The sequence below is a fragment of the Struthio camelus genome, chromosome 10 (assembly GCF_040807025.1).
Source record: "Struthio camelus isolate bStrCam1 chromosome 10, bStrCam1.hap1, whole genome shotgun sequence".
Lineage (NCBI taxonomy): Eukaryota > Metazoa > Chordata > Aves > Struthioniformes > Struthionidae > Struthio > Struthio camelus.
Window position 1 is genome coordinate 14,548,080 of NC_090951.1, and position 144,179 is coordinate 14,692,258.

Sequence of the window (144,179 nt, forward strand, 5' to 3'; positions counted from 1 at the left end):
CCTCGCGTGGCCCCGAGAAGCGTCTCTGGAGCCGCCGGGGCCTGCGCTGAGCTCGCTTGCTGCAATAGCGTTTGTGTTTTTAATGGGAACCCGATGGACCTGCCGAGGTATTAGAAGTGTTTCTTTTCCCGATTTTCATTTTCTTTAGTAACGATAAAAACACGGGCTGGGAAGCTTGTGGTACGTTTTAGACTCTTAAACCCTTTTTTCCCCCCTCGCGTGCTATAATTATTTTGAATCCACTGTCAGGCCGTTCTTTTTGTGGTCTGCACTACTGATACCCAGTGTCTTGATTTCTCTCTGACTAGCTGTTTGAGGCTCACCTGGGCAGCAACCGTCAACGTGACGGCTAAATGGAGCGTTGGGTTATTCATACCCTCTGGGGTTTGGAGGTTGTTTCTACTTTCTCCCTCTGCAGTAAAAGGTGGAAGTTTGTTGAGGCAACTGCTGCCCAGGGCAAGGGAGGCTTCTGCCTTAACCAGTTGCACTTGAGAAACTGGTTTTGGTTTTTTGTTTTTTTGTTTCTCCTTTTTGGAAGCTGTTACATCCTGGTTTGAAGGTCTGTGATTTGATATATAAAGTCAAGGTTTAACCAGTAATCTTAAAAGCCGTTTGATAAGCAGGCTCAGAAGCTCTTTTTTTCTAGGTTGTAAAAGTTAAACATTTGTGAAACCGCTCAAAAAAGCTGCAGCCGAAATCACCCACTTTTAAAGTCTTTTTACCTTTCTCCAGTTGCATTATCTGATCTATTACCTCTGGCATTTTCTCCAAAACCACTTGTTTCTCAGTAGCAGAAGTATCATGCCCAACTGGGATGCTATAATTTCAAAGCAAGTAAAGGAAACTGCAGCTGCTCCGGCTGAGTCAGCCAAAGGTAAACTCTGCAGGGGAGAAAATGGCTCTTTATTATCTTCTAGTGGCGAAGTTGCTACAGCAGCCTGCAGGAAAAGATTAGGTTATAATAGTAACAAAAACATCTGTTAAACTTGGAGCACAGTGCATGTTTAATGCATGTTTTAAAAAAAGGATTTTGTAAAATTATTTTGAAGAAAACTCAATTTTGAGAGTTAGTTTAGGATGTTAGAAACGAACCTTGATCATCGGATAGGTAGTGATTTTTAACTGATTGACTACACGTGTCATTTTGTCACTGGACAAGACAATTTTTTAACCATGGAGAGTCAGTCTGATACCAAGATTTTATTGAAATGAGTTTGCACTAGTCATACTACTTAATCAGTGAAAAAGTCAATGTATTCATTATGCAGGTTACTTAAAACAGTGAATAATCTCTGTCCCATGCTCTTGTGAGAGTGTCTGTGTGTATGAATGTTTGTCTGATCTGGCTCCCAGTGGACTCAGCTGATCTGCCTCTTTGAGAAATTTCTGAATTGCTGTAATTGATTTGCATCTTTGGAGCCCTATCAACATCATGTGTATACTTGAAAAATGAGGTGCTTCGAAGTCTGACTGTCCAGAAAGCTACAGATTCATGTACCTCTCTGTCAGTGTAGATTTAAACTCTAGACTTAAAATGTCAGCTTGCAACATACCACAGATTCTAAAGATTGCGTTGAAACAGCTGCCAGACAGACCAGTTTCAGAGGGCTGTTGTGTCCACGTGGCTTCTCCTAGACTCCGATACAGGAAGCTGCTCACTTTTTGAATTGTTCGTAGGAATCTGATGCAAAATGATTGTTGGAGTGATGAAAATATTCCCGAAAGCAACCTTTTGAGACTGACTTGCTCCTCAGCCTTTCCTATAAAGAAATATTATTACACAATATACTTTTTTTTTTTTAACATCATGGCTGTGTTTTGCACATGTGCAGCACTTTAGTCTTAGGATTTTGAAGTGCAGCCTAAATTCTAATAACCATGTGATGTTTTATACCTTCTTTACAGATAGTAAAACTGAAACTCAGAGTAAGACATGGTCATATGCAGCTCGATCAGGGAAGTGGGAATGGTGGTGGATTTGCTGTCAGGTTCAGAAGTAGACTGGCTCTAGCTCGGAGTGAATCACTGGGAGGCTGAGAAGAGCCCCAGGAGCTCCTGACTCACGGCCCCGTGTTCCTCACCACGTGGTCGTATCCCAGCTCAGAAATCTCATTGATCACTGAACTTACACAAGCTCTCATATGTGAGGAGCAGAAAAACACTTGCAGGTTCTAAAGTTGGAAGTTTGCATCATGAGAGCCTTGGTGTTTGCTGTACATTGTCCTTCCCTGCTCAGACCTTCACCGCCGTTTTTTCTGGTTATGTATTTCCAGTGCTTAGCACAGTGGAGCCTGGACTGTGCATGGCCTTCAGACAGAGCTGCAACTGAAGTGCTAACAACCAGTAATGACCAGGTTAAAAAAAAGGTAAATTGCACAGGCTAAATTTAAATGCTGTGTAGAACTGCGTTACCCAAAGTGGTTGTCAGCACCCAAAACCATTTTATTTTTAGGCTCTGTGCTTGCGTTTATACTAAGCTTTGGCAGTTGTTTGTGCATCTCAGTACTGCCAAAGGATAAGGTATTTTTCTTGTTCTTCTTAATTTTCAGTGATGAATAGCAGTGGTGAAACATAGTGGGAGAGAGGAATGCTAAGGATTTGCCTACTAAGCCAATTTCAGTTTTAATAGCTTGTTCTGTTCACAATAGCCTGTAATGGTAATCACAACAGTGGTAAGAAGATCTGATCCAAAGCTTGGTAAGAGTTTTAATTTTGGTGGAGTTTTGGATTAGCGTGGAACATGTAATTCCATTTAGGATCTCCTTCCTAAGTCTAAAATACTGTGGGTATTTTATCACTGAATTGCTCTTTATATGATGCCATCAGTGTGTACCACGCTGCATGGAAGAGCATGCTAAAAACAGGAGACATGAAAAAGCTTAAAATTTAAGAGCATGAACAAGCCAAATCCACCAATTTACACTTGTGAGGTCAAGCAGCAGGTGAGCAGGAGTGTGGTAGATGTATCAGGAGTGCACACTGGACGGTGGTATGACTTCTGACTCTGGGAACATGAAGAGGTGAGTGAGAACCTGCTGCCACCAGGACGTGGACGTGCCTTGCCTTGCAGGGCGTACCCCCTGATGTCCCACACTGGCATCCTGTAGCCTGCTTTTTCTGTGTGCCTAGTGCCACGTGCCCCGTCACAGCTCTGGGCTGTCAGCTTAAAAGGTAGCAACAACATTTTATAGCTGAAAAGTGGGCTGGTCCGAGCCAGGAAGGAGGGAGCAGGCAAAGTCTGGTGCTTTGAGGCTCTGGGCTGGCCAGTGAGAAGAGGGTAAAATCTCTATTACCCAAATTAAAAGCTACATTTATCCTCAACAGCCTTGCTGGACGTGAGCAAATGCCTGTGACTGACATGCTGCAGAGACTGTGGAGCAATTGCATTAGTGCTGCTAATGTTGACACAGCTATGGAAGCAACACTCCCATGAAGAAGACGGCATCGTGAAAATGGCCCTTGCCAGGTAATAAGAGATTGTTGCAGTGTGTCAAGAGAAAACAGTTTTGTCCAGGTTCCCTAGTCTCAGGTGTTTTAATGGGTCCTTGTGTTTTTAGCAGCTCATGCGCTCCCTGAACTTTGTGTTCTTTTTCTGAGTGGATCCGTCAAGTGGGTTAGTCACCTTGAGTCTGCCCATCTCCAGGTTTCGCATGAGAGCTGCCTGGTATGGGGACATACAAGGGGGAAAGCTCAGAGGTTTGCTCTGTTCTGAGGAGCAGGATGGGTGAGTACCCGCTGATGAGCAAGCAGTAAGTTGGGCATACTGCCAGACTGCTGTTTCTGGGTAGTGTTTTTCCAGTAATGGGAGCAGGTTCTTATCAAAATATGAAAGGGGAAGGTGAAAGAGGTGCGGTAAGAGGGTATGAAATGCCAGAACTGTGAGAAAGTGCAGGTGTTCAGTGCCATGAGAGGTGTAATGTTAGAGGAACAGCATATGAAAGACATGTAGAAAAAAGAGACGTATCTTAAAAAAACTGCTGAACACATTTGGCAGCGTGCTCTAACAGAGTATTGCATCTTTTGGGCTCAGCCTTCCTCCCAAAATAACATTATTCTGTGCATGTTCTTCATCTGAACTCTTTTCTTACTGTTGCTGTTCTATTTAAGATCTAATATTCAGAGTGTGCTTTTATTGCACAAATTAAATCATGGTGAACAATTAAGTATTTCAAACACTAAACTTAGGTAGATTTAGCATTTCAAATATTAAAACTGTGGAAGAAGCACAGGAACAAGAGTGTGATAATCATCAGTTAATTTAAAAAGATGTAAATGTGTTCACCTATGATTGACTGATTTGTCAAAGACAAATTCATTCAGAAGCCCTCCTTTGCCCATGGATGTGGCTTCTATTTATGTGAAGAACGTGCTTTGGTCTCTTTCCTTTGGAGCTGCTGCCCAGGCTGAGCGTGTGTGTCTCGCTCAGAAAGGGAGAATAATCTCCTTGCCAGGGACACGCACCCTGCCCCACGTCAGTGCCTTTTGCGCAGGAGAGCGTCTGTTGTGAACGCCCCGGGCATCTGAGGAAGTTTTGTGCTTCGAGTGCATACTGCAGAGAGTTCTGTGAAAGAGGAAGGAAAAAAATTAAGGAAATATTTATTTCCCTTCACGCTCTTCAAACATAAGAGTAAACAAAAAGGCAATGGGTTTTTCAAGGTGTTCTGCTGACATCCTGGCAATCCAAAGGGCAAACCTCAGCTTGGCTAAGAATCTGTTGGCATGTTGGACCTTTAAATGGAGAGATGCTAAGCTGAAGGAGGAACCACAGAGGTATCTTTTGTGGTGGAAGGAAGTTTACTGGCTTTTAGAGAAACTGTATCTCTGACTGGGTTGTGCAAGGTCTGAGATGTGACATAGACCAGCGTGGAGAGGATGAGCGTGAAGGATCGCATCATAATTTGAAGTGTAAGAATTGTTGCCTATTTGAGGAGTGCAATGGGAGTTGTGTGTTGGGCAGGTCGGGGACATCTGAGGGAGGAGTGGAGGACTCTGCTGTATACTGCAGGTCAAGAGGCTGTGCAAAACCTGTCTGCACACCTATGGTACCATCCCCTTTTATGGCCTTTTTGGCCGGGGAAGGGGCCTGCAAGAGTTAACGTTTCCTGGGAGTTCTCTTTCTGGTGTGCTGAAATATGCAGAAAGCTTTATTTTTGTTTTTTTGTTTTTGTTTTTTTTTTTCCCCAGAATGAAATACTTTCTTCTCTAACCTCAACCCTGAAGAGCAGCTGGGGGGAGGCAGGGGAAGGCACCACAATTTGGCTCTCTACCATTTGGGCTGTTTGAATTTATTAGCTTGGGAGCCCCCACAAATGCCTCAGGCCGTGCACCTCCTCATGCACCCAACTTGGGAGAATCTCTTACGAATACTGCATGCATTAGCCTTCATTAATACAATTAGCATAATAGTGATTAGGTTTCATTATTCCCTACAAAAAGATAAAGCCAGTAATACATATCTCAGAATCAAATTCCTCGGTTCTTTGTCTTGGGATTGCTTTATTTTGGAGTTATTTGTCTCTTTATATCCTTCCATCTCTTTGAAAAAGGAAGCCACTTAACTGTAAAACTGTCTGGGTCAAAGAAATGCACTGAGATGATCTTTCACGCATGCTAAATAGGTAAATTGATCTATGGGACCCACACAGCTCAGACAGCCACTCAACAGTCAAAACTGCAAACTTCATCTTCTTCAAGCACAAAAGCTACTTAGTTTCCCCGTGTTGAAGACTTTTTATAATAGCAATAAGACAACTCTAGAGAGAACCATCTAATATTAACTCCAGGGAGTAATCATCTAATCACAATCTGGGGGTGATTTGAAGCACTCATCTGGACCAAATGCCTCACAACACCCCAGGAGTGGTTTTATTGCATGATAGCAGTACCCCATTGAGCCTTATTGCTTAATTAAAAACAAATTCCCAAGTAATTTTTTTTGCCTTTCCATAAAAACACAGTAGTACATAGCATGTATAAAACATCCATTAAATGATGGTAGATGCAAATTTACGTTGTGAGATACAATCCGTTTCTTTACCACTTGGGGTTGAAGTTAAATGTAAAACCATTTCCTATAATCTGTGCACTGCTGTGTTTAGAGAGGAATAAATACGGGGAAGAGAGGTTCATTGTAGGATGCCTTGTTTTTATTAAGTGATATGTTTGGTCTCCTTACAAAGGAGTCTGAGTTCCCTTCTGCCTTGCAGACACAATGGTCTTGTCAACAGCGTGGCCTCTTCTGCTTCCTCCTGAAGGTTTCTTCAGCTGGCTGTCTTGTTTAGATGCAGATCTTCAATAGAAATCCCATATTTCTGTCTGGGGTTTCCATTTCTCTCTGGGGAGAGAGCATGAACAGCGAAGGTGATGTGTTCAGGATACATCTAACATACTGTATGTTCATACATACTGTATGAACGCTGCCTGGGTGACTTGTGTGGGTTACGTAGGATGAAGCAGATTAAGCCTGGTAGATAGGTGGCGGAGCCACTTTTGGTGGTTTTGCTGCACAGCTGACCTCTGCCTACACCACAGGCATGGCTGAGATGTCTCGATCTCCTGCAGTTTGACTGGAGCCACTGCTGTGGCTCCAGCTACTCTGCAGGGGACCCAGATTGTGGAGGAGAAGAGTACGGAAGTCCTTTTTGTTCACTCAGGGCCCCAACCGGCAACGCCTTTACTGAGTGCTTTCCCCGCTCCAAAGTGATTCCCAAATGTAGTGCTCCTCTGAGGACATGTGCGTATTATCCCTCTATTACAGGCAGAGGAAACAAATCCAGATTTTTAGTGATTGTCCGAAAATGATAGAGGGAACTTGTGTGAGTGCTGGGGACGCTGTTCAGAAATCCTGGCAACCAAAGCTGTAATTGGGCTTCAGGCCGTAGCACTGAAGTAAATGGGAAAAAGGGTTGGTATGACATTTTCTTCAGATTAGCCTTAATTGTTTAAGATGTGCCTTAATTCAGATTAGCCTTAATTGTTTAAGATGTGCCTGAGCCTACAATTTTTGCAATAAAACCTGAGAATTATCAGTAACTAGTAGTCTAGTTGGTCCGTATACCCAGGCTGCCTTGTGGTACCTATGAACTCCAGATGGAGGATGACACTTATCTCAAAATCTCACCCAGCGTGGGCTCCACTCAGTGTCACACACGCCTTTCTGTTTTCCCCCACCAAACGGTGGTTACCCAAGGACTGGTGAGAGCTGAAGTCATGTGTGATGTATGCGTAGGTACTGCTGACAACAAGGCAGAGCATTTGGGGTTCAAACTGAAGAGGCAACACAATTTGGCCTGTGTTTAGATTCTGTCAAACATAAATGCTTTAGTGTTTGGTGAACCATTTTGACAGAATGTTTTCCTGACTTCATTTTTAATGTCCTTTTAGAGAGCTGTTAAGTGGTTAAGAGTTTTCAGCATCGTACTAATGAACTGAATTGGAGTGAAACTAGTTGCCTGCTTCTGCTGTCCCAAACCCAGTCTGAAAAGGAGGCAAAAAGAATAATTTCATCTGCGTATTTAAAACTGTTCTGTAGTCGCTTGGGACACTGCCAGGCCAGGAAAGGACATGAAAGGACTTGATAGTGTTCTTGAACAATAAACATTTGTACCTGAGAGATCTCTGCTGGCTTTATGAGGAATGCCATTATTTTGCTTTGCTCTGACTCTCTAGGACTGGCTGCTCATGCAGCTGGAATGGAGCGAGTAGCCGAGAAAGGAAAACCCTAACAGGCTTTAATACCTTTGCTAAACAGTTTCTCTTTTGCTCAGATGTGTGCCAGTTTACAATATTTCACTTTATCTTAGTATGTCGTGGTGATGGCTGTGTGATGCAAGACAAGGCTCTGTTGGCTGAGGGAAGGGGTCAGCCTACTCCTCCTCAGACTTGTTGGCCCTGTTGCACGGGCTCAGCGTGGGGCTGTTGGGGGGGCTGGGTGATGCTCTTTGCCTGCCCCAGGTGTGATGTGGCGACCACTGGTGCTGGTGCAGCCTGTATGGGTGTGCAGGGTGGTGGATGGAGATGTCTTGGAGCGGGGCCCGAGGAGCCTGGCTGCAGCCCTGGTGGAGCATCTCCCGCGGGCGCCATTTGGCAGCTAGGTTTTGAAGCAGAATTGGGCGGTGGGGGGCGGTTATTGGCCTCCTGAACAATGAGAAAAAACAACTGTGTCTTACCTCTGTGGCAACCAGCCATGCTGGCGAGGCCACACCATGCCGCTGGGGTGGGCAAAGGCATGCCCCAGTGGCATCACATGCCCAGCTTACTCTGAACGACTGCAGCAATGCTGAAGGGTTTGCAGAGTGCAAACCTATACTTTTGTCTCCTCTAGATTTGTGTTTTTAAGCTGTAGGACACAGAGTAAACATGAGACTGTAACTACATTTGTTTGGCCTTTCACAAGTTGAGGAGTCAGTCTAAGACTGATGAATGATCCTGGGATGCGTATGACATCCTCCAACAATATATCCCTTTGTGGGGGAAATATAAGGTGTGATATTTTAGCAGTTGGAAATGCTTGGCTTAGTTTGGTTCTGTTTGCTATTTTCATTTTGACACAGAAGGCAATTCAGAAAATATATATTTGCAGTAAGTAACTTGAAATTGTTCTGGAAACATCGGAAAAGGCAGGTGACATAGAGCAAGACATACACCAGACTAGCTGTGCACACAGGTGCAGTAAAATAGCAAGTTCATATTAGGTAAGGGAGCAGTTTCTAGGCACTGTCAGCTTCATGGGTGATTTTGTCAGAGCAGAGCAAAAAAAAAAAAAAAAAATTACTTTGTGAAAATGTGAGTACGTGGCTCCATCTTCTGGTACCAAAGCAAAATGTGTTGATCTGGGTGTTGAAAAGGATAGCCATGAGGTGAGGAAACTTCTGTAGTACTTTCATATCAGCTGCAACAAAAGCAACAACAAAAAATAATTAATTTAAGAAATATGTAACAAATGCTAAGAGGAAATATACACTCAAAGCATGATGCGAGGTCTTCTGGGAAGATTATAAATAACATCTCCAGGGCTTTCTTGTTTGCATCATGTTTGGAGAGTCCTGTTGGGTACCCAGTCTGCGTGTTGGTGCCTGGCTTAGCCTGGTCCTGTCTGCTGCTGTTGCACCCTTGAGCTTTCTGGCTGCTGCTTTCTGCTGGTACTTGTGACTGACAACCAAGCCACAAGGTTTTTGTGTAGTTTTCCTGAAGCTACAAACCATTCTGCTGCCAGGGATGAAAACGGTCTTTTGAAACACACTCATAAGCCAGCGGCCCAGAAGTGACCTGTCTTCCAAAGCACACCTCCCCACTTCTGCATGAAAATGGTGTTTGGTCAGAGCACGGACTGTACCAGCTAAGCCTGACACCTGCTCGGGTACTAATATTATCTCCTGCTTGTAGCTCTGAGAAGTTTTTCTTTTCCTTCCCCTCCCCAATAATACCTTTGGCAAAAAAGATAAAATTCATGATAGGTGTTCATGGAACTGGTAGCTGGCTAGAAGGAAAGGCGGGCCGGGCCGTCTTTGAGGTGGAGTACCAGAAGTTAAAGGAAATTAAAGCTGTGTTAGCATGTCACCAAATAGTGCGTGTTGTTATAGTGCATATTGCTCATGCTTAATTGAGCTTAATTACTCAATCTGTTCACCTTAGTAACTTACTTTCTGTTAAACATGGAAGTAAGTCTTTCTGCAGAGATAGAAGATGTTATCGTTCTCTGGGATAAGCCTCAGGTTTTCTAAGTGATCCTAAAGAATTGTCCCAACTTTGTTGTTGGTTTGGTTGGGTTTTTTTGTTTGTTTGTTTGTTTACAAAACCAGAAATGAAGGTAGCTATCTTGATGCGACGCTGACCTAAAGGTGTTGTTCACTAGTCATTGCAAGTAAGAGACGTTACACTGTAAATGTACAGTTAAAAATAAGGATCACATGCTTTTTTTTTTTTTTTATTTCCATATGTATATGGAAATAAGTTTTCCTGGAAGTTGAGCCTAGGACGTACAGGACCTCATATTCTCTATATATAAAGCATTAATTTTCAGTCCAAACTACTGCGTGGCAGAACTGTGAGAATGAGGGTGTGGGAACAGGAATTCTGTGGCCTCACTAGTTCTGCCCTTACTGGTGCAGCTCTCCCAGCTGGCACACGTGGCGAGTTATTTGTATGCAGCACTTGTCCATGGGAGGCCAGTTCGGAGACCTGCTTGGAGAGAGTGCGTTTATGTCAGTCCAGCACCGATATGGCAGGGAGTCGTATCACAAAAACAATCCCTAACATAAGCACCAACCAAGGTTTCTCCTCATGGCCTCAGCAGAAAGGCTGTGGACTGAAACCAGAGGGAGATCTAGCCTTTACTTTTTAGCGTGATGCTTTCAGTCAGTACTGGGCTCCACACACACTGAAGCATTTTGAACGGCCACCGCCTGTGCAGATATAATGAGAAGACTGCACCCAGCTTGCATTTAGCATTTCTAACCTGTCCGCACAGCCAGAGTGTTGTGGCCTTCCCTGGGCATTACCCGAGGTCTCCTCTTGATGCTGCCTCCAGCACCTACAAGCTTTCTTTTTCTTCTCTCCTATGTTCTTTCCATATTCAGCCTCCAGCTTGATCCTGTTTCAGTTCATTGCTGGTTGTGAGCTTTGATTTCTGGGGTCTGTGGCTCTTTCTGTATCCTGGAGATTATTGTAACAGGATCTACTCCTGTTTCTGAAAGATGTCACAAGGGTGGCACCTTTCACAAAAACTAACAGTAAATAAATGCTACAAACTTCTTCTATTAAAAGTACTACACAACTCTTTTACTAGAAAGTACAAAACCGCAGCAAATCCAGCCTGGGGTGTGTTTGATAAATCAGATCTTTCGCAGACATCTGGAGATTGTGTTTGCAATTCCCCAGCTTGTTTCGTAGTCAGTGTTACCATCGTTCAGGTTACTGTTGTTGCCACTTTTTACTTGTTAAAACACATGCGGTGCTTTATTGCTGAAAAAGTGCCCCTGCCCTGGAACAGAAAGTCTTTTGAAAATCCTTCTTGGGAGTTTGCTGTTTAAAGAAACAAATGTCAAATCAATTGTCCTAGCTCAGAAAAACCATTCTGAAAATACAACTGTGAAACGAGATTACTTGGATGCTGTGATAGGGAGTGCCTAAGAATCTAGATTGAGAATTATGTAGCACACCTAAAATAACATGTGGAACGAGTAAACGTTTAGCTTTCCCTACAAACAACTGCTTAAAAATACTAGATCCCAAGCAGGAACGTTCATGCCAAGTTTTAAATCTCATTTGAATTTTTATAGCTGTGATAATCTCTGATATACAACCCAGGAAATAGGGTCTCATAACAGAAATGCCGAGTCCCTTGACTATAGCCTTTCCAAAAAAAAAAAAAAAAAAAGAGAGAGATGCTGTAATAGGCTATAATTCCAAGGCAAGTTTGCAAGGCTGGCTTATGTCTGCATATCATCACTCAGATGGGTCTAAGCTGGGCACTTTGCGTTATTTGAGGATATTTGTGTGTACATGAAGTGGTATGCAGCTGTTCCAGCAATGTCAGCTTTCTAAGTATATCGGGCACAGTCCAGCCTATCCCTTATCCACCAAAATGTTGCCACAGTAGGGCCTGGCGACAGGACACACTGTCATGGAAAGTAAAGAAGCGCTTAGTTTGATCTTTCCTGTTTCTTATTCTTCTCTGTTTCTGTTCAAAAGAAATAGAAGTTCCCGAGGAGCCTAGGCTGCAGAAGGATTCCATGTGCCAGTGTGCTTTTCCCTCTCATTATCATATGCTTGCAATCAAACTCTAATTTTTGAAATAAAAAACCTGCAGGATTCTTTATTGGGACTATTAAACCTTCAATCTTCATTATTTAGGATGGCTACTTACCTTTTACTCAATGAAGCCATAATGCAACTGCTCCTATAAAAACTATTGAAATGGCTACTGTGGCAGTGAGTAGATTTTCCTCCGTGTAAAATAATCCTCTGTGAGTAAGACATAACTATCATTTACATTAATTAGGCAGCCATATAATGGGGTGTTCAATAGCTATTACATCATTTAAATTCTTCAGTGAGCACCTCAGCCACCCAAGAACTATCCAGCTGAACATTTCCGAGTCCATAATTTTGAAATAATCCTTTACAAGAATATGCATGGCAGAGTGTTGCAGACAATCTTACTGAAAAAAACCATTTTATTCTAATTTATGGGACTGATTTAACATTTACAAGAAGTGCATAATCCTGCTTTTCCTTCTCCCCAAACTAACAGTGCTGTTAAGTGGACTCAGTTTTGGAGCAAATATGGTGCGCACACTAGAGGATGACTAAGGAGCTTGTACTCAGAGGTGTTGATCAGACAGCTGGACTTGCGCAAACAGTGAGCGCCTTCCCCTAAACATCCTTGTTACATGACTGGGGGCCTTGAGCCACCTAGCTCAACTGGGAACCCCTGACTCATGGACAAGTGAATGTGGTCATACTTGAGGTTTTGTTTTTAAACTCTTAACTTCTGCTTTTAACAAGCACATGAGGACTTCAGCATTCATGTTCAGTTTTGATTATTGACTTAAAAACTATGAGGTCCAGCCAATGTGCTTTGGTGTTTCTGGTTCTATTGTGCTTCCCAGAAGCTCTCATGTAAGTATTAGAATTAATGTTCTAACTCTGTTATTATTCGCTGCTATCACATGAAAGGTCAGTGCAATGTACGTACATGTTTTCATATATTTTCAGATCAAGATCTCCATCGAAAGTGTGCACATTTGTCATGAGGCGAGGAGCTTATTCTGAGAACTGAATGAAATGCGGCTGAATTTATTAACCAATATGTTGTAAGGAGATTTGTATTGACAGGCCTGTGCTGCAAATCTTTAACATGCTGTTTGGCTGCCTGTAGAGGGCAGTGGCTTTTAGAGATTGCTCAGTGTCTGAAATGAAAAATAGCACGTTTTAAATTACTTGTGCTGGGCAATAGTTAGGTTCTGTGGGAATAGTTCATAACAGAATGGAAAAAAGTAATAGGTTAAAAATAAAGTTTTGTCTGGAGAGCAGGGCAGGCTAGATCATAAAGTTTTGGCTGTGCCTTTTCCTTCACCCACCTGGTTCAAAACCATCAGTCATGTTATTTTAGTCAGTTGCCTACTAGATTTTTTTCTCTTCTCAATGTTTATAAGGTATTGGTGTGACTAGTATAATAATAATAGCAAACAGCAGGGCTTTTTAATGGGGTGGGCTCTTAATTCAGTGTCAAATGTTGTGGGGATCCTGGTAGTTCTCTGTAACCCACATCCAACAGGCAGACTGAGCAGAGGTAGGTGTCAGAAGCTTGTCTGCCGGTAGAGCGCCAGCGCCTGTTTGTTCTGCAGCCCAGGAGGTGTGCATTTGCCAGATGTAACTGCTCCCCTCCACAGCAGTGGATGCTTGATGTTCTATTTTTCACTTTTGCTAATGAGTTCAATTAAACCAGTACACTGAGGGAGAGTTATGTCCTACCAAAACAATGCATGCTCATCAATGAACCACTGTAGGGAATGTGACTCAGAAGTGGAGTTAGTTCCCTTAGGAATGATAGCATTGCAAGAGGGGGAGCATGGGGCAGAGGCAGGTAAAACCTCTGCGAAGTTCCCCACAACCGGTCACTGTTGTCATATAATTTGGAGTTGTATTTATTGACCTAGTATGTAGGACCACAGTCTGGTGAATGTTGTACTATGGTAAGCTTTGTAAATCTGATTTTTGTTTCTGTTTATCGAGACACACAAGGGTGAGCTTTTGCGGTTTTGTGTATCAGCTAACGTGCTTTACTCCCCAACACACCACACACCAACTAGCTGGCCTTGGGCACAAGAAGACAAAACAGGTGAGATAAGAGGCACAGCAGATGAGGGTTGTTCTTGCAAAGTATTCAGGTGTTTTCTACATCAGGAGAGCTTGTTTGGAGATCTTAGTTACCAAAGAGGCCAGCTGTTGGGCATTTACCTCACCTATGATGGTGTCACAGATTGGTGCCAAAAAGGACAAGTGAGGGATTGCTGAAACCTTTTTCTTGTGTTACTGAGGGCAGCATCACTGCAGACGCAAAGCGAGATTAGCTGGGGAAATATCAGCGTGTGCTGAGAGGGGAGGCCCAGGCAGCGGGAGCTGGGAACAAGCCAGCCAGCGGTCTCAGTGCAGCCATGCAAGTGGTTGCAGTGGGGCTCGTCCTTGTCCTGCAGGGACAGAGAGTTGACTGGTACTTTCTATTAATTAGAAAACTCATCTGGGTATATTTGGGGTCTTATAATTGGGAAATGAGTACAGGCAGCTGGTCTGGAAAGGGGCTGAGGAACCGCCCTGTTCAGATAAAAGCAGAGCCTCTGTGATTGTGAGGTGACGCCCCTCCTTTTTCCTGAAAACATGCTACAGATGCTGAGGAGCAAGAAAGTGTCCCAGGTAAGTGTCTATCCCAGCCCAGTGGGCCCTGCCCAATATCACAACTGTATTCTAGGTGAATTAAAAAAGAGGGGGAAGGGGATCTGAAAAAAGGAACCGTTGCAGTTCTATGGGATAAGACAAGGGATGCCACTTAAGAAAGGAGTTATAAGCAAAAATGCTACGTATTTGGTGCTAAATGCGTCAACAGCTTTGTGTGATGTGTGCTGTTCTTGGACATGCACCATTCGTGGGGCATTAGAAACCCCTCGTGGTATGCGGACCCAGCTTGCTGCAAGAGCCCTGTGGCAGGCTCAGCCCTTCCCAGCAAGGCTGTTGAATGGCCAAGGACAGCGTTTGCCTTGCAAAGTGAATAACTTGATAACTTTTAGAAGAGACGATGTGGCTTCTGTTCACTTCCCAAGGACCACTTTGTGTTTATTTCTGCAGTGTTAAAGGTTATCTCTTATACTTCATTAAAGCTTTGTAAATGATAAAAATAAAGCAAGTGAAGATGCAGAGAATGGCCAGTAGCCTCCAGGTGGTTAGTGGGTAACACATAGTCTGTAACAAAATCAGGGCATTTTTTCCCCTAGAAAAATGGAAGCCTGCAGAGGACACACAGGGTTATCGCGGTGCCTAGGCAGACACCAGTGAGTGCCTGTGGTTGAGCTCTGCAGGATTTCTTTCCCCTACCAGACTGATTCTCCTTCCCTCTGTTATTCCTTCTCAGCTCCATCTCGCTCTGTGTTTTTGCCTCTATTCTTTCTCACCCCATGCCATTTTTCAGTCTGTTTCTATTAGAAGATGATTAGAAGATGACATTAATGTTTCTGGTCTAAGTTTTTAAGCTTAGCCAGCTTTGCCTACGCTTTATATATATGCTTCAGTCAGCGTCCTTTTCCAAATTGTATCTGCCTGGCATAGCCGTATCCTCTCCTTCCCTATACTTTTGCAGTTCAAAAGGGGCATTGTTTTAGTAAAATACTAACATATTAAGAACAATGTGTTACTATGCAAATTGCATGACAGTATCCAAACTGTTTTGAGGTTTGTTTAACAAGAGTCCCTTGGTCAAAGGTTGTCATATGCTTAGAAACGATTTTTAACCTCTTGTATTGACACAAATCCTTCCACACCTGAAATCCTAAAATGGACCCTAGGATCACCTATCAGTGGGATGAACTTGTCCAAGACTTTAGAATTTATCATTAAAGCAAGCTATGGTCTGAATCAGGACTTTATGCTTTTTTTTTTTTTTTAATACTTCTCTAAAAATGAGCCAGTGCAGAGGGACAGTAGTATCTGTGAGGACCTGATACCTTATTTGCTTAAAACAACTCCCCTTCCCCTGAAAACCCAACCAAACAAGTCCCCCCAAATCTGGAAGAGGATGCAAGACTCATCTTCACTCAGTCAGGTTTGTACAAACCTATCTCTAGCATAGCTAAGAAACGTAATTCTTGATTTAAAAAAAAAAAAAAAAAGTATGTGGAAAGTAGAGGTAAGGGTGTCTGTCTGAGTCTTTCTTCCAAGTTAGTAAAGAACAAACATCTCAGGAGGCTTTTTGGATTTCCATTGTACTGCTGAGGAAGCTGTCTTTGGAGAAAGTATAAAAACACTTCTCATCATCACATAGGCAGTTCCGTGTGTTACCTTGCATGTGACTTAACTTTAATGTCAAGCATCTCCAACAATGAATTACCTTTGGTGTTTCCAACCGAAGTTGGCTTTTTTTTTTTTTTCCTCTCCACACTTGTCTTAAATATTCAAAATTCAGTAACTGGTTTGACCTCTTCTTGTACCATAATCAAAGAAATAATCTGAACTGAGAAAATTGTGTAACTATTTGAGTGTGTATAAATATGTGTGTATAACCTAGTGTGAAAGTACATTGTTCATTATTCTCTGGTTAGCTTTTTCTTTAGAGAGAGAGAGAGAGGGAGAGTGAGTTTAGGTATAAAAATCATTGAGAAAAATGTGTCTGCTCCATGCAATTTTGAGTTCAACATATGAAGGAAGATGCATATCAGAGACAGCTGTGATTAGTTCTCCAATTTGCTCATATTAAATCCATTAAGTATTTACTATCTTGGCTAATGAAGAGATGGGGAATGGTCATGAATCAGTAGGGGAACAGGGGCAAGCAGTCATTTTCCTGTTACACAGCTTGTAAGAAAGTTCCTTCACAAGCAACGGGGAGTTTATTGCGTTTGAGTGCAGGACGTGCACAGGACTGTGCTCTGATGAAGGACGCTGGGACAGGAGTTCAGTCAAGTTGCTAATGGCAGTGATTTAGCTTAGGTGATTTATGGGGGCTGCTTGGACACCTCACCAGTCATTACGAAAAGGCTCTTCAGGTGACTTACCAACTGCAGTAAAGGCTTCTCAAATGCTCTGGCTGTTCATATCCCTTGTTAGTCTGTTTGTCATCTGTCTTTGTGTGCCGCTAGCACGCGACTGCCTTGAGACTTCTGAACATCTCTTCAGCTCTAGTCACGGTAAAAAATGAAAGCCTTGCCATTACTTACGGAAAAAGACCGCTAGGCCGTGTTCCGGGGCTGGTTGGGTTTTTTTTGGTCACTGAAACAGTGCTTAAAAAAAGAGGGGAGGGGACCAGTAGCTACAGGAAGTTGTATCATGTTCATCTGTGCATGCATATGGTAGAATGTATGTCCTTCACAGCACAATGAAACATGATTGTGCTTCATTCCAGTTGTATGGCACTTCCATTAATGATTTCTATTTAAGACGGCCATTAAATGTTAATTAGCTGGACTATGCCAATAAAGTTCTATTAGCTTCCCCCTATTAATTTAATATCATAGGCATTTAACAGATGTCTTAATTAGATGTTACATTGAAGGCTATGAGCAAAATTAAAATCAGATCATTGTCCTGAAAGAAAGTTTGTACTGCGACTTACATTTCATACCATTTGTTTGTTTTTTCCCTTCTGGACTCTCACAGGAAACCAAGGAATTTAATCTCAAAGAACTTTGAGAGGAATAATGTAGAAAAGGCAAGAAAATATCTTAAACTGAACAACTTTCATGCATCTTGTTCACATAGATATGTATTTACTGAAAAAGCTTGTAGTCTTTGGCACTTTCAAATGCTTTTGTCTGTACTGGGAACAGCTTTTCCAGCATTTCCTTCTCCTATCTTTCCATTGCTGTGAAATGACTCCTGTTTTTTTTTCCCCCCTATATAAAATATGCATCTTCCACTTTCCTCATTTCAAGGGCAGTACTTCACCTAATTGCCACGCAGGTTTATTTCTGTACCAGCTACTTTATTTCTTGACTTCAAAGGGAAGAGAGCACCAGTCCTTTCTTTTTGGAAAGCAGCATCACCTTCGCTGTTGACTGCAGCCGGTCCGAGGTGGCTCAGTGGTGAGCACCTCAGCGATGCTGAACCTGGTCTGTGTGGAGGGATCCCGTGGCTGGGAGATGCGGCGCTCTCAGCCCATCTCCAGCAGCAGGTCCTTTAAAAATGAGCTGTGGAGGCCGAGGAGCTGAGGGCTCACCAGCACAGCTGGCGTGTTCAGAGGATCAGGGAGGGATGGAGGCAGGCAGTGCCAGCTCTGGCGCCGCCACAGCAAAGGAACAGTTGTGGGACTTGCAGTGCCGTCTGATCCACTGTCCTGTGTGTGCTCTTGGCTAGAGCTGGTCTACTCCAGTGCTAGGCTTTGGTGCATCATACGTGTGAGACAACAGCTACCATCTCGCTAAGGGGGTCTCTCTGGTTAGCCATAGACATTTGAATGGTGGTGGGGAGAAACTCCTCTTCCTAAATACAGGTCTTTTGTTTGATCCTGAAACTAAATTCACAGATTAAATTGGAAACTTCTGAAGGCTAAACTTTTAGCACAAACATGTTAAGTGAGTTAAACGCAGGGGTGTTGCTTTCACCTGCCAAAAAGTCAGACTTGCCTCACTGATGCACATCGAAGAGAAGCAGGTGGAGACTGGGAGTGTGGAACCTGGGCAGCCAAAAAAAGGTGATCCCAGAATTTAATAGTAAAAACAGGATATTGGGGGGGCGGGGGGGAGGGAGAGGAGATAAAGGGGTCCTGAAGCAAACTGTGGGCAGGGCTTACAAGCCACTTGCACTGAAAGTTGAACAAGCTTCTGGGGTGCAGTAGGGGCATGCCTGTTACAACCACTGCTGCAGACTTCTCCAAAAGGCAAATGTTTAGAGAAAGCTTAAGTGATAGAAGCTTCTTCACCAGCAGTGCTGTATTAAGGGTTGGTGAGCTGAGAGAGGCTTGTAATGGGAAGCTACCTAACCTCTTGTGTTTCAGAGATGTAGCACTCACAAACGAGTGCTATAAACTAGATACTATCCAAGCTAACCTTTTTTTTTCTTTTCCATTTTGTATGCATCTAATATCTCTTTATATAGATAAGAGATTTTTTTTAATGTAGAACACAGACATCATGACTAAAGACGCACAAAAATAGGCTGTAGTAAAGCTAGATGAAGAGAGTTTAATATTCATAAAGCAATTTCTTTTACTAATTAGAAAGTACAAGATCAAGGGTCACTTCTATTTTTGAATTTCTTGCTGCAAGTCCTTTCCATTATTGTGTGACATGTTCACACACCTGATACCCAACACCCTGACACAGAATCAAATTTACCATTTGTTTATTAACAGAAGTGCAAGTACATACACTGGCTTGGCGTCTTCAGCAGAATGGTTTAACTGTGCAGAGCTCATGTTAGCTTTTCAATGGGTGGCTAAAGACACACTAATTTTTCTTAACTTTAGTATCAAGAGGAAACAATTGATATCATGGCACACTTACTTACCAGTGTAGACACTTCTGATTTAACCTTAAAGTAGTATGTTACTAGTAAGTGCCTGGTAAGCAGACAGCTTATATAGCCCTTACAAACGTACATATTTTATTTTTAGTCTTCCTTTGTGGGGAAAAAAGGCAATCACAGGTTACAGCTTGTTGTATGCAGCTAGAACTTCATGATAAGACTTTGAAAGGCTTTGTGAAATCTGTAATTTTGCTTTTCAAGTTTCTTGCTATCAGTACGGAATTGCTCATAGGAAAGAACAGGACCTCTCTCCTTATTGCTTGTAAAACAGTGCCAATTTATTTGTCTGATCAGGGCAGTGGAAATACCAACTGCAGTGATCTTTCCTCCCAGCAAGAGTATCCCCAGCTCTTCCCAAGGCCTATCATTTTCCTCCCAACCCTGGTGCTCCCATTGCAAGTATACACACTTGCACTACCTGTGACTTTCTCTAGACTAATGTATAAACTGACCAAATTTGGAGCCTGCGCTGCAAGCTCCAGGAAACTTGCAATCACAAATTCATGAATAAATGTTTTTGAGTACAGTGCAAACTGATAGCCTTGCATGCATGAGCACCCTGGCTAGGTGTGGGAGCTGTCAGATAGGAGCAGGCTGTAGTACAGCATCACCCTCATTCTCACCTGCCTTTCCATGCCAGTGTAATTTTGAGGTTTTTAACAATTAAAACTAGCATTATTTTTTCTTCTTTATTTTGAAGGGGGACTGAACCATTATGACTTCATGCTATTTATAAGCTTCGAGTGAGGCATTTATTGATGTCTCCTGAAGTAAACACTTCAGTCTGTGACACCACCCCTAGAAAGCCCAGCAAGCAGTATAGGATTCCTTTACTGGGGGGGAATTGTACAGGCCAGACACATGGAGGGGATGCTTGTGGGGCAAGGGCAAATCCCTAGTTTATCCTTGAACATTAAAAAACACCGTTTCAGGAATATTTAAGAGCTGCAAGAATTGCAAGGCTGCCTTGGAGCAGCTTTGATGCCTGTATCCTTCATATTGCTATCTCTGCTTTATTTCTTGTACAGTAAGACTAATGATAAAATATACTTCTAAAAATACATCTGCAGCTTCAAGATGTTCAGTTGAAGTGTATATGCTGCTAGATGAGTATCATTAGCAGAGCTCTGCTCCCTGAACAGCAGCCCTAACTGAGGGTCCAGCACAAGGCAGATAGTCTTTGCTTTTTTCCATCTCCTAGCTAGAGCTAGGTTAGCTGAAAACTACACAGCCCCTGCAGAGCCAACAAGGACTGGCAAAGACAAATGCTTGCAAGTATCAGCACTTCTGAATGCACATTAACAATAGTTCTTTAATATCAAATTTCTCCCAGGGTATAGTAAAGGTGGCTGGTAGCTAGCTCAGATAGGCAGCCAGCATTAACACCTCTACCCCTGGAAAGAGCTCATGTCAGATCAGAGAAAAGTCAGATGGCTACTGTCAGTCAGCTCTGCTGTATCTAGAAACCAGCTCTTTAGAGCTGAGTTGAACACCTAAATTCTCAACATGTTAAAGTGATCTTTTTTGAGAAGGGGTGAGGGGACCACATTCAAGTAGGCCAAGGTATCCATTTTCTATTTTGTTCTCTATTGCTTTTCTAATGATTTAATATTTGATTATTTAACTACTGAGCCCTTGTTTCCATGGTACTATTTATCACAACCCTGATACTTTGCTCTTGTGGTAATGTGCAATTAGTTTCCTATGATTTTTTTTTTTAAAAGGATTCATGAACAGGATTTAAGTGACTTTTGTTTTGGGATTCTGAGTAATCATAGGAGCTCAAAAGACAGCAGCATTTTCAGCTGTGAGTCCTAGCAGATTTAGGCACCTGTAGCTTTTAAGACAGATTTTCTGGTTTAGATGCAGGCATCCAGTTACCCAGCTTCCACCTATGTTATACCTTTGACATCTGTGCACTTAAGTTTTGCCTCCGCAACTTTTTCCTCCATTCAGAAAACAAGACTCACGAAATAGCACCAAGTTCCAGACTAAGATGAGAAGTGTAACTTGGTGTTATCAATCTTCACAAGTCAGATGCTGGAGCATGCCCTAGGCTTAACGGTGGAAAATTGAAAGTTTGCTTGAGCCTCTTAAAAATAAGACTCTTCATTTCACCATTAAAAGATACCTTTTGCAGTACAAAACCTTTGTTACTGGCTCAGTATACTTGGAAGAGGTCATTTTTCCCTGATGCCTTCAGAAACAGTCTTTCAGAATAGCATGTAAATAGTAGTTAAACTTCCTCAGTAAACTACACGTTTCAGTACTTTTTTTCTAAGGCAATTTAAAATTTCATTGTGAAAGCAAGACAAACAGCTGTAGCCAGTTTGTATGTTTATTCACTCATCTACATAGCTTAACATGATTAACTATGGGGAAGGAGATATTCAAGGTAAAGCTTATTAGCTGAAATAACTTACTTGCATATGCTTGCACTAGGCAAAGATGTTAATGTCAACCTGGGAACAGTGATCATAGAGAAGTAGTTTTTGTCACTTTGTCGCCTTACCAGCTTATAAAATACAGCCCAATTTACACAGAAGGGAACGATAAAGTCATAAGATGGAATTGATTTTCATTGTGTAAAAACCATTAATTGAGACAGAAGTCAGGAAATCCATAGTCAAGTAATCCGTACTAATCATAACAGTTTAATGATGATCAGAATGTTATATACATGTAACAAAGCAGATGCAACTACAAAGCAGTCTGACCGCTGCAGTTTAAGACAAAACAGGTTGTAGTCATTCTTCAGTATGAAGAAATGCTTTAGAAAACCTTCACACATTATCACTCATTTCATTTTCAATCTGCCAGAAAACCTGGTCTTTAAGCTGCAGGAAAGCAGCAGATATGTTTTAATAACACGTCTGAATTTCCATGAAATCATAGGTCAATAGTTCCTTTCAACTTGAACTTTTTTGCAGATCGCTCACTTGCTCTAAGCTGGAACTTGCTTCCATAGATGTAGGAAATAAATCCATCAATCTCCAAGCTGAATACATTGTTCAGTTTGGGAACAACTGAAAATGGAAGAGGAAAGAACTTAGAAGTGGACTAATGTTAAATGCCTGTTCCAACAAGATACTGTTGTGTACTGGGGGACATTACATATAGACCGGAGGTTTGCCACCTTTCAAGGTTTTTAAGTTTTGGCAAGAAAGAGAAAATAACCTGACACTTCAGGTTTTACATGGGAATTAAAGTTTGACCCTGAAAACAGGGCTTGCAGTAAGTGTTGTGGAGAACATCTACTGCAAGTCAGATTAATCTAAACCACCTACATAATGTCAGGTTCATAGGAAATGAAGCTAACTGCTCAGCTCTACTGTTATATTTGGGCAAGATCTTGGGCTGTTATGTAGTCAGTAAAGACATGCAGTTCTGCCACTCTACTTGCATGTTAATGCAGAGAGCTAAAAATACTGATAATGTACTACACCATGTACGTTTGCTCACACATGTAAGATGTTTAAGAAATATTTCAGATTATTCAATATTCAAATAGTGGAAAACACTGACAAATTTGTCCTATACCTTTTAATTTGTCCTCTTTAGTGATAATTTTGAAGACGTGCTTCATTTCCTGTAGAATGATTCCTGTTATCCCAACATAAGAGGGGCACTTGGATTTTGTTACTGAAAAAACAAGAGTATGCACGTATTAGAATATTTTCGGATGGAAGGAGTTTGATTGGTGTTGTACAGTTGCCTCATTTTACAAGCTGGTTTGTAATACCTGGAATATCTAAATTTATTCTGAAAAAATACTATCACAGTAATCACTCATAAAACTCATAGCTAGTCTTTGTAACTAACAACGAGGTTTTTGGGAGCACTTGAAAAGTAGCGCTGGTAAGCGGAGGAAGAGTCAGTCACCATATGATCTCTACTTTATGAATCTAGCATTGATGATATTAAAGGGAATTTAAATACAATATAGGAGTGTCTACTGAACTTCAGAAAGTTTCTAAGAAAAATAGAATACCTGTAACAATAGCTCCATGGAGATCAGCTTTTAACAGTTTGCCCTGAATCATCTGTGGTTGCCTTGAATAGGGTGGGGGTCAGAGAAAGAAAAAAGCATATGAAAGGAAGGTTTAGAAAACACGACCATTGAGATCATGGTCAAAGCTTACAGAAACAGAATGTATCCTTAGCAAATAACTATTATGTTTCAAGAAGTAACTCGGTAAACTTTGGAATACCTAGTAAGTCAAGAACACACAAATTTTAAAATATCTCAACTTACGCATCTGGTTTAAGTCCGTAACATAGGTCTCTGATATACTGTTTCCAGAGTTCATGCAGTGGTAGAAAGATTGCATATCTGCAATGAAATGACAGAAATATTACACAAAACTTTGTGGAAATCTACTGCCTGATGACAGAGTTAAGAAACACTCACACTTTATGATCTGCTCTCACAGTTTACCTGAGAGGCAAGCCACTCCATGCAACAGGTTTTGCACTATTAAAAAAGAAAAGTAACATCCACCCAAAAATACTGATGTATTTTACAAGATGCAGGTGCATCTTCTAAGGCTCAGAAACCTTTTAACTCTTATACAGCTATTTCCTTTTACAAGCAGTAAGAGCTTTAATCAATGTGAATTAGAGGAGCCTGATGCAAGGGCTTTTATTCAACATGCATTAATTACAGGAATCTGATGCAAAACTTCCATTTTCTATCTGGTCATGAGCATTCTAACTTTTAACACTGGAATCACAGATGACTTCATTTGGTACTGGCTTTGTGTTATACTCAGGTAGACAAAAGGAAAGAGACCCAGCAACAAACACAAGAAAAAGGAACGGTTCTCTCTTGGCAAAATGCCACAGACAAAACGTCAAACTATTATATTCTAAACGGTTACATCCATAGGCACTTGTCATTGCTTTCACACAGTTTTGATGTACTTTCCCGCTTTCACTACAGAAAGTCTGTAAGGTCATACCTTCGCTGTTCGGGTTCAATTTCAAAGAGCCGCAATTCTCGCCTTTGCTTGGCGGTAAAACCTTTTGTTTTCTTTCTCTTTCCCTTTTTCTTCTTTTTAGAGTAATGCTCAAGAACTACAGCTTTCCGAGTTAACATGTCCTGGATAACTTCGTCTTTCATTTTCGGCATACTGCGCTTCAGGAAGGCGTTTACAAAAGCTTTGGCCTCTTTGGATCCTTGAGGCTAACGAGATAGTTGGAAAGAGTTAAGTTCAGTTAAGTTAGAAGCTTGCCCCTGGCTAGCAGTTACATCAGGTGGACAAAACCATCACGAGATTTGGAGAGCGACACCCGAGCGGACGGGACAAGGCTCTGCGTGCTGCGGCCTCCCGCCTCCGGCAGCGCCGGCCTTTTCTTGTAAGCGGGCCTACTTAATGTTACCTCTAGCGCTAACGCCTCTGATGCCTCTCGGGGCTCCAGAGGCCGCCTTCAATCTGAGAAGCGCCATCCAAACGCTGAAGCGGGGCCCAGCGCGCCTGAGGCCGGGCCGCTGCCGGCGCCCCAGCCAGGAGGGGCTGCGGGCTGCCCGGGCCGGCCCCAGCAGACGGCAGGGCGGGTGGGGCCTGCGGCGGTACCTGCGCGCCCAGCTCCTCCGCCGCGCCGGCGGGCAGGCGGCCGTACAGCAGACCTGCAAGGCACAGAGCGGACACCGCGTTACGCCGGGCGGCCGCGGGCGCCCGGCCCGGCCCCGCCGCCGGCCCCGGCACTCACCCTCCATGGCGGCTTCCTCCGCGCATGCGCAGCAGCGCTCCTCCCGCAGCCCTCCGAGAGGCGGCGCCTGCGCACCGCCGCCTTTTCAGCGGACCCGGCCCGGGGAGGTGGCGCATGCGCCTTGCTGGCCGGGGCGGGGGCGGTGCCAAGCGGTGGGAGCGAGCAGCCCCGCCCCGCCCCGCCCCTCGCGCGCCGGCGCGGCCGTTGCAGCACGTGGCCGCTCAGCCCAACGGCCGCGGCGGCGTGAGGAGGCGGGAAGGGCCTCGTGCCGGCCGGACGCGGGGAGAGACGGGAAAACCGTTTTCTGCCGGGGCAGGGGCGCCCCCGAGGGCTGCGGACGGCACAGCCTCCCCGGCGGCCGGCCCGGAAGGTGAGCGGTGCGGCTGAGCGCCCGGCGGCGCGTGCGTGGCCGGTGCGGGTTGTGTGGCGGCACCTGTGCCCTCATCACTGCGCGGGCACGGCCGTTCGCACCCTCTGTTCCTCTGGTGGCCGCTGTTGGTGGTGGCACCTTGTGGTTACGTGGCTTTCCAAGCTGCTGTTTTTGACCAGGGTGATATATGGGGAGTCGCTCCGGGGGCATCGCCAGTCTCGCCAGGAAACGCCCCCTCGAAGCCCCCGGCAGAATCCGCTGCTTCGGCGCGTTGTTCACCGCAGAAGCCTTGTTCAGAGCAGTGAAGCCACTAAAAACACTTCCGTTTGCTTTGGTAGTTTGTTTCTTTCTGACACTTTAGACAGCAATCAAAATTTCCAGCTCTCTTCCCCCTACGCGCTGTACGTTTTCATTGTCAATGCAAACATTTGGAGCTTATTGAAAATTTAGTTCCACCACAAGCTGTTACTGGGGCAGGGGGTGAAAGAAGGGATATTATCTTGTCTCAGATTAAAAACCTTTCTGGGCTATAATATTAGCTTATCTTGAACCAGATAAATTCTTCATGATGTCACTGGATTCTTTCTTGTTTGGTCAAAGGTGGAGTAAGTGAACTTTGTGCCTAATTAAGCAAATTATCTTGATAGATAAGAAACTTCAGGAAGTAAAATAAAGTGAAAAAGTTATGTGATGCTAACAGAGTTAAGCCTATGCATTTTACATAGAATATTTAAAGTTTTATTAAGGAGAGATAATATAATTTTGCTAATTCGTTTCACAAATTCTTATCACTAAAGGAGAGCGTTTGCCAACATTATGTTCTCAGTACAGAGTAAAATTCACTATCAGAAGTGATGGATGGTTTTGTACAGGTTATTGTTCAACACTGAATTATTGTCTGTAATTACTATGTTCTAAAAATCTCAAGACGGTTCCAGGAATGTTTTAAACTCTCAGTGCTTTTCAAAGATGATAAACCCTGATATATGACTGAGTATTGAATTATACATCATCTTTTTCATCTTGGAGAATAAGAACTGAGGCCTTTAGTTGCTGTTCAGTTTAAACTTAAAGAAACCCACTCAAAATTAGTTTTCACACAAGTGATATGCTCTTCAGTATACCAAAAAAAAAAAAAGTCATCTTATTATCTTCTCTTCCACACTGCCAGCTAAGGTAGTAAAGCCCAGTCTTTACCTTGAATTTCAGAGCTAAAGGTAACAAGAGCTTTGGATGTCCTGCAAGGGAGAGCCCTGTAACCAACACCAGCATTTCGGGATTATTGCACTGACTCGATTGCCAGCGAGCCTGGCACTGGGTGGCTGTAGGTTCAAGGGCCCCAAAGAGTATCAGTATCCCTCGTAAATCACAAACGATGCCAGGCTCCAGTTTAGAGGGGGCTCTTCCAGGAAGCCATCTCTAAGATCCAAATGCAAGAAAGAGCATAGAGCGGGGAAGTAGCATTGCTTACCACAGTAAGCAATTGGATTGGATGAAGTTCTATAAAGGAGGACCCTTTTGACATAGGTGATTGTTAAATTCTCCGTTTAGTAAACTAGATAAGGACCAGTTAATATCTTTTATTTCTGTTAGATTTGTTTCTGAACACTCACATTACTATTACTACAAAAGTCATGGGTTTATTTCAGCAGAGATCAAGTAGCGAAAGTAATATTATTTCTAATCAGAGTCAAAGAAACATTCTTACAAAGCAAAATTTGGCCAGCATGCATCTCATAAACTAACACGTTCTATGACTTGACAGAATAAGTTGAGCACCAGATACTTCAGTTATTAGCATGGAGGAGTTTCTTTTAAAAAGCATTCTCAATCATGCCTTCTGTAACCTAGGCTATCTCATTTTCTTTGATCATCCATCACTTCAGTACGATCATGCACACTTGGAGTACACAACTCTTGCTGGAGTACTGATTAATTAGCATCATTCCCATGTTAACAGCATTGGTTTAGATTCTGGATTGCTTTAGATTCACGAGTAAGAAGCGGCAGGCGTCCTCGGCACTTCATCCCTTCAGTCTTCTCCCTCATCCTGTAATTGCTTACACCCATAGATACTCAGCCATCCATTGCCACCATCCTGCAGCCCCCTCACCTTCTTCCATCCCTCATTGCTACTTTTGTTATGCAAATAGCAGGATTTCTCAATGCAGCGTTTGAGCCAAGCCAGTCTGAGCTCCCTCAGTTCCTACTGCCTGCCTTAGGCTGGGGCAGGTCCGGAGCCTCTCTGGCCCCGAGTGCTTCCCACTCCACTTCTCCCTATAACTGTTTTTTTCTTAGTCCCAGCCCTGCTCCATGACCTCTCCAACCATAGCCCTCACTGCCATTGCAGGCGCCCATTCAGGTGTTCCCGAATTCCCAGGCGTTGTCAAATTCTACCATATCCAGATTACACGTGCACACCCAAGTCTGCCCCAGGATCAGGAAGATGCCACTGGCTGTGTGATTTGCTACCTCTGATACCGTTACTCCCTCTCTCCCTAGGGTAAGATGAGGTCTTGTTCTCAGTATGACACAGAGATACTTTGAAACCAGAGCAGCTGGTTTTCCTTGCTAGCGTAATCTCAATTTATGCTGCTCTCTGCTCAGATATGAGGGTTCTCCGAATAAAAAAGCTGTTCATGTTCTTGTCATGGCGTGAATATTGGCTTAGCACGTAATGAACTACTGCTTAGTAAAGGATACGTAAGAGAGAGAGAGAGAAAGCAAGTTACTGAGAGAGTATATAGGAGAGAGGATGATTTTGTAGAGGGCTGCTGTGGAGCACAAAGGCACTAAAGTGATACCTAACAGGGACTGAAAATCTGTGTGTGTGTGTGCATGCGCACGCGCATAAAGAAAAAAAGGGTGCTCTCTCTGGAATATTAAGCATGAGCAACGGCTTGTTTGTATCAAAGACCTCCCAGCAGGTAAGAACATTGACATAGCAAGCAGAGCTCTCTGTTTTGCAAAGCTTTGACTCCTTGAGTTGTCATTGCTATTAAGAAAAGCTCAGTTTTCATGAATGGAGTACCAGGATAAGCACTATAGGTCTTTAGGGCCATATGAGTGCTCCTTCACTGGATTTATGCTGTAATTCCTAAGGCACTCAAGGGATTAATAGTCAAATCAGTGTTGGCAATGCTGGTGTTGTAAATCTAATGATCCAGACTAAACTGGTGCCTGGGGAAGCCAGTCTCTTCCAACAGTTCCATGTCTTCATTTCCCAATTTATGTTTCAATATAATACCTGCAGGAGTGAGATCAGTGCATTAGTGTCTGTCCCAACAAAAACCTCTGAGGCAAGAGGAGGGCGTCTCATCAAATAAACATGAAAAAGAGTAGGAGAAGGAACAGAGAAACCAGAGAATATATAAGGTCAGATACTGTAGATAAGAAAGAAGGAGAACGCTCAGAGAAACGACAAAAGATGGGTGAAATGTAAATATAAAGCAAAATCAAAGTGGAACTATGCAAACCAAAATACGAACAAAATAATTATAATGCTTGTTTCTGAATGTGCAGTATCACCTGATGCTCATGTCTTAGAGCTGTGAAGTTTTTTTTTTTTACTTCTTTAAGTGTATCAGCTTGGAAGTGTGATACACGTTTATAGTGATATAAACCCCTAATATATATTATTTTTACCATGATATAGGTGCCAACACTTGACATTTCTTATTCCATTAAATCTATGCATGGCTTTATTTTTGCTCTCTAAAAATTAGAGAAAAGTATCTGCAAATACAACAACTTATATTGGACCAATATAAGTGTCTACACTAGGTGGCCACATTGCTTTAACTGTATGCATTTTAAATTACAGCCCTGTGATCAAAAAAAAGGAGGGGGGCAGGCTAGGGAGCAGCAGTCTCCTGGGGAAATTTCAGTGAAATGGGAGCAATTATAGAAGGACTTTCAGAGAAGAGTCACAGAAAGCTAAAACTTGAGGTGCAGAGTAACCAAAGACGGTAAGTAAAGATACATGTATGACACAAGTAAAAGATCAGAGTTTTGAAGAACACGTGCATAATTAACAAACTGAAGCTGGAGATGAGCAGAAGTAAGTGATGTTAGCTGATGTGTATAAAAAGTGCCTGGGTTATAATCACTGTTATGCTGATTGTACTTGACACAAGAAATAAATACATGAAGTCTGTAGAGAGAATTTCTCAGCAAGCATTTGAGCTCTCAGGATCAATATATTTTGTTGCTCTTGACCAAATTATATTAGCAGCTGAATTTGGTCCCTAGAAACAACTGTAGTGGTGAAAATAATTTCCATTTAAAACCCTCTGATCCGATTTCCTTTAGCCAAATGTCAAGCCTCTACTATAATTTCCACCTCCTTATCCCACTGTTGTGATCAAGCAGTGCAGAGTCAGGCCTGTGTAAGTACTGCTGCTCTCCCGCTGTCTCCTGCCATCTCTGTCACTCCTCAGCTGCCTTTTCCCAATGTCCTGCCTACATCTCCTTTGAGCCTAGACTGGCAAGAGGCAGAGGTCAGCTATACGCCAACTTTTGTATAGTGCTTAAGCCGACCATAACCTGAATGCTTGGCTTCCTCATACCGCCTATTTGGAGGTACAGGAAGATAGGTGGCTCTGAAGGACCTGTGCTGGTGTGCAAAATTCCTTTGATGACGGTGTTGGATCTTTTGATGTGCTCCGCCTTGATGCTGTAGTCCACAAATGTTTCTTTTCAATATGTTTTTAGAAGTTTTCTGCTTTGCTTTATGAGGTGGTCTTTAAATCATTAACTATGATGAGGGTATTTTTCTCTCCCCCACCCTTCCCCGGCCAAAGAGTATTCTTTCTGGCCGAAGGTCTATGATTTCCTTAAAATTCTAGCTCCTTGTCATCTCAAATGGCAGTTATCACTTTGGTGGTGGAGAGGAGGGTTAGGGAACCTTTCATAAGCGTGAAGAAGAAAAGAAAATGCTTAGAAACATAATTCAAATGTAGGTCAGAAATCAGAAGGCAAATAATAACCCAAAATATGTTTGCAGAAAGTGTTAATGAGTTAAAAGTTGCCTAGATGGGGTTACTTCAATCGCATTAAAACCAAGCAAACAAACAAGCAAGGTTTTTTTTTTTTTTCAGTAATATTAGCATGAGGCCATGGTCTCGTAACTAATACTTGTTTCACTAGAGGGCAGCCCAAGATAAGGATTAGGATGACAAACTCACCTAGGCCAAATCCTGCTCCCCAAAAAGCCTCTCTCACTCCTTGCATTGCAGGTGCCCCTACGGAAGCCAACATAAAGCTGTATTTGGCTGCTTGTCTGCCATGGGCTTTTGAGTACTATCTACTGTGATCATTTGGTACGTATTTCTGTAGTGTTATTATTCAACTCTTTGTTTCAAGGATGCGGAAAAAGTGAAGTTAAAAATTATTTCTCCTTTTTGGAAGAATTTACCTATGTGTGGCTTCTTTTAGCATACAGCTGACATATACGAGCCTTTTTTACATCACAGGAAAAACATCTGTGGAAAGTGGATTTTGAAGGAATTGCCAGTTTTTAAACACTGATCTATTTTTAGATCAAAATAAGAAGCTGTATCCTTAGACTAGTGGAGCAGAACGATGCAGAATTGTAATTACTTAGCCCAAACAAGGCTAAAAAGGCAACATGTAGTCCCCAAACCAGCAGCGAGCAGTCAGTGAGCTGAGTCTCTGGTAGATCGCACTTGGTTTCCCTTGCATGCTGAGGAAATCACGTATGAGTCAAACACGCATCACGATGAGCGACACCACTGCTACTCTTTACCGGCTTGTATTTCCCAGTTACTACCAGCATTCTGCAGCCGTGAATTATTTCATTACAGTCTGTCTTTCCGTCATTAATTCTGCTGTTCTTTGAATCTCATTTAGATCTTACCTAATATTGGACTCTTAAAACATGATTAACATTGGCTTATATTGTGATAGGTGCATATGACGCAAAATGAGTATTAAATAAAACTGATGATAAACTAGAAGATAATAGTCGTAGTAATTATAGCAGATTGAACAGTTTAATGTTGTATTTCATTTAGTCTTGGTTAAACTACATAAAATTAACATAATTCATTAAAAATTAAAAATCAAATAAAAAGATTATTAGACTCAAAAAGCAATTATGATCGATTTTCATCAAAAAAAGTGTATAGACTTTTTTTCCAGAAAACAGTTGTCAAATTCTGCAAGCCTGTATGAAATGGTTTGGTTGCCTTGACTTTGTACTTTACCAGAGATAAGTTTTGGCTAAAAAAAAAAAATGTTGCTGCACTCTATTTGCGATAGAATGTGAGAGAAAAACGATTCCTTAAAGTACTTCATGGTACAATACTGCAGCTGGTTTTTTGCTGCAGTATTTGTGCATCCCCTATCAGCCAGGGCGGCTACTGTGCTCAGCGCTCCAGGGCCACAGACTGCTCGGGACAACAGACAACAAGCTCCTAAAAATAAAAGCGGCAGGTATGTTTTATGCAAACTCACCTACAACCCGAGAGAAGCAGCAGGAGACGGGCAGGTAGAAGCACTTCCCACGCTGGAACTGTGTTAGCTAAGCTGTGCATCACCGAACTATCTTTTGCTACATTTCCCTGAAATGGCTTTTGCACTGGGGGCTTGGGCAGGGCGGCGGCAGGGAGCCCTCCGGCTCGGTGGGCGCCTCCGTTCCCGCGGGGTGCTGGCGGGAGGGGCGGCCGGCTCCTGCCGTGCCGGCCTGGCTCCTCGGGGGGCAAGGGCCTTCTGTAAGGAAGCGGCATGCTGCACAGCTCCAAGCCAGCTCCAAGCCAGCGCTTGAACTAGCAGCACACCTGCGACATGGAATTAGGAATTGAGAAGAAGTCCCGAGAAATTTGAAAAGGTTCGTTAATTAAATAAACAGATACATATGCCTCGTTTTTCCTCTGTAACGAGGCTGCTTTTTCAAAGGCATCACTCTTTGGCAAGAGCCTGTTCCTGCCAGACTCTTTCAAAGTAATACAATTAGACTGTCAGGAGTGAACCATTCTTTTTAATGAACTAAGTCAGCTCTCTGACTGATGAGATGCATCTCTAAAGTCCACACAAATGACGGCCTCATTTTTTTTAAGGCACTGAGTATTTTTACGTCCCCCCGGTTTGAGTGTGCTTGTCACAATGTGCCAGTACACGTTTACTCCTGCCCGTTCTATATGCATGTCTCCACAAAGTCAGGTAGTGACCCCGCCTCAAAAACAGGTGAAAAATATTTGCCTGTTGAAACTGGGCCTAACAAGACTATCAACAACAACAAAACCCTCAAGCCTTTTAAGGATTTTGTCTATTTTAAAAGCTAAGGATTTTATTTAACTGATTGTCATACAACTGCATGATTCAAACGAAATAGCCCCATGAAGGCCCTTTTTTGCCACAGTAACCCTGAACCAAAAGCGTACAGTTCTGCTGACTGTGATAATAGAAGATTAATAGACATCTTAACCACTCAATACGGAGTGGTGAGTTGTTAGGCACGTTACTTAAAATAACCCCTAACGCTGTCTGTGGCTGTGCTGATAACTATGCCTCTCGTGCAGGCAGTATAGCTTTTTAATATGCTTCGTTAACACGTTACCTTTTAATAACCAAATATAACGTATGTCGCCAAACAGCAGGAGGAATTCAGGCAGATTTCAGTCACTGCGAGCCAACTGATCATACTAAGCTGTGCGGGCGGGAATCTTTCTGTGTTTCCACCTGAAGTGTTCATATATGGGAGACAGAAAATGAGTCAAAGCGTCTGATGGTTTTGATTCCCAGATAGGACTTGACTTAATTCCCACTGCAGGCAGGGGCTGTGCGAGAAGCGGTCAGCTGCTAACGCTTTAAAAACATGTATGTGCTCTCCTGATACCTAATGTGGTTTCTTCTGAATGGCCAGTGTATGATGGAGCAGCAAAGGGTCAATGCACCAGTATTGCCTTGATAGTTGGAAAAAATGCCCCCCCCCCCAAAAACCCTGTCTGTAGTCAGTGCTATAAGAAGTCATTAAAAAAAACAATAACCTTGTTCAATATAAAACATTTTGTCCAATCTGCTAAGCTTAGAGGGTGTCCGGTGTCTAAGGAGATAAAAGTAGTAAGTGCAGATGCAGTTCTGGAGTGAGCTAGTCTGTCAGGTTGTTAATTAAACTCCCCTCTCAGGAAATGCTAGAAGCTAATAGATACCCACGGTGATGACAAGTCCTTTGCCTCAGCAATATATGTTAATTTTAGCATGAGCGTAATTTATACATTTTGTAGTGGAGCAAAATGGGGGGGGGGGGGGGCTTTTATCCTGCAAATGATTTTTTCAGGAGGTAGAGATGATCATGTTATACTACTTAAAAAAACAGAATAGCAAGTGAGAGAGAGAAATGTTTAATTTAAGCAGAGCCTTTAAACAGAATTAACTAATCGGAGACTTAGAACAGATCCGAACCATATTTGCAGACAGCTGCCAGGGGATCCTTTGCTTTGCCACAGCTCAGTAAGCACAGAGTGCTAGTTAACAAATAGCTTGCGCTTGCTTCACTTCTATGTTAGGGTGGTTTAAAAGGATTTCTGAGAGTTACGTTGGTGTAAAATTAGGACTGCTGCAGTTGCGAATCACACCTACAAGAAAAACAGCTGTTACATGCGACTGCTGGAAGATTAAGGCTGCTTTGGTAGCTGCACAGGGAAAGTGCAGTGAAGGACTGACTTGTACATAGGCCTGTGCCTGTGATCAATAATGTGCTTTCATGTGCTAGCTGTTCTCTTGGGGGCAATGATTAATGCTTTGCTCAGTACCACGGCAGCTTTGGCAATTTGGCACTCGTTATTAATAGAGCTACTCCCCCCCTTTTTTTTTTTTGGTGATTAACCCATTCTGGGAGAAAACTTATTCTGGAACCAGTTAGAAATTTGGGGGGGGGGGGGGGGGGCACCTGATTGCTGCAGGCACAGTGAAGTCAATGTGAGCCCGTTATGTGTACGTACATACACCCCCCCCCCCCCCGGGGTGTGTGAGGGGGAAACAACAACAACAAAAAAAACTCTCCCCGAGGTCATTTTTGACCCTTATGTCCGGTTTCAATCAACTTTGTCGTAGACATCAAACAACATCCATGCAACATGCAACATCCCTCTGCAGCTTTTATGAGACTAGCTGGCTGGATTAGAGGCTAGATGTGCCATTAACACTGCACTACCTCTTTCCTCTGGTGAAGCCTTTTCATAGTGGAGTCTAATAGATGTCCCAGGAACCTCCCCCCCCCCCCCCCCCCCCCGACCTGAATTACCAGGAAAACAGGCCCCAGTGGCGCCACAGAGCCTGGCCCCACTGAGGTTTGCTGGGTGCGTGTTTTGGTGTGTGCAAAGCAACTGCACAGGCCCTCCTCCACTGCCGGCAGCACAGAGAGCTGCTGCTGGGTGCCTGACATCTCCGAAAAAAGCAGCGCGTATTTACACTTCTGAGTGTGGCATTAAGGGAATAACTATATGTATTTCAACACTGATGAGCATACTGCAGCACAGCAGGTTTCTTTCTTAAAAAAAAAAAAAAAACAAACCTCTGATCTGCAGAATTATCAGCATTGAGGCAGCAGAAGGAAAACAGATTTTCCTTTATTTTCTTCTACCTTTGAGGAGGAATAGTCACTCCTTCAGTGTGATCACAGCCCATTTGCCCACACTGCTTTTTGATTTTTCTGACCTACATTTTTGGTACAGTCACAAGCAAGAAGCGTTTCTTTTCAGTGCCTAGCGCAGTCAGTCCACGGGTAAAATTTATATTAATTAAAAAAAAAAGTTCCAGTTGAATTCACATTGTGAAATTAAGGTCCATTTAATGCAAAATAGAAACCGTGGCAGGTTTAGCTCAAGAAGGATGATAATGACGTCTGTTGCAAAGTGTATCCAGCAAACATTGTCAAATTTTTAAGTGTCTATAGAGTATTTTTCTTTATATGATTCTGCAAAAAGAATAAAACCGTAACAAATGTACGCCGCTCTGAAAGCAGGCTTGAGGCTTGCTCTGGTATGGAAATTGCAAGTGGCGATACTATAAATGGTGTCTCAAACGCTGACTGATTTCAGAGCTGTGAGCTCTGTCCCTCCCTTGTTGTGGCTGAGGACCGAGGTTAGTAACCTTCACGTCGATGCGCGTGTCCCCCCCGGGCACGTCCTCGCTGCGCTGCCGGCCAGGGCAGGAACTGTTGTGGGCAACGAGTCCCACAAGGGCTGCCCTGCCGATGTGCCTTGCTTTCAGCCACAGTGCTGATTCCTCAGAAGGCGCCTCTGTTATTTTGTTCCAGACTGCAGCTGTCAAAATGCACATTTTTATGGCAAACAGGGCTGCTATGAGCTTTTCATAATCATACTTTAACTATGGTATGCTCTTGCCACTGTCTGAGGAGATAAGCCTTTTACTTTGCCTTCCAGGCATGGCTGTGTTGTCCTTCTGCCTGTGTGCTGCCGAGGAAATCCATTATTAGTGTTACCAGACTGAAGGCAGTTGGGCTAGAAACAGAAGGGGAAGGGTTTGCAAGCCCCTATGTGCACTCGGGTGTAAGGGCAGTGGGAAACAAGGCGAGGAAGTCAGCAGAGCCTGTCTCATTACGGGGGGGGGGGGGGATTCCTCTTTCAGGGGGCTGACCCTTCTGTTGTAATTGAGCCCTCCCTGTAGCACTAGGAATTACCTTATGGCCCTTCAAAATTATTAAATTACTGGAGACCTCCACGAATTTTAAGAGACTTTGGGGCATGCCCTGTAAAGTGCATCTCTTTTTGGACACCACTGAATCCTAACAAGCCCTTCTTGCCTAATAACCCCAGCATTAAAAGAGCGATCATGTTTATAGATTTCTTCTAGTGAATTAAAACAACCAAAAAAAATAATACTAATACTCATTTCCACATTGTCTTTCATGTAAAACCACCAGGCTCCACAGTTGCCCCATTTTGCCTGGATGAGCAGCATTGTGGATGGCTGCTCACAGCTGAGCAGGGTCAGCCAGCTTGCAGGAGGTACGCCTGGGCAAGGCTGCCGGGGCAGCGGTGCTGGGCACACGGGGAGGTGAGAAAAATAGTTCAGAAGACTCCTAGACCCGGTTCTTGGATGTAAGCAGGGATACTGTCTTGCAGTTCTGGGGGAAGTTCTTGGTGAAAATACATTACCTGAAGACTGCAGCTTCAATTCTGCTTTGGTTTGGTAGCACCAAAACAAAAAAAATTTCTCCTGGAACGGAGATGACCACCAAGCAAAGCTGTCTGACTCCTCCTCTCTGAGCATCGGAGGAGGTGTTTCTGCCATCCAGCGTCTAGTGCATCTTCACATTGCAGCATGGCCCTCACTGCAGCTCCACGCTGAGAGGGTGATGCTGCCAATAGCTGAGTGTTTAAAACTAGCTGAGCCTCTCCCATGCCAACGTGATTTACTGAACCACTAAGCTATTGGGTCAGCCTTGTAAATCATTTTAATTATTTCACTAAACAGGTTGTGGAAATAGATCAGTAGAGAATATGGCATTTAGGCTTACAATACTGTGCATTCATTATAGGAAAGAAATTAACTGATTTAGGAACTAACAATAACTGAAAACAACAATTTAATGGAAGCCTTCCAAGCCTGCACTTTGAGGGCAGGAGCCAGGTGTGCACAGTCTACCCATTTTAATCTCAGTCAAGTAGGCATAGCAATTTTTTTGACTCTCAGAGCGATGCCAGTCAAGTAACTTGCAAACATTCAGCCTCCCATATATTACATTAAAGTAAAACAAAAAAACCCACCAGTCAACAACCATTCTTACATATTGCCAGGGTCACATAAACCAGGCATATGTAAAAGTAAGGAAATACATTACAATGTTATAAATTTGTGGGGGGGGAGGGGGAGGTGTCTTACACAGACGGGTCTACTTTACACTTGCAATTGCTATTTCTGTGAGACCCTGGTTTGTGCTGGTGGATTTAAAGGGCACTTACTGCTCTCTAAAACGTTAGGTTTTTTTGGTCTCAAACATGGATATTAAATATACATATGGAGATTAAATGTAAATATATATACAATATATTTAAAAAGAGAGCAGAAGAAAAACAAAACAATCTTAATCTCCCCGGGTGGTAAAAGCCAGGTGATAGCACACAGTAGTTAGGGTCAGCATTGTTCTATTACAATTATTTAACTGTAGCTAAACTAAATTTTTTCCCGTGTCCCAAGTTTCTTAATGCACGCCCGATAGTTACCCGTGCTGTTAAAATATTTTCTCCTGAAATAAGTTCTACATTTGGACTTTTTAATGTCTTATCAGCTAATTGACTAAGTACCTTGAACCAAACAGGCATGACTGTGGGCAGAATTTAAGCTGCAATAGCAGCCCATTAAATATCGTTCCTATGTCACCTGCTCTTTTGAAAGCCTGCAGCCTACTGATAGGCAGTTGTCATATTAGCTATCTCCATTCGGTGCTGTGCAGGGAAAGCTAAGCTTTTCTTTAAACCCTCAGGCTAGATAGCATTTGAATTAGGCACCGCATTGTACCCCAATTAGCTAGGGATGCATTGTAAAAATGAGCATCAGTGAGTTTATTTGGGAAAACACCTTATTTTGCCATTTGGTTCAGCACATGAAGGAAGAACAAAACAAAAAACAAACAAACAAAAAAAAAACCACCCTTTTTTTTCCTCCACTAAGAAGAGCTTGTTTTAGAGCAGAGTGAAACTTGGAGCCATGGCAAATATTGCTGCTCTGCTTTTTCAACTGTCTACTTGAGCTCCATCTGGCTGTTTTGGGACCATAGGTGCTGCTCAAATAAAAATAGATGACTTCAGCACAACTGCAGAACTGACTGAGCACATTCCCTGTGCGGACGCTACAGCACGGCTGTTTCCTACTTGAGAGAAACCACAGCTAGTAAATTCTACAGTGTCCCCAGGTGACCAGCCCCCTGTAGCTTCCTGCACCACCTCCCCGCCTCCCTTGCCATCTTTTAATTGCACTTCCAGCTATAAACAACAAATCGGAGGGATGATTTTTCCCAAGCCCTGGAAATGCCAGCAGCAACAGATGCGCACTGAATCAAGGGGAATGTAATGGGTGACCCACATGGTGTTTTCATGGCAGTGAACACGAGCAGTGCTTTCTCTAGCACTGCTCTGCTCGAAAAACTGCCATGGCGACGTTTAAATTACCCTTGGGTAATAATGATCCTAAACTCGGTTGACTTTTCCATGTCCATTTATGACCAGACCGACAAATACTTTCCGTACACTGCAAAGCTCTATGTATTTGCTTTTGAGATGGTTTACTTAGTGCAATGCAGTAGTCTAGCCACAAGTAGCATAAGACGACCTACCTGGTCTCAAAATAATTGACCCTTGGGTTAATAATTAGATCTTATGCTCTTGAAAATATTGAAAAAAGCTTAATTTCCCACTTCTGACACTGTAGCAACCTGGATTCACTGTCATTTGCTTGGTCTTGATTTTTAAATCTTGTTACAGTTCAGATTTTGATAGCTGTCCAGTGCGCGTGTGTGTTTCTTAACTACGACTTGCTTGGGTTTGAGCTTCCACAAGTCTGGAAGCAAAGCGAATCACTGTTCCTTATCTGTCTGCATGCTAAAAAAGCTGCCCGAAGGCCAACTCAACAAACCCACAGTAGGCCTGATGCACTGGTATGTACTAAATTTTGTTTTCCTGTCTTGCCAAACCTGGCTCATCTCCCTGGAGATTAAAATGCCAGTATTATTATTAAATGAGGTCACATACGAGATTCTACTATCTAAGGAGTTCTGCTGTTGACTTCAGTGGGACTAAAAGCTAACTAGGAATACAAAGTTATTAGCTCAACCAACAACTTAACTGTAAACTGAGGTTCATTTTAACTAGGATTGCAGTTAGCACCTTGCTGTGCATTTAACCTTAGACTTTCATTCTACTGTACTACAAAACTTGAAATTATATCCAAGCACTCTATAAATGGATTACACTATAATCATTATTTGTAGCACCGAATATGTTTTTCTGTATTGCACTGAATTAGCATAAATGAATCACAAGTGTGAGTGTATTTGCTGAAGAGCATAAAATAACTGATGTTTCCTTAATCAAATTGTAAGTTATTGTCTCATTTGATTTTGTTGCCTTTAACTTCTCTTGCACACTTTCTCGAGTGCTACATTTCCATCACAGTAATCAGTATCACGGACAGACATAGTTTGGGCTAGAGCATCACTCAGTACAGTTATTCCTTGGCCTGGCACAGACACAGATTTGTACAGTATGTCCTTGTATGAAGATTTAGCAGCCTTCCCAAGCAAACATAGCTTCCAAGCTCACACACTGCTTAACTTGTTCATGGCAAGGCACGTGGACTACGCATTTCCTGCTTTCCAAGCCTCAGAGCGATATATGATCGTGTGTGATACAATAACAACAACGTGGAATGTTTCCTCTTACAGCCCATTATGCACAAAGTCCCAACTCCTGTCAGAGATGCTGGATTACTTGCCATAAAAAAGGAAGGCAGTGTTTTTAAATCCTTAGGCAGCGATCTCTTCAGGAACACGGAGCGGGCAGCTTTTCCCTGTACTCGGGGGCAGCTGCTGCACCTGAGTAAAGCTTGCGAGGCTGGGCTGCCCACGGGGAATGGCGAGTAAGAGGTTTCCCGAGTGATTTAATAAATTCACCCCAGTAGTGATTTCACAGGCGCCACAACTTTGCAAAGGGCTGGAGCGTGTCACACAGCTGTGAGCAGAGTGGAAAGACGGCATCGGCCTTCCTTCGCACCTGCTCAGACAGTGAAAGTTTTATCGCTGCTGGACAGGCCACAGGTCTGAAAGCCAGGCCGCGGCACCCCTGCAGACTGAGTACTTGTACAGTCACCTGCTCCTATGACAAGTTGTGAACAGGAAGTAGCCACCTACCCGTTATACCACTTTCAGTGGGAGGGGATCCCAGAAAGCTGGGGGTGGGGGGAGCAGTAGCTCACATCATTGGTGATTTTCTAGAGGCCCCACAGGACTAATCCTCTGAGTGTATTTCTTCTGCTTTCTCCAGTTCCCCCCAGCACTATCCTCAGCAATTGGACCTGGCAGCTTGCTTCAAGAGGCAGAGGCTGGTTTCTCATGCAAAACCTTTGCTAGCCTAAAGTGACTTCCACCTGCCATTTCGCTGCTCTTCCTCAGCCGTACGTCAGCTGGCCCAGCCTGGCCCCACAGCCTGCTGCGCGGCGGCGGGGAGGCTACAGGAGCGCTGCGCGGCAGTGGGCGATGCAGGTGTGGGCAGTGCCGGCACCGAGGGCAGTGCCATGCCACGACGCCTGTTGAGAAGGATGCATTGATGGGCAAAAGGGTGGAGTACAGAGGGGAAAGAAGGGGACTGTACTGTTGTCTGATGCTCTTAAGAGGGCAGATGAGCCAAGGGATGATTTAGCCGCTGGCATTTCCCAACATAAATGGGTATCAAACCTTTTGCTAACATTTGGCCAAGCTACTCATAACTCGTTCATAGTGACCCTCTGTGTTGCTCTTCATGGGAGGAGAGGAAGAGACAAACACATTGGGGGTGTCAAAGGTAGAAGTCTTCAGAGTCACAACAAGGACTCTCCTCATACGTATCCAGATAATACAAAAATTCTTCCTGTAGGGCAGATGACACATTTTTTTAAACTGCAAAGACATTTGATTAATGATGTACTAACAGGTGTCAGTCACTTGGATCAACTCTGACAATTCTGGAAATAGTGAAATACAACTGTCCAGAACGGTAAGTAAATAAATTGCAGTATATACATTAAAGAGAGACTCTGCCATGGAAATATAGAACTAAATCTTGTGTTTACCACAGAGTATAAATATAGAAGCGCTCTGTTTACAAAAAAAATACTAAGAACTATTATAAAAATCACAGTAATTGAAAATAAGAAGTATTTTAGTAATTTTGCCAAAGCAGCTGACTTTTAACAGGCTGAATATCAACTCCTGTCTAGACACTATGCAGATCACCCTGAAGACAACCCAGAACGAGTCATGATACTCCCACTGGATTGTCAGAGCTGCTGAAAACCCCGAGAAATATTTAATAAATCGAGAATTCCTATTCTAGTTTAAAAACAAAAACAAAACACAAGACTGCCTGACAGATTTTCAAGGAACATGACAAGAAACTCCAAAAATAAGAGCCCATTTTATGTGGTCATCTGGTTTTTCCATCCTGTGTTAACACCCCCCCAAAGACATTTTATTTGTTGCTTCCTATTTCAAGGCTATTATAAGTTAACTGAAGTTGTATATGGATTTGTTCACGGAACAAACTAAATAGCTTAACGCCCCCTTCCCCAACTTCTGCATCTTTCCCGGAGTAAATCCAAGAAATGTCTTATGTAATTCTCTATTGAACTTGGTAATTTTATAGTTTTTTATAGCGACCTTGTTCATTTCCTTTGTAGTGAACTACAGAGGAGTTTCCATGTGAGATTTGAAAAACATTTTAACAATAATAGGAAACCTTATCTATAGATAACAAACAGGGAAATCCCTTAACTAATTCTGCAGCATGGTCCTCTTCAATTTGACTCTTAATTTAACTGAGATTTGTTTAGCATGTCCATAATTGTTAGAATTAAAAGGCTGGCAGTCACCCGAGGTAAAATAGGAGAGTTCAATCCATTCATCAACATTGGCATGCATCCTTAAAGGAGAAAAAGGTCGTCTTTTTCAGTGCTTTCTTTGGATTGTCATTGATGCATGCATCGGTATTTCAGCAGTCTCCCACAGCCATGTAACACGTTTTTCCTTACCCGGCAGTAGACGTTGACAGGGTCCAATGGCGGTGGTGTCTCCGAGGGCCAGCAGGTCAGCCAGGCTGGAGGGAGCTCGCAGCACACACCCCAGGCCAAACAGGCCTGGGCCTTCCACCTCCTGGGAAGGAACTGGCTATTCAAAACAAGCAGTTTGCTTGGTACAAATTAATAGTCTCATAACAACCCCCTCCAATCAATCAGTCTTTGCTAAAAGCATTAATTAAGACTAACATTTTTGATCCCATCAATTTTCTGTTCTTTTCTTATTAAATAGATGTACTAGGGACGTTTGAATAACTGCCTGAAGTTTGAGGATAATGAATAAATGAACTTTGCCAGCCTCTGGCTAAGCATGAAATTTACTGTGTAGTAACAAATACAGCAGAGGCAGCAAATGCATTAACCTAGTTTTGACACACAAGTTTTGGAGCATAGTATTGATTTACTTACTGATTCTAAGTGAGAAGAAGCTCCAAAACGTTTTATGCAGGAAATGCGAAACATATTCAGACAGCCTTTTGCATTCTCCATCACAGAGTCAACGAACACACACTCTTGCCCTTCTTCCCTTCAGTGGGCCTCTGGCCCTCTTGCCCTTCATAGCAATATTTTCAGGGTTGCAAGCTTTATTTTCCTTGGGAGTTATGCCAGCAAAGGAGCATAAGCAGGAAATAGGTAATTTTGCTTTTTTACTGGGTCTTGCTGGGGCTTGGTGTTTTGAAGGTCATCTGCATGCTATAAAAACTGCTTTTGTTTCATGTATTTTTTACATGTGCATGGATCTAACATCAGCTATGTTACACTGTTTTTAAATCCATTCATTTTGGATGAAATCCATTAACTTCAGTGAATTTATACCAGCTTAACCGTTAGCAAAGCATGGCTGATGGTGCAGACTGGAAATATGGCAAGAAAAGGTGCAAAGTTCTATTGATTTTTTTTTCAGGAAAAATGTGTGTTTCCCTATGACTGTATTACAGCTGACTCAGCCTTGGCCCCTGATAGCCATCACTCATGCTTCCCAACTCAGCTGCTTCGGTGGCCTGGCTAGGAGGAGCCATTAAACATGCCGTCCTCCCGTACAAGTAGCCGAGGCACTCTGCCCACGTGCCCCAGCATGCCGACTTCACACAGCACCTCAAACACGTACCCAGCCTACCACTGGCTCTTTTTTCTTGGACTTTCTGCCCAGCTCTCGGTGACTACAGGAAACACAAAGCCTTTGTTTGTACAACTGTATGGTCCAAGCGCTTATTCCTAATAGACTCTGACAGCACACACCACGAGGAATGCTGCGATATATGAAAGAGCAACATTTGCCACTAGCCTCTGTCCGTTAAGAGCAAAAACTCAGTCTGCCCTTTGTAAATATAATCAGCAGAAGTGAAGCATTTGCCCTTTTCACAAGAAAGAACACTCTCAGAGGCAGACAGAAACGTTCTAGCAAAAATCCTTAACACATTCAAAAGGAAAAGGCTCTACATTCTCTGAATTTTTCCATCAGAATATTTCTCAGTCCTCAAGGACTAAATAGTCCAGGAAAAGCTGCAGCCTCCTTTTTAGGTGGTTAAGTCCTCTGTACTACTCAAATATTGGGCCAAACATAGACTGTATTCGGTGGGGAAAAGCCAAAGTGGTCAAAACGTGGAAGCCAAGGCCCTAAAATCTGGAGAATTCATTCTGCAGGTTTTGGAGGCAGAAATAAAGTCAGGGTCTTAGAGGTAGAGCCAGGTTATCTTTGCAATCTGCTCCCTTGTTGAAGTTATCCTGTGGGCTGGGAATGAGTTTTCTCGGCATATGGTGCAGTTCTTCATGGAAGAAAAATATGCCTATTGCTCTTGTTAGAAGAGATTTTTTTTCATCAAATCCTTACATTATTGTTTAGTTGTTCTGAGATTTTAGAGTGAATTGGAATATAAGAATTGTTATTCCTACAGTAGCACACTTAATTCTGATCTCAATAAAGACAGAACATTATTCTTAGTAGCAGACTTCTTAGTATTTTTTCACCCTTAACGTAAGTAAAGTCTAAAAGACCTCGATCGTTCTGCTCCTTCAACTGCACACGAAAAAAACTTCTAATTTTCTGTCAAAAGCCCAACGCAGACAACAGTCTACCGTCTAAAGGGAAGGGCAGATGCAAGATGATGTATTCCATACCGTATCTTCTGCAAACCACACAATATGCAACTCCATGACATAGCATCCTGTGTAAGTGATGAAAGAGAAGTGTCAGAGCACAGTACATGATCTGTCCGCGTTATTTACTAAAGTGCTGTGCTGAAGCATGGCTGTAGTTGAGTAAAAGCATAACTGCTTCTAGGCAGACAGGCTGCACTGCTTGAAGCTCGAGCTACTTATTTAGTTAATTGTTCCCTCCTTTTTTCTTCTTCCTCCTGTAGGAATTTTTGTTTCCCTCCCTTAGAAGGCAGATGAGTCACTGAGAAACATACGCTGCCCTTGAGAAAGAGAAGCAGGGATGACAAGCTCAAAGGACTCGCAGTTAAAACCCAAGCAGGTTTCACTTTCATCACCAGCCATTTCAAAGATTAGAGCTCTTGTGGCATTAAGAGACTCCACACATACTTCCACATTTGAGAACTTGTTGAAGGACAGTTATTCAACATGAATTAAATGTCTGTATTAATCTAAGCAGAGTCCGACATTCAAATCTTCTTTTTTTGCACCTCTTTTCATTTCACATTATAAAATGTGCTCCCATGCACTTATGTAAACAAGAAACTTTTTCTTCAGCATCCTGCACTGTGATGCGCTTCCAGGCATGGGACAAACATTATCCCCATGTCCTTTCAAGGAGCAATTCTGCTTTTTGTGGGATGATTATGGGACTGTTCCCCAATCTACACTATACTACAGAAGGCTTTAAGGGGATGAACACTATATTATACAGATTTTATCACCTTTGAACCCCCCCCATAGTGAGTTTGTCCCAGTGCACAAGAGCTTATTAGCACAATGTAGTAGCACATATGAAACACATTTGAGTTTTGTCACTCAGTGAGATGTGTGCAGCACAAATCCCTCTCTGTGACTGGCAGTCCTAAAAAAAGCAAATTCTGACCATCTGAGAGATTGTAAATCCCTTTCTACCCTCCCTCATCCTACCTCTCCCATCTGAGAGGACTCAGGTGCAAGGTGCGATGAGATGGGTGCTCCCTGCTTTTGCTCCACTGCATCTGCTGACAGTGAAGCCTGCTGGCTCCACAGCTGTCAGTGAAGCATTTCCACAATTAAGGTCCTTTTTAAAGTGCTACGTAAATGAAAGGATAAGAATCACAGTGAGACAGAGGAAATTTCAAAGTACTTCACTAAATTCAGCTAAACAAGAGCAGGTTTCTTTAACAAGCCATCCCCGTTACCTTATTTAAAAACAAGCATTCTGGAATAACAAGTAACTGAACTGCAGAAAAAGTAACAAGTAACTGTACTGTAGAAGAAAAGCCTTTTGCTTCATTAACGGAGAGATTAATTCATATTTTTCCCCAGACTGATTCATCTTTTTTCAAAGAAGGCTGGAAAAAAACCAGAATAACTTACCTTGAAAGCTGCACGCTGTTAAGCTGTCCCTCTGCCTAGATACTGTATTAATTGCACAGAAATAATCGATATCGCCACAGTAAAATTTATCCATACTTTATGACTGCCAGTCAGACACATCAGCACATTCTGGTGCTGGATTTGGCAATACATAGGTGTGGATATTAAATAACTAATTTCAGTTTTATTTTGTCTGTCATGTACCCATGCTTCAATTCTCTGCTGTGAAGAGTCAGGGAACAGACAAACATGGCCGAGAATCCTTCTCTCAGAGCTTCAGAATTCAGGGAAATCCACACACATGTCTAAAAACTTTATTTCAAAATCTTTTTATTCAACTGTTATTCAGCAATATACAATACAGTTTATAAACAAGTGTCTTACCTTGTTTCCAATCTTCATTTAAAAATAAATATTATCGACAGTGAATATTAATTATGGTAAAATGTGCCTTTTTAATTGAAAGGTCTCAAAAAGAAATAATTTAATTAAAAAAAGAAAAAGGAAATCCAAAAAACCTAAGCACAATAATCTACTAAAAATATTTCCTTTCTTAGGAAGGGCTTTGACCCAACATTTTTACATATTGTCATAAAGATAACTGCTCAACAGTTCGTGCAAAATGAAGAGTCAGAGGAAAGGTTTAGAAAAAGAAAAAAAAAATTACATTAAAATAGAGAAATCAGAAGTGCCATGCACAAAGCAGGGCGTTACATCAGAGAGTCTGGAAACGAGATGCATTATTTTATGTGGTTTACTTTTTGTGGCATCCCCAAAAATATGTTTTCCCCCCCTCCCATTTAGAATTTATCATGCTTCTTTCAGTCTCTTTCTGTCCATCTTTAAAACTGCAGGTATTTTTGACAAAGGTCTGCTCTGTTTTTAAATAGGTTCCGTTTTGTTTGGCTGAGGAGTAGCTGAGGAAGTAGTCCATCAGTGGTTTACTAATAAAGGTACAAGCTTATGCAGTATTAACAGGAACATATATAGGAGTGGGTCTGTAGCATAAATAGGTGCCGTACCTAAAAAAGAAAAAGATAGGGAGAGAAGGAGATTTTATTTTTTACTCTTTTCCAATATAGAAGATTAAATGCAGAAGAAAAATATAGGAAGGTTTATTGTTATCACTTCAGAGCCAGGGGTCAGAAGCTTAATTTTAATAGGAGAACAGCATCCTCAAGCTGTCCAACTCAAACACCTTTCTCTTCATCCCCCACCCCCCACCCCAATCTAACTCCACTTGGGTCATTTCATTATGCATTACTAATGGTATGCCTACACTTGGCTTCAGCCAAGTTACCAGCAATTGAGATTTCTATAAATACACCCTAATCTGGTATATAGTTTCTTGAGAAATGACAGGTATCAACCACCCATTACTTTAAAAGAAAATGACAAATGCTGTGGCTGCACTCCTTGATTAACAGGACACGAACCCATTTCATTTGGAATGGGAACAGCAAGACCTTGACATCTTCTTTACCTTCCATAGGAAAGAGTAGAATTTTAAATTAAATATATACATAGGAGCTATAGAAAACAGAAGTCAGATGCGAAACACATCTGTAACAAGCATACCGTCCAAACCCAAGGAGGGCAAGACTGCTCCCATTCATACAAGACAACTGAATGTGGCACAACACAGGGCTGCACAGAGATACCTATGCATGTGCCAGCCTGGGAAAGCGGACGCCGAAGAGCAGGGCTGCTTCCGGGAGCAGCTTCCATCAGGCCCCGTTACACCAGTGGGCAGGGACGGGGTCTGATGCCCTGCTTCACAGTCAAACCCAGCATGGGGGCTCACGTGGCAATTAACAGGGCTGTGCCTGCCACGTGCCCACTGCCCTGCGGGGAACAGGGCTACTTCCCTCTCTTTAATAGGTCACTTCTATTCTGCTGGGCAAGTGTGAGAATAGCCCCTTTTCTGCTGAAAATCTCTGCTGCCTTTGTGCAGTCTGTAGCGTAGCTGCAGGGCCAGTGATTACTGCCTTTCACCCTCAGAAGCCCTGCTGAGCCCACACAAATGCGGCTGGATGCATCTGCAAAGTCCAAAGCGCCAGACGCCGCCGCCCTTCCAAACCCACTGAATGCAAGAGTGTGTGCAGTTGTCACCAATCCCGTAACAGGAAAACGAGCAGAGCTGCACCTCTCTTCCACTTGGCTGTGGAACACGTCTCACAGGAGTGAGCAGAAAAGCAAGGCGGCAGCCTGGCCCTGCCATTTCAGGTGGAGTTCACTGGGACCCCAGAAGAAAGACTTCACTCATGTTGCTTGTAGACCAAATACCCTTCATACAGGAGCGATAACAAACAAAATGTTGAGAGCCACCCAGTTATTAACCCCCAAATACTGAAAGCTACCCAGAAAAGGGACTGTCATTGTCACTTTTCAAACTATGAGAGCTAAAAAAAAAAAAAAAAAAGTTTTCGGCCTATCACTGAAAAAGAAATCAGGCCACCTCTATTTAGGAAACTAACTTCAGGCACCCTGATGTGAATACTTTAGTCTTGGTCTCTGGGAGATAGGAGTCTCTCTCAGCTATGGCACGGTCAAAGGAAATACTTTGAAAAGTTCTTCTGTAAAGCACTGTTCCCAAGCTCAACGTTCAAGCTGCCTCATAACCTGTATATGCCTCACCGGCAAAGCTAGAGTATTATTATCCAATATCAAAAACACTTCATAGTAATGTGGTGCGTGGTTGGGGAACCTGAGCAATGTCCCCATAGTTTGTTATCTCGGACTCCTTAGACTGTGTGGGGATTATTTAGTTATTAAGGTTTTAATTAAATCCTTGCATGCACACATACACAAGGCTAACAACCTACTTAGCAGCAGCAGCAGGACATTACAAGGAATACAGGATTTTTGTTTTAAGCTGAAAACCATTACAAATAATTAACTCAGGTAGCTAAAAGAGAAATTTGTTTAATTCTTGTAAAAAGACATTAGAGATGCGTACAAGGAAGAGCACAACAGATGCTGAAGCTCAGGTTCCAGGGCAGCAGATGGGACAGAGGATAACCAGCCCCAAACTTCACGTTGCTCAGAGAGGCCACAAAGCAGCCGCTCGCAAGCGAGGGCTGCCTTCCGCACTGGGGAGAGCAAGCACACGGAGGGAGACGCACCCTTGAACGCAGTGGGTCAGCCTTGCGCAGCAAAGGGGCAGGAGGAGCATCCGCCCTTCTGCACCTGCAGGCAGGAAAGGCAATCCCCGCTCTTGCGCCGAGAGAAAGAGCGAAGGATAACAGGAGCCTTGCGTTGATGGCAACACTGCCAGCCTTCCCAGCCCCCGTAACGGCATCGGAGGAGTAGAGGCCGCTACAGCCATTCCCCAGGCTCGGGGAGCTCACTCCTCCAGCGACCCGGCACACCTGGAGACGAACCCCACTCCTGCAGTGCTGCTGGGGTAGCAGGGATGTCCTTTGGTGACACTCCCCCCAGCAGCCTGGCAGGAAACACAGGTGACGAGCCAGCCGTGCACCCATCCCTGAGTGAACAAACCTGCACCAAGTCCTGCAGATCCTCCACCTGAGCTCTGACCGCCGCTGCACCAACAGGGCTCCCGTTACCAGGTGCGAGAGCCCTTACTCCTCCTTCCTGACATTTCTTACAACTGTTCTTTGTGGTAAAAAAAACACTTATTGAAGCAATGGGAGCTGAGAAATGAGTAACAAATCTCTTTGGAGATCTTTGGGTTTTCCAGAAAAGGGAAGAGGGCGGGTAATGACACAAAAGGAGCCTTCCAGTTACGTTGCAAAATACCTCTCCATGTTTTGTAACCTTAAAATGCTCCACCTATCAGACTTCAGTCTTGCCACAGGCAGCAAGGCCAAAGACTTTTGGCAGGCAAGATGAAATTTAGTTCAGCAACAAGTAGAGCAGAGCACCCAGATGGACTTTACATACTGTAAATCAATGGAATTTCCTTTAATCCAGGATATCACTCGTGCAGAACGCAGCACCCAACAGGCAGGGCAGGCACCATTAAATCTCCAGGGCAAAGCACTGTCCTAATGACACTGCCTGCAGCTTGATGTTTTGCACTGTATGCACGGACCTATTTGTGCAGTCCTCTGAGAGGACTCTGCTGGGCTCAGCAATCTCTCTGAACCCTTGATTTGAGTTAGATAGAGGATGCCCAGTTTCTCACAAGTAAAGTCCACTAGTGCACCCACCACCAAGCTCAGTCTGGATCAGTGGTAATCCAGGGCACACAGTAGTTACGTGACCTGCTTCAAGTGTCATGTGTTTATCTACAGTATGCGAACATTGTTCGGTCTAATCTTTCCTTAAACATATACAGTCAATTCATAAATGTATTCTATTCTACAGTATTAGCAAGGATAAAACCCTAACATCTCATCTACCTACACCAGAGACAGAAAATAGTTTGCTGATAGGAAAGACTGGAAGGGTCAACAGTAAAACCCCCACCTTATGTCTGTCTTTGAGCCTAACATGCTTTATGATATCTGAAGGTACACTGTTTATTCATAAACTGCAATCACTGAGACAACAGACCCACAGTTCCAGTTAACACATGACTATTTCCAAGCTGTCACATGGCTCTTCTCACTTCTGGGACATGCCACAGCTGTGAACTCGGCCCCAGGTTAGTCTCCAGATCCCATCATACCCTTTCTCCCTTCCACTGTGACAGCAAGGCACAGCCCAACAGGAGCCCACGCTCCTGGCAGCTGCACACAGTTCACAGGTGCCAAATTTCTGCCAGCTCCACACCTGCACACCACTAAGGTGAAGATCTTTGTTCTTATTTTTAATGCAAAGTAGTGTTAGTCTCAACTCCATGCAGTAGCAGTGTGCCCTCTTCCCAACATCATTCCTATGGCAATTTTAATGTCATGTACCAGTTTTGTTTAAATCTGAATGCAGAACTGTGAATTAAAATAATAGTCTAGATTTTTTGTTTGATTTTTTTCTTTTCCTCTTACAGAAATCATCATATTTTTACCTATATCCTCCATCTTCTTAATTCTGCAGGAGAACATGAGACCAGAGTCTGATAATAGAATTTCAGCAATTAAATAATGGTCAAATTGTTTTAAAATAAATTTTAGAAATCTATTATTTATATTGCGTATCAAATACAAGCTTCCCTTTTCATACCAATTCAATGCTCTGGTTTAAAATTGTTCTGGCAGTAGAAGCACATACACAGAATTTCCAAATTCTCTTTCCTCAGAGCATACGTGGACCATTAATATCATTTCCATTAATTTCTCTCTGTTTAGAGAACCGCTTTCATTATGTGTGATACTGTTTATAAACAAGCTGGACTAAAGCATCCTTAATTCAGGTGTTAATGCAGTAGTGGAAGTCTTGATTCTACTTAATAAATTTATCCATTTGCAGATGTAAAGAAAGAGAATGTGGTCTTGATCACTAGGATCTGGACGTGAGACTTGACCTAGATTTGAAAACAGAGAGTTACTATCCAGAGTTTAAATCAGGAATATACAGGGGGTTTTTTTGTTTTTTTTTGTTTTTTAAAAAATACAGCCACTTGGAAGAAAACATTTAATTGATGTTTTGAATGTTCATTTGATATTTTGTTATTGTAAGTTTGTCACCCACAGATTTACAGTTTTGTTTCTAAATTATTTATATTCACGTGGCATAAAGGGAAAGTCTACCACTAAGCAGACGAGTAACAAATTATTCTGCTCATGTACAGTGAATTACTCTGACATCACTCATCTTTCTTTTGGATTTACAACATAACAACATTTTACTGGAGTTTTCTACTTATTAATTTGTTTTGCAGTATATTCATCAAAATTTGACTTATAACAGTTCATCCAATTGAAAACCATCATTAATTAAGTGACTTGTGACACATGGAAAAAACTGGATTCCTCTACCAGCGCCCATAAATAAAACTTCCAGCAGTTTCCTATTCTTCTTCCTTAAAAAAAGAAAAAAAAAAAGGGAAAAAGGAAAATAAAAGATTCTTCTCCTAAAAGAAAAAGAATCTCCCGAGTCCTTTGATCTCTCTTTCCAAGATGGTGACAGAACACAGTAGCACAAATAATATAAAGTTGAAAGACATTAAGTCTCTTTTCCATGATGAGGTAAGACACAAAATTTAACCCCACGTTCACAATGGAATTAGGACGCTGGTTTACAGTAACACAAGGCATTTCTACGTATTGCCTTTTACGCCATGACACTGTCAGCCTCAGTCTGTTTCCTTAAAGACCAATGTCCATTTAAAGGTCTCAAACCTGGCATTTCATTAAGAGGTCAGGGACCGAACTGAACATACAGAATGATTCATTATCTCAGTCCAGAAACTTATGTTGTGCTTGAGACACATTCTAGGAGAAACTGCTCCTATTATTTTATATCCATGGAAAAATAGATTTTTATATAGGTTGCTGGTCAGGGACCACTACAGGTGACAAGCTCCTAGATAAAACAAGATCTCTCACTGACGTAAGTTTGCAGTACTTCCACTGAATTGAATGGAATTTCTCAAACTTCAGAGCTAAGAGCTTCTTGGAAATTTTTAATTAAAAAGACACTGTTACTAAAGTCACTATACACCTACTAAAGAGATAATAAGCTACACCACATTAGCATTGCTTCACAGTTTGAGACATGTTTTTATAAGCCACGTATATCCTTATTCCATTCTTAAATACATACACCGTAACCCCCACACAAACCATTTTGCTATGATGTTTTTTAATCCACCACTTGTAGCTGGCGCCTTCACCTTCCTACTCATCACCAAGTGCTGCTTCTGCAGGATGGCGCACAAAAGCGTATTTGGAGCCTGTGTTAACTTTAACACACTCTCCTGGCTAAATCGTAGGATACATACTATGTAACCCTAGCCTGTAAAAATGAGGTGTTCTCGTTAAAAGATGTGGTACTATGGATATCCATGCAAAAATACTGAACTATTGCTCCTGGCGTTTGACTGGCTGCGGACCATCACGCCTAGGCAGAACAGTATGGCAGAACAAGAAATAGCTCCAAAGCTGCCTTTTGCTGTTTCTAATTTTGATAATGCTGACTTCCTGTGTATTTAAAAGGGATCTGCTCACCACTGAGCCTCTCTAGAGAGCATAAAGTGACAAAATTCCTTTTCTACCCACTACATGTTTTTGAGCATGAATAGCTTCAATTGTGGAACAGCCTTCCATAATTTACCTTTAAAAAGCACTTCACGGAAGTCAGCGTAGGCACTGCTGCATTACTGTGCGGGTAGAAACTAGCGGTCCTGCTCTATTCCTTCACCAGTGTCACCAAGGTTTTTTAGAATACCAGTAAAACTTTTTTTTACAGTTGGGTGAAACCGTCAGAATTCCCCTCCACACCCTGCTTCTTAAAAAGCCCAATCTTCTCATTTCTTACCCATACTGTAGCCTCAAACTCTCCAGGAAACAGAAACCAGTTTTATTGGCTTGAAAACAGTAGTAATTTTGCACACTGTGTCATAATTTTAGACCTTTTCAATTATGCTTAAGTTTCATGTGTTGTCTACTTTCTCTCTCTTAAGACATCCATTGCTATGTTAAAAATAAATTGCCAAAATACTCTGTAACAAGGGTAACTGAAAGTTATTCCTATCCTAATTTTGGAAGCTCAAAAGGTGTTAATATTTCAAGTAAATTTATATTCTCATCTGGAGTATTCAGCACTTCCAAAAACAAAACCTTCTGACACTTGCCCATCCCTGTACCTATGGATGTGCGAGGCTCTGCTGTAGTGACTGAACATGGAGATGACATGGAAAGTAAGGCCTGATAACTGTACACAGACTGTACACAGGGCTGCACAACGCAAATTACCAGCACAGGTAGAAAAGTAAGTATCTTTCTTGGATAAATAAATTCAATTCTTTGTAGCAGCCTGGTTTTTAATGTTGATTGTTCTTTATGTTACATCTAAAAATCCCATCTCAGATAAAAGACTTTAGTACTTTGGTGGTAACCCATAGCAGGGCTAGCAGAGAATGCATGGGGATTGCAGCATTTTGAGAGACACCATACCACAGTTAAGATGATCAGCTGAACCTTGTTTTGTTGAGACACGCAGCATCTTCCAGGTCCCTGAACATTTCTACTGACATATTTAACTTCCAGTTTGAGAGAAAAATACAACATGGTTAACCTCTCTTGAATACCTGCCGGCCCCTGTTTTAGCACGTATTATGAAAAATGGGTCATATACATGACACAGTTAAAGGCACATTAGAAAACAAGGAAACTGGATGGTAAGGAGAGAGAGGTGTAGTCATGCAAGGAAATGATGGGGAAAGACAAATTACCTTCTCATATACGCTCATTAAAAAAAATCCTTTCTTCGGTGTCGGTTTTGTAGAGTACTGCAGTGCTTTGTTGCAAGTCAATCTGTTTGAGTGTCTGTGGGACAGGACAGATGCAGGAACTGGCAGAGAAGTGGAGTTGAGTATGTTCCTTAAGGCCCTTGCAATTATCAAAGTGCATTTCTCACCACATTAGAGCTCATTTCAACTGAGATTAATTTAGGCCAAGTTATTCTGAAAATATTAGGACTGACAATCCCTTCCAAACATGCATATGGTACACAGATCAGTCCACTGCTCCATTATCCTCTATGGAGGCTTCTCCCTTTTCCCCTAGATCATCTGGACATTATTAGCAATAAACTACAGGATTAGATGGACAATTGATCTGATAGAGTTCGACAGTTGCTATGGCTCTTACATGGCATGACTTTTTTTTTTTTTTTAATTAAACACGGCTATTAACAAACAAAAGGAAAGCTACATTAATGGATTTGGTGAATTTACGGAAGTGCTATCAGGCAAAGAACAAGATATATTTCTACTTTTATCAGAAACATGTCTACTTTTTACCAGGTTACTCAAAAAACATGCAAATTCATTGTCAATAGACTGGTAAAAGCTCATCTCCTACTAAAGTTACAGGAAGTACCACAGAACATGGGGAACAGTTGGTATATTTTCCCTTGATACAAACATTTCCCTGTAGGGGAGACAAAGATGTACGGAGCAGTATCATGGAAAGACTAACTCCACGTCTTTTCAACACCACATCTGACCACGAAAATTGCCGCACAGAGCGAAGGTGCTTCATCCAGAAAGCCCTACAGTGGCTAAGCCAGTTCGCACGGAGCCTAGCCCCTGAGCGGCTGCTGTTTGCAAACGTGTTGTGAACAGCAGACAGTCAAACCAACCATCCAACCACTCCAAGCATCTGCTCTTGGAGAAATTAAGGAAGAGCTACAAGAAAATACCATCTGCAACTAATTTATAACAAGCTCCAACAGGAAACACTAGGATAGACAATGTCAGGGTAGAAGAAGAACGTGAGTTCTGAATACTTAAAAAGAGTCATTCATTCTATATGGATTATACAGCTAAAATACTTTCATACTGGTCTGAACTTAAATAAGCCAGTAACTTCTCTTTTGAGGCCTGCAGCTGGTCTTTACTTTGTAGCACATTTTCATTAACAGAATTCCACTTTGGTCTGTGATTTGATCTCTCCTCAGTGGAAACTAAAGACACTAACTATCTAGTCAGAGACACAAAACATACTACTATGCATTTGTTTCATTTCTAGAATTTTCTGGAATTCCATGATCTAAAACTAACTTAACAAAATCAAGCACCATTAATTTACTCCTTGACAGTGGAATAATAAGAGATACAAAAGTCTTCATAATGGGATCTGGCAAAAAATAATTTTGAACTAAAACATATAGAAAAATATATAACTACATCAGTGATAGTTAAGCTATTAAATGAGCATCCAGCCCTACACATCCTTTTCCAGAACTACTTTGTGAGCAATTCCACAGCATACTGCTAAATACATCAGAAGCTTCGCTTCTGCAGCTCCTTTCTCCAGCCGCGGCACAATGACCTGCATACTGCAACCACACAGGCTTCTCCACGCAGCACAGTAGTTGTTCTGCCAAACTGCTCTTCTTTCCCGCTAACAAAATTGCCTCCCAACTGATAACAGCTTAGCAATATAAAATACTTGGTTGTTAACCACTGTTGTGACAAATAATACCATTCTGCTGACAACCCCATTTTTCCAATGCAAACCTACTTGAATTGTTTATTACTGACATATGGTACTGCTTTGCCATTATCTAATTTTAAAAACACACAGTAAACAGAAATTGCGAATCTGACAGTATTCTCATTGCTTCAGCAAAGCTAAATTAAAACCCCAAAGAAACTCATCTTATTAATAATACAGTCCTGTCAGATGCTGTTAAGCAAGGAAAAACCACCTTCTTCAAAGGACTATTACAAGATTCATTTCCTGGCAGATCCGGCTATATCCTTGCTTTTCAACTACAGACCCCAACTATACTATCCTTCTTGAAACAAGTACCATTAAGACTACATTTACATTCCTTTGCTACAACTGAGCTACGACTACTAAGTATGCCACTTAAAACATTAGGGAATTCTATAATCTAAAACGCAGTTTATACACCAGTAACGCTGAATCAATGTATTGGATGTACTGGATGTGTAACAGTTATCTGCCCCTCTTGCAAAATATACAGACTGTAAGTTAGCCAGTATTGCAAACTAAGAGTCCATTTTGCAAAGTACCTATTGAAACTGTACCTAAAGAAAGAGCAGTATATATTATATTCCTACACTAAGTGCTGTGTTTGTTCATGCAAAAGGACACACGTGCACTCAGCCTTCCAAATACAAGTTTTTATTTTTCACTCACAAATGAATTCTTTTGTATGAAAATCTAGCCTAAGCTTAGGCATGACTTCCCACTTGGAAAACCCCTTTCATTCCTTTCAATGATTTTTTTTTTCACCTATAACTTGAAGATATTAAAGAAGTTCAAATAATACTCAAATTCTTCAAGGACACTGCACAGGCTTTAACAGAATAGGTTAGTACGGTTTTGTCTGTCCTCCAAGGAACAAGCAAGGACAGCTAAATGGAGTTTAGTCAAAAAAACTGCATTTCCACAAGATAAAAACACCCTAGCACAGCCCCTTTCTGCCCTAGCTAATGAGGTGACATGGTACTGCAGCTGGTACTTTTGTCCAGTTCAAGATTTAATCCATATTACACACACACAAAAGAAGATATTTGACCGCACTTGTCCTCAAACTAGTCTAATTTGCCCAGATTTTAAACTGTCAGTGATGTGTATTTAATGAGAATTCTTTTTGGATGTTTATTATCCAGTGACATTTAGGAGGTGAGCCTGATAATTCAGTTATGGCCTGTGTGTCTTGCTAGTGTATTTAATGTAAAAGAAAATATGATGTGACCCAGGTCATTTCGCATTTAACTACAAATAACAATAGAATGCAAGTTCATAAATGGTCCTGTAAAAAGCACAGGGGGAGTGGAGACCCTGACATCAGATGGAAAGATGGGGAACCTAAGGTGAACAACAAAACAGAGGGATTTTCCTTTCTTCCTACTTTGTGAAACGCTCATGTATCAAAGATAAATTAGTTCCACTGGCTTCTTCTCAGAGGAGCATGCACCAAGTCATTCAAATTCTGACAAAGCCAGGAGAGCCCTAGTTCCAAACTAGGCCCCTTATCTACAGTTAAGCCCAAATTCAGCTCATAGCCAGTCCAAAGAGAGGCCTTCCAACATCACGCCACAGCTCATTAAACTCAATAAAGTGTGTTCATTTGCTTTCCTGTCTCTTAAACTTAAAAAAAAAAACAAACAAACCTTCTGCTTCCCAGTTCCCATAGGAGGTCTAATATTCTCCCACCTGGTCTTCTGCCTCAGTGCAGGTTGCCACAGCTCAACTTTGTGCATGCACTCCTTTTACAAGCATCACAGGGAGCTGCACAAGCACAAGGACTGCAGAATTGGGACATGATGCTTTACTATCTGCGGCCCTGTAGTCCACAAATGGACCTTCTTCTACATCACACATAAAAGGCTTTGCAGGGGGAAAGGGGGGGTATAGGTACGAAGACACTCATTCTTCCTCACTGTGAACACTTCTTTTCTGCATAACACATGAGTTTCTCTCTCTCCTTCCTAGAGCACTCTAAACATAATGAATCACAGTTTCTTGTTTCACACTCCTATCTTTATTTCATTTAAAATGTCACTTCAGAGCTTTGTGGCTAGAGATCAAACAAATAAAAGGGAATTTGGAAGCTGCAATGTCTGATCTACACTCAGCTCAGAAGTTAAACTAAAAATTGCCCCCAAGCCAATACATAAACGCTCATTTTGGACACTATTTGGTAAGATATAATACACCCAGTTGCCTCCCAAAAGGTCATTATGAAGATACTTGCTTGTTACTTCATCTATTGGATGATAAAGTTAGTCTCATGACTACAGCACTGAACTGAAATTTAAGAGCTTTGGATTTAATTTTTCATACCCAATTTCACAGCCCCTTGTTACATTCCTGACAAAGTTGGTCATCGCTCCTCCTACCGGTAATTTGTCTGTTTTGTCCATTTGGACTACGATCTGTTTGGGACAGAGATATTCTCAGACTTCTGTGTGACTTCTGTTCACTGGGGCCCCTAGAACTGCCCTCGCTTACCACATGAAAACTAGGAACGCTTCTGAACATATTAGCACTCTATGTTCACTCCAAGTTTTTTCTTACAGCAATAAATTCAGTTTGCATATTATTCTTTGAATAGAACACTAAATATTATTTTCATTTAGAAACATGCAGACAACTCCTCCTTCTCTGACAGTATTAAAAACAATGAACTTAGCAACACAACTTTGCCTCCTTGCAGTCTAAGTAATACACTTTCAATTTCCACTTTGGGTAATCTACCTTAATAGTAGACAAGCAATGATCTCTTTGAATCTCATGAGAACACACTGCTGAATATAGCAGTTTAGATATTACAGATAATCTTCTATTTGAATAGCTAATTGTCTACTTGACTAGATAATTCTTCTGTCGCATTGGATCTGTTCGCTTACATATTATGATGTTGCTTACAAACGCGTATCAAATGCCATTTCAGGTTACATGTCCCTAACTATGGATTTTCCATTTATAACTGGTTTGTCAGATGGAACTGTATGCTCTTTAGAGAATCTGAATGGCAGACACATTTATTTTAGTTCATGTTTCAGTTCAACTCTAAAACGTGAAGAATCACATTTTTCCACTGTGCGTTCATGACTGGGACTCCAACTGAAGTCAACAAGGGCCCTGCAGGCACATCCAAAAGCAGCGTTTGATCTATAATCACATTTATTGGAATACAATACACAGAAGCCATATCTGACTATGCTCAACGTATTGGGAAGATTTATATTGCAAAGTAAATAGGATTATATCCCAATTAATGAAGGGCAGAGCGGCTAGCATCATGCCATCAGCTTTTAGGCAGAGTTCTCCACTGTAACAAGTGAGGGTGTTTTGTAATAGCTGATGGCAAACCAGCTTTTGAGCACATTCTGAGCAGAATCAGCGTTTGAGTGCATTTCTGCTTTTATACAGAGGAAATATTCCCACGTACAATGAAAAGCTTACGAACGCTGAACATTTCAGAGTAAATGTATTATTACATGATTCAACTACTACACGTATTTTGGTGCAAGTATTTCTCTGTGTTTCACAAAGCTCAGAATAAGATAAATAGGCATACATATTATTATGCATATATATATTTCATCCACCAACACAGGTTTGGGTCCTGCAGTTTCATACATCTTATATGGGCAACAATCTGGCTTGATTTGATGTCCCTACTCTGTGAAAAGCCAGCTACGACACTGCTGTGAGAACGTGGACACAAAACAGTGCTTCTAACTTAAAAGCGGGAAAAAATATATATTTTTAAAGAAATTGTATTCCTCATGGAGAAAATTAGTCACTGAACCTAAAATTGCTTTAAAGAACAACAGTTTAAAGTACAAACGAGAAATGCTGAAGCCAAATCGTGACATTTTCTTTTATGACATTTTAAAGCAAGTTTAGTGCTTGTTCAAGAAGATATCAGAATGACAGCACTGGAGACCACAGTCTCCTGTTTCTTCACAAAAGCAAGCAATATGACTACAAGTTCTAGTCACGCAGACTTCCATATTAGCACTTCAGGCACGTGCCTTTATTCCAGTAGGGAGGGACCCTTTATGTCTAGGGGAGATGAAGTGCATTGCATTTCTTATCACTAAACCAAGTGGTGTTGCTTTGCTCCAAACTGCGTGGCGCAGTGTCTCTAAAGTACACTGGTCCCTGGGACTGTGATAGCAACCACCTATCTGCTTCCCAAAAGCTAACAAAGAGCTCTCTCATAGTAACAACTTCTGGTCTAGAAGGCATCTGATTCAAAAGCTTTGAGGACCAAGCCTTCAGAGGCTGCTAATCCAAACAACGCTGTGGCAGATCTGTTATTGCTAAGTAATTACAGACAGCTCCAAACCATCACAGATTTAGAAACTACTATGGACCAAGGTAGAAGCCTGTTATACATGGAGTCTGGATTCAAACAGAGTAAAAAAAACTTCTTCAGAGAGGACAGTATCAAAGAATACAAGATGCGTTGCCTTCCTTGTATTCAGACGAAAGCAGCAGCTGTGTTATAACTTACTAAGTAAGTATTATGAACAACAAGAGTCTCAAGCTCTCTACAGTGACTTCAACTTTCTCCTTGAAAGGAAACTGCCACAGAGTGGCAGTGTTCACTGATACCAGCGTGCACAAGAGAGATGTCACAGAAGGAAATTGTGTTTTAGCCCATTTTGTAGCCCTCTTAGCAGCAGTCTCCAGCTGGAGATCCCCACGAGGTACTTTGCTGAATTCCAATATCTTCTTCACTGATTTAAATCACTCCATTACTTCCATAGCTCACTTCAATGCTTATGTTTTATTTTCAGCATTTAATCTAGCCTAAAAAAATGATGCAGCAGTGACATATCCCCAAACTACAGAAATGTAAAAGATTAGGATGGACAGCAGTTTACATGATCTGTGCAGGGGGTCTTGCCCTAACAGACTTATCTGCCATGCTCTCCTGGCTGCACACACTCGCATCCATCTGTGATGATGGAACCGAGCCCATTACAATTCTGTCGTACTGGTTCTACTTCATATGCACTGGGGAAGCTTTGGATTCAATAGGCAGGCTGCACAGCACTGTGAATCCTAAATATAACTTCTGTTGTCTGTACGGAAAACATTGCAAAACTTCTCATTGTGGAAGAGTGGAAAGAGGAAAACACGAAAACAATTAGTAACTCTGGACTCCAAAGCAGACAACAGATCTTTTCAACAGAAAAGGAACAGGCCATGAGCATTACAATGTTCACTTTAATTTCCAGTGATCAACAAAGCCAACTTGAACTTTTGCATGTGCCCACAGACACCTGCAATTGTATCTCAGTAATTACCACTTTGTCTTTCACTAGACATCAGTCAACACACGATTTATACTCCTAGCAATGATGCAGAGTAAAATCTAGTATTTCATATATATTTCCACATGAGAAAGAACTAAATTCAGAAAACAGTGATAGGTAGTATCCAGAGAACACAAAACACCTGCAAAACATCACCATTTCAGTGTGACCTATATGCAACTGATTTACATTACCGTGAACCCAAACCTGTAAACATTTGTTTGAGAGCGTGAACAGGTTATCAGAAAGAAGTGTGAATATTCCTACGTGAGGATTATTAATCTGTTTCAGAAGATTCAGCTGTGAGGTGAGCAAGGGGCTTTCTGGCATACGATCATTTTCCTTCTTCCATGTATATCTTGGCACAGTCGTTTGTTCAACAGTAGTGAAGTGACAGTGGCCAAGAGGGGACCCGCTTGCTAAACCCCAGCAAGAACAGCACTGAATGCCTTTCAACTTTTTTCCTTGCAGAGTAGAATTTTAGGACTCTGTCCTTTGTACCAGACTCCACTCTCATTAATGAAAATAAAGACTTACAAGAGTCTCCTATGGCTAGTCTATAATTTAGTAATGATACATTAATAACTTTTTCTTAGAACAGCATTAACTTAGCTCAGATGGCCACTCAGTATTAGCGTGATGTTTGCCCTTTGTAAACTATTAGAGTAGTATTTCAAATTCTCATAATGCCAGTAACTAAAGCGTGGAGCTCATCACACAGCAACTGACATCCTAGAGTTTTCCTCTTCCAAACCCGTACCCTGCTCTGTATGGAGCCCCGCGCTTGGCCACGGAGATGAGCTTGCATAACCACTTGCTGATTTAAATTCTCTGCAGAGCAACCGTGACATTTTGCTTATTTCAGGTTGCAACTACTCTTAAAAACACCCCATTTGGAAAGCTGCAAAGAGGGCTCTGCAAGCGAGGCATCACACGGCTTCCACCCATGGACGCGGAGCTGGCGCCGACCCCGCCGCCGGGCGGGTTTCCCTGTCCCCCCCCCCCCAGCTGCGAGGTAAGGCAGCCTCTAACGCCGCAGCTGCTTGCGCGATGTAGGCTCACGGGCCTAAGCGCAGCTATCTGGCTTCAGCACGGTAGCCGGCGCTCGCTCCGCGGGAGAGGGGGCTGTCTGCGCTCATTTCCCGTTCACAGGCCCCACAGCCCGGCCGCCGCCCCGCGCCCGCCCTACCTGACCCGTGCTGCTGGCGGAGGATGGCGGCCTGCCCCGGCGGCGGCGAGGCCGAGGCGGCCGCCCTGCTCCTGGCCGCGGCGCTGGCGCTGGAGGCGGCGGGGGGCCTCGCCTGGGCGGGCGGCGGGCGCTTGTCGGGGCCGGGCTGCGGCGTGGCCCTGGCGGCGGGGCCGCGCCGGCGGGGGGCCGCGCCGCTCTGGATGTGCGACACCGCCTCGGCCGCCTGCACGTCGGGCGGCGCCAAGCGCGAGAGGACGCGCAGCAGCGCCTGGGCCTTGTGCTCCTGCGTCTCGTCGTCGCTGTAGTCCGCCACGCGGCACTCGTACACGCCCTCGTCCTGCCGCCGCACCCCCGACAGCCGCAGCCGGTGCGAGATGTCGTTGCCCTGGACGCGCACCGTCTGCAAGAGAGGGCACAGCCGCCGCCCCGCCTCAGTAACCGCCGGCCCCCCGCAACGGCCGCCGCCCCCCCGAACGGCCGGTCCCCCTAACGGCCGCCGCCCCGTAACGGTCGGCCCCCACCAACGGCCACCGCCCCGCAACGGCCGGTCCCCCCCCAACGGCCGCCGCCCCGTAACGGCCGCCCCCCTAACGGCCGGTCCCCCTAACGGCCGCCGCCCCGTAACGGTCGGCCCCCCCCCAACGGCCACCGCCCCACAACGGCCGGTTCCCCCCCTCAACGGCCGCCGCCCCGTAACGGCCACTGCCCCGTAACAGTCACTCCTCTAACGGCCGCCGCCCCGTAACGGTCAGCCCCCCTAACGGCCACCGCCCCGTAACAGTGGCCCCCCCCAACGGCCACCACCCCGTAACGGTCAGCCCCCCCAACGGCCACTGCCCCATAACGGTGGCCCCCCTAGCGGCCACTGTCCCATAACGGTGGCCCCCCCCCAACGGCCACCGCCCCGTAACGGTGGCCCCCCCCAACAGCCACCGCCCCGTAACGGTCAGCCCCCCCCAACGGCCGCCGCCCCGTAACGGTCAGCCCCCCCAACGGCCGCCGCACCACTGACTCCGAGGTAATTCCCCCCCATAACTAAGCGCATCTCGCGTTTCAACCCCGTACCTCGACGTTCCCGCTCCGCTCTGGGGTCACCAGTGGCAGTCTGCCATCAAAACCAGTCACCCATCACCCCCCCACCCAGTCCCACCCCGCTCTCCTGCAGCTGGTGCTGGGCCAAAACGACTCCTCTTCCTCTCAGGTCAGCCCCAAGCCCCTCTTTCCCCAGCCTTCTCTCCTCTCCCCCACGCCGCTCCCCATCCCACGCAACCCCGTCTTCCTGCAGCGTCCGGCCCGCTCCGAGGCAGACACCGCAGAGACGCTCAGCGCCCTCGGGGGTCCCCCTCTTCGGCTGCTGCGAAGGACCAAACCTCGCTGGGATAACTCCAGCCTTTAACATCACGGATGGGACCCGGGACTCATCCTCGCCTCTGGTCAGCCTGCGCTTGCACCGCTCCAGTGGGAGGCAAACGACTCCCAGCCCACTTCTCAGCGCGGGCGAAAAGGGCTGGCGCGAGCGGGAGCCGCGTCCTGGCCACGCGAAGGCTGTTCTGGGCCTGCAGTCACCCAGAAAGGGATCTTTTCTCCCCCAGGAGAGGGGAAAGAGGAACAATAGTGCCACAGGTAACCTGGGTTTGCAGCCTTGCACAAGGCAAAAAAAAAAAAAAAAAAAAAAAAGCAAGAACTTCTCTCCTGATTTGAACCACCATCCTTTTCAAACGTGGGTGTAAAGCAAATCTCAGCTCCTCTGGATTTGCAAGGAATGAGACATGACAGCTAAACCAGCACCAGATGGTCACATTTTGACCGAGCCACGACACACCGAGGAGGGGGAAACGTGCCACGCTCCCGCTACGCTGCAGGAGCTGGGCTGCCCGGGAAGCTGGCTAAGATGATGTGTCGAGAAGCAGGGGGATACAATAACTCCGACATTTATGGGAAGAGATGTGTGCACCACCCAGCTTGAGCTGCACTTACGCTGATTTTAGTTGCATCCTTATTTGTTACCTAAAAGAAGAGAAAAGGAAAGATATTAGCCTCAGCCCTGCCAGCACCTCAGCATGATGCTGGTCTTCCCGCCCCCTCCCCAGGTGCACAGAGCAGGACACAGGGGGACCCAACTTTCACAATGTCCCATTCACCTGCGTGGGGCTGCTGGGGGGGGGCTTCCCTGCCCTTTGGGAAGGCAGCTAACCACTATTTAACTGGCGGGATTGTTTTGCTAAAGCTTAACTGCGCTTCTGCGGGGCCAACAGAAGTGCTGCTTTAGCCAAGGACACGAACCACAGGCAAAGAAATGCTTGGGTGTTGCTTCTGTGATGAACAGTGGGAAAGAAGCTTTCAACAGTGGCATTAGCACAGCAGTGAAACGCTCGGACAGGCCAGATCCTGCACTGCTCAGTACAAAGCCAAGTCAGGAAACACCCTGGGAGCAGGCATCGCTCATCAGGTTTTGGACTTGAGTATTTTTTCTGTCTAAAGCCAACTACTGTAAAACTAAGTGATGTGTCAGATCTCATTGATGTCCCTCCCAGGGAGGACGGTCATCATTCTCCAGGCAAGCCCTGTCATCATTTATTGTGAACGCAACTCACGGCTTTTATATAAGGTTAAAGAAGACATTTAAATCCAAGCAATTTATTTCCCTGACAACTGACTTACACTTTCCCCAGCTAGGCGGCATCGCATTAGCTCAGTGTCTATATGCTTTGCATCTCTATTTGAGCGCTGCAGGAAAACAAGCCTGCCACAGAGAGGGGACCTGGCACACGCATTAGAGGCTCCTGCTGGGAGTACCCTGCGGGCTGGGTGGCTGGAGAAGGTGACATGGTCTCGGCTGCAGGAAGACAGGTCCAGCAGCTCCCGCTTTGCCCTGCTCCTTGCACAGCCCTGCCTGGCCCCTGAGAGGCATCCTGCACCGAGGAGGAGGCTGCAGAATAAACTGGCAAGTCAGGGAAACGCAGCTGGAAAAAATTAAGAATAGAGCCTGCCCTCAAGCGAGGCTGCTTTTTAGGGGGAGGGGAGAGGACACACAAGATTTAACTCTACTTCATGCATTTTAATTACTACATCCCACTGTGTTTAAATGTCCTGCAGCGCTCTAGCTCTTGGACACAGGTGTGTACCAGCTCCCCAAGAAACTGTGTTTGTATAGACACACGCTGATAGGTTTGTAATGTATCAACAGAGTGGTGCATCCCTTACTCCTTTAGCTGCTTTATTAGTGGGCAAACAGAGTCTCCCACATTTTACAGTGATTCCTAGCTCAGCTCAGCTCAGAGCAGCACTGTTTTTTGCGTATTCCCACTTTATAATACAGTTATTTTTGACCACCGCTCTGGATCCTCACGGACAATCTTGCAGCAGGATATTTATCATTTTCTATTTACAATCCTTAAAGTGCTGCTGTTTTTTTTTCCTGGGGTGAATTAGCCCCGAGACACAGTCCCTGTTCACTTCACTTCTAGGGAGAGTCCGGGAAGCTTTGCGATTCCACCCAACTCATCGGCACGTCGCAGGAGAGGCACCTCTCCTCTGTGGGCATTGCTGGGCTTATTTTAAGCGCTCGCTGAGCGTGTTGCACTCAGTGAATATGTATGTTTCCATGGCACTTCATTACCTTGCTCCTGCTGCCAGGGACACTCATGGCTAATTCATGTGCAAGTTCTCTGGCTGGCTCTTTAAGGTACCACCACTGGATTTCCAAGGAGTAAGAGGTGGATCCGCTGGCTCGAAAAGCACAAGGCATCTCAATATCATCTCCCTCCCTAACAGTCACATCTTTGGGAACTTCAGTAAAGGTAGCTGAGAGGAGAAGATAGAATTACAAGGGCCGGTTAATGGGAGAGATTAAAAGACAAGATCAGTCCTTTTCAGTGTAATCTGATCTGCTTTAACTCAAGGGCTAAACGCTCACTGCGGCACGAGTTTCTCCCTTTCAGTGACTACAGAATAAGCTGAGCATCCAGGACTGCGCACCTCCGGGGAGCGGGGATGAGCCAGGTCCTCCTTCCACCCTACAGCCAGGTGCTGTGGCTCCAGCGGAAAGGAAAAGTTTTAAGAGGATCTTAAAAACCCTCCTTCTCCTCCTCCTGAGAAAGCCCAGCATAGCATAGAAGGACATTAGCCTCCCCCTCCCCCATCAGCGTCCCTTCTCCCCCAGATGCCGGGGTGGGGATTTGTCGGGCTGGTCGCAGCCAGCATCTGCATGTGTAAAGGCTGGGTGCTAGCTGCTCCCACCTCCCGCAGCCCCGGCTCTGCAGCAGAGAGCACGGCGATGAAACCCTGCACATTCAGCCGGCTAACCCCACTGTGAACATCTGCAGTTACAACAGTGCAACCTTGTTTGCAAAACAGCCCTCCCTGGGCAGCGCTCCCTGCCCCCAGCCATAAAACACTTCCACAGGAAGAACTGCCAGCGAGGAAGGCATTTCGAGATCACCAGCAATTTTGGATAGAGGCGAAGCTGGTAGGGGTCAGACACAAACCCGCAGCACCGACTACGGCTAGCACAGATGCCGGAGGCACAGGGAACACCTTATCGACTCAAGCCCCGGCCGCTAGCCTTCCCTGCCCGTACGGCAGTCCCCGCTTGACAGAAGTTTATAGACATCCCTTGTGCTAGGTCCGTTTGTGGTGGCTATTTACTACGCGAAGAGGCAAAAGTTTGCTGCTTACCGTTCACCACGAACAGCAGAGGGGCATTGAACATCAGGTAACAAAGGGTGCAGAACAGCCCTCGATTTTCCATTTCATATATGTAGACTTCAGAGTGAAGGGCGAGTGGAGAACGGAGAGCGCTCACAAAACAGCTAAGAATTCGTCAATCCCATGGCGAACGGCGGGCATGTGTCTTTGACACGGGTCCAGGGTTAGGACTCTTTCCAAAAAAGCCAAAGCCACCCGACTAACCTTTGTTTGTTTGCGGGGAAGCAAATACAAAATCCACAGCCGGCTGCTCAAATTCGCTGTCAGGCGGAAGCGACGTTCCTGAGAATTAAGTAATAAATCTCGCCTCGGCTATTTTCCCCGCCGCTCGCCAGCAAGCACCATTCAACTTCCCTGCGTGGAATAGGATTTCTCGCTGTCCAAAAGCGAGGCAGCGACGCCAGGCTCCTCTCCAAGCCCCATCACAATGACAAGTCTGGGCTCGGGTCTGCGGGGAAGCTCTAATGAGGCGGCGCGGATTATTCCCTCCGCTCCAGATCCGGGGCGCAATCGATATTCCCCCGCTGGCGGCCGGCGCTTTCCCTCCCCGCGCCGCAGGCGGCCGCAGCCAGGAGGCGGCCCGGCCCCGCCGCCGCCCCGCGCCCGCCTGCTCGCCAAAGAGGGGCTCTGCCCGGCGGGGGCCTGCGCAGCGCCGCACGTTAACCGAATTCCTTCTTGTTGTCCTTTGCCTGGCTGGGGGAAGCTGATTATTCAGGTAGCGTGGGTGTTTTTCACGCCGCTTAGTCTCTTTGGCGCTCCTTAATCACTACGACCGCTTTTTAAAGATTTTAGCCTAAAAGTAACTATAAAGTACCTTTAATGAAGGGCCATAAAACTACTTCTTGCTAGTGTACTGGTCCAAGTCTGGGTCTCTTTTTGGGGTGTGTGCCCAGAGTTGATTATTCAGTTAGTCAGGCTTCCAAACACGCTATGTTTATTACTTGGTAAAATACATTAAGAATTAGAAAACCCCAAATGATTTACAATACAGTATCATAAAGAGGGAATGTTTCTGTGGATCAGCTGTTTCTCAGGCAAACTTCCCGATTAAAAAATGAAAGTGCTCACGAGTCAAGTCTTTAAAGTCATTACAGCGAGTTAGTTACAATCATAAAACATGCTTTGCCTTTTTTTTTTTTTTGCAGTCAAGTCATGCGGGAAAAGTGAATTTTAATAAATTTGAGGTGCCTGCATAAAATCTTTGTGTTTTTTTTTCTCTGAAATTCCATTAAGAGCCACCATTTTATTCAGCCACATCTTCATTTAATCACTGGGATGGCACAGGAAGTGGATTTTATGACCCACAGAAAGTTTACTTTATATTTTTAATGCTTGCATTCTATATTGGAATGCAAAGCTGGATATGTGAGGATTTCTATGGAATGACTCATTTAGAAACACTCATTTTTGGAATAACTAAATCTAGCCAGTTTTTAAATGGGCGCAAGAATGTAGCTTCCTAGCTAACTTGGCTTGCCAAATAGCCTGCTGGAGGCGTACGTGGCTGGGCAGCCCCCCAGCTGCTGGCTCGCTGCGAGGAAAGCCTGCCTGCCCAGCTTCCATCAGGAAGCTTCAGTAGACTTCACATGACCCTGAAGAACACTGAAATTGCATCAAAACCCTACTTCCTGTTGAAAATTATTTATTCTGAACATTTTCAGTCATTTCTACTGATCATACCATGATTTAAATCTAGCAACATTCCTCCAAAAGGCCTACGACAGCTTACCTGAAGAGCAACTCCCTGCTCCTCTCTGTACTCCTTAGCCAATGCTTGAACCCTGCCAGTAGGCAGAGCCCAGTTAGCCAGGCAGGTGGAGTCTGCCCCAACTAATCACAAAAACCTTTTAATGTGATAATTATTAAGCTCCATTTAGTCAAATAGTCCAATGTCTTATGTCTTGCTTTTCCACCTAGAAGCTCAGCGTGCTTTGCGCAGGAGGTAAGCATTAATTTTGTTTTTTTCATATACTGCCTTAAGCCATCTAGCACTGCAGTGAGTTTTATTACAACCTTGCCAGAGTCCCAGTGTAGTGCTTTACCTGCTAGGCCACATTAAGGAAGGGAAAGGCTGTCACGACAGAGGTACCTGGGAAAGTAAATCCAGTAGCGACTAACCTCAGCGGAAGTAGTTTATCTAGCCAAATCCCAAGAATGAGTTAGTTGGTTTCCCTCCTAGGGAGGCAGTTCCATGACTTTGTGTCTTGCTGAACGGTGCAGTGATTGGAAAACACCTAATGGATAAACAAAATGTACTGGACACTCAATACATGGATAATGGACATTCAAAGACAATCATACATAAGGAATGATAAATCTTAATTCAGGCTCTTAAAAGCTGATGGCTTTGACTTGAGGATTGCTTTCCTCTGCTTTCTGAATAACTAGACTTTGCAAAGGAGTCTCTGATTGCCTTTAAGAACCAGATGTTTTGAGAATGTAGTTGGCTTTTTATATCAAATTACTATGGGCAAACGTGAAATAATGACAAATCATATTTGAAAAACTTTTACTCAATTTAATCTCAAATTAATTTAACTTAATTTAATATTAAAATTGATATGGGGAAAAAAAAGTCTTCTGAAATTGCAGCACTGTTAAAATTTATAAAGGCTAGGAATGTAAAAATACCCAGTTCATGTTAAGTGAGTTTTGTTTCTTAGATATAAAAAATAAGTAATAAAAAGCAAAGGCAAATGCACTTAAAATTATTTCTATTTTAATAAATCTAAGGTTTTTACTGTAGTAATTGTATTGCTGAAGTGAAGACCGTTTTATCTTGAATGTGTCCCTTGATTTATACCATTAAATCTTCGGTTTTACTGTATTTACTACTCACCAAAATTGATTTTATATGTAGCAGCTGAACACTCAAGTGATGGTATCTGTGTATGCAATTAAAGTAAGGAATCAGGAACACAGTGCATCTTTCACAGTGTTAAAGTAATAACAAGACTCTCTTTTTTATGTTCTGATCTTCCACTGAAGTTATAATGGGGGGCTATCGTGCTCTAAGCTGACTCACAAGTGTTCTGCACAAATCATTTTGCTCTTAGGATTGTTAACAACACTTGAAGTCATTTATTGATTCAATCCTGCCAGCAAAAGGGACTTCTACAGCACAGAAGCTATCACCTGCCTACACTCATGCCCTGAACAGCTGATGAAAGCCAGGAATATCACAGAGAAGCTACCTTTGCTGCTGCTGATCCTGCAGCATCATCCACGCCAGCCATTCTCAGTGAAATCAGGGAAACTACGCAGGTGCTTAAAGTGAAGGCTGCATTTTGTTGATTACTTTATTTTTTGCTTTAACTGTCAGCCGTGTGGCAGATAGGTACTAATATTTTACAGCTGGGCAAGCTGAAATCAGTTGCTTTTATAGAAAAATCCCATAGCATTTGCATAGCTTTCCACTTCCAAAGCAAATCTGAGTAGAGAAGATTCTCTCTGCTGTAGGATAAGTTAAAACATGGGAGCATTTGTTTGGCAGTAGGCCTCCTAGTCACTCTGTCCAAGTAACGCCATCCCTAAGCTGTCCCCTAGGCGATGGTGCCGGAGTGAAGTGCTGAAGTCCCCATGCTGCCTTCTAGGCACCGATAACACTTCTTTCTGGGGGAGCCAAAAGGAATCTGAAAAGGACTGTTGGGTGAAACCGGCAGAATCTCTCCTGTGGGACAGTTATTTTTGTCTTCTCTTCAACATAGCCCTATTCTCATGTTCCGGTATCAGCTCCAATCCTCATTTGATATTAAGTAAGGAAGCATGATAGACCTGGGGAGCACAATGGCCCTCAACAGCAGATGAGTATCTGGCCCTTTAAGCAGACACCAAGAATTACAGGACTTGTAATGCAAAACTGCTCTTGCTGTTGCTGGACCATGTTTTATAGCAACTCATGAAATCCCATAAGCGATTCCAGCACTCGGTAGCTGATGACATTTAAGAACATTTCTCCCTATAATTTTTTTAAATGGCTAGCAACTCCATTATTTGAATAACCAAAATACTTTCCAATGGCTGCTTCAGGAGCCTTTAATTCACATCCTGCTGTTTGGAGTTAATCCATTCAAAAATTAAAGCAGTGCGGGTCACCTTTGAAAAGGATAAAACTGCATAAATTGTCCAAGTTTTACACACACAAAGCAGATGCATTAAGACGTTTACCTTCAGTTGGTGTAAAAGCTCCTTAGCATACTCAGAGACTAAGGTTTTCTACCATATTTAAACAACAATCATCTCTGCCCTAAATCCTCTGGTAGAAATAAGCTCTCTATTCTTAGATGCTCGTCACAGATTTTTTTCCTCATTTTTCTCATTAGACTGAGGTGTTTTCGCAGTCACAGGGGCCAGTTTTGCCCCTGGTGATGGCAAGTGAATGCTTTGGCAGATGGCGCCTGTGAACGTTTAGGGCACTTGTGGTCGTGCGTGCTTGTCCTGCAGCAGGAAGGAGTGCGGCGGAGCGTGCTGTGGTAGCGGCTCCCTGGGCAGGGCCATTTTCAGGCAAACCTTTAGAGCTCAGCATGTGTCCCCGGCAAACTGAGTGGGCTGATGGGATGCCAACTTGCTTCTGAAAACTGTATTATCTTTAGAAAATATGTGAGGGGCAGAAGCGAGTATTGGATGTAAACAACCAAACCCCAAGGAAGAGGGAGAGATGCTAAAATGTTCACATCTCTGCTTCCAGCACAGTGACCTTCACTGTGGAGTTTCTGCCTCAGCGTATCTTGTAACAATAGCCTGGCAACTGCCAGGCTGGTTACTTTTAAAATGTCACTGGTTTAACATCAATTCAGGAAGTATAATTGCATTTTCCCGTCTTTCCCCTTCCCCTCCCTGTGGAGTTCCAGTTCTAATCAGGCCCAAACCAAAATGACAGGGTATTTGTATTCCCGTAAGAAGTTTGTAAAAGGTCATAAATGCTGCAAGATCAAAGGGTCTACATTGTTTTCAATATACACGATTACTTTCTTATTTCCTGTTGCAAACAGTGGGCCCCACTGTCTTGAGGTCATTCCCGTGCCTAGATGATAGACAGAAGCCTAAGACAACGTTTGGAGAAAGGACTGATTGGTCTTATATTAGGAAATTCTGGGTTAAAACTGTCACACTATGTTATCTCTTGCTAGGTTTATACATTCTTACTTTGGATAAATGAAGTTTCCACCAAAAAGCTTCATTTTATATTCCATAAAACTGATTTAAGGTAGAAAGCACATTTCCACATTTTGGCTAGATACAGTTCTTGCTTTATGCAGCAAATGCATTTTTAATTGCCTTTCATTTCTACTTTATCTAGTTTTCTTATCTGGTATTCTTTGTTAAACGATCTAACAGTATGAGACACTCATGCAAGAGTACAGAAAGAGAAGGCATCATATATTCAGAATAATGCAACGATAACTCATCTTCTGGTATACCATGTTTACAATAGAATCAAAAGCCATCAGAAAATCAGATTACCCCACACAGTAAGCTTCAACTGGAAGTTAAGGAGTGTAGCCTGTTTTAGTAAAAGGCAGGATGCTGACAGTGTAACACTTGGAGTAAGATGGCAAGAGAAGACAGTGGGTATAGACTGCTCCCGTTCGGGTCGATCCGTGCGTGAGGTCACCACTCGTCAGCTCAGACTGCAGCAGCTCGGCGCTGTTTTAGCTCCGCGTGGTGCTGGCGTGCAGCAGCCGCTGCCTGGCCATGTCCCCAGCCAGACCATCTTTATTGGCTTTATGTCACCTCAGCTCTACTCAGTAGTTTAGAGATAACGGGCCCAAACGCAGCCAAGTCACTGGACAATTCTTCTTCAGTCGATCATGGACATGTACAATATCCCCCAGTGCACGGAGCAGATTTGGTAAAGACTGACCTGGCATGACTGAACTGCAATGTAAACACATATCCCCCCTTAGGCAACCCCAGGGCGTGAAAAGGGTGCTAGGAAGTTTACTGGGAAGAGCTTGAATAAAGGGGATCACTTAGAGACAGGGCAGCAGAGTAAAAGCCAACTCAACTAAACTTTGGGAATTATAAAAAATACTGTGCTTTGCAGAATTATACTAAATGCAGGGAAGCAGCCAAGTTTCAACGTTGCAACAAGAAGCTTTGTCTCCAGGAGGTACCAGATGGTGTGGGAAAGAGAGTATTACTCGCCTGTAAAGTGTCTCTGCCTACATACTGTAGCTACTCCCTTTGAGTAACGCACTTGTATTTAACTTGCATCAGAATCTTTGTACTTATACAAGATTACTGTCTTATCATCATATTATAATATCTTATGCCTTTATAATAATTATGATAAAATAACATTTTATAAATTAAAAATTAACACTTGTCCCCCCTCTGGGGGAAAAATAACATAATCATCCTTTGAAAGAGACAAACAGGTTGACAAAACTCAAAGTTCTACACATTCCGGCCTAAAAAGTATTTTTAACAATTATTTACTGACATCCTGATTCATCACTTTCATAAAGTGATATAATGGGGAACTAAAGCCAAAATATTATTAATAAGGACTAGATATCTTACTAAAGAAAGTTAAGTCCAAGAGAGAACCCCACCGAGTCAGGCAATACCCATTTCCCACTGGGCGCAGAGAAACTACTAACATCTCCCGCATAGAAAATTGACATAGACTTGACCTCAAAGAACTCCCAGTACCTCAGCAGAAAAAAATCCACATGAGAAGCCAACAAATCAGACAAGATCTGCTGCAAACTATTAAAAGCTTAGGCCTCAGTTCCGCAAACGTTTATGTATGAGCTCCAGTGTAAGTGCCTCAGCAGTCCTTCAACTAGTAATGTAAAGGTGAGGAGATGGACCTACTGTACAAAATTTTAAAGAATATATGTTTCCATGTACAAAACTGGAGAATTTGCTTTATTTTTTACAAGAAGCTAAAATTATTTCTCCTTTCTTTTTTATTATTCGCCTTGCCAGGATCTCATCATGCTAGGCTCTGTACAAGTACAAAGCTAAAAAATCGAAAGAATGAGATTCAAGTCACATCTATCCAGTTTTTCAAGGGAGACTCAATGGATGACTGGAGAATTAGTATAATTACTGCAACATCACAGATACTAACCAAATAAAACCTGATTAACTGGAGGTGGGGAAATGAGTTTTATTTGTTTAGAATACATTGATTTTTTTCCCTCTTGTTTTTGTTAATAATAAATACCTGATAAACTACTGGAAGAAAAAAGGTCACTGTTAAGAAGACATCTCTTGCATCTTTATAGTCAAGGGCTGAAATTAAAGCTGGTATGAAAGAAAAATTTGATTAAAAACTGTTGTATTAGATTTCCCAATCTGGCTGCTAGGTAGGTCCCACAAACAAGCAACGAGGGCAGAGAGAATAGTGCTCTTGCAGAGGAAGTGAGAAAGCAACGGCAGCGTGCAAAGCTGGCGCACCGTGAAGCATCCTCTGCAGCAGGACGGCCTCTGTGCGTCGGCCTCACCACGCCAGATGTCCAGAGCGGTGTGGTAACCTTCCCGTGCTTCCTTGTGGGCCTCTTGCCAGGACCAATCATGTTAATCACAGTTTAAAATAAAACAAAATACATTTCCTTTTTCCTTTTTTATAGCTCTCTACATACGTATATATGTGTGTGTGTGTGTGTGTGTGTGTATTTATCACTGTGGAAGATTTTGAATTTTCAGAGTTAAAACTGGAATAGGCATTATTGTGCTTTAAATGATTTGTAGTATTTTCCATACTAAATACCTTTATAAAAGCAACCTGAGCTCTGCAGATGTCAGAGTATACTCCAAATGGACACAAGAAACTGGAACTGTTAGTTGGGGATGTAAGTATGTAGCGTGCCAATGTACTAAGTCTTTGAAACATGGATGAGTAAGACAGCAAGAGAAAAGGTGTTGACAAATAGAGTGAATCTGGGTCACTGATACAGCTAAAATCATGACCTTTGTTAAATAAGTGCAATCAGATAATGTACAGAAACCCCTTCTTACCAATTAATACTAAAGCATAAAAAAATAAGAGTGCAAGGAAAATAAAAGTTAATGTATAGCAAGGACGTTGTGCTACATATAAAACACACAACCATGGAAAAATATTTGGCACAAACATCTTGCGTTAAACTCACCACACTGGGGCTGACACTTAGAAAGGCTTCTCAGTCTTTAATTAGTTTTCCTTTAAAACTCAAGACTATGTATTTATATTTTAAGGAACTATCTTCAGCGGCTCTCTGCCTAAACCACAAAAACCTATCCACTTAATAAAAGAATGCAACACAATCATTGAAGCCAGCAGTTTCAGAAAGCATCCATTAATTTTGGATGCTTCAGATTTTAGATGTCTCCCTTAATGAGCCTCAATGTAAACATGCTCTTAATAATTCTGCCAAAACGAGGCTAATAAGTTGATGCCTTCATTTATCAGCTGAAACACCTGACCTAGCGTCATACAGATGAATTAGATGCTCTGACTTAATTCTTTGTATCGTTTTTCTTTTTATGAAGTAAAAAAAAAACTTTGGGCCAGGTTCCCCACGCGGTTCCCTCTCCGCTCAGCTACCCCAGCCTCGGCAAGAAACCAGCCTGGACGGAGGTGCCCATCGGTGTGTCAACTCAGCCCGCAGGCAGACGGCCCGACGGTCCCCTCTGAGGGCCGGATGCATTGGACAGAGAAGGGAATGTGAAAGGATGTGTATTTTTCCAGTTAACAGATAACTCTTTTATCAATAATGTATCTCTTCAGCCTGTTGGTGAATCAACCTGCTACCCACTGTCTCAGGAAGACTACTAGAGACCATAGCTCCTAAATTAGAATTGAAATGACTATTTTGTTCAAGCAGCATCAATTACTTGCTACTGTTTCCTCGCTGCTCACTGTAGTTAGAAAGCTGCCAGCTGATACACACGGAGGAATAATCACTTCTTGGGGAAGCGACACTGTGGGAGCCTGCTGAAACATTAACATGTTATAGCAGTGGTAGGAGGGACTGAGACAGAGAACAAGTCCATCCAGCAAACTGAACTGCTTCTCCCCAAGAACGAGTAGGGCTATCAGAAAGCAGTGAGCAGGCTATACCGGGCAGATGCTGTCAGAGAGATTTGTGGGGGACTCTGTCCAAAGCTTGGGAACAGGGAGAGCCCCAGCGAGTGACCTGAGGAACAGCGAGATGCAAGTGATGCTTCTCTCTCTGGTTCTGGATCCTGTCTGGGAAGGTAAGAGCTCACTCATTGACTTGCCCAATCTTCTCTTCAGTAATTTGTCTGCAGACCACAAGTTTAAAGCAATTCTTCCCAAAGGACAGAGAATTGTTCAGTCCCAAAGGAACAACAACATTCCAAGAAAAATTTATGGGATTCAAGGCACTTTCTTGGTCACAAACAGCCCAGGTACAGGGACCTAGGAGAGCGTGGCATGAGGAGACCTGAGAAGACGCTACCACAAATGAAGAAAAAAAGATCAGAACTGAAAGGCAGGTGGTTTACAGCCTCCATAACCATCCTCCAAAACATGTTTTCCACATGTTCAGAGTGAAATGAGATTAAACATAATCCTTCCTCACCTCCTTTTCCCCCGATCTGAACTGGTTAACTCCTGATGGGTGTTTTCTGCTTCAGCCCTTTGTAAAGCTAAAAATAGAGAACACCAAAACCTAATCTCACAATGCACTTGGTATGTGCATGAATTCTGCAATCCAAAACAATAACTAATAGTCAATTTTTAGCAGGCAGACGCTTGTCAAGTGGAAAGATGGTGGGCAGAAAATACTGGCCACAGACAAGGCACAATAGTCAGAGCAAGCATTGAACATATGTGAAGATGGATCTAGTGAAATGCTCAGGAGAGTTTGACAAAACTTTAAATAAGGTTTTGCCACTTTAAAATATTGATACCCCCATAGAACTACACAAGTTCCAGCAATTAATCTGTAAAAACATCCTGGAAAAGAGTCCAAGACGAAAGATCTTCATGAACTGAATCAGCAGAGATGAGCAAATAGTTCTGACAAAGTGTTTCTGCAACAAATAGATCTATATGCAATTTTTAAAAATGGCAACATTTGTTCAAAGTATTTGTTCAAAGTTGCACCCATCAGGGATAAGCCTGCATCTGCCGCCAGTTGCTGCCCTCCGAACGCTCTCCTGACTGTGTGGGAGGCTAATTCAGGCAATTGAGTTAGATAAGTATGCTTAGATGTATAAATAGGCATGTCCCTACCTTGTCTCTTATGCGGGCAGGAGTCCTGACGCTAAGATGTCACTTCGCTCTGATGTAAGCCTTCAACATGGAGAAGAATTTCATGCAGAATAATTAATTCTCAAGCTGTTCGTGCACAGCCAGTTCACTGTGGAGGGTCATTCCAACCCAGAGGACAGGTATGTGGGGGAACGGAACTGGTCAGGCTTCACAGCAAACAAGGACTCAATTTGTCTTTCAGGGTATCAGGCTCTATGGATGACATTTGTGAGGTACGGTAACTGGCAGCAAGGCTAACTGTGTCGGGGTCAGTTGTATGGGACTTCAGCTCTAACCCAGTGCTGCCAACGCATAGTCTGTCCCAACCCCAAATAGCTACAGGCTGCCCAGATCAACACCCACACCCAGCCTACTGGGCTACGATATAGGCCCAGCCTACACTACTAGTTAGAGACAGTTATTTCCAGCATGCAAAAAGGCCCAGTTTTATTTTGATCTTTTTTAGGAGATGAGCCTCATAATTCTGTATAAAGTTGACTATACTACGTGTTCTCCCTCAGAGCTCCTTACATATAGCAGTGATCCTGCTAACACTCAGTAGTGTTAACTACTATCTCAGTTCCTGCCACTGTAGAGTTTAGCTTTTGACATGAAAACTAGAGAGCAATTATGAAGATGTTAACAGCAGTGATAACCAGAATTAATTCAGCCACAATACTGTTAGCAGTTGCATGCTGCAAGGAAAACTCAAAGCACATACTACACTTCTCTATATCCAGCAAAATCAGTATTTTTCTTGCAGCTGTGGGTGCACTTTGGTTCTATTCCAGTGCTTCCCACTTCTGCCGCTGCATGTGGATATTCAGTCTGGTCTCCTTGCATTACTATTCCGTGTATGCAAGCTCTACATAGGATGTTTCTGCCTATCTGTTTTTATTGCCTCTTAGTAACAAAGCCCCTCCGAGCTGTGCTTTAAACCTCCCAGCAAGTCCATTGGCCAGAGGGTTGCTCTCACAACCGGGGAGACATGTCACAAGCACTTCTGCACACCTATACACACCGGGGAGATGGGCTGCAGGTCCGAAACCCTGAACCTCACCACAACACCTTCTGCTTCTTCTCCCTGGATGGCACATGTGGCTTTTGCTGTTAACATTGCACCAAAGATTTCACAGCCAGCTGTGGGAGTTAACCACAAGATCTCCATTCCTAGTTGCCTTTAAAAATCTCAACTTTTGCATGCTTCATCTTATACTGATTATCAACATTGTAATATATTATCTGCTTGATCGATTATCTTCTTATCACATGGGTGATGATCCCTTACTGCTGGTTACAATTGTGTACAAACTAATTTCTGCTGTCAGGGAAGGACTCTTTTCAAGTTCAACTTCATGGCCTTGCTGTGTGGATGAGAGATGCCAAGTCAATTAGGCAGGGTTGGCCGGTTAATGAGACTCTGGTGAAGTGCATCACAGTGAATCCCGGATTAGCTAATGATTACTGAAAGTCCTGATAATAACAAGCAACATTTTTTTTTTTGCATTAGGAAGCTCTTCTGTTGCCTACAGTTTCTCTGCCAATGCGATACCATCAAGTCAAAGCAGATGTCTGCAAGTCAGAGGCTGGAAGTTGGTGATGGTGTTCATGGCTAAAAAACATATTCATTCACTTTCAAAATAATTCTCGTGTTATAGCATAGCTCTAAAGAGAGAAGTGAGAGGGATCTGTTGGAATAATCTGTGGCTTTCTACATGTGTAGGAAACAAAGTAAGGAAAATAGTTATCAGCACCGCAAGGGTGCTGACAGGAGAGGGAACGGTAGGAGGACTTGTGCCCAAACTACAAAAATGAAGCGCTCTGTTTCCCTGGAGAATCACTGGGGCTCGCATGGGAAGAGCGAGGCCCAAGAAAGCAGAAGCACAACAGATACTCGCTGTCTGGGGATCCATCCCCGCAGGCACCCCACCTTTCCGGGAGGCAGTGAGTAGCAGGACGCCATGCGCAGGAGGCAGTGGGCCGTGAGCCTGGCGTTTCTGCCGGGAGCGTGGGGTAACTGCACCCTGCGGTCGTGGGTCTAACACAGACTGAAGACGATTTTGTCTTTGCATGGGTCAAGTTAATACCAGAGACAACTACAACAGCAGATGGATTGCTTCCTCCAAGGGAGCTGCAGTAATGACTTACACTCTTAAGATATTGTCATCTTCATCTTTTCTTGCAAGATCTTTTTTTTTTTTTTTGGTTGTACTTGGATCAACCTCTGTATCCAGCAACAAAGAACTCAGTCTTTTTGCCAGTTATTTTTGACCTTTTCTTGAGCAATAGCTGATACCTCTTCTGACTCTGTCTAATGGTAGAGGTTAAGCTAAGACTAAAATAGTCACCTGATTGATTACACTCGAACTTGTGGCTTACCCAGGAAGAAAAAGTAGTTGCACTTTTGACACAGAGCTGCTTCTAAAAACACGGAACAACTGGTTGGACTATAACTTCATATGCTATTCAATTGTATTGCATGGAAAATTTTCACAGTATTCCATACAGACAGGAAACCGCCTTTGTAGTTTACGAAACATTAATACCATAGCATGAATTTATATAAATGCATAATTAGAAATGACAGTCTAGGAAAAAAATCTTATTTACAAAATTAAACTTGTTAAATTAAAAATGCAGCTAGTCACTCACCTTTTACTCCTCAAATATATTAGATGTCTGCTATGTTTCTATGAATTCTGCAAAGTAATTGATAGGCTTTAGTATAACGCTGATAATTCAAAAAAGCACGTCACATGAGTGAATGTTTTGGACGTAGCGAATCCACTGAATCCACTGTTAATTATAGAAAGGCCTTCTTACAAATCTAGGATACCATCTGTCCTAAAGCTATCTTTTAGATAGCTTTCTGCCTGCATTCTGTGCATCTGTACTTTGCCACTGCGCTCAAAATAAATAGAGAGGATGCTACAGTACAAGTTAATGAATAAATGACAAATTACTAAAACTGTCGGACCAGATTATTCAATCTCTTCATCATGAGTCAGAAATTCTGCTTACGTTTCTTCAACATCTGCATTTACACGTGTATGCTCCTTGAACGCATGCTTTTTGTTGTCATTGTTATTATACATTTTAATGGTTGGTTAATTTGTCAGATTTTTGCAAATTCAATGAAATGCCAGACAAAGCAGATCAAATGCAACGTTGCTTCTAGTAAAGAATTATTGCTATTTCAACACTTGACTTGTGCAGGTGTTGAGAGAGAGAGGGAAGGGAAGAAGGTTTTCCTGCTACTGCATACTAATGCCGCCAAAAATCCCTTTTATCTTGGACTCGGCAATGACTTTGGTGGTTTTATCCCTGCCTTTGAACCAGAGGTTTTGCGAGTCTTTGGTTTTACAGTCTCTTGGGGAGAGACTGTATCTTATAATCTCCAGGGCAGAGGACCAGGAAAACCTTTGTTCCAGAGAAACTGTGAACAATAACAGATGTGAATGGGAACCAGTGTTAGTCAGACCCCCTCAGTATGACATTATGGAAAGGAAAGAAAATGCCAGCTTGGGGCGGCACGAAGCTCGTAGTTTTTTGCTCAGATGCCCATTGCCATGGTTCCCTTCTCATGCCCAAGTAGCTCAAGTTTTCTGGCAGGTTCTGGCAGCCCATGACGACATCCGTGTTTAAAATGGTGCCAATCATTTCTACCCAACCACCTTGGCAGGAGAAGGTATTTGGGGCCTGTGATACTGGTGGACTGCACAGGGATCTCATTCCAACTTCTATGGGCCAGGCAGAAACGCCCAGCACGGGCAGTGGGGTGACCTGGAGCCCCAGCTGGCTGGGCAGCGGCAGGTGCTTACAGAGCACACCTGAGCAGGGGTGACAGCAGGTCACGGCTGGCCCTTTGGGTCATTCTTTCCCAACTGTTATGCAAAATTTGGATATTTTTCAACAGCGATTTAGAATCTATGGAGCAACCCACATTCAACATCCAATAATCTCCATCCTGTAGATGTGATGGAGAAGGAGCATCAGCTCCTGAGAAGGAGTCACCAGACTTAGTTTCACCCCCTTCATCTCATACTCCTTTCCATATAACAACGTCTAATCATAGCATGTATGAATCAGGAGACCGTAGCCTGTCTGTTACTAATTTTGTGCTCAGGGTCATCATTTTCTCTGTTCTTTGAACCTCTGCAGATGAAACTCTTCCCTGAGAACGGACGCACAGTGGCACGCTCAGTAATGCTGTTGCAGGCAGAGCGGACCTCTGCACTGCGATGTAATCTCAGGCTAGCTCCTCTTTTCCATCACCACCAGCTGAGTGCATTTTTATACCCTATTGAAATGCACAAAAATACACTGTCCAATTTGAGAAAACTTCTAAGTAAGTAATTACAAAGTACTTTTTGCAATTTCCTATGTAATATCCTTTCAAAGTTGCCCTGTTTTCTTTCTCTCTCAATGCATATTCAGAGCAGGCATATTTGTAGGCACACAATGAGAAGCTGATTTTGAAAAGAGGTAAATAAATTGCACTGGCTGGAAAAGGCCTTTTTGCTGCCCTTTTTGCGATGCGCACACAACTTGCCACAAATTCTTTACTTTGCATTTCTATCACAAAGATAAATGAAATTGTCAATCCTGTTCACATTTCCTTTTGACGACTACATAAAAGTAATAGTCAGGGTGCCAAAAAAAGCTTTCATTAATTCTTCTATTTATTAAGGTGAAAGGAGGAGGACTATCTAGCAAACCAAGAGGGATAAACTGACCACGAGTGAAATGTTTGCTCTTTTTCCAGAGGATTTACCTTTCGCATACTTTCTAACTTTAGGATGACTCTCAGCAGCTCTTAAAGCAGACAAAAAAACTTTTGGACTTTGGATTTCTCTAAGTTTCTCTGAGTACTATACCACTCCAGTATTGAAGGGCAAGTGAAGCACTGTACAGTAAAGTTGAAGTTTAATCCTGGGAACCTGACTGTACTATTAACAAAAGGAAAAATATGTATTTATTGCCCTAGCGATGTCTAGTATAAAAAATAATCTCAGCACTGCTTTCTATATTTGTGTGTTCCCATACACATATAGATATAGATATATGGGGTCATTTCATCAAAATCGTCTTGGGCAAAGATGCCCCTCAATCATTCCTACCAGGAGCAGTGTGGAGCAGAAGAAACCCTGAGTGCTGTCATGTAGCTGACACAAAGTCTCCCAGAACATACTCTTGGCATCAAACTGAAATGAATTATAGCCCAGCAGGATGGTGACTAGCTACCCGCAGTGCCAGGAAAGTGAAATGGAGAAAGATACTGGCCATCATCACTGCTGCCAATGGGAAAAACATGAAGAGATGGTTGTGGACACAGAAATCCTCCTATTGCAGGTCGGGGCTGCTGATGGAAGAAAACGTGGAAATCTCCCAACGTGGCTGCCTTGCCAGGTGTTGTCGCCTTGGATAAAGTCAGCAGAGCACTGGGCTTGGACGAGCCTGGCCCCCAAAGCTTGGGTCAAGCTTGGGGATTTCCCTCAGAAAGCAACCAATTCCACCAGACTCAGGCTTGCTTGCCCCAGACTGCACCCCAGAGAGTGGCAAAGCAAAGAAAAACAATAGAAGCAATCACTTGCAGCTAGGGAAAGATGGTCACAAAACGTAGTAGGCAAGTAGGAGGATAAAAGGCCCTCCAAGGAGAACTGGAGGAATCAGATGGTGGTTTTTACACGGATAACTTCTGGAGCCTCAACACATAGGGTAAATATTCATAATCTCAAATGCTTATGTGAATTTTGATCCTTTACCTTTTTTCCCCAGCACTGTTTTTTTTTTTTAATCCTATATTTTTGTTACTTTTGTTATTTTTGTTATGGACAGGGGAATGGGACTTACTGGATTCAGATTTTGGGAAAACAGCAGGCCTCAGAAGAGAAACAGGAACTTGGAGTCTCTGATAAGAAAGATGGATACATTTTTAAATTGTTGGAAATTCACCAGAATTGTACTGAGGCCTGGCATAGCCTAACCTCCTGCCTTGCTCGGGAAGCTTTGGGACATGGAGTTCGTAAATGTTTAGGTGAAGAAGAAATCTGGTCCTCTCTGGGACAGGGAAAGGGCAACATGTCCCCGAGCTCCAAGAGACAGGATCAAGTCTAAATTACCATGCTGAAACTGCCTTATTTGTCCTTCGGGTGCGACTGAGATGCAGCACATCTTAGGACAATTAGTTCCAACTCTTTTATTGTTTCAGCGTGGAGCTGCAAACGCCTAACCTTTTATCACATCTACTTAGTTGTACATCCACTGTTCAGGGGACAATTAAAAATGAGATGCATGTTCTACGTTTGGCAGAAAAACGCAGGACTAATTCATTTTCTGGCTACAATAGTCCAACTGTATTTAGTTTTCCCTTTCTTCTTGCATTTGCATCGAAAGCTACCTCCTTTCTCCCATTATGTTTTACACAAACAGACACATTTGCAGCTAGATGTGTTTATGTGCCTGTGTATATCTTCAGGGTCATTTTTATAACACCTCTTATTAGTGCAGAATAAATAAGATGCTCTCCAAAGGTCTGAATTTTCAGAATATAAAGTTCTTTTGTTGGTTTAGATTTGGTTCAGACTCCTCTAAACGTGATCGTAAAGCATTCATTTTTAGACACTCAGAGGTCCACAAAGCATGCTACCGAATCCGCTGCTAGTGCACTGGTGTGTGATGTTATTCACAGCCAAAGTCCCAAGCTACCTTTCTGCTCCACTTTGCAGGAATCACTCTCTTTATCAGGGAAGGAAACGAGCAGCTTGCCTGCTACAACATTCAGAAACCTCCCCTTCCCTCTCTGCCTCCCTCGGTGGCGATACAAACATCAGAGATGGGAGAAAAATAACGCAGCGTTTCCCAAAGCAATTAATTTTACAATAGCTCAATTTTAACCTCTTTGGATGTGAACATAAATGGGAAGAAAAATTAAAGCTTAGATTTACAAAGTCATGAAAAACAGCAGTAAACCATTAGCAAAAAAAAAAAAAAAAGTGTTTCTTTATCGTCAGCAAGCAAAGGATTTAGCCACTGGGAGATTTTTAAAACGTGGGTTTTTTTTTAAATCTACATAGACCTTATTTCTGATTCCTTATGAAATTCAGCTCCAGCTGCAGACAAAGGCTCCAGGAAAACCAGGAAGGGAAGCTCGAGACTCTGTCTGAAAACATGAGATATCTGAAAGCGCAGTCTCCCTTAATGAACCACAATTAAAATATCAAGCTTTACATGAAGGAGGAGATGAAAACTCAAAACCAGCTGGCATCGTGTATCAAAGGTAGCTGTTTGTATAGTGAGCCTCATTGTTACTACTGTGTTTTTTGACAGAGCTTGTGCCAGCAGTGGATACAGAGTGAAGTTAGCTCTTCACTCTGCGTTAACTCTGACCGTGCTGAAAATGCCTGTATGCAAGAAACGGGGCCCTGAAGCTCTCCAAGCTGGACTGCTTTTTCCTCTTTTTTTTTCCTTTTTTTTTTTTCTATGACACTTCAAAATTATGATAGTAGCACGGGCTAGATTTATGTCTCTCAGACTTGTAATAATACTGAACAGCAAACACGTCTGTATTTAAGAAACAGGGTACTCACTAGCTACTTAGCTGAGTGTTCTTTGCTATGCAAAGGCTACGCAGTACTTTCAGTAGCGCGGTACAACGTCAGCTTTCAGAGCAGGATAAGGTATCTCAGCTATTTCACATTGTATCCAGTGGAAACCCAGCATACAAATTACTAGCTCAGGAATATTTTAGACAAAATTATAGAAATTTTTAAGCTTTTTCTGTTGTTACAGGGAAGGAGGAACAGACTATATGGTATCAGAAGCATTTTTAGGAAAGTTCTTACTTTTTGGCAATAGGAAAGATCACTTAAAAACGGACATGTTATATCTATGGACTACCTTTGTCCTTTGCTACATTCCCCTCCATCACTCAAAAGAAAAGACCGTATGTCAGAACCGTCAGCAAACCCAGGGCTGTTGTACTGGGGAAGAGCTGCCGGCAGTGACAGGAGCCTCCTGCTCTCCCCCGGCAGCGGCACCGCGCTTCGTGCTCACGCGGCTCCTGCAGGCAGCGGCTCTTACAGCCGAGCACGCAAAGAAGCAAATCCCCGAGCGGCACAGCCGATGCTGAAGTCACTGTTCGCCCCGCCAGGGTACAAACCCGGATGCCTCGACGCTGCAAAGCAACTCGTGGGTTGAGCGGGTTGGTCATTTCAGCCTTTTTGAAAAGCAAGAAGGCAAAGAGACGGGTAAAACAGAACGGGCTGATCTCGGTTAGGACCATCTTAAAACTGCTGTTATGGTTAGTGCAGTGAAATCCTGGTAGTTTAACAGTGCAAAACAACAGAGTTTATAGGAGAAAATGAAGCTTGCAATTCAAAGGCGCTCTACCACTCTTGGGGCCGCTCCTGCTGTCCCCGTTTGCACAGACCTTCAGGCCGTAGCCAACCTGAAGAGCGGCCGTGCCCGGCGCTGCGCCGGCCGCCTGTGCTGCCGGCGGGGACGGCGCGGGGAGGCCACGCAGGCGGCGACGGCGCCCGGGCACGGCAGGCCCCAGCGCGGGGAGCGGAGCTTCGCCCAGCGGCGACCAGAGCCCAGCCCCGCGCGTCGCCGCCAGCAGTAACCTTTCCACTCAGCTTGTGTTTTGTAATGGTCCCGCAGCTGCCATTAAAGTACACTTGGCTAATGGGTCTGCGCTCGGGAGCACAGGAGTATAAGTAACTCCTACACGGAAAACTACTCACTAAAAATAGCGCTACTTCTTCTGCCAGAGGCAAAGAGATACCATTGAGTCAAGGTCACCGCGACGGCTGTCCCCCGGTCCGCTCCGCGCTGGGCGGACTCAGCCGGGGGTGGACGAGGCAGAGTTCGGCCTGACCACAGTAACCTGGGGACGGCTTTCGAGAGCGAGATGAGACCTGGAGGAATTGCTTTCTTTTCTCTGGAGTTCTTACGCTTGAAGAAGAGGCTTTTATTGTCCCTGTATTTCTTTTTCTAATATTTGCCTAAAAAAAAAAAAATCTGGCTTTATCTGGTGTTAGGCCAATTAATACTAGTGGCTGTGCAAGCTACCAGCAGCATCAAGAACAGCAGATACGGTCAAAAAATAAAGCTGGTCATTTCTGTACTCTTGTCTTATTTGCAATTTTAAACCCAACACTTTTGCTCATTAAATAATGGTGGAAAGAAGAGCTCTGGGGTTTTTTTTTGTTCCTTTCAAAAAGCAATGGTAATTATTTTTATAGTGACAAGAGGATTATTTGACTTCATTTAATAGACATAACTAAGTTCTTAGGAAAAAAAATCACTGTAACACACGTAAATGAAAAGAAAATGTTAATCTTTTGCTATAGCATCAGAACAACTTCCACATCCTCCTGCGAGACAATCCTGTTCTGGGGTGCGCAGTGAGGTTTAACCTGGAGCTATAGCTAACTAGTTTCTGGAAGCATGTATTCTTAAAGTAATGCTAGAAGAGGAACTACTATTCTGGAGAAGTGACCACGGTACACTTCCTCAAAGATCATTTTTTCCCATCTGGCAGCAAGGTTAGGACAAGAGGAAAGGTAAAGGCAGAAAAAAAAGCAATTCTATAAAACACAGGAGAAACACAACCCAGCAACAAGTTACTCCTTTCCTCCGCCAGCAGGCATGCCTCCATTCCCTTTCTATACTGGTTACAGACAAGTTACCTTTCTCCTTTCCATCCGTAAAACCCATGTAACCCTCGAGCAACATCTCTGTTTGGATATCGATGTTAACCTTCCTCATCACGGGCCGGGGAACACGGGGCGTTCCTGCTGCTGTGGCCGTTAGTGCCACAGTCAAATGTCAAACATCTGCATCCGAGACCCCACACCAACTCTCAGCGCCAGCAATTCCATGTTTTTAAAAACAGTTATACCTTGGAAAGTCTGCAAGCTTGCTCCTTTCTAATCCAATTTTTAGAGTTTCTTTTAAATTAAGTGTAGCTGTGAACTAATGGAAATAAATTACTATGAAGTAAATCATGGTGGTTCTGGTCTCTCAGTCTGTGGTGTACTGATGAATGATCAGCATCATCGAATAGCTGTTAATAGATTTTAAAGCCAGAGGGGAAAATTACGATCATCTAATTCTGACCTCCAGCTCAGTGCTGGCGCCTGGACGCCACCCTGTACCTTCTGCGTCAGGTCCACCGCTGCTCACTGAGCAAGAGCATGTTTTGCAGACAGATAAGCCCACCTGACCATTTTAGATAAGCGGGACAGATCCTCAGCTTGTGAACATCAGCCCTGTTCTAGCAAAATAGCACTGAGTTACACCACACGCAAATCTAGTCTGCTGCTTTCATGGTGCCGTGAATACTACTGTTCTCTTCACTGGTGCCACTGCTGGTCTTTCCCCCTCGCCAGCTTGCTTCCGTGCTATATCTCCTCCTTTCTCTCCCTGATCCTTCTCTCCAAGCTTTCCTCTTGCTAAGCTCTCTTGTCACGCCAGCAAGTTGTCTAACTATCGGTCTTCACCATGCTCCTGGCAAGCTGCCCACCAGGCCCTTCCCCAGTTATACGCTCTCCTGTGGCAGCCTTGACCAAGCCCATGTGTTGGCTCTGCTTTTTAGGGACAGATGCCAATATCTTTCTGACGACAGCATGATCCACAGAAGGGTCTCGGCTGGCCTTTCCTTGTTTCAGCTACTTCCACAAGCTCCTGGAGGTCACTGAGGACAAAAACGAGCGCCAAGCAAGCATGTATCTGTGACTCCACAAGCAGTTCCTGGAATACAGGTTGGGGACCACCCTTGGGAAGTGCTTGGCCGCTTATAGACAAAGCATGAACAGAGAAAAGCGTTAAACAAACGGATTAAATAACTGACTCTCTGCCAATTACTTTGCTATGCCTACTTTTAGCATTGTGAGCACTGTAATTCTTCTTACTTTTCAAAGTTCATGTTCTGTTCAGCTACTTCACAATATAAAACAAAAAAAAATTGTTCAGGTAGGTCACTGTATTTTCTTGCCTATATTTCCACATTCAGGAGAAACTCCACAAAGTACAGTGTGTAGCTGCCAGTGCTACTCATTAGCACTGCTAGTGATCACTGTTTTCCTTCTGCTTAAAAAGTTACAATGCCCTATGAGGCTTTAAAGTTAATCTTATTACTATAAAAAGCCCCAAACAGAGTTTGAGTCTCCAAGTCCAAAGCACTTGCTGGTTTTGATTTGCGCAATACTGGTTTTTAACTATCCACGTGTGCGCAGGCCCCTTCTGCACTGTGGGCCAACGTCTGTCAGACTGGGCTCAATGCCAGGCTGAGAGTACCCACCATGTCTATCAAACGAACGGATGAATAAACAAACAAATAAAGCAGTTGGGACATACGGAAGAATACCTGATCTCACTCCAACCCACTCAGATTCATGACCTGCTGGACAGTGGCAGGAACAAAGCCAGAGCGGGCTCTACAGGCTCTCACGACTGCTGTCCAGGAGGATGCGCTGGGAGCCCTCCCCGGCCCCGGGGGGATTGCTGCGGAGGAGCGAGACTGCTGGGCACTGAGAGGAGAAAACTGTTTTTTGAGAGAGGTTTTGTTTGTGACAGCATTTTGTTAGTGACATCAGTTTCACTTGCAAGTGCTAGCAAACACTAATATATGAAGCAAAGGTATTTCAGGCTTTTGCTGGTTCACTCTAACCAGAAAGTGAGGTGACCTGAATTGATTCTTGAACGTGGCTTTCCTGGTCATCACTGCATAATGCACGTTACAGCACTGCCAGGTGATGAGGGCGTAAAGCTCTTTCCGAGCCGGAAGAGTCACATAAATTGCTTGGCTTGGGCAGCTGGAAAAAGACACTTCTAACTGCTACCTAGCACACCCGGAGCAGAGTTTAGTCCAGTGAGATTAAAAATAGTCCAATAAAACCTAACGTCTGCAGTAATACAGATGGCTTATACCATCTCCTGAGCCATTTACTTTCAGAAGCTGAAAAATGGCAACACGGGAATTTTAGGTGAACATTTCACTCTGGGTGATCATTGTGCTGAGCAATGTTAACTCAGGCTCTCATCTTAAACTGTACTCTTAGTGTTTAACACCTTGCTCTCCTGCCTCATTCCTCCTGCAAAAAAGACCTTAAAACCAATCTGAGGCTTCAGCATCTAGTGATAGGACCGGCATCGCTAACTTCAGGAACTCATTTCTAAATCATACGGCACATTGTCAGTGGTCTCAGAAGTGGCTGCTGACTAGCACTATTGCAAATATTTACTGTTTTTTAATTCTTGAATAGGGTATGTTATGAAAATCTCCATAGCCCAGGCAGAGCTTGACCATTCAGGTGAAAAACAACTACTCTGTTTTGGGTTCACACTGCTCAGAGAACACTTACTGTATCGAATTCAAACCTCATTTAAAATTGCCTTCACAGATAATAAATCCAAATGTTCCTTTGATAATTATTCTGTACTAAAATTAATGCCAAATAATGTGCAAGCAAGCAGGCAGGCCTTTATGGGTATGATTACAGCATTTACTCCTCTTCAGGAACTGCTGGAACTGTCTACATAAATAATACCATGCCATTATCCTTAAAGCAGCACATTTGTTTTACAGTGAACCCTTAGAGGGAGAACTTTCAGGTATATAATACTGCAGCTTTCCGTGAGCCTTAATCATCTATCATATCCTTTAAGAAAAGATCTCCTAGAAGAGAACTCTTTTCTCCCCCTCTACTGCTTGACGTAAAATCCTAACGGTTGTCAGGCACGCTGGAAATCCTCCCATCTTTCTCAAAGACAATTTATCTTCTTTATTCATTCTACCTGGTTGTTTCGGTAGAGAAAGAAACTTTTAATGTGCTCTTTTTGAAATTCATGCAGGTTCATGTGCTGTAACTGGGTGCAAACCGCCAGGGCTTCGGACGCTCTTTCTGCAAGCCTGACTTTCCTTATTCTTTCGCTGCCGTCTTGCCATGCCGCAGCCTGCTCTTAATTAGGTGCAATCTTTTTGCTTGGACACTTGCACTTGCATAGTGCTGTGCTGACTGCCTGGGGCACTGCCCATGGCACATTTCTCTCCTGAATTTTGTGTGTGATTTATTGGACAGCAGAAATAAAACCTGTGCCCAGTGAATATATGTGGCAGATTACAATTTTGTCCTGTTTATTGTTATCAGGGGATTCTAAGTCAACGGCCATACTGTCTGCTAAAGCCAAACCAGACGAACATGAGGAGCTGCGAAGTAACAGCCTCATCACAAACAGGAGGGGCCCAGGTAGCACAGAATTACCAGGCTGCTTCTGACAAAAGTTGATATCAGAAAGCCAAAAATGCAGGGATGAGAAAAAATGGCAGTTTGTTGAAGACTGCTACTGAGTAGCAATTACACTCTAATCAGAAGCTTTAAAAGGAAAAGCAAGAGTAACTCAATCCAGAGGCCTTTTACTGTCAATTATGCCAGACCTTTTCTCATTCGCTTTGCTGAGCCGCTACTGAAGTGATCCCTGATGGAGTGAAACCGCGAGCGCTGCAGGCCAGCACAGCCTTCAGCCGCAGCTCTCCTCCTGCCACCCAGCTGTACAGTTCACCCAAATCAAAACGTGATCCGATAAATTATGAAACAAGGACTCCTCAACTCAGATTACATTATCACATTATCAGTGGGCTTATAGTCTTGGGCCCTTTCTTCCACACACAGACCAGGGAAAAAATGTAGGTTGTTTTACTTACCTTCAGTCTACTCTCACTGCTGGATCTCTGCTGGGAGAAGAGCTCCTCATCAGGCGACGTATCGCTGCCTTCCTCTGCTGCTCTTCTGTGCCCAGTTCTTGGAAATACTGAGCCCATGTCTGCTCTGCAACAGAAAAAGAAGATTCAAAAGCTAGGAAAACTGATCATTTACCAGCGATGCTAGAAACCAATCCGGACGATGGCACCGAAGGATATCAGCACGGTTGCAGAAGCCAGCCAGGCTGGTTAGCATTTAAGTCACTGTATCTGGACTCAGTGTCCGAGTGCGAAGGGCCACCGACTCTAACGTCCGTGCTCCCCAGATTGCTCCGGATCGGTGCATGTTTGGCAGCTGCTTCTGTGCGCCCAGCTGTGCACTGGCTTTTTGCTTTCAAGGGTCACCAAGATGTTTCCATCGGGGACCAGAGCCAGTCCAGGACACAGGCGCCCTTCCAGCCTCGCATGCATACCATGCTTTTAAAAACTAAACCTCAAGTAAACAAATTGAAATGGCAGCAAAACACCCAGTCTGCAAGCTGTTCATTTTGTTTCCTCCAATGACGGCCTGGAGCTCAGACAACTGCCGCGTCCTTTGCTCCAGGCAAACGCGGGCCTCGCGCCCTGAGCCCTGGCCTGCAGGAGGGGTCGCGGCACACGAGAGCTTCCCAGCCCGGCCTCGGCTCCCGGTACCCCCGCCGGCGAGCAGCGCCCGACCCGCTGATAACCTCCTCAGGCAACTGCCAGCTCACGAGCCCGTCAGTGCTGGAACAGCCGTGCTGCTGCTGACGCTACGCCGAGGCGATAACGCTCTTCCCCCCGGCAGCCCCCAGCCCCAGGGACACTACGGCAGCTCTGCGGGAGGAGCCGTGAACAGCTTTTCCTGCACGTTTCTGCAAGAACTTAGCTGACTGCCCCTCTCCCCTATTTTTCCTCCAAAACACACGCTTAGAAATCTGAAATCTTTTAGATTTCTGAACTCCTGTGAATGGGAACCTTGATTTTTCTTACAGTGGTAGGAAAATATAAGGGTTGCCTGCAGCGGTCAGTCAAAATTGGGACTTTTTTTTCCCCTTATGGGAATATGGGATCTCTGAACATTTTTTCGTTCCAAGGGAGTCTGCCTAGCCTGTAACGGGCAGGGGAAGAGGCACCACACGTTCCTGAGATTTAACATGGTGTCACTTTTAACAGATGTTTCTAGTGCTTAGAGCCAGGATTTTTCTGGTCCCTGAGACTGGAAATAATTTGGTAGGCATTTCCACTTCCCAATAAAATGAGTATCCAGAGATTCTCGTTGGCCTGGTGATATCATTAGCCACTTGCACCTAAACCCTTCTCACAGTCAGTCACTGTCATTGCTGTCGTCATTTAACTCAAATAAACGTGCACGGGCTCAGAGAGACCTGCACTGCGCCTGGTGACTCTCTCCACGGAGGAGGACTGCGGCAGGAGGTCTCCCTGGGAAAACCAGCATGATGTGAGGGAGTAAAAGATGCTGCAGCTGCCTGGGCTCCCACCAGCACTGTGCTGTGTGCTCCCGGATCGTAGGACCCTGCATGGTCCTCCTCCTCACCCTCTGCCACCCGGGCGTTTCGCGGGCTGGGCACGGGGGAGCCGCAGGTGCTCTCTCCTGTGCTACTGCTACGGCTAGCTAGAAGCTGAAAGACCCAGAGGAGATTAAAATATGGTTGTAGTAAGTAAAACCGGACCAACAGGAGGCTCTTGTAGTTCTTGTACAAAGGGCAACACATTGAGGGAACGTCTCTCCGCAGAACGCTGCCCCGAGCACACGGCTACCCCGTGCGGTTCGGAGAAAACCACCAGGAGCTGCCTGAGCGAGGAGGTGAAAGACAGCGCGTTGGTGCTGCAGCTGGAAATAACGGACTCAAAACCCAAGAGGAAACAGTCGGTTCTACTTGGCGAAGCCTGAAGGAAATGGACAACGAGTACAGAGACTCAATCCAATTAGGAAAAAAGATGTAATTTAATTACTTTCCACAGTCGTGAAAAGTAAGATGCCTCTGAGAACCAGTCAAACACAAAGACAGAAAAGATAAAGGACTGCTTTAGGCGTGAACATTTTCAGCAAAAGGCATCTCAGGAAAATACAATTGAACAATATAGGAAATCCAAGCAGAAGCAGCTAAATTTCTTCTCCAAGTTTACTTACCCCTAAGTGAAGTATTTGCCAACTTTTTTCAATTAGTTTCTCAGCTGAAAGAGCTCTGAAAACGCGAAGCCTTACAAAGACACATGACTAAATTGACTTAGACAGGTGAGGTTCAGAGCTTGCTAAAAGGTCACACAATTTAAACTGACAGGTATCACAGAAGACAACCTGACTAGTCCAATATATTTCCCCTGCTAGAAAAGCCAAGAACTTGCAGGGAACAGATTATCACGGAAGCTGCTCCCAGAAGTTATTTAACTTAGGGACTAAATAAAAGTTGTGGCTATAGCAAGCAAATGACGGCAGAGCTCGTCGCTGAGCTGCCACCTGGGCTCGCCTACATAATGATTTACCATCCAAATTTTCCTGCCCTGCTATTCTGAAGCCCCTTGCAGACTGCCTAACCCCAGGAACGTCATAGGCTAGCCACACGGATTTGGGATGCAGCGTACTTACTGCGAGTGACAGTTATGGATGGTAGCACCACCCAGCCTGGGGGCAGCTCCTCTGCCAACGTCCAAACCCCACAATGCGGACAAAATCAAATCGGCCATTTCATCCCCTTCTAAAAGGAAGTTGACTAATGTCAAAGAGCTCTTCGGTTTCTCAGTGATGATGAACTTTAGCAACTGCATGAAGATATATGTCATCAGGACACTTGAAAATATTTAAAAGCATTTCAGACTGCTTTGGTAACCCTACTTTGCTCAAGATGTAGAGTAGTCCAGCTAGCCATAAAATACAGTGCTCAGTCAGGATAAGGGCAAGGGAATCAAACCCATTCAAGTTTTATTTGAAAACCCTAATTGTGTGAAACATCATGCTTTGTGGAAGATGGAGATCTTTTCTCAGGACAAGGATACAGCTACAACCTTGGCAAAAGAGAGACGGGCACTTCACAGAGGCTGGGATGCCACAATGGGATGACAGGCCGACGTCTGCCGACAGCCCCAGCAAGGTGAGCTTCGATCCCCTCCGGAGCTGCACGCCCAAGTGAAATAACCAGCAGGAAATATCCTTTGCATAGCAAGGACATCTCCTCCTCACGTCAGTATGAGTGAGGTAACAACAGGAGTTGGCAAGGAGGAGACCTAGATAACAGAAAGCAGCTTCATGGTCCCCCAGTTTTTTTATTTTGCAGACAAAATAATCATGCAGAGCAAGCACACCTGCTTTCCTCAACTTGAACACAATTTTCATTACGTGTTTTTACTTAGAGACAATACATTTAGCCACTCCGGACTCTGAGTGGCAGACAAAATGTTCTTGCAACGATGAGTCAGACTGAACTCCTTGTAGTGCTAAATTACAGAGGGATTTTCACTACGCATCGCTTCTAGCAACATGAAAGGTCAGCACACACATATCTTCAGGTGCAAATGTGAGATGAGGAAAGCTCATCTTGATAAGCTTTTATCTTGTTTCAGAGTGCTTTGGGTTAAGCCTTACAGCTTTACTGGCTCACATCTGCTGAACGATAGTGTTAAATCATGACTGCACTGATGGCCTGTACACCACTGCTCCTGGCCACCTCACCCCTCGCCCCCACTTTTTATGGGAAGAACAGGAGGAGGTAATAGGACTGGGAAGAGGGGCGCTGCCACCTCCACCTCTGCTCGGGGAAACAGGAGTGCCCTTCCACGCAGGCTTAACGTGCTAATGTGCTTGTGCTGCTCTGGAGAAGAGGCACGGGAGGCTGGCTGGAGTTCCAGCAGAAACAGAGGTGAAGGAAAACTAAGCTGAAAAAAGACATTAAACACTGCCCGAGAGGCAAATAAGCACAGACGCAATACTAGCGACACAGCTGAAGGATGCAAGAGAGCACCAACTTGCTGGAAGTTGAAATAAATATGACCAAAGGGTCTCAGCCAAACACACGGGACCAAGCGGGTGGGAGGACCGCACCTCTCTGGGTATATGCCCATTTCCTGCTGATATGCAGCTTGCTCCAGGTCAGCAGATTTGTTCGTTGATCACGTTACCAGTGAGGAGAATTCCCTGTTTTCTGTCTGAGAGGTACCGGGTGCTACCTCTCTGCCTTGGGCAGGACAGCGCAGGGAGAGTCAACCTAGAGACGCTAAATTTGGCAGCCACCCCTTGGTGTCACGAAGTCACAGGCTGAGGCTGCTCCTTCTGCCCCCGAGTGCTCGGCTCTGCTGTGCTCACAGCTGATCTCTGCACGGCTACTCCACGTCGTGACCTCCACCAGATTACGGGAAGCACAAGTTTAAAACCCAGCGAAAAACTTGTCTGAGCTTTGGGAAAGAAGCAAAGCAAAAGAATTTTTTTTTTCCTGATTACAACAGCGCTGGCCTTCCCCACCGATCATGCTCACCTTCAGTGAAGACCTTGCTTTGCTATTAGTAGGGTCACTAGCTTTTCTGTTACATCTTTTACATTTCAGTTCTGGGCTATACCAGTGGGACTGTTCACAATTCCTGCCTGTTTTCCATTTCATAAATAACCATGCATGTGAGCAAAATCCCCAAACACTCTTTCTATGCATAAAACTGATTCACCAACAAATTACAGTTTTGCCGTGAAAACTGATATTCATGTCTTTCCGACGCTATCTCTGTAAAAATGGACATCGGTGATTGCTTTGTGGAGTTTTTTCTCACTGACACCCATTATCTGATGTTGTTTTCAGCATTTCATTAAAAATTGGCAAGGGCTTATTGCTATTTGTCTTATGGCAATAACACAAGTGATTACACTTTCTAAACGCAAATAACAAGTGCTGAGAAATGTCCTTCTACCTGTCTGAAAAGAGTCCCGACTTGTGAGCCTTCTCCCGCCTGCTTCCCATTGCACAGGAAGCAACACAGATAACTCTCAATATCAAAGTGCATGTTTAAAACTTTCCAGAAAATTATCTGGAAATTAAGGCCACGGACCAAATCTGCACTAGGTATTCAATTGCAAAACTGCAAATGTTATGCTTATCTCAAAGACTGCAGTTTTCAGAACCATATTGCCTGAAGTGACAGCGGTTTTTAATAAAACATAGAACTTAAAAAAACAAATGCACAGGGTCTTCTTCAGAAGTTTTGACAAAAAGACAGCAAAGCTAGTTCTCTATTTTGACCAGTCAATACAATACAATTCCTTTTGCTTGGGTTAAACTACTCCTATTTCTGTTGACATAAAAGAGAATAGGAATTTCCTAGAATAGGACTTTTTCTTTCTATTAATGATACAGAGGATGACAGGAGTTGTGACTTAGCACCGACTGCTTCTCCCAGAGAGACCTCTCTGTCAAAACTGGGGAACACCAAGACATTCCTGCGAACGCAACGTCCACAAAGGCCTTAGCCAGCACAAAGAGAGCTGCACCCCTTCTCCGTGCTAGATTGAGCTGCTGCTGCACCCCAAAGAAAATACAAATTTGCAACACAAAGTAAGATCTAGTTCTTCCCTGTAAAGAAACCATGGGCTGCGGTTTAATGTTATGTGCCTTCCCAGAGCTCAACTATCCTGTCACCTTTGAGGTGAAAAAGCACCACATACTAACAGGATTATTACTGACAGTGAAAGGAACCAAAATGTGGGAGCTGAAGCCAGACAAAGTCCAGTCAGAAACTAGGCAAGACCTTTTAAACTCTGGGGGAGTTTAAATGAATGAGCAAGCTACCAAGCAGTATGGCAGCATCACTTCCGGACTATCTGATAATCAATGTGGTAGCATGCCATTTCCTAATAACCTCCAGTTTGGGAGCGGGACCTTTTCTGGAAGATGCACGGTACAGCAAATCACTGGTCTCTCTGCAGAGGTCACAGCAGAAATATATTCATCTGTGATACGCAGGAGATCAGGAAAGATATCTCCAGGTGCCTTCTGGCCTTAAACTCCAGGAAGCTTGCAGCAATTTCAGCTGCAGAAATCCAGAATCTGAAGGCTAAAAGAGAACCAGAAGAGGGAGGAACAGAAAGTAGCCCACATCAGGCAGCAGAGGGCTGATACGCTCTTTGGTTTGCCAGCCCTGCGTCAATTAATGCTCGTTTCTGCTCACAGCGTGGGCTCATCAGCGAGGAGCACGAGCAGGTCTCCTGCCATCGCCTACCTCCTGCCAGGGAAAACCTCGCGGCAGCTCCCGAGCGCCCGGAGCCGGCCCCGGGGCCGGGAGGACGGGGCCCCCTTGCCCTGCCTTGGCCCAGCTGAGGGTCCGGCTGGGGCCAGGGCTCCCCACGGCCCCTTCCCCGCCGGGCTGCCGTGGCAGCCTCCGTACCACCGGGGCAGCCTTCAATGCAATAGTCTTCCCTCCGCTTTGTGAAGAACAAACACCAAAATCTGCAATGTAACACACTCAGCAAAGTCTGAAGGACAAACGGCGATGGCATTTGCACTCACTGCTGATATTGAAAAGCTGGGGAAGACTCCCTCTGCTGAGGTGAGTCAGTGCAAATGGCAAATATTTTACATCAAAGGAGACTCAGGGCCAACTTGCAGTGAACGCTAAATTACATTGAATTGACACATGCTGCATTTATGGATTTGGTGCAGCCTTGCCTCAGCTGCAGGGGGAGGTGAGCTATTTCATGCCACGTCACCATTTGATCCTCCCCGATTTCTTTTTGGGCAGGATCTGACAGCCCTCACATTTTCCTGTTTTCTGCACAGAGCTTAAACAGAACAGAGCTCACAGCTGTCCATGTAGCAACCATACCTTTACAATAATGAGAAAAATAAAAGTTCAAGTTCTTTTTTGTTAGTTAAGTTAACATCCATCTTTGTAGAGAAGTGGGCATGTGGAGGTACTAAACCGTACGTCCTTTCTGAACAGAGCTGCCCACAGGCTGCATGCGGGGACACATGCTACAAGCATGAACCCAAACCCAAAAGAGAAAAAAATGAACCCAAACCCAAACATGAACCCAAACCCAAAAGAGAAAAAAGAACAGCTTGAAATAAATACTGTTGCTATAGATTTTTTAAAACTTTCTCACTGGCATATAGGAAGAGGTTCTCATCTCGAGGACAGATTTGGAGGATCTGAAAGTCTTTCCCCCAAGTAGCTAGGGGAGTAGATGAATTTCCTCATCGCTCCCAGGTGTATTAATTGAAACCTGCACACAGAAGAAGTCTAGCAAACTTAGCACAACTGTGACGAAACTCAGGGTCCTGCTCTAGACTCGAGCCCCGACTTCACGGAGGCCTGAACCTGAGCCCAACCCGCAGCGCCAGCCCAGGCAGCCACCACTGCTTAAAACGCAGCAGGGCCCCGGGGCGATGCCGCGCTGCCTTTCATCGCTCTAGCTGCTGCCTGGAGATGCTTCTGATCCCAAGGGCTATTCCTGGTGTTAGCACTCAAGTCCCAAAAGTCAAGCACATAATAAAGCAACCTGGGATAGCCTTAAGGGCTACACTTGAGGAGCCTCAGCTGCCAAACTCGCTAAAACACCTCTCTCTCTGTTTTCCCAAAGCTGATCCTAAAACTTAGAGAAGCACAGAAGGAAGAACAGAAAGAACCGTACGGAAAAAGACTCGGATGTAATACAAAGTAGGTCTGTACAGATTACGTGCACGTTTTATCAGTCCTCTGTCATACAACTTCTATCCAGTTTCACACACCTGAATTGTACTTGCCGTATATAATATTTACAGCAGACAAATTTTCATCAGAAAGAGTTAATTAGAATAAATTTCAAGGACACTGTGGAAAAATGTCACAAAGACCTTCAGGTTGCAGTTGCAGTTGCAGTTTAGGAGGCAGCCTGGATTCAGGACGCCAGCAAAGCACAGAAATTCCTTAGCTCGCCGTCATTTCTGATGCAGACAGTAGCAATTAAGTGTGGAGGCCAAGCTATTACCTCTAAATGGCTCAAGGGCTGGAAAAGAAGAGGGTGACCTGTGGTGGTGTATATTACTGGAGACAGAGAAGGAGAAGGGAAAGCTGGGTGTCATCATTTGCATAGTAAATTTGCGAGCGTATGGAAATAACGGGTGACAGTACTGACATTTTCCCTACCTGTGGAAAGCACAGAAATCTTCCTTACAGGGACGAAGGCGTAAGAGGGAGGGAGTGCAAGGTGCCGTTTTGCCTCATGTTCACGAGCCCTTGGACCATACTAGTCACATTCAGCTTGTATGCACATTTTGGAGGCCTGAGAAGAGAGGAGACGGCTGTGTCGTGCCCAAGGCTTACCGTCCCCACCGAGGAGCAGCTTCCACGGAGGGGTGGCACAGGGGCTCGCTCCGAGGGGTGCACCGGGAGGCCAGGAGAAGGCTGCGCCCTGGGCTCGACCGAGTCCGGCACTCACAGCGTTGCTCTTAGGATTCGCAGCAGGATCTACAACCCTTCGCTGCGCTTTGCTTCAACCAGGTGAAAAAAGAAACAGAAATGCCTCAGTACTGAAAACAGCCCACTGGCCAGCGAGCTCATTATAGCAATTTAATGAGGGACTTGGCACCAGGTAGGATCAGAAGTCCTGTCTTTCCTGGGGCCAGAGAGCGGCGTGGGGGACGCAGGCTGGGACGGAGGGCCGGGGTCCGGCCCAGCGCCGAGCGGGAGGCACGGCTGTCCCGGCCACAGCTGCGGGCACGCCAAGGGGAACGCCATACGGGCCCTACCACAGCAGCAAACCACGTGGCGTTTCCCCAGAAGTTATCAAGTTTCTGAGAGAGCTTTTTAAACTAACACAATATAATTAGGATACCGGACCTGAAAGCTCCAACATGATTTGCCATATTCACCTCCAGGTAATCAATGAGTAAATATTCACCGTAAAGGCTTTGGAGCCAATAATTCACCCACTTGGGAAAAAAGAGCCTGTAAAACTCGCACAGTTTGGATCAGTTCCCTAGGAATAACTGCAGTGCAAAGGAACGGGCTTGAAGAGAGGCGCTGAGCTGAACTCTAAACGGAGGAGCCTGTGTTCGCGGCGCGGTCCCTGCGAGCCGCCGCGGCGTCCCGGGTCCTCGCGTGCCCCCCGCGCGCCGAGGGGCGGCTCTCCCTCACCGACAGCCGGCCGACGCCGCACAGGCCCTCTTTGTCCGGAGTCTCCGGGCTGAACCTAAAGTGTACTCTGCTGACCTGGTCAAACTGTTTTGTCTGAAGAAACACCATTTCATCTGAGTTCAGCCATTAATCCAGTTAGGCGTAATTAAAGCATTCGCACAAGTCTGAACTAATTTCTGTTTACAGAACAGACTGGATAAATATCCCTGTGAGAGGCAGAAAATTCATTACAGCAACAGCTTAGGTCCCTGTATTTCTAAGCTGTCTTGATATGAGGAAATTACTTCGGTACCCTAACATAAATCTATCCTTTCACTAAGCTCTTAATGTAAAAGCACTGTGGAAACAATGTCAATAACCTTGTGATGACTAATAAATAGACTAATGTACATCCAGCTGCACATAATAAACCTTTAGAGAGCCTAATGCCATCATAAGCCACAAGGAAAGGTATCACAAGATTGCAACTGAGGTTTTATATGCAGGCACAACATTTACCTCCGGTCCCATGCGTGAACCGGGTAACAGCACCTCCTTCTTCCCAAGCGCACTGCAAGAGCCCCTGCATGAACTGCCACAAATAACCTTGCTCATACTAAAGGCTTGGACACGGCACAGGGGCCAAGCACCACACCTCGACTCTGCCAGGTGCTTGGCGGCAGCCCGGACGATGGCCTACTTTGCCGTGCGGGTGCCTGCCCGCTGCGAGCCGAAATGCCAGCGCAGCCTTTCCGCCAGCTGCCACGTACCTGCGACACAGGGGTGATGTTTCTGGTCCCTCTCCTGGTTCAAGGCAGTTGTTTCAGGACACCTCTGTGCTCGTTACAAACAAGACAAAGCGGCTAGCTAAAAACTCAGCTATGAAATTTTGGCTCTCCTATAGCAAAAACAGACTGTCAGTGTCTTGTTTCTAAATTTGAACTCACACTTCAGCTGAGGGTGTCAGCGTGATTACAAAAGTACTGCACTGATCCATGCTACAAAAGCGTATAACATGAGTGGTAACCAGGTAGAACCGCATGTTGATCTTCAAGACCAGGAGATACTACAAGGGGAAGAACATATCTCTGTACCAACATCCCGAGCATCCAAAAGTGCACGTTTGAATTCTGCACAGCTGCAGAGCAGGGATGAGAAAGGATAATGGCTGTGAGTTTGCATTTTTTAAATGACTGGTATTTTTTTCCTATAAACATCTGCTTGCAAATGGATTTCATTATGGCACAGACTTTTGAAGTGGAGACTTCTCAAATCCTATTTCCTTTCCAAGTTTCTGCTGGATGCTAACAAACCTGTGTATGTTCCAATCTCATTGGCAAAATCCATTTTAACAGCAATTTCTCCTGTCCTTGCTTTAAAAAACATTGATTAAACAAATTACTGCTGCTGATCAGGAACAAACTCCTCTTTATTTGTACTCTTCTTCAGCTTTTAGTCCTTTAGTGGTTAAGGTAAACTGTAAGGTAGAATAGCTCTAGCTCTTCCTACTAGTCTACACACTTGTACTTGCTATTTCTGCAGCTCCGGGTCATGTCCCCAGTCCCGCAGACTCCTCCACACATGTGGTTGCACACAAGGATCCTGCCCTTCCAGGCAGAAGGCCACCATGCCATACTCCTACTCGATATGAGATGGTATTGTAAAAGCCCAGACATTAATTGCTGGTGTTTGCAGGTTGGTCATTAAACTCTCCTGTTTAATGGTAAAAAACACCCTGTTTTTTACCCAGTTGTACTGCTTGAGACGAGAGTCGACACAAACGACTCCTTGTTAGGAGACGCTGTCCTGGAGAACGATTTTGCAGTCTGCTAGTGGCCAGACTGCACTGCTGCTCAGGCACGTTTGCCATTACAAAATTACTCTCTAGTTTGTACTCAATGAATATATCAACAAAAAAAAATCATAGGCAGAGAGAAAACCAGCAGTGGGAAGAATACGACACCCTTGAAGTCCTTGAAGTCGCAACCGCACAACCTCTTCTTTTATCTAGTTAGGTCCATCCGTCAGTTCACCGCAGGAAGCCCGGAGAATTTTAAGCTGCTCTTGTTAATACGCTGGCAGAGATACCCTGATTACCTCACGCTCATTACGACTGTAGGAGCCTACCAGAGATAATTGGAAAGCTCAGTGAAATATTTGCCTTTTCCAGGTTGCAAATATTGCAGTTCCTCATTAGTTTACCTTGCTATTGCCCAGTGGCTAACTGATCAGAGTTTTGCAACCCAAAAGGACAGTGGATGAATTCCTAACAAAACGGGGCAACGTCCTGCTTTTTATTTCTGGATTTCAGTACGACGTGCGAGGTTAAGCAAACTTTCTGGTACTGTTTTGTGTGCAAGACACAGGGCACTGTAAGCAAGGAAACCAATGTAAAAAATGATGTGCCTTTGTATCATATCAACAGTGTAAAAATACTAACAAGAGCTTTGCAAACCTTAAGGAGAAAAGCACTCATTAGAACTGCTCTATTTCATATTTTTACGCTTCATAATTTCAGTCAGAAGAGCAATGAAATGAGTTTGCTGTGAAATCGTTTTGCATCGACATTCCCCTGTGCTGCCACTCGCGCAGGTTCAAGGGTCAGGGAGAGGATTCAGCACTTCCCCATCACTGTGAACCGAAAGGCAGGCGACCATGAGCACTCCTGCAAAGGGCACAGCGCTGCTGCATACTGGACTACTCGGTAATAATATACTGCAACATTTCTTTAAAGGAGGCAGCACAACCAGTTTGGTGCCCAGTTTCACTGCTAATGTCCATCGGCCTGCTAAGAGCATCCCGGACACACAGGTGGATCGGCAGCTCACCTGCCACAGAGCAGGAATTCAAGCTCCCTGAAGACCAATCTATCATGGTCCTGACCATCCACCTCTGAATGAAATACTACAGCACCAGCCCTGCTAAAGCACCAAGGCAGCTTGCGGAAAGCGGCCTACCTCCGTGGCCTTTCAACAGACACGCTCCAGCTTGCACCATCTGCGGGTCTCACTGAAAATGCTGAAGGTTACACACCGGCATCGAATGTTGCTGGCGCTAACGGGTTCTGAATTACAGCAGATATCTGAACAACAACAAAAAAAGATCTTGATTAATCTCAGAGTTTTGATAGGGAAAGGCGGGGGTCTCAGCTGAATTGAAAATCTTTGTAATTGACCTGCAGCAGCTGCTTTACAATGGAAAAATCTTAAAAACAAACCCCCAGAAATGCCAGTACCCCTTCGAAAAAGCCTGCAAGTTTCACAGCACAATTTAGTTCTGAATGATTATATAATTACATTTGTGAATGTAATCCTCTGGGGTATTATTCTAATTATAGAGCACAATCCTTCTTAGCAGCTTTCAGAGAAATAATTTGCGTAATGAAATGAAGGTTTCCAGTTGCAGGAAACAAACCAATCTCAAACCTTTTCTGTAAATGACAGAGTACCCTTAATGGTGTGATCAAACCTGGATCAACCTGTTGACAGAACTCCATTTTTGGCTGGATTTGGGGCATTTCCTATTCAAAAGTAGAAACATGGCTGAGGCAGCACGTTACCTACAGGACCTCCTGACGTTGTCTGTGATGATAAATAACGCAAAAAAGTCAAAACTGAGGCCACAGCCATTCCAGCCCACATTGGTTAACAGCAGAGCGTGATTTATCACAACCCCACCGTGCTGTTGAACACAGAACTTGAAGATGAGGGACCCCTGGTCTTATGGACATGTTTATTCTGATGATTCAAAAGGAAATTTCACTCAAAGAAGCTTTTATCCGCAAACACTGAGTTGTGTCACTGAACGATAAATACAGTTAAAAAGTTATCGTATACAGAGTAACTCCAAAAAAGTGCAGCAGCCTTCACCTGGCTAAATTGTCATCTTTGTAGATACCAAATATCTGTATGGGAGTTTCCAGCACTCTCATGACACTAAACAGTGCTTCCTGATACCAATATGGTATCTGTGCCACGGGCTAAAATCTCTGCACTCTCCCAAAGCCACTACCAGTCACAGACCCGTCGCACAGACAGCGCCTACAAGCAGCACTTGACTATTACGTACCTCCTGACAAGCTGCCCTTTCGGGTTATCTGCACGCCTCTTGTTTGTCACCTGGACGTTTCCTGAGATTCAGTGTCTTGCTTTCCCTGGGTGGCTGTTTATGTAATGTCTTCAAGATGCTAATCAAATCAATACGCCTCACCAAAGGTGACAAGGCACATTGCACCAGTGCAGAAACACAGGACACCCTGCGGACGACAGAGGATTGCAATAGCTAGAAATGAGAAGGCCCCACCAGGTCAGTAAATCCACCTTCGCACAGGAGCAGGATGCAAGTGTTTGATCAGGTACACTGGGATATTAGATAGCACAGTTACTTGGTCTACAACAAAAAGGCCAAGAAAGAACTATTTACAAAAGAATTATTTCCCTGCATTATTTTGCTGGTTGCTCAGCAAAACCCAGATTCTGAACTGGGCCAACTTCTGGGAAGGGACTACGCTGCTGTAACCTGAAAGCATGCCAGCCAAAAGACCAGCGTGCATTCACTGAGGGTGAGATTCGTTCAAGGCTGCCAGCGTTCCAGATAATCAGCTTCTGAGTTGGATTTACTTGCAAAATGAACTTTCTCTAGACATACAGGTGTGTGAACATGAGTCTGTTTACTTTCACTCCAAGAGTCAGTGTCCTCTTTACTGTGCAAAAATGCAATTTGAAGTAACTGCTGTACTGAGAATCAATCATTATTATTTCTGATAATAAAATATAATTTTGGAAACTACACACTGTTGGAGGATGTGATTACTGCACTCAGAGGTCTATGTACCAGCACAGCCCACATGCCGAAAACACCTGTACTGCAAAGTTTCCAGACCGTTCCCGGATGCAGCACCGTCCTCAGCTCACATTCAGAGCTCTCAGTACTTATTAAAATTAGAGAAACTCAAAACTAAGGCTGTGGCAAGATCCTCCTTGATGCCCACATGTGCCTGTACCTGCGCACACATAACACACACACGTTCACACAGTCTAGGCCCACGCACACAGCTCTCTCCTTTGTGTTTCCTTTGGAAAAGGTACATTCCCAGTATGGACTGGAAGCAGGAGCAACCCCTGACACAAGCACACGCTATCCCCATGACGCAGAATTAAAGCAGGGCTTCAAAGTGAGCTCTCAGAAACGCTACAGCTCCCACCACCACGCTTGCAGCGAAGCACGCTGGCTCAGCTGCCAGCCTGTGCTCAGGAGAGGTGCCCAAAGAGCAACTGTTTCGGCGCAGGAAAAGAAACGGAGCTCTGAGAAATTCTAAATGCAATTTCTTGCTCTCTTTTTAAAGTATCCCCTCTCCCCCGTCACGTTTGATGTCTGTGTTGCCTTGGCTTCCCACTGGTCATGCACTTCAGCACACCATCATTACATAGAATATTGTTTTCAAGGGAGATTTGATGAATTTTAAAGAACAATTTCCTGTACTGTATTTAATGTGACAGCACTTGAAGACGACTGCAACCATGTGGAAATGGCAAGCTGTAAGCGGGGTATTGCTGCTGAGTACAACCTCAGACGGACAGATGCACAGAAAGGCAGGCCTGCTGTTTGCTCCCGTCCTGGCAACTCTCAATTTGTTCTGTGTGAACACCACCAGGGAGGAACCGCATCCCAGCCTCCGCTTCCTGCAGCGACAGCAGCTTGCAGTTACTGCAAAACAGCACGACCCAGTGAGCTAAATTACATGCTACAGTGGGCTGCCGGAGCCAGCATGCATGTCCCACTGCTTGGAGCTTGTGCGGGGACAAGGGAAGGTGCCATCACTTGATCTTGTGCAATTACTCCTTTCTGAAGACCCTTATTCTTTGATGCTCAGGAATTTCTCTCTCCTCTTTCCCAGTGATCGGCCAAAATTAGGCAAGGTATGAAGAGACATTTCTCATCATATATACAGCTTAGGGAGGTTTGAAGCTTGATGATGGGCTATTTGTCTGCACATCAGTAAACAGCAGTTGTTGCAGAAATACAAGAAATACCATTCTATTTATTATTATGATTCTGAATACATGGGATTCACTTAGACAACATGGGAAACCCCATATTAGATTTGGTAATCCTAGCACTAGCTGATGTGTTTAGGAGAGCTTTCAATCTGGACTTACATCCTATGCTCCCTAGATCCACGCCTTCCAGCAGCTCGACAGATAAATACTGCAACCGGGCAGAGAACAGATACATCACTAGGGTACCCCACACTGAGAAACCATGAGCAGGCAGCGCTCAGAGCAACAGAGGTAAACACAGGCCAAACTTTCTGAGCGTTACCTACATATTTTGCGTTGAAGCTCAACGCATTCATGTCCTGGGAGACTGTTTTCGATAAGCCAGTTCGCATAAAACAACTCATGTTCCTACAGCATGACTGCTTGGTTCTTCTTTAGGCTTATTTATTTTTACTTCCCTGAGCAACCAACCAGTAGATGATCTACTACCTTGTTTTGGCTCAACATTATCATAAATGTTGGTTACTGGTATTCATTTCTTATGAATGTGTATGCTTATGTAGGAATAAGGATACTCAAGCTAGAATTAACATGCGGACCGACTGTGCATGTACAGTCCACAGTGAAGGCATGTGATATGAGACCATCTGAGAAGGACTGATGTCTGCTGTAGGTTGTTCAGTCAAACCTAGTTACCAGGCAAGGGAAAGAAAACGGGTATGTCTATTTTGTGTTGTTCTTCTTTTACAGTAACAGTGTTTGGAGAATCTGTAGTTAGCTTGAATTGTGTTTCGTACATTGTATTACATATGCAAATTAATTCCTATTAATCTTTATAATGTTAAGCTACTGCTAAAAATGTTCATTTAAGAACTGCCTTTGTTCTTCTGTCTCCCTAATTTCAATTCCCTTCAGTCTCTTCTCCCTGTATATTAAAGCACTTTATTAATTTTGTCACATTAATCTGATCAGCTCTGAACACGCTACCGTTTCTAAAGACCTAAAGCATGAAGCCTGAGCTATAGTGACACGCACACAAAAGGCCTGAAGTGCAACAGGCCAACCAGCGCTCCCTGCGCCCGGCCTGCGAGAAGGGGAGAGGTGCTGCCCTACTTCCAGCCGAGGCCACCCGCCCCTGCGGCACCACGCAAAGGGTTCGAGGGAAACCAGAACACCGGGCCAGAGAAACAGTGCACGCAATCAAAACCGCATTAAAATAACGGGAGGGTTAAGTGTGTCCTCAGAAAGCAACAATGACAAAACCACCAAGCTCTCTGCGCCACTCCGCGTGTTACTGAATGGGTAAAGAGGATTATCTATGAATGTTGATTACCCAGACACTGCATGTCAGAGCACAGCACCTAGGTCTATGGCAACTGGGATTAATTCTGAAATAGATGGGATTAAAATAGAGAAATAACCAACAAATGGCGCTGTCTTTCCCTTCGTGGCATGGACATGTTAATAAACCGAGGTTGTGCTCTCAGGTTTTAAGGTAGTAAAACAAGAGCTGCAAAGAAAGCAGGATGAAGAATCATAAAGCAGTATGTATTTAAAGGAAAATAAATCCTATTTCAAGATTCATTTTTGTTCTCAAAGATTTGATGCCCTAAAAACTGTTGCCTATTTAAATATTTCAACACTTAATTAAAGATTTGTTTTCCTCTTACTTTTATATTCACCAAATTCTGGCAAGATTTTAGCAAGCTTTTTGGCTACTATCTGATGAAAACGCAGAGAACATTCAGTGTTCAGATGATCCTGAAATAGTGCTATAAAACTTGCCTAGAGCTCCAGACAGAAGCAACAGTAGGCACAGGCGGATTTCTCTGACCGAGCATCTTTTCTCTCGTTATTTGATCTTTGATCAAGTAATCACTATGCTTAACAGGCAAAATGTGATTGATCTGGTTGACTACTTCAAAAAAAAGAAATAACCAGTTTTCACAAGTAAACATGAAAAGTCTGAAAACTAAAGTTCAAAACTTGATGCTTCACAAACAATCCATACCTTGCCAGCTTTTCGATGGTAGTACTTATTAAATATTTCTGAAGGTAGAATAGATTAGGAAACCACAGAACTGGTTCACAAAAACTTAATTAATCCCCAAAAGGATAAAATTTATAACGATGATCAATATCCTCTACAAATTAGCTGTTCTGTGACAAAATTATTTTCTCCTTAATCAAAAACCATACTCTTATCTTGAATACTATCAGCCCATTAAAGTCCAATAACATAACTGGGAACTGTACAATATGAGGAGGCAAGACTTGCCTTGTAGTAAGTAGAGATATTTCAAGTTCATTTTATTTTGAGACATGAGAAAAGGAAAGAAAATGAAACAGAAAGTTATGTGGTTCAATGACAGTGATGTCCAGCAAATATAAATAGGACATGAAAAACCAAAAGATAAACTGCAACAGTCAAGTCTGTGTACTCAATATTCAAGAAATACAGAGATGCTCAGAATAAATATTCAAGGCCCTGGACATGCCCTTCATGATCTAGGGACAATCACAGAAGAAACAGAGACAGCCCTGTTCCACTGAATGCACATCGCGTTGAACACACAGTTCACCCACATAGCCTAAGTCCACTCGTATAGCCCAACATTTTGACATGTTACCAGTATCCTTGCTGCCAGTCAAAACATAACAAAAAAAAGGGGACAGTATGTGGCAAGGAACTCCCTTCCCCATGTACTGAAGTGGTCTAGAAAGGGTGTCTCTTGCAAACTTGTATCCCTTAATCAAAAAGCTTTGGGCTCATTGGACATTTGAGGAAAAAGTGGAAATGGGTCTAGACTAGCAGTTGAAGGCTTTGGCCACAGTCCCTGGCCTTGTGGGGTCCCTAATGGATGGTGGCTAAGGCTCATTGGGAGGCCTTGAATCATTATTTATTCTTGCCTATGCTTCGGGTTTAACCAGCCAGAATCGTTCAGCCAAACTGACTGCTCCACACAGTGCTTGACAGAAGTTTAATTCTGTGGTTTAGAAGTTTCTGATGCATATGAGGAGCGCAGGGGTCACTAATCACTATTAGGCCCGACTCCAGAGCTGACGCAAGAACAGCGCACACTGCGACCGGCACGTTCCCCTTTGGGCTGGTCAGAATACCAGGGAGAGAGAAAAGGGAAACATTTTTTGACAAGCTGCCTAACAACTTTTACTTGCAGTTTGAAAGCTATGTGGAGTACACTGACAGCAAAGAAAAGCAAGACAGCACTCTGATTTAGGCAATGCACAAAGCAGGGAACGAACACCTAAGCTGCCTGATTTTACATAGAAGGATTTTTAACGGATCAAATCTAAAATATATTAGTTGCGTGCTGCAGCACAGGTGGTAGCCTCCATGACAAGGAAGAAATGGGACTTCCAACAGTGAAAAGACTGTAATCAAGGCATATTGGCCACAAAGGTTAAGCAGGTCTTGTCAGAGCTACAATAGTCAACGCCAACAGTCTCGGCGCTGGGCTGCGTCAGGGGAAGTGCCTTCTGCAGCACGGCTGATTGAGATTCTGCCCAGCTCTTCACCTATTTGGTTGTTTGATTTATTTCCTGGGAGCCCTTCATTTCAGATCGTATTCTACTTTATCTTTTTTGTGCACATTTTAACTCGTTTACTGATTTACTAAGCAACTTTATATTAGCTCCCACCCCAAGGACCACTAAAACTGCTCAAAGTATTTACTTACAATCAGACAGCTTTTCTCTTCCATTTGTTTTCCTGACATTATCGGTACCTTCATAAGGAAGCAGAAGCTCCAGCAGTGCACCTCTATCACAATGACAACACATTTTAATCAGAAGAGTAGAGGAAACAAATCTGAAAAAATTAATATAAATAGGATACTTGAACTCCGTAGCACGACTCTCTCACAGCTTTATGTCAAAGAAACTATAGCTACTGCAATAGGAGAAATTCATACTCAGTGAATAATACTCTTCTAACTGTTTTTCAGAGTCAAGTTACAGAATGAACCTGTCTCCAATCCCACTTAGCTCAAAGTCCCTGTTAAACTGGCCAGATTTCTGTCTGTGCTATGACCTGCCCTTCGGCGGAGGGACGGCTGCTCCCCTCGGCCCAGGCGCGCTCTGCCGCTCGCGGCTGGGAGAGGTCTGCACGCAGAGCCAGCACGGGGAACGGGCCCTTTCCAGCAAGAAACAGCTTATCAGGACAGTTAGATATTAATATCATATTTGATTCCACACAGCTCGGCTTTGTGATGACAGCTATGCTGTGTGGGTTTCTCTGTTTTTCCATCTGATCTTTTTAGCTGTCTTCCCTGTCCTTTCCTCTCTCCTCACTTCTTCCCTCTCTTTTCAGCATCTACTAAATTTCTTGTGGATTTCACTGCTTCCTCATCCCATTTGGTAAAACAATTAACTCAAATACAGCCAAATGATAACGAATTAGGAATCACCATTATGCCTCAGAGCTAATACACACATTAGGAAGCCTGCACTTAACAGATCTGGATGGAGGAAGGCCTAGCTGCAGCAATTTCTCTTATTCCGCACCTAGAAGGTTCTCTTCACAACCTTGAAAAATTTTTCTAAAAAATTACATCTTGCATCTGCAAACTCCACACAGACCAAGTGAGTCAGGTAGTTCTGAGCTAAAAGCAAATTCTTAAGTTGATATCAGTATCTTCTGATCTACTACTTCCAGCTGACGAAGATGACATTTGCCAGCCCCTTTCTGAATGTGCCTATCCTACCGGCCCCCAGTTCTTCTCAGAGTGCTGAGCAGGGTAACCTTCTCATTTGTCAAGATCACTGGTAATTTCAAACACTTACATGCTATTTTTCATTTTTAACCCAGCTAAAATACATTTTCAGTGAGTTTCTTTCAGTGGGTTTTGTCAATGAAAGGAACGTATGTACGGCGGCTGTAAGATGCTTAAGTTTATAAAGTAGCATCAGATGTGGGGAAAAAAACTGATAGTTTCCTTTGGGTGCATCCTGCAGGACTTTGCAATTCATAGCAACAAAGGCAGCAGCAACATCTTCACTGAGGAGGAGGTTTCAGTAAACCCATATTGAGACTTCCCTCATTGAGGAGGGCCAGCATGAAAATTTCTTCAGTTTCATGAGTGCCTTTCCAAGCTCTTATCTGGTGAAATCACCAAACAACCAAAGACAAACACCAAACGTAGGTAAGTACCAAAGCATGGCATAAGCATCAAACCAAGTATTCACCACCCCCAGACGCTGTTGGGAATGCAGTAAACTTAACAATGCATTTAATGACATGCACTGACAGATTAGATAGTCATATTGGATCTACTGAAATAAAACTTCCTCCAAGTTCAGCAGAGTCAGAATGGCACCTACCCGGTCTGACTCCAGGCTTGCCTTGGCATCCTACTGCTAGTCCTAATTCAAATCATAAGAAAGCCAAGACAAACTTCAGAAGCAGTAAAACCCTGTTGTCTTCTCCCATTAAAAAAAAAAAAAAACAACTCCCCCCCCCCCACACTAAACAATTCCTGTGTTCCCAAATTTTTGTAGCTGACTTGTTGGTGGCATTTTTCATCCTGACAGCACATTCAGGAAACATGACAAAATTAGGCAACACACTCGAATTGAAAAATGTTCCTGTGAACTTTTCCCAGTTAGGCTACAAAGAATTTGCTTAGCAAAAAACAAAAGGTTTTCTCCTCAGCTTAGCTTCCAGTTTCTTTGATACATGATGTTTCAAGTAGTTCTAAAAAATGGACCCTGCATGAGTTTTGTATTAGTTTTTAAAGCTCAGATCATCTTTCAAGATACCATGCAATTTCTCATTGCTAAATCTGAAAGGAGCGCGAGCTTTTGTAATCCCAAGGCACTGTCATTACCCACTTCCACAGAGCCTGCTTTTCCAAAGCGTCCTTTCAATTTGTAGCAGCAACTTAGCATGTGACATCACCTGGCCCTGCAATGGGAGAACTGCTGCATAACGCGATTTTGTGATTGCCAGACGTTCTGGCTCTGCTTCAGCAAGCTATGGTGCTTCCTCCGCTTCTTTCAGACCTTCCTGTGGTGACTCAGGCTGTCCTGGAGAGGTCTCACGTGGCTGAAATGGAGCCATAACAGCTCCTGTCACAAAACAGGGAAATAAAAGCTTTGGCAGACTGTGAACTATTGGAGTGGTTACAGGTAGGATAGCAGGATTCAGTAGAGTGGCTGGATACACTCCCTATGGTATTTCACAGATTATTATTCAAAGCAGAAAACAAAGGTTGGCACATTCATACTGAAAGAAGAGCGACTCCACATCGCAATAGGCCTTCAGGAGGCCATTAGCCAACTGCGCTCTCAGTTTTGGCACTCAAACATCTTTTAAGCCTCTCCTGGCTGTGTAACCCATCTCTACCTCATCAGTGGAGATTCAACACCAAAACCCACAGGTTACTTTTCGGTGATGGGCAGCTTCAGAGCTGTGCTTTCTCTACAGCCTTCCCTTGTCCATGGGACTTGACCAAAACCTTGGATCTGCCCTTCTGGTGCTTTGGAGAAATGCGTATTCAGGTGCCAGAAGCTGCAGCCCATCTCCGACGATTGCTGCAGTGTAAATAATCTTTCTGTGGCATCTTCCCACCCTGGTGCGCGACCATGTCACCACGAATCCTTACAGCAAATAGGCTTTCCTCATATTCCGTGCATTACTATAGACCTCAAAGATCAACAGTGAAACTACAACTCTGAGATCCTTTCAAAACATATCCAAGGCTCCCTTGGATACACCTGATTGATGTAAGCTGTCCCTATGCTTCACATATAAGGCCTCACTGTAAACTTCAAGAGCCTTTGGGGTTGTGCTAGCAACACTAGGCTGAAATGAAAGATGGTTTTGGCTAGACCAGAAATACACAAAAACAGCTTTTTCTTTTGGTGCTATTTGTTCTCACAGCACAAACCAGCAAGGAAGAAATTAAAAATGAACTACCATAGCCAAAAGGTAGAAAAATTGTTTTAGGTGCTGAGTCCAACAATGAGAAACGGACACCAGACTACTGTGGGATATATGCATTACGACATCTGCCGTCAAATTATCAAAAGCCACCCCTAGCCTGGAAGTGGACAAAGAGCACACAAAGAATTTTATACTACTAGTGTCTCTCCAAAGATAAAAATGTTGCTCAGATATCACATAAATGCCTAACTCTACCCTTGAGAAGCAAAGTGTTTCTTGAAATGGGACTTTAGTACATGCAATACTAAATTAGTCTTCAGGAACTTAGAAACTTCTAGCTGCAAAGCCCAGTCTGTTGACTTTTAAAACTTCATCTTTTTTGTCAGACAGGGTTAGATTAGCAGCAGACCCATTAGTTTCATCACTACTCATGAAACCACCAGTATGCTGAGCTGTAGGTACTGGGTCTACGGAAACAGTTTGTTTATTCTTGCTAAGCATGAGAAATGCTAGAAGGACAACTTGTAAACAGAAATTTTAGAAGCTTTAAAATTAGAAGACTGTAACTATTGTTTCAAAATTAAACATATGCTATACATTCATGGGAGAATTAGGACTTGTGTTTCTAAGAGCTGCAGGTGCATTGGACAAACTCTGGCCTTAGATCTTCAGTGAAATGCAGAATTAGCTCTGCTCTTCTACCTGCAAGCCTTCTTAATTTGTATCCACAATTGCTAAACCTTTGAGCACAGACTGCAAGCAAAATGCAAAAAGGCTAGGAAATGCTCATCTTTTGTGATCAGCAACTAACGATTAGAGTGACTTGCATTTGGGGAATACTCATGGAAGCATAATAACGAGACATGGAAAAGACCTGAGGCTGTCTTCCATTACCTAGGTAGTGCAGTGCTGAGCCTGTACTGATTACTTTATATCAATCTCATTTTACAGAAAATTGTGTGAAAGATCTTTCACTCCTTCTCTTGAGAACCTTTCCCAATAAACCAGATCTTGCTCTTAAAATATTTGTCTCAATAACTTATCTTTTCATTTTCAGTGGTTTAGCTCATTTTCATACTCGGTACACATCGGCTCATTTAGATTACGGAAAGGTAGATTCAGTTTTATCAGCTATTTAGGGACAATCCACCAGCGCTTACAGCTTTTGTTTGGTCGCATTGCTCTCCACGTGCTTTTCTTTTCAGTGCTTTAGAATCACAAGGGCATTCCTCTAGTATCTCCTCTACAACTTTGGCCCTCCAGAAAATGTGCCAGAAATGAAAAATTTTAATAGAAATAGCCTATGAAATCCCCAGTAGACTGCACAGATGGCCATAAATCATGACTAGAAGCATTCATACACATTTCAGAGTGGTACACTGGAAAAAAAAATACATTGCAAGATAAAAAAAAAAAAAAAGGAGAGAAAACCCAAGCTCAAGATAGACTTTGGCCGGAGCCAGGCTGACATTTCCCCAAACATCCATCACGCGATCTGATTGGAAACAATACTTGAATTACAGAGACGCAAGTGAAGCAGTGTTAAATAGGACTTTTTAAAGAACTCAAACTGCTACTATTTGATTATATATCTTATCTTTAGCTGCATTATTAAATATACAAACAGTGGGCCAATTTCACTAGATACATACTACCCAGCAGAACATATGTACGTACACAGTCAATCAGCAAAAGCAGGCACCTAATCCAGACTGTAGGGTTGGACCTTAATACTCATACAATGCAGTAGTTGATATTATTAATTAACAATAGAAATTAGGACGCTTGCTGTGGCTCTGCCAACATGCAGGTTTCGCTTTAATGGATACAATCAGCCTAGTGTTAACCTTGATGCCAATAAAAAAAGAAGAATTTCAAAGATTTAAAAAGGGCAAGAAACAGAAAATACATGGAGATGTAGGAACAAAGCTAACTATAGCTATTCCATCACAGAGGTTTTACTGACACAAGTTATGAATGATTTGCTCGCTCTTATCTTTAGGACATCTGTGCCAATTTTAGTTTTGTGCACTTTTACACCCCTGTCCCCCGACTACATCAGACATTGCCCTCCCTTTGCAGTATACCCGAGGAAAAGGTGTTCCAACTGGTGGGTGACAGATGTATGTAAGCCAAGCATTCTGCATTCCTTTCCCATTTTTTTTCCAAATCCCTGCCAAGTCATTGTCAGTTCCAGTAAGTTCAATATGCTTCCGCACTCTTGGTTGCACCCCCTATTTCACTGGCCTGAAATCCCAGAATCCTCCAGGGCTGAGCATCTCCATGCAAATAATAACAATACAGTGCAGACCACCTGTGAGTCCACACACAATCTCAGAAGCTCTCTGTGAGGACAGGACATATTTCCAGGATCAGGGCCTTAGTAATACTCTGAAGTGATAATTCGGATCGGTTCTTGGGCCAGTTCTCACTGGTTGCTCTTCACGAGATTTGCTCTTGACTTATATCAGTGGCAGTGAAAGAAAAAAAAGGCCTTTATACATTTAGGTGGCATTTGCCATGGCTTCTTTACCTGCAATGATTTCTGATAATATCACTATGAAGAGAAGGGAAGTCTCCGATGTGTTTGAAATATTCTGTTTTACTAAAAATATGCATCCCTGGTGTTTAGCAAAAAGCCAAGTGGCCTCCATTACCCACACAGAGGCAGCCCACAAGGTATCAAGGGCTGTCTTTTCTGGTACCTCTATATGCTTCCTCGGCCCAAGACTGCTCCTGATACATTTGGCTGAATGAGATTTTCAAACTGCTCTTCATTTGTAGCATGCTCCACGTTTAATATGGTTGTGCTGCCACTCACTGAACCATTTGTAAACTTGGTCCCCTACCGAGAGCTAAATGCACTGTTTGTATTCTAATTTTCGTACTTACTGCAGCTAAAGTAGTACTGTAGCTATAACACTTCTACAGCTAGAAGGCAATAGATAAGTAGGGAAAATATAATTAAGAAAACAAATGATTGATAGAAAATACAGTATATTGCTCTAGACATATTTAGTGCTTTCTGAGTGACTTGACCATCTAATTTATTTCAATTATCTAGTAGGATCTTACGATTACCCCAACATAAGCACTCCTTAATTTGCCTCTGCTTCCATTCTTGGCAAGACAGCTCATGCTTTGCATTCTTGTTATTCAAGATGCATGAAAACCAATTAAAGCTGTTGACCTATACAAATAATCCATACATCTATGGATTTGATCACCACCAGACAAGCACAGATAACTGGTAAGTGAAGGACTTCATCCTAATTTGTTGAGCTGGTGAGAATTAAAACCTGCTGCACTCTTTTGGGCTTCAGTAGAAAGTGTTAATGCTCAGCATCCCCTGCCACACTGAGACACTACAACCTATCACAGTTTTGACACCTTACAAGTTCATTGCCAGCAGCAACTAGAAAATGAACTCATAAGAAGGAAACATGGCTATAATGAGTGAAACACTGTACTTTCATTCCAGGCTCTAGCTTTGTTTATCCCTCACAATTCATTCCCTTTCCAAAGCTGTACTTGTGCACTAATGGGCTCCTGACTCGCAGAGAAGAGCTAGTGTCATGCCACAGGCTGTTTCAAGCCACTGCCTCAGGGCACGATTAGTCACAGGTTAGTCTCCTTCAGAGAACAAAAACATTTCAGCAGCTTGGTCAGTAAGTACAGTAAAAGGCCTTGATTTCACACTTCACTGAAAAAACACATTCTGGATCGTAGAACTGACTCACAAGGTTGGGGGAGTTTCCACTGGGGGTAACAACAGCTCGCCCCCAGGGGCTTGCCCAGAGATGCTGGCCACAGGATGAGCTCCTTCAGGAAGGCTGAACTGGTTCATCTAGAGCAATGCAGAGAAGAGCTTCTCTTGTAAAAGCAAAAAGATCAAGTCTAACAGCTGCACAACTTTGACATCTCTTTAGGGGCACTTATTTTGGTGGAACATGTTTTGTTCTATGTTCCTGAGCAGAAAACGGAGATAAAACAGAACTGATAAGCAGGTCACGCTGGAGAGACAACAGATGCATCCCAAACTGACTCTCTATTCCACTCCTCTCAAATTTGATGCAGAATATCTGTCCCTGTATTGACTTTGGGGAACATAAATGTGATACCTAAGCTGTCTGGGTGAAAGACCTACTGGAGACGCAGTGAAAATCCTCAGTGATTCACCGCATCCTGGTAGGAACTCTTGATTCAGGGTAGCCATTTGTTGCCCTTCCATTTGGGCTCCATGCCGTTGCGGCCATGTTTCAATGGTTAACAATAAAAGATGCTTTTAGCCTCCTCAAGTTTCTGGGTAGATGATCAGGCAGTGTTTTCTCCTTCAAACAACACTATCGCTTGAGGTTGCTTACCAAGGCTTGACAGAAAGGCCACATACAGTTTTGTCCCCCCCACAATGTCACACAAACAGGATGCAATCAACATCTGGCCCATTCAGTCATTTCTCCTTTTTTCACCAACTAATTAAAGCCTCCTCCTCTGTGAAACTCAGTCCTGGGTTTCTGAGCTGGCTCCAGGTCATTCTTCTCCCGAATCGGTCCCTACCGAGCTCTGTGCTCACTAGCACTTTGGACAGCCGGCCTTACATCAGTGTAAGAGAAGGGCACAGCTTCCTGGTGACAAATAATAACTGAGCGAAAATACTGGGTGGGGGGGAAGGCTTTGCTGACCTCCCTTTTTAATAACTGCACCTCTGGTAAAAGGCTCCAACTCACGGAAAGCATGAGCCAAATTCGGCTGTTGCGTTCCTTCAGCAACGCAAACAGGATCACCCCAAGGAATGCTTCTGGCCCCTCATGTGTAATCAGAATACGACAGCAGTGCTGCTGAAATACGACCCCCCTGCACTGCATAACGATCCAGGCCAGTGAGAGTCGCATCTTTTGTTTGTATAGGTGTTAGCCATAAAGCTTGAAGTTATTACTTCCATCTGATTTTTCTTGAAGTTCATTTTCTAAATGAATACCCAGCATATGACTCTCTCAGCCTTGTGTCTCTTCTGACAATTATTTTGCTTCACACAATGGCTGTGTAGCCATTTTGGGCTACACAGACCTTTCATAATGGGGAAGATATTAATTACATTCAGGGAAAATTGAGCTTCATGACTCCCAGAGGAGCACGCTACAGCCTCCATGAAACAACTTCTTTCCACCTTTTTATGTCAAGTACAACAGAGACTGCATAAATGGTGCACAACATTTTTATGAGTTACATCATGAGTGGAAAGAACAGCAATTGTATCAAATTGCCTGGGTGCATTAACCTTGTTTCTGAGGAGCTACAATGTTTGGAAGTAAAGTTAAAGAAGATACTGCACAAAAAATAGTCTATTGCTTCGCCTTCCTCCTCCTCCTTTGCCTATTTTTCCTTCTGGTAGTGGTCAAAGCCCTGCCTGCTTGAAAACTGAAAAGGGTTCTAGCGGCTAAATAAAGTTTGCAAACCATAAAGCTAGGCGCTTAATTTCTTATACTGAGGGAAACTTTAAACAGGCAATCATAGAGAAAACCAAACCCAGTGTACGTTAACTGCACTGCAAACTAGTTTCAGGAGCCAACCGGCCCTGGCACGCAAGTCTGAGTTTCAACAGTGAACCATTTCTTATTGCTCTTGTCATTGATCATGACAGCGTCCTTCAGAAGGGGCTCTCAGAAGTTCTCGCTGAGAAATGAGTGAATTATCTGAAATTCATTAAGACTGAATCAGAAATCGGTGTTTGATTTTCTTGGATTTGTGCTGCATCCTGACAACCACGAAAATACATCTGTCTCAATCATTTACTTTTTAATATTTAGAAGCTCCTCCGTACCGGGATGATACTTGTCCAAGCTGTGTGACATGGAAGCAACAGCACAGAATTGGGAGAAAAAAATGTCAAGTTTCATCCTTGTCCTGCCACTGCCACACTGCAGTGTTTTGGACGGTTCACCCCGAGCCCTAGTCTCTGTACCTTTCAAAGAAGAAAAAAACGCACTCTCTCCCTTAACTTCTCAAGAAGGGAAACTAACGACACATACACGTGCACGCTTACAAATATGCTCAGGTAGCAAAAACATAAGAATTAATTACATATGGCTGTTTTCTCTGAAGTAAACGCATACTGAAGATGTAAAGGCGCCTCAGAGATCCACGGGAACTATGTTCTTACCCCAACAATATTCTTAGTCCCTTGGAATCCATAAGAAGCTGTATTTTTTATTTTTTTAAATGTGTTGAGTACGGCTGAAGAGCCCTCACTGACGCTGCTGCTGAAGAGCTTGTGGTGCTCTCTTTCTCTCAGGCTGAGCTTCTGGGGAAGGCGGTGAGACCTCCTCACCCAGGCGCCCGCAGACTTGATGCAGAAGACACTGTCCCAAAGCAACCCTTCCCCAGCGCTGTTTGTAATGGCAGGGAACAAACCTCCGGGCCACGGGGCAGCGTGCGCGGACCGAGGCACTGTGCCGTGTCCTGGCAGCACCAAGGCAGGTAGAGTATCTCGCAGTTAAGCGAAAAGGGCTTCCAGCTGAGATTTCCATTTCTGTCATCGAAGACATGGGGGCCAAATCTTCTAATTTCTCCATCTTTCTTTTCCTTCGTTAAACAAATATAAATCGAATGTACATACATCATACAGGAACCTCACGCTAGTTCAGTGTGCTTTTTATCTAAGAAGGTTAGAAAGGCAAAATATCAATATATAAAGTTCTAGTTCTGTGAGAGTCAGAGGCTTAAAACTCCTGTAAGTACCGAGGTCCAAATCTTATGGAAGCAATTCAAAACATGAAGAGCTTAATAGATTCTTGAAAATGCTGGATTCCAGCTTTAGTAAAATCTTATTCTTGATTAAATGCTGCATAACTGAAAGTGGTATGTGATTTCTCATTATCATAAACAATCTGCTATAATACCTGTATGGGCTGTCAAGCCATCATCAAATTGAAATATTTTTTCCTTTTTTCTCCATTTGATCACACATTCCATTTTCAATTTCTCTGCTTTCTCTGCAAAGGCTTCTGCGTTCAAGATCACAGAGACAGTTTTGGCAATAAAAACATTCAAGCAGCAGTACAGACAGCTGGGAATTTATTGCATCAGGATTTGTTTTTAAAATATAGGTTTCTCCTGATAAACTAATATTGTCATCTGTTCTGGTGGCAGAGCATACTGCAAACAGCAATTTTCCCCGAGAGAAAAAGTGTCAGATTGTGATTTATGAACAGGGAGCCACTAAAGAGTATGATTTCACCCTAAATTAGTAATTTATCAAGTAAAGAACCACAAGCAAATAGCTGAATATTGGTGCCTTAAAGGGTCAATAGACTTATAACTAACTTTTGCTTCAAGCCCAAATAACCAGAGACTCCTCCAAGGGAAAACTGTTCTGGAGGATGCCCTCAAAAATGAAAACATTTTGGTGTAAGCGTTGAGAAAAGCATTCCTGACATGACCGTTCAGTCTCCGTGTGGGGCTCAGAGGAGCTCCATTCACGGGGTCTGCATCAAGCTGTTAAACTTAGCAAGTCCATCCTAACATGGTAGTGTAGATGAATAGGAGGTACTGAGGAGAAGGAGGGGAAAAGGGAAAACCAAGCCGTTTAAGGGTGAAAGCTTGTTTTCACCCTAATTAATTGCCTGAAGTCAAGCAGTTGATTTTCATGTACAATGAACTGTGAATTATTGGAAATCACTATGACACAAGTCACCAGAATAATTGCTTTGTAAAACCCTCTTAAATACCATCGAAATGAATTTCAGCTGGTACAAGTTTCTAGACATGATCCCCCTGGGAGAAGGAGGTTGCCCCTATCTCTGTTCAGCTGAGGCAGGGGACATGCCCTGCCAGTGCCCCAAACCATGGCCACAGGTGCTGAGCCATTCAGCTAGTGCTAGAAGCAAACCAAGGAGGCTCACCCTGTGGTCCCCTCACCATGGCCTCAGAAGTCATTTCTTCAGGTTCCCTATCCTTCATTCCCAAGAGTTTCAATGGTTTGTAATTTTGTTGGCTTAACAACCACATAGCACTCAAATTCAACTACTTTCAATGTTACTGAATAAAGTATAAGTCCTTTTTCCCAAATACCATACTGCAGATTTAGATGCCTGGTTCTGTGCCTACAATTTCCAAAAAATTAAGCAATTAAACATCTATCTGAGGCAGTTCAAGTGCATTTGTAAAACTACTCCCAGTAGTGTCAATAGAATAATTTATGCTTGTGGGCTCCTAGATTGGATTGTTAGACAAATTCATGGGGCCATCAATACATGACTCATGGAAAATAGATGTTTATTTTACTGGTTACATGTCAGCAATCTGTTCCTTTATATAGTACAGCTGGATTTAATGACGAATGAAGGATTTCACTTCTTAACTCCTGCAAAACATTTCTTGTCTACTCAAGAACTGACTCAGAGTTCCCTTCTCTGGATGTTATTCTGCTATCTCCTGTCAACTCTCACAGGTCTGAACAGACTCAAGCCTTACATCCACTAGAACACCAACACACAAAGACTGCCAGGTCAGCATTACAGAGCAAGACAATGGCATGTCGTGCATTAAGGACATAATACTTTGAGGTGCTTCCAAGTGGGGGCTTCTTCTCTAGGTCTTTGCCAGCACCCACAGCATCTGTATCTCTTCCTGCTCAGAAAACAATGGCCCAAGCCAACAAACCAAATCAAACAGGATAAGGTGCTCTAAACTTTTGAATTCTCATTGTGCAGCAAAAGGAAACAGGATCTATTACTCTGCTGGTGAAGTTTTTCTCTCAGGTTTTTGGAGTGGTGCTAAAACTTCCTTGGGTGACAACGTGGTCTCTGATCTTTCTAACTGTAGCGAACGAATGCAGTGGTAACCAGGTGTGGTGGTAAGGTGATGAGCATGCAAAAGAACATTGGTGAATCACTAGAAATGTAGTGAAAGACACCCAAAGCCAACCACCTAGGTCAATGTGATTGATAAATGGGCAATTCTGATCCTGAAGAGAAAGGAAAGGAAGCCTCATTTCCATTCTAACTTGCTTGAATATTCACAACATTTGCAGATGTTGTATTTTGACTCTAGGAGAAATAATCCAGCTGGCTTATTAATAATAGAGTTATTTCATAGGTCAAGAACTCTCAGTGGCTTTTATGACTGTGTTAAATATGTTTTGAAATAAAAAAGTCATAAAAAATTATTACTAAATCTATTTGGAGGGCCTAACTATTTCTTCTTTAGATACCTTGGTGGTTAAAAAACACAGCTAAGAGACTAGGGTTGCAGTTGCACTTTATGTTTGATCATTAGCTCTCACTCCTCCTAACACCCAGACCAATTTGGCAGCCGAGGGAATCAAGCCCCTGTGGGATGGCAGCACGCTCTGCCCTGGTCAGGATTTTGGCACAGAAAATGAGTCCGGAGCAACCCAAACTCCCAGCGTGTGCCTTCAGGGGAGACAGACTGGGACAACCTACACGAGGAGAAGATTCATCTCTGACACAAATAACCTGATTGCAAATAGAGCCCAAATATGGGACGGGCTGCCTAGAGTAGTATCTGTAAAAGCCTGAAGTAGCACTCAGGCGACTCCATGCACTCCATGCGCTCCCTGAAACCACTGCACTTGTGCAGCATGATAGCTGCTACGATTCATTAAATGCAAAAACAGAAAAGCCAGCTAGTTAATGATCACTGTCCACACAGAAAAATGAAAGGCAAAAGGCAGTTATTTCATTCTGCTGTCCTTCAACTAGGCCACAGCCAAAGCACTTGCAAGGGCTCACTTCCTGCAAATGGCCAAAAGGATTTTGCAGTGGGCAGGGAGAGCTGTGGCCAGGGGCCTGCTTCCCCTTAGGCAGTCAAAAAAACAGGGCGTCAGCGCCAAAGCCAGAAAACAGATTAGTGTGAGATGGTCTATCTCATCCAAGGACTTTGGCAGTTCACTCAGTGCTGATATATTTCAATCAAAGCATGTCTGCAGCTAAACTTAATAACCGGCGAGCCTACCAAGCAGTGGCCGCTAAGCAATTCCCAACCACTCCACGAATTTTAAAATGGCAATGACTTACTTCAGGACTGTCACGAATGACCCGTCCGTCAGATGCAGTTGTCGTATCTGCTGCTGACACAGACGTCAAGATCCCTGCTCCCCTCCATGAACGCTGCCTTGATGCTGTAAAATGGAGAGGGCCGTCTGGGATCACTGCCCTACACAAGCCATTCACAAGCTGTCCTACGCAATCTTCCCTGCATTTTTCCAGCAATGACATTTCATCACTTTTGAATGAAATAAGTTCTTTCACAGTGAAATTGCATCTTTTTTCTGTCAGCCAGAGGTCACACAGTCTCCTTAAAAGTAAAATAAGACAAAAATGTCCCCTTTTTAAAATTCTAGTCCTTTTCATAAAACAGAATAAACCTTGCAATTGTTTTAATTCAACGGTCTAAACTTATTTGCTTGCTCATGAAGACGCGTTTCTTTCTAGTGAGAGCTGTCCTGTGAATTCCTATGGAAATCTCTTAAGTCAACAAAGTAATTTCTGATAATCCCTTGTTTTTAAACCAGTTCATGCCATGCTGATCTTTGCGAATAGTCTGTTGAGTGATTTTTGACACACAACACAGCCTCAGAAGGAACAAAAAGAATGGCTTAGTTCCTGAAGAGTAGTGAAGCGGCATATCCCTTGGATTCATCTGAAGTCAAACAATTTAATGTAGACTGAAGTTGCCAAGAGTACAGGAAGCTAAACAAGTCCTAAATTTCACACTAAACATGGCATTATCTGACAAAAGTCATGGGAATTGACTTGCTTTGCCTAGAGATACAGGAACTCCGACTTCTCTGCTCCTTGAATAACGTCGCTGGAGAGCCCCAGTGAACACTGGAAATTGCAACCAACAGATCCCAGGTAATTAGCAGAGGCTACACCAGCATGGTGCAAGCGTCACTTTACAGCAACTTCCGCGTCTGCTCTCGTCTCCCCCCAGTCTGGTATTACACCACCATAAAGCCACAGTATCCAGAAAATCTTTGGTGAGGACTTCTTCATGATATGCATTAAGTGGCAGGAAGTATCTACGAAGATAGTGTCAAAAGAGGCAACTCAGCTTGTTTTTTGAAACACACATTAATTCAAGTTTGTAAGATTAGTGGAAGTCTGTTTGCTAACATCAGAACTGCTCTGTTAGGAGTTTTTGCTTAGTCACAACAGCAATCAGAAAAAGGGTATTCCCTAGTAGAAAATGAAGTAAACACAGATGGAGCCTCACTGGATACAAAATACAGATTTTACTCCAAAATCCAGTGACAGAACCTAAGCCGAAGGAAGAAAAAAGGACTAAGATAAGAGTACAACGGGAGAAAAATCAGCTCTCGACAGAAGAGACTCAGATAACTGTCTTGATATAGAAAGCATTCACTTTTTTAAAGTATGCAAGTACAAGTTTTAAAAAATGCAGAAAGCCAAAGTAAAATCCCAACCAACAGCTTCTCATGAACGATGACCTACAGAACTAATTGGCCCAGAAATCTCCATGCAACAACTGCTGTCAAAGTGCTGCTCCTGACCTGCTTCAGCACAAAACCTTCCAAAAGCCCAGTCCTGAATGGTTCAGATTTGCTGGGAAAAGGGACCTCGTGAAAAGGCACGCTTTTCACACGAGACCTCTCTTGTAAGCCCGTAGGCAGACAGAACCAGCTGACTGCCCTGGGAATTTCAAACGCTTGTTGCTACTTGAGACAAAACATTGTGCGAAACCTAATATTTCCTCACTCAGTTATAAAACTAATATATACTCTGTCCACATTACAATTCATAGCAGTAGAGAGATCTTATTTAAAGCCAGACAGATAACCCTGCTCTCACCCTGCCCTTTTCTTATGATAGAATCTATGCCTGTATCCACCTTCTTGTATTCCAGCACTTTTCCCCTTAAAGCTTTATACACCAATTAAATGACAAAGGTAACTCACAGATACTGAATTACATAAGAGATGCAAAATCAAATAAAGAAACAGTAAAGATTAGACAGTGCAAAAACCCAAGGTAAAAACAGCTAAACCGCACAGAGAAACGTAATTAGAAATGTCGGTAATAATCAAAGGCTCGTGAGGTTTTTGGTTTAAAGGCATGAACAACAGATTCAGGGAATAATAATAAAAAAAAGAAAATTCAACATTTAATTATGCAAAATCTCATTCGATTACAACTCAGTAGTGTGTTTTAGCAGCAAATCTTCTCCCCCACATACTATAGGAAATGCTTTTGCATTAATACATATACTGTTTTTTAAGAGCAGTAGTGAATGCAAAGCTGTCATGAAACGTTAAAAGCCTTGCAAATTTGCTTGGTATCTGCAAAGGGCTCTGGTCCAGTGTTGCCTTCCATTTTCCAAAAGTTACAAGTGTAATCTCTAATTGTTTGTTCTTCAGGCAACACAGGAGCTTTCCTCTTTTGCTGAGGGTTGCTAAACGCCCCTTAAGCACCAGGAGCAGCAGAGGCGGGCAGCAGGCGCTCCGGGCAGGAAGCACATCCTCATTAACATGGAGTAGCGTGGAGCACAGCCAGCCTGAGAACCCAAAATGCCCGGTGGCTTGCTGAAAACAACTGGAAGGGAAGATAGGCTTACTAAAGGCAAAGGTGGGTCACCTTCCCTGAACTCAAGGGACTAATTGCTAGAAGGGTCCGTAACTGCCCCGAGGAACAAAATACTGTGCGTGCAGGCCTGCAGGGGTATCTTAAAAGGAACATAAAACAATTTTGAAAAAAAAAAAAAAGGAAAAATTCAAATACTGCTTGAACAGCTAGCTTAGGGGTGGGCTCAAGGGATAACAACAACAAAAGAACATGCTTTCTGCAGCACAGCAAGCCTTGGAGAGTTAGGATGAGGCCTGGTATCACGGGGATCCCTTCATCTTTTGCTCTTGCGTTGCTTTGGTAAACGTGGCTTGCCTGACTGTAGCTAAATCTGGATTAGGATGCGTGTCGGGGTCAGAAGTAGAGGACTGTCAAGTTTGATTTTTGCATAATCCTTAAGGAGTTTGTTAATTAAATGAGGGTAGGCATCACTGGACTAAGTGCAGGCTTTTGGGGCAAATGGGGGGGGGGTCACTCATCTATTTTTGAATCTGATATTACAATAGTTAGGCTTAGGAAGAGGTGGCAAGGCAAAGCTTCAGTTCTTGCATGCTCCTCAAACGTTTTGAAATTTAGGATAAGGATAGATTTCATGGCCTACATTTACTTTTCCAGAAACTATGAATCATCCTTCTAAGTTTAAATCTGGGAGTAGGGCTAGTTTTTGTTAAAAAAAAAAAAAAAAAAAAAAAAAGAAGGCATTTTGGAGTTCTCCTGCTTGCATACTCATTGCAGATATATACATATAAAGTTGACTATTCATAAAGTCAATGCCTCCCCTAGTTATGATGGGCTCTGAGGTTAGGATAAAGGTTTGAACCAAAAAAGCACTGTGCAGCTTGATTTCCTGCATAACTTTTGAATACTCTGACATTACTGGTTTTCAAATCACACAGATTTGGCTGTAGCTTTAACTCTGTGCGCTTCCCAGATCAAGACAGTGACATTTAGATGCTACCTATTAAATAGGTCCAAAACTAATCAGGAAAACTTCACTAACTAAAAGGAATCTGATGTTTCACCTACTTTTTCAAACATGGCTCTCAAGCACAAATGCTGCTTTTGTGACTCATCACTGATTGCAAGGAAGTGGAGTGGCTGGAGATTAACTTTCATCTTCCCACCCATGTCACAGGTAGAAAGCACAAAGGGAATATTAAGCCCTTTTCTTTCCATAGCGATCCTCTGATATAAAGAAGCATTTTCCTCCTTACAACTGAAAAAGGTGTGTGAAATAAAATGAGTGGAATTAGAACAAAATCAGCTCCGCTTCAGTATGCAAATATCCTTGAGAGCTAAGAACTGTGAGATAGTACCGTGAATACAAATACATTTCGTTTAACCTAGAAGAGGCTTTTTTTCAATACAGAACATAGGAACAAATCCCAGAACTGGGCAAACGGAGGTTCTCAAAATCCAAGGCCATGAAAGTGCACTTTGGGCTTATCTTTATTCTTAACGGAGGGCCCACTCCTGCAGTTTTTAGGGAAATCTCCCAGTGGAACCACTCTAAAGGAGCACTGCTACAAGGAGAATTATTATGCACCTTCAAGGTGTAGTGTGCTTTTCAGCTAAGTATTTTTATTAGCTTTTTTCAAGTTACAGAAAATGTTCTCTCCAGAGGCAGAAAAAAGGATAAATGGTTTACATTATTCAAAGTGAAAGAAATGCCATGCTGCCCAATATGGGATCTCTCAATGTACTTGCCTTGCCAGCATATCCCGTCGCAGAGACAGGATCAGATTTCTAGCACCAGTAACTTTGCAGGGGTAAGGTATTATCTCCTCCCACAACTGCTTACCAACAGGAAAACAATCTGTGGGGAAAAAGCATAAAGATACCAGAAACTCAAATACTAAATGCTCTTGATAGGCGCCGCAGCGCTAAATAACAATCCTCACCAATTTTCTCAGCAGAGGTTGCTTATCTGGAACTTCAGGCTTGGTGGAACTTGTCAGACTTGGACACTGCCCTGTCGGTGACTCTATTTTGCCTACCGCATTCTTACGTTTCACCTAGAAATTTGTTAACAGAGAATCAGATAGGCTTATGCTGATGCTCTCTTCCTCAGTCCAGCAGGTATCTGTATTCTGCAGTTTGACTGTGAGCTTGTGAAACTTGTGATGCTTAAACACGGGCAGAGAAAAATGAGGCATTATCTTGAAATGTTGTGTTATTACTTAACATTATGTTATTTTCTGTTATAAAATGATTGCCAGGATTTCACTCGTAATGCATGCCTTTGCTGAAAAAAGGGTGCCTTCTGTTTCACTCACAGTTCTCCAGGGTAACAATTGCTAGTAAAACAGCTTCTCACTCAAGTTGGGTTAAAACACTCTTCCAGGAGGAATTTCAACCTTTATTTTCATGCCAGATCTGAGTAACAAGTTGCAATGTCATAATTTACAGGAAAATGAGGTTTCAGAAATATTTTATTTGGGAAAGATCAAACTCCTTTGATTCCAGAAGGACACTTCAACCTCATTACGTGATACTCAAAGCAAAACGCTACGTTCTAACTTTGACATAAAAGGTTCCAATAATTTCCTACAGAATTCTGACAAAACTGGATGTGCTTTTGTGAAATGCTTCCATTTTGCCAGATCAGTATTACCAGATAGAAAAATGCAGCAACCAGCACCACTCGTTCACCTCTGAATTTGATTCATTCGTTCCATTGCTGCATATGCTATTTGCTTCTTGCTTTTTATTGACTGGACTTTGTTCATAGGATTTCAAAAGTGTTTTCCCAATAGTATCTTTAGAAAATAGAAGAAAAAAGGTTCTCGGCTAGTGGAGGCTGGCAAAGCTCCAGCGAAGTCAATGGGCCTCAGCTGGGGCACTAGCCCTTTGTGAGCTTTCACAGAGGCTTTTTATATACTGCAGAGATGCTGGATTATGCCGACAAGTCAGGAAACCACACTGTGTCTCCAGTCTGCAAAGATTATAGATATTTTAGCAGTCACCAGTCATTTGAGGTTAATGGTACGGCGACAGTTTTGGATAAAGAGAAAGACTTAGTAGGCTTTAGGTGATAATGATTGCTTTATTTGACCATACATTTTCTTCACTGCATTTTTAGCCTGTAGTGCTCAGTGAGTTTGAGGAGTGAGAGAGAACATTCACTCGGGCAGATAAGTATCTGGAAACTAGTGAAAGCACCACCTGCTGCTCCTTGCATTCATTTTTTCCTCTAGTTCTGAGTAGTTTGAAGAAAGAAATATCAACCACAAGGCTGAAGGAAAAACAGCCTGTGGTAAAACGGCAGGAGAGGACAGCCTACCTGCAAGATTTGCTATCTGAAGGAGGCCTTCAAGCTGCTAGAGTGGCCTATCCAAGGGGCTGTACAGGTGCTTGATGAACAAAGGGAGGATCTTGAGCGCAGCTTGTGGACCTGAAGACAATTCTCCTTCCTATCAAATTATCTCAGACCAGCAGAAACCTCTCCATGTTGGAGCTTCTAATGTCTAGAGCAAAGGCTTGAACTGATGGCATTTCTGCATCATCTATATGCATCACCCTCTGCCTTGGAAACTGTCCAACAGTTGCTAGGACTTTCACTGTTATGGCTTATTACCACAATCTTTTATTTCTTATCTATATAGAGTGTGTCATAGATCACAGATTTCAACAGTTACTTGCATTTCACAGCACCCCAGCCTTACCCTGTGGGACACGGAGCAGGAAAAGCTCATCAGAAACTCTCCTTCACTGCTTTTCCAACCTGAATCCCTCCAAATAGACAAACACCAGTATGTCTGCCCTATCCACACTTAAGAAGACAGTCACGCAGCTACAGACAACGAAAGAGCCAAAAAAGAAGGAAGAGGATATTGTCAAAGGAAACAGGAGGATCTAATGTTATAGCTGGTCCTGATCCACACAAACAAGTAACTGGAATCATTGCTCAATTTTGTATGATGTGATGCTGTGAGAGACAGAGGGGAGAAGACAGTGGGAAAGCGAAGCTGTGACAAGCGCATGAGCAATGACAAGTCAATTCTCATAAGAGACACACTAACAGAGGGTAAATCTGGCTGACACGCTGTGAACCAAGTGTACGACAGAGGCAAGATAAGATGCTTCTCCTGGAGAAAGCAGTCAGTGATTCCTCCTTTGAATTTCATTTTAATTTCCTGTCTTGTTTTCATCTCAATCGCACAACTACACCTTTTCATTATAATGCTACTTGATAAACCAAAGTCAGTCCTGCAGGACAGTGGGCAATTCACTGCTCACTCTGGGATCTCAGAGCTGTCTCTGGAGGGATCCAAATTCACACTGAGCAAGTAGGGTGAGAACCACCTCGCTGCATCAGCGAGAGAGTCTTGTGCATGGCAAGCTGCGGGTTACAGAGGCTTAGCGGTAAAATTTTTGGAACCTCAGAAACTGAAGTAGAAAAAATACCTTTTCTATATTGCTGTTTTCTTTCAAAATATGAGCAACTTATCAAATAGTCTTTTCTTCTAATTCCTACCAATTCCTCTATTCTCACTAACACAAAATTCTTGATGGGAAAGAAGGCAGAATGATGGTTTAAAGACAGAAATGGAAAAGGAGAGGGGAGAGGAGAGGAGGGGAGAGGAGAGGGAGAGGAGAGGAAACTGATTCAGTTTTCTAAATCACTGGCGAAAGGCTACAGTGATGCTGCTGCTCACTTCAAGGAGAGCGAGGCTCGGCCCCGCCGGCAGGCACAGCGTCACGCAGGGCTCTGCCACAGGCAGCTGCAAAAACAGACATATACAAAAGCCACCTGAAGCAGTGTTGAGCACGGCCGACTCACCCTCTGCCCAGGGTGACCAACGCTCCCCCCTCTCCTGAGAGAGGCAGAGAGCCGCAGAGGAGCCCGGAGTCTGTCGGCTGTTTTTACTGCATAGTGTTGCCTTGAATCCTTGAAAAATAGCAGATATTAACAGAAACGTGGGGAGAATGTGAGCGGGCATTCAGAAATGCAATTACCCAGAAAAAAATGTTGGAGTTATTGCAAAAGGCACTGTGAAGGATATACTACCCTCGCACGGCATAGGAAAGAGAAGGAAAAATTGAAGCTAACATACAAGTTACTCTGCATTCCTCCAAGACTGTAAAATAAAACGTAACGTGCAGGAAAGCAAATGGCACAGTAGTGACACCTGGTTGCTGTCAGGCCTCGCACCCAAATGTTAAGCTCACTGGTGCTCTAAAAACACATCAGATACAATAGATGCATTTATAAATGCAGAAAAATGGAGGGGAAAAAATTGAAGTACGTTTTCAAAAATGGTATAGGAGCCTTGGAGGATAAACCTTTTGTGCAAACGCCACTTAGTGCTTCGCAACGTGCTCCCATCTTCTCTTCTATATTAAACCAAAGTCGTGCTTTTAAAATACCTTCCCCGTTGCTCTAGCAGGGCCCTGCAGAGCCTGGCTGCAGCCGCACCTTCACGTTAGCCCCTGAAGGGGTGAATGTTTCCTTTCTATTTCACTCAGTTCCCCAGAAACGAGGGACTGAAGCTAATATACGTACACTATTAAAATACCCACTTAGGAAACCTGTCTGCCGTAACACTGAAGTGGTATTTTTACAAGTAAGCTTATTCCAATTCATGGGTCTCTGTTGAGGCCTTTTCTACACCTAGATGTTATCTGAATCATCATTTGATGTATAACTGAAACATTGCCAAAACTGCACAGTCGCAGGGATGATTTAGTTGCCCAGCTCCTTTGTGTAATAGCGGATAATTCCCGTGAACCCGGATCTGCGCCTACCCAGGTACAAGGCTCTTTCTTCCTGTTTTATCTGTGTCAAATTCATCCCTGGCGTAATGTCGTCAGCGGAGATACACCGGGGGTAGGCTTGACTTGCTGTTCTGTCACTCTGTTTAGTAAAGCTGTGCACTGCCAGACGTCTAGTTCTGACATGTTGTCGTAATTCCAGAACTCAGGGAATTGAATAAAATATTTTCAGACCCGAATGGCAGACTACAGAGGAAACGGCAAAGCTGGGTTTTCTGAAGTCTACATGAAGCTTTGGCAGCATTTTTCCACCCAACCTTAGACAGCAGTGTAAGGACTGATGGCATTTCTTTGTGTTTCATTTTCTGGAACAAACAAGGGAGCTGTTTTTTATAATTTCAGAATGCAGAAGCATGGCTGGAACTACCAGACAAAAACTGCAAGTATAATCGCATACTTGCAATTAAAATACCCGTAACAGTGAACGCTGCCAAGGGGCTTGGTTTTCTGACATCGGTCATGGTCACTGACCTCAAACTAAATGGCATATCCACTGCCTCAGCAACTAACATTGCAACCCCACCCAGCCAGCGGCTTGCCAGTTTAAGAAAATTTAGTATATCGAATCTTTCCTAATCTGCCTTCAGATTTGCCATGTCCAGAAGAAGGAAACAAAGCTTCATATCAGAGAGAGGAAAATGTTCCTTGAGGCCCCGGCTGGGCTCGGCTGCCTCTCCCACCCGTGCAGCGGGGAAAGAGGCACAACCTGTGCTCACGTCTGACAGAGCTGCACAATGCATTACGCAGCGGGGACCACGCTCCAAAGCCGTCGGCCCACTGTCTGTTTTACGACACAGGTCCTCTTTGCTGCAAAAAAAAGCATTTGTAGTGATATAAAATAATCCCTTTCTTGCTAGACTACAGCACAAGCCTTCCCTTGCTCACTCCTTGTCCTGCTCTTCAGCAGGGAGCAACTTCTCTTATTTTGCCGTTCCTATAATGGAGCACAGGAAATTCTCCAAACTGATGCAGAATGATTAAACCAAAAGAAAAAGTTTTGTTGCAAGTTTTAAAAAGCACAATTTCCTTTACAGCCTGAAATACTGCTTGCCTCTTGTGAGAGTGCTGGCAAATCCTGGACTCAAGATCACTGAAATTAGCCATTATCTCTCTTCTGCATTTTGATCTGAGCTGAAACACAACCAAGGAAATAGCAAAGAAAAGAAAAGAACTTTGGGGATTTGTTGTTGTTAAGATCTGATTTGATGAGGAATTGTTACAGCCTATACGTTGCATGACTGCTTGGGGAGCCAATGGTCAAGAGCAACGTATTTCAAAATGACCAAATTTTAAAGACGACTTATAGACCTGATACATAAATCAGCATTGTTGAATAGGTATGTTTAACAGATCCCTATTTTACCACTTCTCTGAATGCAAAGCTGACTCAGGCCAACTTCTACCTGAAATCATTTCTATTCCAAAGAGAGGGCTCTCCCCACGCTACCTAAGCGAGCAAACGCAGAAGGTAACATAGATGGTAAGCAAAAGCCCTCAGTAGCGTTGCACGCTGTATTCCTAACTCGGCCCGTTCGTGCTACAGCGCCAGTACACGCTCATCGTATCTATGAACAAACTCTCGGCTGAGCAGAGCCAGGCCGCTGACGAGCACCGAGGGAAACGCGAGGGGAAGAGCGGTTACCCACAGCCTCCGTAAGCGTAAAGCGATGTACGTCCCAAGAGCGATAGGACACGGCGAGGTAGAGAGCTCTTGCGAAGATTATCAGCGTGCCGCCCTGCTTCCCCCATGTCAGCACAAGCGTCTTTGAGAATAACTATCAGAAAGTGACTTGCTTTACTGGGGAGGAGAGAAACCTGGGACACGTTGGTAGGACTCGACCCTCCTCGGCTACAGCAGAGCCCCACAAAGCTCACACCCGCTAAACAACTACGCCATTTCACAGCAAATACCGTCGGCTGAACTTCCACATGCAGAAACAGCTATTTTTCCTTGCCTAGAATACTCTAAATATTAACAAGCAAACCATTTAAATTAACAGAGTATTTGATTTTCTATTGCTATTTATTTCACTGTCTTCAAACAAGAAAATGACATTTTGAGGATCACCGCTTTATTATAAACTAATTCTTTTCCTAGTAACCAAGGTTTTCGTGCTATTCCCAGCCTGGCTCCCACAAAGACCGAAAGGCTGAGTTAATTTCTCAGTGGAACAGCAGCGGAAGAGAGGGGTGCGGAAAGAGAAAGAAAAAGAAAATCCAAGATAAGACTGAATAAAACCCAGTTTTCTTCTGATTTGGTAAGGCCAGATTGACTGACATGGTACGAATTTTAACCAAGTTGTGGTAAAGACATCTGATGTGAAAATGACTTCAGCGAGCAATGAAGAAAAGAAGTCCAAGTAAGTCTCTTCTGAAAGTCATTTTCAGGTGACAAAGCTGGCAAACGCGCTGGTGGATATTTCCACAGGTTTTGTTTTGAGCAGTCATGGCTCACTGCAGCCAGCGTCTGTGGTCTGTTACGGAAAAGTCGGAAGAGGAGAGGAAAACCCGGCACTCGAGCAGCCAGACGCAGAGACGAGCCGGGAGCCTCCCTGCTGCTTAACTCCCAGCGACACCGATCCTGCGCAACTACAGTTAATGAGACTTTTGCCCTCAACTTAATAGGGCCAGGCTTATTCACTTACTAAAGACAGACTCTCCCTCATAGTACTATCAAAAAGAGTCTCCTTCAGAAACGACCTGGAAAAAATGAGTGCCTTCGTTGCAGCTCGTAGTGACAAGACGAAAGGCTTTCGGAGAACCTCACCTGTCTGGTGAGTCTTTCGCGAGCAACCAAACGAAGCACGCTCGCGCGCTCTGCGAACTGGGGCCCTTGCGGGGAGAGGGGAGCGCTAGGAAAACTTTGTGGCTAAGTCCTGGCCATTCTTTAAGGCTAAAACGTCCTTTGTGTCAGGGACTTAAAACCATCACAGTTAACAATTCAGGTTCCTGTTTCTATTCCGAAGTCTCTTTTCAGGTTCCTGCAGTGGCATAGACTTGCTGATACTCTGGCGCTGACTTAAATGCGACAGTAATACTTCATGATGCTTTTTTTTCTTTTGTTTACTGTTTTTGCAGCTGATTCTTCATAACTGTAGCTTCAAGTAAAGGATAGCAAACTGCAGTAAAGTACTACACCCTAACAAAAGCCATTACCGCCCATTTTAAAATACAGCTGAAATAAAGTACTAGCAGTGCAGCGTAATAAATGCTGCTCCATAACAAATATGCTGTAACATAAATCAATGGCCGTAACTCAAGCCCTTCCGTGCACAAAGTACCATCTGCAAAGTGCTCCCGTTCTAATTTTTCTCTTTCACCTAATTCCCTCGAGGTTATCTTTACTCACGCTATTTTAAGTTAGATTTTAAATTCCCTAGGGTAGAACCCAAATCTTATTTTATATCCAAAATATCACCCTTATTGATAGTGCTAGCCAAATGGAAATGGAGATAATAAATTTGGGGACGGCATGATCTTTTAAGACTACCGGCTCAATTTTCTGCAGACTGCCCAGCACACGTGCGCTTGCCAAGTCGTACCTGGCAGCCCGCAGCACGGCCTGCCAGGGGAGCCAGGGGCCCCGCGGCACAGGCGGCGCGTCCGGGTCCGCCGGGCTGCCCAGGGCTCTCGGGCGCCGCCGCGGCCCCCCACCCAGGACGCTGCTGGTTTGCTGCCACGCAGGATGCTCCAGCACATCGCGGAAGAGAAAAAGGCTCTTTCCACCGACAGAGTTTGAAGTGGACCCGAGGCAGCCCTAAGGCACGGCCCGATGTACTTTGAGATATTTCCTCCCCCTCACACAATGAAAGCTCGTCTTCCCCTCATCTCTGAAACAGAAAACGAACCGGCCTGGTAAATACCGTCTGCTCCTGACCGGGCAGCTGCCCACACACTTCGGGACACCCCGCCAAACACCCGCCCCTCACGTGCAAAACCATCCTCGCCGCCGCGCTCCCCCCGGAGCCGCTCCTCGACCCCCGAGCAGGCTGGCGAAGGACGGCCCGCGGCTGCTCCCCCGGCACAACCCCGTCCCTGGGGCACAGCGGGGCAGCCAATAACGCAGCCAGTTTCAGCTTCTGCTAATTTTGTTGAAAATCATGGAAAATTTCCATTACAATCCCACAAGTTTGCTATCATCATCTTTGTTCCTTCAGTCCCTCTCTTAAGCTAGGTCTCATTCGTCCCCTATGCATATGAGCTTGCAATTAGCGTACGAGCCAATCTTTGCCCCAGCAGCCCTATTAGCAGGGTGGAATCAGGTCACACAAGTTAAACACGCTGTCTGATAGCTAAACTATTGTGATTTCAATAGACGCTTTGCTATAATAATAACTTCAATCAGCAATCAAGGTTTCCTTCTCCATTTTTGTTGCTTGCATTATGTGGCAGCTTAATTCATTGTACGCTAATTCCAGTTGTGCATTAATTGCATGTTTCTGCGCAGTAATTAACTAATCGCTATGTCACTCCTTCCCTGTTATGAATAACCTCATTAATTCAAGACTGAAAGCTTGGTGCCTGCTGCCATTGCTACCAATTTTTTGGTTCTTTCTGCTACTTCTTGACTTATAATCAAATATGAAACTCATGTATTTTTAAATACTTTCTCTTCTGTTTCTCCCACTGAAAAATTCATTGTGCTATCAAGCCTTTTAAAATAATGTTTATTCATTATGCATTTCTTTGCTAGGCAATCAAAAGCTGTTACAAGAGTGTGTGACTTGCTCTCTTTATGGCAGCACCTCTGCTGTGTCAACATCTCCATTTTAATCCTGAGTCCACTAAGCATTAGAATTCACATGTAAAATCATAGCTCCAAGGTTAAAGTCACCATCAGATATCTCTGCACGAGTAGAAATTTCTTTATTATTATTAAAGGATTGGACGTTTTTAGGTTATTCCTTTGGTTAAAAGCTTGTGGAGCCATTCCATGATGCCACGGGAAGCTGTTCATGCACTTGCAAGGTCACAGCGTGGCCAACAGAAGGAAGTGCTTGAAGATGCCTACAAGCAGGGATACGCAGTTTTGATTAACAGGACACTTGCACCGTTCAGGCTGTAGTCGTGCCCAGCTCTGAAGCTGGCGCTTCACTGTTGCAGTGCACTCTGGCTACTCCTTAATTTAGAATTAAGCATGGCTTAAGTATTTGCTCAATCAAAGCCTTGGTCCTCCACGAAACTTTCTTTAAAGCAATTTGAATTTCACACGCACTATCTAGAGAGTGCGTGCCCTCTTGTCCCTATTATGCTGAAACGCAAAGTTTTGGGTTTTCCCCCACCCCCCAACATAGGCAATGAACTGAGATTCTAAAATGTGTGAACAGCTGCTCTCAGAACTGGATGGGAAATCTAATGATTTTGCATATGAGCGTGAACCCCCCCCACCCCCCAACCCAAACACATTGCAAAGATGGGAAATCTAATGATTTTGCATATGAGCATGAACCCCCCCGCCCCCCAACCCAAACACACTGCAAAGCCAGCAGGCATAAGCATACGATTCTTAATAACAAATCTGAGTACTTTTTTTTTTTTTTTCCAAACAGACGTAAATGCACGTAGAAGCCAGGAGGAGAGGTTCTCAGTTGCTACAAGTCACTGCAGCTCAAGGGAGGTCAAAGGGAGAACAACACCTTACAGATCGCTGCAAGCCTTTTAAAGGCAAAAGAAACACTATTTTAACAGAGGCTGTGAAAGCGGTCCCATACACCAGCAAATGTATTATGGAATCCATTCAACCTTTAGGGCGTTTGGGATACTTTGCAAAGCATTCTCCCCTAAGACAAGACAAGTATATGTGGGAATGCTAGAGTGGTCCAGTTACTCCCTGCTATGCAAGGGAAAAATGTCCCTCTGCAGAAGGACCGCTGCTGCTGAACAGCACGGCTTCAAGGCTGCTATGCACGCACAGCAACTTTTGCTTCACCACACCAGCATGCATCAACATTTATCCAAATACATATTTGTACAACAGACCATAATGGTCTGTTTGCTTTGTAGCAGTCTATTTGGCTTCCCCTAAATGAGCGGTTTGAGCGCAGAATGAATGGAGATATTACTGCTATTGCTATTTTGGCATCTGCTCCTATCTTATCTACTACCATTTCTCTCATTTCTGCCTCAGATGCTACCGCTTTCGCTAATACAGCCATCAAGCTCTTCCTGTACATGGCTTCAAATCTGACTTTTTATGAACATCCAACATTTTCTGCTCATTTCTTTGGATAATTCCATTTTGCTCTCTTTTTGTTACCACCTTTGCCATTTATCTGAACTCATTCATTCCTGTTTCTCTTCTACACAGCCCCAGTGCTAAGTGTTTAACCCCCAGACTGCATTATTTGTATTAAGAATAGGTATAGTTTTGTTCAAATCAGTTAAGAACTGGCCTGTAACATCAGCACTTCTTAAAGAGTTCACCTTCAACTGAACCTGCAGTTGTGGTTCAGAAAGTATTGCTCATTTTTCTGCAAGAGTAAATACCCATTAAGCGGGAAGCAGAGAGCAGGGGGAAATACAGACATTTGTATAGCTATAGATATATATACGTTTTTATACCCCCCCACACACTCACACGTATTTACATAAAAAGATGGCAATGGTGCCCTTGCCAGTTGAAAAGAAACTCTGCATGCGAGTTGCCTGAAGGTCTCTGAATCCACGTCAGCTACTCATCAGCCTGCCCTGCTCAGCCCGTGCACTGGGCATTGGGGATGCTGCTTCCACTGAAGGACGTAACACTTTTCTCGGTGGCACTAAATGAGAGGTCACGGGGAGTGAACTATAAAGAGCTGTCATCCTCTCCCTCCCTTTTTCACAGGAGAAATTAAATTGATAGCAATGATGACACGTAAATGATTGCACTGGACAGCGGATTAGCACTGTGCCAGGACACACGAGACAGTCTGCAGCTCTCCAAACTATCACAGCAGGTTCCTGTCAGGGTGAGTGGAAATCTCGCCATCACTTGCAACTAGTTCATTTGGGAAAGGCAGGGAAAGGAAAGGTCTTTAAATCACGACCGCGGAGATTTTGGGCTTGTCTACCAGGAGGAATACGTAGAGCAGAAAACACGGTGTGCCATCAATTCGCTGTGTATCTCACTTCACCCCAATTTTCCTCACACAAAAAAGCCTTTATACTCCATTTTAAAGGAGAAATTGAGATATTGCAGGAAAAAGTAGCTTTGGAACCATGCCTGTCTACTGTATCTTCATACCTGCCTAATCTATGCCCTGCAGACTGTGCAAGAATGCAAAATGCTGAGGAGTTTGTAAGAAAGCAGACTTGCAAGTTTTCCCAAGATTTATGCCCCAGTTCCCCATGCTTCAACATACCAGAGGATAAGCTTGCAGAAAGTTCAACCCGTCTGAAGCCAGCCCACCCAGAACGATCTGTATCAAATTAACTTCAACAGCAACACCAGTGCCCACATACGTAATTGCCAGATATGGCAGGAGCACGGGCTAGGTGAAACGCTCTATGTCCTGCCCTAACCTGTGGGTTTGCGAAAGGATGGCAGGCTGTCTGCTCTTCCTTTTTTGTTTGCGTTTGGCCTGTTTGCATAACTGTTTCATTTTTAAAACGTTGCTTTTATAGTTAGATTTGTGGTAGGAAGAATAAAAAATATTGCCAGGCTGCTTGCATGATATACTGTAAAGCTTGATGCGCTGTAAGGCTGAGAACTAACCTTTTTGATTGATTGAGCTGCTCCAGAACACACCGATGGCATATCATCTACACATTGCAACTGCAGCTTAGCCAAACCTTATTAGATGAAAGAATAATACTGGGAAAGCCGCTATAGGATTTGTAAGAAATTTCACCTCTGTCTGTTTGCCTCAAAGCAAGTTATTTAAAACAATTTGTTGTGCTCATTTTTGATAGAAAAAGAAGAAATGCTATTATGTAATCTCTAGGCAAAATTGGGTTATCCTGATTTCAAGAAGTAGCTATTTTGTTAAAATTGATTAATTTGTTACAATTCGTTACATGTGATTAAATTAGAGTTCTTACATCAGAAATCCCAGAGGAAAGTTAAGGGCAAAGCCTGATGGGGAAAACTGGTATGAAAAAAGTTCAAGATCTAAACTAAGTTTCGGAAAAAACTCAATATGACTATTATTAGATCCATGTCCTATTTCACCTTAACTATAAGTTTTAGATAAATGTCTTTGAGTCTTTTTTCTTTCTTTAATTCAAAATTTTCTCAACATATATGTAGGACCCAGATGCACTAAAAAAGCCTCCTGTTTTAGACTGGATCCATATCTATCCTAATTAAACACCACTTACATCATCTTGCTAAACTCTGCTAGCCTGTTTGCCTGCAAGTAATTTTTCAAATTAAATTAGAACAAAATAATTGTTTCTATTGGCACTGTGTGTCTTTGTACCGGGCAGGGGAACAGACGTTATTATATGATATTGCAAAGAAACTGTTGGCACTTTTCTCAGCATAACATCACATTTCATTTTGCACACTAAAATACAGTTTAAAATTGCACCTGTGTTTGTATCAGCTCCAAATATTTTCTGAAGTAAACCTTGAATGAATGAGATGCAGGCAGCCAAAAAAGGCCAAGCAACCTCCAAAAACCGAGTCTGTGCTTGTTCCAGTGAATTTTCACTTAGTGCTTTGCAATACGAGGAAGAAAGTCTGTCACAGCAAACTTTGGCTGTCAACAAAGCTGTGTTTCTGTAAAAATAATGCCATCCTCCTGAAGCAGATCGTCGCAGGCCTGGCAGCAGGTCACTGACCACTGGATTTTTATCCTTCAGCAAACAGATTCTCATTATACCCATTTCCCCAAAATAACTCCAAAGAGAGGCAGCAGCTCACCAACAAACTTCTTTATGGGCTACCCATTTGCCTTCCTGTGACCCATGCACCGCTATGTATTTGCTGCTAGGATTTGAATGAAGCCTTTCCTTCATTTTTACTTTACTTTAGAAAACAAGATATTTCCCCTTTATTTCTTTTTTATTTAAATGGAACATAACCAAATTCACGGCATATGTGTAATCCGTTCCTCTGCCAGTTCTCCACTCAAACGTGTTAAGTCCAATGCAATATCACAGGTCTTTCATCAAAAACAAAGGTTAATTAAAAGTTCCTTTTAGCAAATGGTGTAAAATGGCACATCATGTTAGCACAGTGCCGTATGGCCTCATTTAGCATAATAAATGCTTGCTAAGAAAACCAAAGTGAAAGAAATGTGGATTTGAATACCAGGATTGCATTGTGGGATGGACACTCAGCCACAAATTCTGACACAAATAATGAAAAGTTAATTCCTTTGCAATTTAGATTCTATGAGCATTGGGATAATTCTTGCACCTGTCCTGTTGCTACTCCTGAATATCCTAGATGTTATAGAAGCATTTCTCATCTTACTAAGCTATCAGCTTATTCTTCCCTTATGACATGTTCCTTCAGTACCTTCAATAAAGGCGGACAAGTTCTTATTGAAGCAAAGTACTATAAGCCAGAAAAAAACCACAAATCATCTAGCCCATCTATTCATCTATGACATGCCATAAAAAAATTAGCCCATACGAAAAAGCAAAACTGCAAGGAATAAGGCTATGGTTGATAGAAGCGTAATGTCGTCAGTTTGGCCTAGAGGTAATGGGATTACATCTACTGAAACAGAGCAGGAATGACAAAAGCCTTATATATTGAAGGCAGTGAAGATGTCAGAGGAATAAATCACTGCATTTTCTGCTTCTCTCCTATCCAGGACACAGCTGATGCTGTATCCCTTTCACCAGAGACATTAATCCTTTTGTGGCCCGTAGATAACTAATTGTCAGAGACAGTAAACAATATAAACAAAATCAAGGCTACTCACAGCAAGCTGGGTGAAGATACTGGGCAATAGCTGACCTGTAGCTCTCAGAAAAAAACAGGAGAACGCTTGCAGAAACTTGGATGATTTGCTGAACCACAGTGCTAAGTCATAATGCACTTGGAATAAAAGTCTTTGTCCTATTTTTGTTCCCCGATTCCTTTTTTCCCTTCTCCTATATTTAAAACATATTTGTCTATTTTGCTAGAGGATATACATGCTGTTAAGTCTATCTGCTTTCTCTTCTATTAATAGACCTTTCAGTACAAATCAAATTTCCAAATAACTTTGGCAAACCACAGCAAAATGCAGCGAACCAGGGAAAGGGATTGTTTATAATTCATTTTTGGACACTAAATTATCAATCAAAAGAAAAAAGTTATTTTGAGTTAGAAAGGATCAATAGGGAAATCTAGTGTAGGAGGTACAAGGACAGGGCTAAACTCTCAAGCCTTTCCTTCAGGAGCTTGCCTTCGCTGAAGCGCTCCTTCAAGTAAGCACACATCCGAGCCTAACTCAGGGGGCAAAGCACAGCTCAGGAGCCCTGACTGATTCTGCTTGTGGCACGGAGCAACTGCGTTAACTGACGATGAAGTGCAGAAACTCAAACCGCAGCCCGTAGTTTCACTGCATCGGTTTTTACCAATTTTGGGCATAGTCCAATTAACTTGCCTTTGCTGACCCTAGCTAGGCAGTTTCCTATTCCCCCCTCTCTCTGAATTCTACACTGATTTCTTCCCTAACCCAGATCATTTCACAAAGCTGTTTTTCAAAGTGCTCAAAACATTTAAGCCAGCAAAAATCCAGGGTAGAATTTTGCTTGTGGATGTGGAATTTTCTTGTGTAAGATAAAAAGGCAAATTCAATCGTTGTCTTGCTGGAATGACATAACCTTTGGGTTTTTTCTTAAAATTCTATTTTGATAACTTCTCGTTCTAAATCAATATGAAATCATTGCAAAGAGCCATAAACTTGAAATGCGATTTCAGAGAATATAGTAACATTGCAAAATTATTAGGTGCTAACATCAGAGACTCATTTTTTACCTCAGTTTTAAGGTCAGTCAATAGACCTTTCAGGACGGATAGAAAGAACAGATAGACTTTTCTCATTACCATCTTAAATCACCCCGCATCCCATTTGCGCCCGCTGTGCTAATCTGGCAGGGCTCTCTGCACTGCAGCTTCCTGGGACTATGCAGAAGGCAAAGTGACTTTCACCTTGCTCGCTCTTGCTTACAAAGGTCAGTTTTGTAAAACTTGTCATCTTGAACGATATTCTAATGTCAAAATTTTTATAAATTGGTTTGTTGATATATGTAACCATTTGTAGTTGCAGTAGGTGTTTACCTCCAAACTGCTGAAAAGACTGAAACCTGCAATGAGCTCTAAACAGTGGTAAACACTGCCATCGTTTTCCTTGAAAAGGGACATCTAATGTCTGCCTGGAAACGAACCAGAGCCTGAAAAGCTCCAAGGAGCCTTTTCTCCGGCTCCTGGAGCACTTTGGAGGAGCAGGAGGCTCTGGGCAGCACCAGTTCCTTTAACTGGAAGAGGCCGACTCCTCTGCTCCCACCCAGGACTATTCACCTATCCAGGACGAAATTCTTGGTCAGAACGAGAGCCCAGGAAACTCGCCCCTTCCCCGTGCTCACCAACAGAAGAAATACCTAAGATCAAAACCCTGTCTTGCTTTGTTCAGCAGGGACACTTGAACCTGCCTAGCAAGTTCCCAGAGCAGAGATAAATGAATAGTGATAAATGAAAAAAAAAGATTTTCGTTTCATCTTGATGTGGAATAGGATTTTTCTCAAGTCTTGACAAAGACACACATTCCCAAATGCCAATCAATGTTAATAAAAACATTATATATTCAAAAAAGCACTATTTCAATAGACTGAGAAGGTCAAAAGGACTGTATTTATTACAGCATTAACTCAATTTGAAATTCTAGGGAGATCTCAAGATTTACTGGGGAAAGGGCCATTTACAAGCCAGACAAATAATATGTATACACACCATTTTAACATTCTTTATAATGCTTGCAAGATTTGAACAAAGCACTTTGTCCTGCATCCAAAATAAATCTAGACAAAAAACTTCTAGACAAAAAGCGGCTAAATAAAATTTTAATAAATATAAAAATCCCAGAAGACTCAACATATTATTTTTGTTTTACAGAAAAAGATTTTTTTCAAAGCCTTTTCCTTCCTACTTTCATTCCTAGCTTTAATTTTCTAGGTCTATCTGAAAATTTGCTAGGAAAAGGAAAAAAACAGATTCAGAACACACTCAAGCTAAGTTGGAAAATAAATATCAAAAGACAAAGAGCTAAAAATCAATACTTTTCAAATGTAAAGCTACATATTCTTTTAACATAACTTTAATTTAAAAATTGGCTGCCGTTCAAGAGAAAAGTAAGTTTGTTTGTCTTCCTTTTTTCCTCATCTCTCCAATCTGGCTAAGGTTTGTTATATGAATACATTGTACCTTTTTTTTCCAAGCACTGTCTCAGTGCAAAGCTTTAGCCTTCTTCTGTTTAAGTACCCTCCTGGAGTCCTTTACACCACTGTATTGCCTTTAGAAATTACTCTGGATGTATATGTTATTTCTTTCCTTACTACCTTCTACCTGCAGATGTCCCCTAATATTTGCCCACACAAGCAAAATAGCAAATGAAGTTTAATTTCATCCATGACTACTTATCAGCAATTTTCTGGTGCAGTCCAGCTGCCTGTATTATACACTTTTGTGCCTACCAGAGGAAGCGCACAGTGGTGCTTAGAAGTTGCAGGTTCATTCCACAGAGGTCCTCTGGGTTTGCTCTAATTCACCCCTCCCCTCTTTCCAGCAGAACAAATTTATCAGATCTCTTCTCAGACCAGACAAATTCCTTTGGACATTTTGAATGAAACACAGGTCAGCTGCTTTCAAGAAGAAAGACGATATAAAAAATTGCAGTTTAAACTTTCCCTCTTCTATTTCTAGCAGTTTGTTAGTGGACAAGAATCATGGAAAGACGACCGCTTTTCCATCTTGGCAAAGACCTACTGACTTTACTGATGTGAGATCAAATACGCTGCTACAGATACGTCT

At 43.5% G+C, this 144,179-nt stretch overlaps 2 protein-coding genes and 1 long non-coding RNA gene across 5 annotated transcripts; 1 reads left to right on the top strand and 2 right to left on the bottom strand.

Moving 5' to 3' along the window:
- Positions 1–458: 458 nt before the first annotated feature.
- LOC104146348 (uncharacterized) lies at positions 459–45,791 on the top strand. 2 transcript variants are annotated; one of them, XR_011143325.1, is made up of 6 exons: positions 459–874; positions 2,274–2,366; positions 3,325–3,466; positions 30,550–30,633; positions 38,779–38,951; positions 40,336–45,191. It is a non-coding gene; the product is annotated as an uncharacterized lncRNA (long non-coding RNA). The 2 variants fall into 2 exon arrangements; XR_011143324.1 differs by lacking the exons at positions 459–874; positions 2,274–2,366; positions 3,325–3,466 and adding an exon at positions 25,130–25,312 and having other exon boundaries at positions 40,336–45,791.
- Positions 21,865–25,049, bottom strand: POP4 (POP4 homolog, ribonuclease P/MRP subunit). Of its 2 annotated transcripts, none has more exons than XM_068956199.1 (7): positions 24,943–25,049; positions 24,807–24,859; positions 24,192–24,415; positions 23,486–23,563; positions 23,222–23,283; positions 22,771–22,872; positions 21,865–22,256 (listed from the first exon to the last, which is right to left on the bottom strand). In XM_068956199.1, exons 1-7 carry the CDS (start codon positions 24,947–24,949, stop codon positions 22,120–22,122), a joined length of 663 nt encoding a protein of 220 aa, XP_068812300.1. In that variant the 5' UTR covers positions 24,950–25,049; the 3' UTR covers positions 21,865–22,119. The 2 variants fall into 2 exon arrangements, with proteins under 2 accessions (XP_068812300.1, XP_068812301.1); XM_068956200.1 differs by having other exon boundaries at positions 24,613–24,859; positions 24,943–24,968.
- Positions 45,792–46,031: 240 nt separating the features above from the next.
- On the bottom strand, positions 46,032–67,475 carry VSTM2B (V-set and transmembrane domain containing 2B). The gene is made up of 5 exons (XM_068956198.1): positions 66,889–67,475; positions 65,831–66,015; positions 64,189–64,218; positions 62,212–62,611; positions 46,032–46,659 (listed from the first exon to the last, which is right to left on the bottom strand). Exons 1-5 carry the CDS (start codon positions 66,959–66,961, stop codon positions 46,571–46,573), a joined length of 777 nt encoding a protein of 258 aa, XP_068812299.1. The 5' UTR covers positions 66,962–67,475; the 3' UTR covers positions 46,032–46,570.
- Between the last annotated feature and the right edge of the window lie 76,704 nt (positions 67,476–144,179).

What these genes read in the sequence shown, in the direction of transcription:
- POP4 (XM_068956199.1), bottom strand. An exon ending in CGGAGGAGCTGGGCGCGCAG is followed by an intron (nt 24,416 to 24,806) that starts GTACCGCCGCAG and finishes CTATCTCGTTAG; the next exon opens with CCTCAAGGATCCAAAGAGGC. An exon ending in TAAAGAGGACAAATTAAAAG is followed by an intron (nt 22,257 to 22,770) that starts GTATAGGACAAA and finishes TTCCATTTTCAG; the next exon opens with TTGTTCCCAAACTGAACAAT.
- VSTM2B (XM_068956198.1), bottom strand. Translation starts at nt 66,961, where the DNA reads ATGGAAAATCGAGGGCTGTTCTGCACCCTTTGTTACCTGATGTTCAAT. An exon ending in TCTGCTGTTCGTGGTGAACG is followed by an intron (nt 66,016 to 66,888) that starts GTAAGCAGCAAA and finishes TTCTCCTCTCAG; the next exon opens with CTACCTTTACTGAAGTTCCC. An exon ending in AGGATGCAACTAAAATCAGC is followed by an intron (nt 62,612 to 64,188) that starts GTAAGTGCAGCT and finishes CCTCTCTTGCAG; the next exon opens with ACGGTGCGCGTCCAGGGCAA.